Here is a 141,039-nt window from a genome sequence, read left to right as displayed (position 1 = left end):
GTACCTTTTGACTATAGTTTTAAGATGTATTGTATAGTGACCAAGAATCCTCGGCTCTGTAAAGTTAATTCGGTTGAGCCTTATCAAATAAATTAATAAACAAAAAAAAAATAGGAAAGGTTATCGAAAACGAGTCATATAAGTTATACGAAAATAAAAACAATAATTGTTTTTATTTTCGTATAGCTTATATGACTCGTCCTCGATAATTATTGTAAAATTTGATTTACCAAAAAAAATATTTTAAAATGTTTAAAACATCGAAATTTTAACGATGTTGGTCATACATTTTCGCATCTCGCATATTCATTATTCACATGATAATTTTAAGCTCTGGGTCAAGTTTGGAGTGTGCCCTAACAAGTACTGAAGGAATTACCTGCCCCAACTTGCCCCATTGAAAAATCGATCAATCAGGCTCAGGCGGACAACAATTGGTATCGATTGTTTAGCGACTTTTAGAATTTTATTTGGCTGGTACTATCAAAGTACTATGTTGTTGAAAAACATTTTTTCAATATGTCAGGACCAACTTTTGAAGAGATTCGGTATAGGAACAGTTGTATTAAAGCAAAGAGAATACACGTCTACACTGTTCACAAACATCATCCTCTGATCGAATGAAACCTCAGACCATTAAAAACAAAACACCGAAATCGCTTTTTCGAATGATACCTGCAACCCGATGACGGTTGCTTTGAAATCAGATGATTTTCCTCTAGAATACTGGATGAAAATTGTTATGAGAAGGGATAGGGCCTCAGTTGAAATGCGTAATGCTCTCTGCAGAATGACTGTCATACTAAATGGAAATTCATTTGGTATTGGTTCAGCCCCATAACGCAAATCATTCAAAACGATGATGTAAATAATTCTATCGAATGTCATTTGCCGATCTGAGCTGACAAACACAAACACTTCTTGAGGGCTTGTTGATGAGTGGCAAACAAGTTGCTAACGATCGCTTCTTGCTTGATCACAGGCTTCTTTGATTACAACTTTTTAAAAAAGCTTGAGTTTTTGCACAAAAGAAATAAAAATATTTTTAAACTATGTTACAGCGGGCTTGGAGCAAGACAGCTTTCGATCATGAGTATAATCGGAGTTAATTTTGAGTAACTTTGAGTAACTCGCATTGCTCAACAACTTTTACACATAGCAACCTGGTTGTTGTGTTGAAACCTAGGGGCAAGCCAGCTGTACTTCGAGTTAATATTTTTGCATCAAGTAAATTTGAGCTACTCATAATTACTCAAAAGTGATCAAAGTAGTCTTAGATCAACAAGTGAAAACATTTTGAACATCATCTGTCAACAGTTTAAATAAACATCGACTGAAATCCAACGAACGCTTGTGATGAGGTTCCGGACAGCGTTGTCAGATATACCGATTTATCGGTATTTATACCGATTTCCAACCTAGATACTGATATACAGATCAGATTCCTCAGAATACCGATTTTTAAGGTTTTATATCGATTTATACCGTTTTTTTTTTTAATAATAAAAATTATTATTGCCTGTCCGCGCTCGAATTTCGGAGAATTTTTTTGTGAGAGACTTGCATCTTTTTGAATACCTAATATTTTTTTAGCCTTCAAAATTATAAACAATCATCTCTAAACATGCCTTAAGCTTGATACTCTTTCGACTAATGTTTGCATTTCCTCACCGTTTTTGGCTACCATCAATCGAGAATGAGTCGATGGCTGTTTCCGGCAATTTCTGTGGAATCGAGAACATTAACTTCCTGAAGTTTCATCAAACTTTCACTGGAATTTTCTTACCCCTTACCTTGGAAGCTTCTTCAGCCTTCGCCTCTGCTCCCGCCAGTTTTTTCAACTTTCCCGGAACTTCAAAGATGCTATCAGATTTTTATTGCGGATCCACACTAGCTACAGGCAGATTTAAGAGGTTCTGATACTTCAGAAAAGTCCAAACTTTTGTGTATGTTTCGATAAATTAAAGACAGTTTCATTTATTTCTGTCTGTTAAAACTCGAAATTTCTGTCTGTTAAAACTCGAAGTCCAGTGAACTCCAGTGAACTTCAGGAAACATCATAAATATTTTGGAAACTTCACAAGTCCAAAGAACTTCAGGGAAATTTGATGATTTTCATGAACTTTAGTGAAGCTCAGAGAACATCAGGACAGATCAATTAATTAATCAAATTGCTGAAATTATAAAGGAGTTCCGAGAAACTCAGGCAATTTCCGAAAACTTCAGCAATATCCTAAGGGGCTCATGCAAATTTAGGAAACGTAAGGGAAGTTACATGAACATTAAAACATTGTGAGAACATTTTATGGGAAGTTCTATGCTTTTTAATGGCAGTGTCGATAACTTTTAAAAATTAAAAAAAAATCGGAAAGATCAGAGAAGTTCAATGCTGATGTTACAATAAATTCAAGAAAATTGTGAGAGTACTTAAGAGATTTCGTAATCTTCAAGAAAGTCCAGAGACCTTCAAAGATGATTAGAAATATTCCGGTAGTCTTATTATTATCAGGGAAGTTCCGAGCACTTCGAGGATGACCTGAGATCTCCTAAACAGCCCCAAATTTCAGGAAAACTACAAGAACTGTTAAGTTTAGTTTTCTTTATTAACGAGAACTTTTAAGGAATTTCGAGGAATTATGGAATATTTCTTAGTGCATTTCAGGAATGTTCAGAAAACTTCAGGTAAATTTCGGAGTCTTCAGGGATGTTTTATGAATATCAGGATTTTTTTTGGATCATTAGAACATCCCCCAGGAATCTCTTTCTTCCGGAATTATGTCCTCGTTTCTTTCGACTGTTCCGTAAGCGCTCTGGCTTCCGACTTTCTTCAGATGTTTCTTCCAATCTACCTTAGGAAGTTTCAGCCAGCGTCTCCAGGAAGTTTCTTTCGTCTTCACCAGAAAGTTCAATTAATTCTCCCAGAAAGTTCTTTCGTCTTCTTCTGGAAGTTTGACCATTAGTCAAAGGTTTTTTTTTTGTTGTTGTTCGACTTCTATTGGAAGGTTTTTCCGAGCTTCTTCTGGCTTTCCCTGGAAATGGCTGCTTTTGAAAATTTACTTCTGGTTTCCGAAACTTTTCTGGCTTCCTTTAGATATGACATTCGATTTTTTTTTCGGATAGTTTATTTAAATTTTCGCCACAAGTTTCTCAATTCTTGTCTTGGAAGTTTCCCGGCTGTTTTTCCAACTTTTCTTAGAACTTTCTTCGAACTTCATCCAGGAGAGCTTCTTTCGTCTTTCTCTGGATGTTTTTTCGGCTTCGTTCAGAAGCTAATTCAAACATTCCTCGGAGTTTTCTTCCGGAATTTTCCGATCATTGTATAAAATCTAAAATTTTGCTTTGATTAACGGTTTTCTCAGTCTTAAAACATTGCAACGACTACGATGTAATCTGCTCGACATTTCGGCCATGGGTTGTGCCCTTTTTTAAGTGAAAATATTGTTTGTCGTTATTGCCAATAGTTTAGTCCTTGTGGCAAATTTTCCATAGTTTGGTTTCATTTAATGATATTTAATTGAAAAAAAAAACTACTTTCTCAAAATTTTGATCACCACTTGTGGACAACGATAAGTTTAAAAATTAAATAAAAAAAAACTGTTTTAAGACTGAGAAAGCCGTTAAATAAAGCAATTCCCACAAGTCCCAGTCGTCACCAGCGTTAAAATTTTCACTTTCAAAAACGGCATCAATATAAAATTAATTAAATAGTAACCCGAGTAGCACATTTCCGTCACAATAAGTTGCAGCAACTTGTTTATGACTGATATAAGTTGTATAGAAGTTGCCAAAATTGATTTGTGACAAGCGTGATACTAGGGAAATACCAATAAATACCGATTTTTTAATACCTTTGATACCGATAAGCTTTAAAACAATCTGGCAACGCTGGTTCCGGACCCGATTCCGATGATGGCGGATGATACTGTGCTTATCCTATCAGCAAGGTTTTTGGTTCGGCTACTTGTGTACCGTTGATTAGTGAGATGGCAGTTTGGTAGTGGGCTGGTATGTAGTTAGTTGAGTTTATTGTATAAGGATCTTTAAAGTGGAGGCCGAAACGTGTTATAAAATTAAGCATATTGCATGCTCTATGTATTATTGTGTTATAATACCTTACAATATGGGTATTTTCGGAACGGGGACGATGCCGAAAATGGATGTCCGACGCCATTTTGGAATCCAAGATGGTGAACATATCGTTTTATATTAACGGCGCCGGTGGTGTAGTGGTAAGCGTGATTACCTCTCACCCCAGCAGGCCTGGGTTCAATCCCAGTCGGCGCCGCCGGGATGTTCTGAGACATAACATCTCTGATCACGCCTTCCTTCAGATAGGAAGTAAAGCCGTTGGTCCCTGGTTCATGAGTTGATGGGTCGATAGGTAGGGTCCAGGTGTGGGAGCTGCCTTCCTGGCACGTCGGTAGCATTGGTGCTCAGCAAGGAAAACAAGATCGACGGAAAAAACAAACCAAAGGAAAAAAAAAATATCGTTTTATATTTTACACTTGTTCTAAAACAGGTGGCCACCATCTTGCATTCCAAAATGGCGTCGAACATCGATTTTCGGCCTTCACGCGGCGTCCTCGTTCCGATAATACCCATATTATAAAGTATTTCACAAGTTTTTATAAACCAATGTCCGCCATATTGGATTCCAATTAGGCGTCAGACATCGATTTTGAGCTACTACAAATGACGTCGGAAATCGATTTTGGCCACACTTCGTCTCCGTTCCGAAAACATCCATATGGGAGGGTATTTATCACCTTTCCTGAACCCAATGGCCGCCATATTGGAGTCTAAAATGGCGTCGGACATCGATTTTTGGCATCCACCAGTCGTCGCGTGACGTGTTTGTTTGTTTGCTTACATTTATATGCTGCTTGATTCTGTATCCATTCAAATCGACGGAATTGTCAAAAACTGTTTGAGTGTGACTATTGTTGGCAGGCTCTTTTTCTTCGGCAACCTTTCCATGTGATCTGCATGTTAACCATCTCTTCTATTATCGGCAACTCGAAATCATCCGCATTTTGTCGAGAGTATATTTAATGAATGCTCAGTCGTAAAAATTTAATCAGATTGAAGCTGAAAGACTCAGGAATCGGTAGAATACATTCAGCGAAGCTAAATTTACTTTACCAGATACTACCGACGTTTTGCCTGAATGAGTTTTAATCCACGAATCGTTGACGTTTAAAGCCATTATTCAGATTTGGTTCATTGGATCTTTTCACATGTTGTGCCAGAATTCACCTACACCAAATTGCAGGTTCTCCTTCCTTTAGCTGTAAGGCTCTTTTCACATGTAGTTCTTGAAGTGTAGGTTGTATTTATACTATTGATTTCATTTTCTGAAATCAAGCTTCAAGCTGTAAACGTTATAAAAATGTAATCATTAAATTTAAAACAATCAAAAGCTAAGTCCTTTTCAAAAGTTGGTCATGAAATGTTGAAAAATGATATCAAGCAATAATTATTGCAGAAATTGCGAAAAAATGACGGAAATATTGTGTATGGAAATCCCCCATAGTGTGACGCTTGGTGTGACATCAGCTGCTTGATGATATGGTTTCGGATATGGCAAGGCAGTTTCCAGATTGGAGACTGTTGTCATATTTTTAAAGAAGAGAAGTCTACTGAAACATTGTTGGATGTTAACGACCGCTATCAAGCCGTTTACTGGAATTAAATTAGCGATAATTGTTCCTATTGCCTCCTTGCACTGGTGTAAGACGGACCAGTCACAAGGGGTTTGCCTATGGAAATTTGTTTGCTGTCTAACACTTTAATGGAGTCAATTGAAAGAGACAGTTTTAACTGAGAGGCGTATGCATATGCTTATGGGATGTGTTCTTGTAAGGAAAATAGATTGATCAATTGGCTATCGAATAGAATGAGCTTGTCTGATGTTCGATATGGTGAAACGTAAAATACTTAGAAGTGTGCTATAGAATGTTTAATGGTTCAGTCACAAATGACCAAATTTGAATATATCCACAAGTGGATACTAAATCGAATTTTGAGCAACTTCCCGAGGTATTCGGAGCATCTCCAGGTGTTAGACACTGTGGTGCTGGGCACGGTAGGTGTAGCATGGTGATACATTTTTATCACTATATGGGCGTGGTGATGGTGGGGTGTTTGGGGGGTGGAAGGGAATGCACGGTTTTAGAACAAATTGTAAACAAACTCGGTCGCTGTCCCATACAAAAATATAATATGGCTGAATCATGAATTTGACACATTAGAACACCTATATATAGTCACCTTGGTCCTGGGTGCCTTTAATGAGACGAATGAGACAAACAATGAGTTTGTTGTAGAGTTGTACACGGGAAAAAATCTGTTCCGAAATTCGTCAACCTCAAGTTACGATTTCGTAACAAGTACATTTTTCGTTTACGAAACTAACGCCTGCGCTACGTTGCACAGGGCATCAGCAAAGGCAACAAAAGTCTTAGAAACGTGAACTCTGTACTGAAAATCATTATCTTATTCTGGTAAACGTGATTAAAGTTCATATCGTGAAACTGTTCGCGAAAACGGGAACATGGTTCAGGGACTGTAAAACGTCACCATTAAAATGTTTTGATTGGATTGTACAGCATAAAGTGGAAGGAAACTGAAAGCGACGGAAGACTTCGCTGGAACAACCGAACAATGCAGGTTTCACTCATAACATAAATTGGCAGCAGGCATCTGTCGAGCAGATGGAGTGGACATGCTTAACGTAAAATATCTTTAAAGTGGTCATTTTATACGATAGATGAGGAGATGAAAGTATACAGTTGATAGTTCCGTTATAGTGTCCCGGCAGTGTCCCGATTCGTGCCTTCCTCAAAATTGACCTTTGCTCGCTTTCTACTCTCTACACCTTAAGGGGGTATTCCCAATCTTTTGCCTTTTTTCGGCCTGTTTTTCAATTATTTTTTTTTTCAAGGAAAATGAATAGAAATGCGCCTAACTCTTTGGGATTCTTGTTTATTGAACATTAAAGTTTACAAATAAATTTTTTTCGACATAAAAAAGACATTATTGACGTCACAAAATGGCGGCAAACAGACCCCTGTTCGCCGCAAACGCCTGGACGGGCGAAGACTTTTCTCTGGAACGGCTTCATCTGAAACAGATTTCGTGATGAAATTAATAATCTGCATAAGATTCTCTGGAGCTTCTCCCGTTGGCAGCAAAAAATCTAGCAAATTAACGAAATGGCGGCCATATGAAAAAACAGGCGATTTTTAGCCCGCTTTTTTGCAGCTTTAAGGGGCTTCAAACAATGTTAAATGTTAATATTTTTGGCTGAAAGTGGGAGAAGCTCCAAAGAATTTAATAAGAAACAAAATGCGCAAAGATTCAAGTCAATATCTCTTATAGTTTCTGAGAAAAATCTTCGCCCGATAAAAAAAATGTGGTTTCGAGAAAAACGCGTTTAAAGTTTTGACTTTAGTTAAAACCATTTGGGGGTTCTTACCATTAGTCAGCTATGCCTGGACACCGAATTCGCTGATCGGAAAACGGCTTGGGGGGATGAAAGTATATAGTCTAAAGTACAAAAAAACGTGAAAAAAAAAATTTGATTTTTTGAAAAAAAAGATCGGGAATACCCCCTTAATACAACGAAATCCGGACACCCTAATCTTTAGCGGCGATCCAATTGGTTGGTTTGGTATAAAATTTTAGAATAGACCCAGACCAATTCTTGCACTGGTGGGCTATATTTTGGTTTAGACTAGTTCTAAAATGTAATTTTTTTAAACCAGTATGATTCTCGATCTATTTTGAGCTGAATTTGGATCAAGGCAAGCACTGTTCCAAACTAGTTTGGCAGCTGTCGCACTCGAGATTTTGTTTTGTTTTGTTTCGTTGTTGGGGTTTTTTCAGCAAAACAAACCGATTTAGTTCCTCGGAATCGACTGAACAATCGACTGCTGTTGATATTGGTGTAGTTCCAGCTCTATCGCGCTATCGGTGCTGCTGTTGCTGCCGGCCCTGTCGTCGCAGCTGCGAAAGGATCACAAGGGAGACATCCAGACGCTTCTGTTATGCAGGATTTTCCGGGCATGTTCTGGAAACTCCCAAGGAAGTGGCCAGTTTCTGACTTTGTCCAAAACTCATCATGTGACACATCAAATCACATAAGATTTCAAAATCAATATCAATGGTAGTCAAATATAGTGCACAGAATCATGTTGACCCCTATCGGGCACCTCAAAGGAAATGGCCAGTTTCTGATTTAATCCAAAACCCATCATGCGCCACATAGCAAATCACATTAGATTTCAAAACCAAGATCTATGGAAATCAAATAATGTGCCCGGGACCACCTTTCTTACTTCCAAGCATCTTTCAGGAACCCCTAGAGAAGTGACTAGTTTCTGATATGGTCCAAACCCTGTGATGTGTCAAATCTCACAGAGATTAAAAGAAAAAACAAGAACAGTTTAAGTCAAATATAGTGTCCAGATCCACATTGGCCACATTCTGGTATGTTCCGGGTACCCCCCAGGGAATTGTCCAGTTTCTGACTTGGGCCAAAACCCAACACGCAACAACATACCAGACAAATTTCAATAAATACAGGTTTTTATTATTATTTCACTGGGAAGCACGAGGAGCAGGAGGACGAGCAGTTCAAAGCTTTTTGTTAAAGCCGCACATCAATCCCGGAGACAGCCATCGGAGGTCAATTTCACGGTAATTAATAATTTTGTTCGACCATTTTCCACAGAGATGGCGCTGTTCCGCTGGTAGGAAGTGATAAAAATCCCCATATAGAAATTGAGAGAAGTGCGAATAATTCGCTTTCGGTGCATATTCAGGTCAAAAACAGTGAACGACAACCTAAAGAAATGAATCAGGGACTTTGTAGTTCAGTTTTTTCCCGGAAATTATTGTTAAACAAGCTACAATAAAATAAAAACGATTTTCCCCATACAGTTTTTCCTGATTTACTACCAGCTCCCAGAGAGCCAAAAAATTCTAATTTGAGAGAGAAAATTTGCTCTCACTACCTCAATCTCTCAACATGCCATGTATTTGGTTGACACTCGATTTGTGATTTCCCTTTCACAGATTACAAAATAGAGTACCTGAGTAGAGTATATGCATTTGCTTTAACATTTGAACTTCGAATAATAATCTAAATGTATATATAGAGGTACCAGACATGTTTTGCACTGCAGTGTCCTCTGTGAACAATTATAGGAAAATAGATTGTGTGTAGTTTCCGATAGATGTCACCGCAAACAACAGCAGTGACATCTGATGGAACATGAATGCAGAAGCTTGACAAAATGATCAATTTCCGGATAAAAACCGTGTACGAATGAGTACGAGATTAAAAAATGGCTGACCACGAAATCAGGGTGTGAGTTGGTTTTGACTCGGGTTTTGACGTTTGAAATAGAACGGCCAAAAATAGACCAACCGGTGCGTACGCACACAGTTTGATCTATTTTGGCTTGATCCTTTTAATTTTAGCTGGTTCAAATGTGACATAAATTTGGATCTAGGTCAGACCACCGCTAAAGATGCCCTAAGGCTCTAAACCATTTGGTGGATTATTTTAACTCCTGGTTAAAATTTTACAGATGGAAAGTTATCGATTAATCCTGCTATCCGAGCGTGGATACTTCTGACAGACAAGAAGTTAAATTTTGACAACTGTGACTGAGTTCTTCTCGAAAACCGGTCGATCGACAGCACAGGGATTTTCGAACATAGAGAATAACTTTCGAAATGTCACTTTTGACCATGAGTTAAATTTAACTCGGCAAATGGTTCACAGCCTTAGGCTGTGTTCCATTTGGAGAATTTCCACATAAATTTGACACTTCGAAAATAAATTATAATGTTCGAAAATCCCTCTGTTGTTGATCCTTCGATTTTCGAGAAGGTGTTTGGCAAAAATGATTCCTGGTCGGTCAGAAATAAGTCTGGTACAATAGCAGGTTTATTTGAAAATCTTGCATCTGTCAAATTTAACTGAAAATTCACCAAATGGAACACAGCCTTAGTCCATAAATCCAGATAATTTTAAAAGTTAATTAACAATGCCTACCATGCTCAAAACAGCACGTTAAATTTACGGTACTAATTAATTAACAATAAAATGTCCGGATTAACGGACTGTTCGGTGCATTACGGTATATAATTTTCACATTACCGTACTAAATGTCTGAAAATCTGGCATCTCTGAAACACAATCCCGAAAACAACAATAATCTTTTGCTACTCCCATGTAATTGCAAGAACGTAACCAACATCATCGGATGGCGGAAATTTTCCCCTTTCCGATAATTGTATTGGTTTGCGTGGGCGTACTTCAGTTCACGTGTAAAGGGCCTTACAACTTTTGTTTACAAAAGTTTTTGTGCCGTTATCAAATGTTACGCCTGATATGTTAGTAGAATCATAAATCACCACCCGCCTCCATCGAATTCATTCAGTGCGTGCTTTCGTAAAAGTCAACACGGTCGATCAGACCAACATAAAATTGAGCCAAGTCGGTTAAATTTCGCCAAAACTGGATTTACTCAAAAGTGAGTTGAAAAACCGGGAAAAACTTCTCGAAAATGAGGAAAATCCATGACAATTTTACTTAGTCTAGGAGTATACTATTGTGGACGGAGTGAAACCTCTATCGTTTTTCCGCATATTCGAGAAGTTTTTCCTGGAAAAGCTTGGAACATTCAACTCACTTTTGAGTAAATCAACATTTGACTCAATTTTGATCCGGTCTGATACGGTTACGAAAGCACGCGTCGAATGGATTCGATGGAGGCGGGTGGTGTTTCATGATTCTGCTAACATACACGGCCAATCAGAACGACTCAGCGATGAATTCAATTGACTCAGAGGATTTTCTTTCCCTACGAAATTTACTCACAGTTGGGAAAACCTGCAGGAACTCATAGCTAATGACCGTGTATAACATATAACACAATTGCATATAAATCAAACAAACAAAATTTTGAATCAGCGTTATGTTCTAAACTGCTTAGCTTAAACTGACTGCACATATCAATGGTTGCTGCTCCGTGATTGCTCAGAATCAGTAAAATTGCACAACGAATCAACAGAATAGGGCTGGAAGTAACCGTCCATTCTCATTGTACAAGTTTCTGTGACTCCATATTTTGAGTCGATCTGATCGACCGTGTGCCCTCGTAACGGAAGCTCACCACTGGCAAGCAACATTCTTGTGGTGAATATCGTTCATGGAGCTTACCTCCTTTTTTGGAAAATTCACTCCCCTTCAAAGCTTGCAACCCAGAGACCACATGCGCGTGTGTTGGGTGAGGAAATCAAAGCAATCGCTCTCGCACGCTCTGCCCGCTGCATGTGTCAAAGTGTTTGCTTTGGATACCATGCCGCTGTGTCATCGGTAGGTAAGCAAGAACAGTAATCCCTCCAATTATGCGGTGGGTGATGTAGTGGATAGTCAGCTGTTTCTCAGCTGTCCGTCAATCAATTGCGGTTATTTTTTTAATGTGCTTAGTGTCAACTATAAACTAATTATCTACCGAAAATCAGCTCAATTGGTTGAAGGACAGCCAATAAATAGCGGTGGGTGGACGGTACCACTCACCGCATAAATGGAGGAGGGATTACTGTAGGTACAAGGTGCATCTCGAGTCTCGACTTCTCCGTATCAAGAAATGCGATGGTGAGCAGAGAGCGCAACAGAGTCTTGACTCTTGACTGTAGTGAGAGACAAGGAGCGGGAGAGTCTAAGTAATAATTGTTACCATCATCATCAGACAAAGTTTCGATATAGTGAGCAAGAATCGCGAATTTGGTTGGTTGTGTTCATCAGTGTTGAGGCTGTCGCACAAATCGGTAATCGAGTGTTTTACTTTTGGGTAAAATTTTAGAGAAAAAAGAGTCAACACAGTTTTGGCATTGGTTGTGTTTGGGGCGAGTCGATTCTACGGTTTACGGAAGAAAAATACTGCGTTAACATTGTGCTAACTAAATCCGGTGGTGTTCAGTGAATTCCGGTTCACATCTGATTTTAAAATTTTCTCGAAAAACCTGTGAGTATCCTGCGGTGCTGCGGTGATGGGGGTGGAATTCCGCAAAGTCACGTCTAGTGTAACGAAGAAAAAAAGATCAGGAAAGAGAGAAAATTTCTCCGGCAATATTTGATTACATCACAAGGCACAACCCGTGGACGTGCGCGTGGTGGCGGATTGCATCGAAAATAGATATTGGTCACCAGTGTGACCCACTGATAATAGAATTTCCCCGAATATTAGTCATCTCGTGTTCGACTCTATTCTCGAATATCCGCTAAAAGCTACTGACCCATATCTCGAAACTTAATCTTGCGTCAGCAAACAAACGCACTGACTGTCGGAAGATAAACTGTTGTTTTACTCAAACCCCGGGCCGGTTTCACCGTTCGTGATGAAACCTACCAAGGGTCAGTCATTCCAGTGGAATCATGTTTCCCGTGATGATTCGTAGCGGTTTTCCAATTAATTCGACTCTTTTTGAATCACTTATCCAAAGCGTAGAGGAAGTACACCAACCATGACGCGAATGCGGCATTCGTGAGACGGTGCGCTATTCTTCACTTCGCACAAACCTCGACGTGACTTTATCCCAGCTCCTGGCGCTGGGTGACCTTCGCTGCGGTGTTGGAATAATGGAACTTTTCTTTCAGCCGTTTTGTAGCTTAGCTATGTACTTTTGCTATTGAACATTAAATAAAATAAATTGAAAAACATTGTTATTCACATAGTCACTGATAGACTTGATCTTCAAAGAAACCTTTGTCAAAATCTCATCAATTTTTTCGTCAATGGCAAATATTTACCTGGTAAAAAAAAGTGTAATTTCGTGCATTCTGAGTCACATTTTTGTTATACAAGCAGTTCAGGAAGTAGATACTAGTTCTCTTTAACGGATCCATGTAATTGTTTTGCTCGAGTAATTTAATTTCGTTTCAAATTTACCTAATAAAACAAATCGGTAATGTTCGTCACTGACAGCGTGATCACTGACAATTGACATGGTTTGCCTTGACGATGAATGTTAGCTCAAATGAGTTACCAAATCAGAATTTTGTATATTGCCGTGTATTTTCGAGTTTTAGCAGCACTGCTTTAAACATAGATTAATTTCACTTAAAAATATTCTCTACAAGTAGACACTCAACACATCTGCAAATGTGCGATTATATTGATTAAGAGTTTTGGGAGATTTCTAAAGGCTTTTTCCATGTTTACTTCTATTCCGACCTGAACTTGGATTTTCATCAAATGAGTTTATCATTTAGTCATCCGGATATACCATAAGCTATACAGTGGAATTTACGTTTTATCGCGGTTCGTTTGTTTGTCACCCCTTTTATATCACTCTCGGTTGTGTCACGAAATATGTTTTGCATGTATCACGTGTATCGAAATTAAATAATTATTTTAAAAACGATGATGTTATTATTTGATAACTCGATGGTCCCTTCCACATTGAGCTTTAGAGAGTTCACTGTAATTGAAAAACATCATTAGCGAAAATTTACGATTGTTTGAGATTATGGGCTATACATAGGGATAGTTGGAGTGCTACAGAACTCAAATGATTGTTTTCATTAATTCTGTTTCAAATCTTTGATATGTCTCAGGAAAGTGTATTAGGTCAACTGAGGTCAATATATATCATAATTATATGCGATGCTTTTTACGATTTTGTGATATCTTTTTACCGATGCCGTACACTGGAAATGTAACTTGGTGTATTGTTAGATGTTCTTATACTCGATTCTGTATTAATGATTATGATTGGAATTCGGAGACTGGTGAGGTCGCTTACAAGTATTTGTAGTTTACGCCAATGGTATTTTTAGACTTATGTTACTGTGAAGCAATTGGAAAACATTCAAAGGTATTTATATCTGTAAATGAAATCAGATCGTCTATTTGCAAACCTGGTTGACATGTATTCATTTAATTATCTTATAGATATTGCATCTAGCTTAATTATAGGTAGGCATAAGTTACGAGACAATGATCATCATAAAAATCTGAAAATGCGCATTTCCTACTACCAACGGAACTTTGGTATGCTTATTGTTTATAATATTGGTGCATCAGCCTTAAATTTCTAATTGCACTGATTTTAAATGTTGCCTACTGAAAAAGATTAAGATAAAATGCACAGTATTTTGAGTGTTTGCAATAAGTTATTTTATTTGGAAAGAATGAAGGCGGTCCATTTTTCCTCCATTTTAGACACAAAACATAAATTTATAAAAAAATAGAAATTTTAATCCCAACTTTACACTGGGACAACATATCAGGAAGACTGGCAAATCTTAAGCTTTTAAGCAAATGCAAAAAGACAGCAACAATCTCAGCTCCGATAGAATATTATAACAGGGGGCGACCCCGGCGTAGTGGTTAACATCCATACCTCTCACGCCAAAGTCACGAGTTCAAATCTCACCCCGGACAAGTCACGAATGACCCAAGAGTGTTAAAGGGACTATAATAAATAAATAAAACAAATATTTTAACAAAGATGACAAGCTTTTATCTGGTGGTTTCACCTTTGTTCACGCGCATCTCTATTGTATTTGATCCTTAAATGAAGACTTACCAGTCTTCTTGATATGTTGTCTTCAAGTTTGAAAATTAAAATCAAACTGCAATTACACAACTATTTCATCAATTTATTGTCCATAATGCGAAACAAAACAACAATTATGATTTGCATTATGAACAGTAAATGAATACATTACTTTTTTTTTTAAACAAATTCGGCCATTGAACCGGGCTTATTGCATGGAATGACAGTAATTTCAATAACGAAAACCTCCGAAGTACGCATTTTAAAACTGGTTTGGCTGATTTGACATGTTTTTACCATTTTGCATAATTTTTCTCTTAATTTTTTGGCCATTTTTGGTACAATTTTTCTCGTTTTCAAGCCATTTTGACATTTTTGTAAATTTTACATTTTTGGACTGTTTTTTTTTGGCATGTATTTCCTTATTTCTTGGGCCATTTTGAAATTTTATCAGAAAACCTACTCCGCCTTAAGATTGTTGACGTGTCTTTGTAGGTCATTTTTTAATTTTTGTCATTTTAGGGTTATTTTTGGTGTTTTCTGGCCATTTTGGAATTTTAAAGTTAGTTTGGAAAGTTTTGGCCATTTTTACGTTTTTGGAGTATTTTGAGAAGCTATACCAAATTTTTTTTTTTTTACTATTTTTCTTGACATTTTTGCAGTTTATTTTTGGCGTATTCAGGCCATTTAGAAATTTAAAGCTAGTCTCGAATGTGTATTATATTAGTCTGAAAAGTTCTTTTTGAAATTTTTGGATATTTTTTCTTGTATTTTGGACCATATTGACATTTTTGCCTTTTCAGGTCATTTGGGAATTGTGAAGCCAGTTTGAAAAGTCTAGGCCATTATGCCATTTTGGGACTATTTTTAGCGTGTTTTGGGCCAAATTGACATTTTTGGACTATTTTTGGCAAAAATTTCCTTATTGTTCCATTTCAGAACTACCGGTAATCTGACCATTTTTAATCCGATCACTTTTTAATCCGCTAATCACACCGTGCAAACTAAAATGGTTCAAACGACATTTGGAATGGAGCAAAGTGCAATGGAACATTCTGAAAAGAAAAGGCAGAAGTAAAACAAAACAGCAAATAAGGCTACCAGGAACTCCCTTTTCTGATGTTCATATGGTTACTAGAATTTCAAACTAAAAACGAACCCCGTTAATATGAATGAAGTATCGTTCAGATTAGCGGAGGTCCACGGTATATCGGAAAATCTACACGGTTAGAAAAAAGTACCCAAAATTAAGTTCTTTTCACTCATCTCGGCACTATAGTGCAGGAACCCAAAAGTAGGTAAAACGGGTCAAAGTAATTTTCATATACTTGTGTGCAGTTCGTATATGGGGGAGGTAGCTCATCGATTCTTCCGGTTCGCCTCCTAGCATCGTGCTATAAGGTACCAGGCGATAACTAGGGTAGTTGATCGATAGCTCGATCAATGTGAAATTCTCATAGCAGGCGTTGACGATGGGACGTTGTAGAGTTGTTGAATAGCAACTATCGTGGTAACTCACCGATTACCTGTCGATCCGCCAAATTTGGAAAGACGTCTGCATTGAATTATCTCATATAATAATATTCCGCCCACTATATCACAAGAAATTGCGAGTAGCTGAGTGGAATGGAGATAAGTTAAGCATTGGGTACAGGACCAAGTCTCCCCTGGGTGGTGCCAAAAAATAAGCGCAATAGAATCATCAAGTTGCCATAAGGCACGGAATGAGACTATTGCATGGCTGTGTAGTCAAAGTCTTCCATTCGTTAGTCATTTCAGGTGGATTAGAACAGGTTTAGGTTTAGGGTGGGCGTTGGCCAGATTTGGATAGGATAGGATAATCCTAAATAGGACCTAGATTATTTAATACACTAGTAACCTCAACTTCTGTCACAATGTTTCATTGTGACTAATCAACACGCAATGGGTAAAATATCAAATTTGCGGTAAATTTGAAAAAAGGGAACTTGGAGTGTAGAGCGCACTGCCCACTGGACGATTCTGAAGCCTCACCAAGTGAGTGGGTTACGGGTTTATTTGATTGTACGTCATTTCCAAGTTATATATAGATACATTCATACCATTGGCATTTTGTATTTGAGATAAGACAGAGACAGATCGTTATTACATTTTTTTTGCTGTGCACTACACCACCGGAGCCAGCAAAGTTCAACAATCCATCGTTGCTTATGCCTTTGTTGTCGTTTGGAACCAGTTTTGCGAGGTAGGCGACGATTGTGCGTATTTCTCGCGTAACTTTTGAAAAGGGCCTATTTATAGCCTGAACAATACGTAAAGAGCAAATTGAAACATTGAACGTCGCGTGAAAGTGGAACTTAATGAAGGCCTAAGTACTTTTTCGTAGTTTTTAGTTTTCGGATTTGAAAGATCGTTGGTTACAGTGGCCTGCTTACTGAGCAGAAAAACGCGGTCCCAGGTCAGATTTATGGTAAAATCGCTTGTGTATCGTGTATTTTGCGAAACTCGTTGTTGTCGTTGGTTCCGGATTTGAATGGATACACAAATTTGAGCAACGGTATTATGTGATATGAGGGGCTCAGTGGCCTTAGAGCAACCGTTTTTGCTTACTGAGCAGAACATCATGAGTCTAATCTCAGGCCCATCCACATTCAAGATTCGTCAATCGTTTTATTTGTTAATATGACTAAATGGTAATAACAGCAACTCGGTGATTAAAAAGGTGCTCGTCTGCCTAGTGGCAAACGTTTTTGCTTACTGAGCAGAAGACCGTGGGTTTAGTCCCAAGCTCCTTCGCGTTATATGATCGTTAAGACATCAATTCAGCTTATCGTTTACCAAAACGAACCCTGCTGCAAACCCAACCCTCTTAATCCAACATCTCAGTGATTCCTCGTGGAAGTGCAGAGGTGTTCTCGGCTTCCATCAAAGCGAGTGTCATGTCAACACAATCCTTCCCATTCCTTTCTTGACCTGTGTTCGGGTGCGGCCGGCGCTGGTATTGCCTAATTTAAGATCACCAGTTTTTACACATTGAGGATGATTGCTAGTCCCAAGCATCGTCTATTAATTCTCTGTGTAATTACAGCTGATATGGCAGTAACAGAGTAGCAACCGTGGGCGGTCAATCAAGCTCAAGCTCAAGCTCACTTGTGTGCAGTTCGTATGGAATTTTCCACTGGCTTTTTAACCAAAAGTAAGTTAGTTGTACCCAACAGTAGGTATATATGATTATACTCAACGTTGGGTTCCCACACTTTGCTACCCCTGTTGGGTGGTTTTGCTCCTTCGTTTTTGACAACATTAGTAGGAGAAAAGGAGACAAACTAGTCAAAAGTAGGTAAAAGTGAACTGGCCGTTGGGTACTTTTTTCTTACCGTGTAGATCATTTTGACATTTTTCGTGTGTTTTGGACTATTATGACATTTTTGTACCAGTTTGGCAGAATTGAATTGACGTTTTAAAAAGCAGTTTCTCGGTTTAGAGCTAGGGACTAGACAGCTTTTGATCATGAGTTAAAACCGAGTTAATTTTGAGTAACTCTGAGTAGCTCGAGTTATTCAAAATTCAATTCAAGCAGACTCAGCAACCATGTTTTTGTTGTGCTCATTTCCCAGATGTCAAACAACAATATCATCTAACCGCGTTTTATACCGGATCTTCTCTCTCAAGTTTTGTAATTGTTCGTCCTTTGAAAAATAGTATAGTCCATCATTTATCTATTCTTAACGTTTAATTGTTCCATCCTATTTTCAGATTATAAATGAGTCTTATAGTCGCACATCTATGAGTAATAACTTGAAGAAATTAAGCTTGCCTGGTCCTCGACTGAAATAACCATGGCACTCACAATATTACAGCGATTTGTACTGGAAATTCAATGCAGCAGTTCAATGTAGCTATAGTTAGAGATTATATTCGATTTTTTTTTTATTATTGCAACATTGTACATTGTATATTATCCATTCAAAATACAATATGCCTCATTAGTGTTCCATGGCTCGACGACAAACACCACTGTTTTCAAAAGATGTTTCAGTAAGGAATTCAATGTTGCAGATGATTACAATTTTCAAATTCAAGCATACGGATAGCAGACTTAATTTTTAAATCAGACCAATCACTTTGGGTAAAAATCTTATAGGTATATAGAGTCGGATCCTTGCGATAAATGCAAGAACGACAACTGTAAAAAATAATCGAATACTTCATCATTTCTCAATAGTGATGGGGTAATACGACATGCACTAAACTAAGGACACGGGATATACTACAATAGATCAAATTATTGGTCGCAGTGGTGTTAGGTCCCGAACAGAGGAAAAAAAAAATACTATAGGCAGCCATGCTGATAGGATAGAAACTGTATCATTCACCATCTCTGGAATCGGTTCCGGAACCTCATCACAAGTACTCGTTGGGTTGCCGTCGATGTTTATTCAAACTGATGACAAATCAGGTCAACATTTCACTAGTTGACACCCCAAGTAACGATTTTGGTTTTATGAGGGTACTGTAGACCATGATTTAGACTTGCAGAGTGCTTTAAAACCTCAATAAAACTTAAAATGTTACTTGCGATAGGACTACTTTGATCACTTTTGAGTAATTATGAGTAACTCAAATTTACTCGATTTAAAAAATATTAGCTCGGAGCACAGCTGGCTTACCCATAGGTTTTGAGGCCATTTTTAGGAATTTAGAACTTTTTGCATTTGTATGGGTAATCTGCCGTTGCAAATTGAGCCGGCGTCGATAATACTAGTTTGCCGTTTTGATACTATACATACTTGATATTTGATATACTCATGCGTTTCGATGATTCTTTTAGTAATTTCGGATCTTTTACGCACAACCAAAGCCGCTCTAGCACAATTTTGACGTTTTTGTCTTTTAAATTTGTTTATAATTTATTCTTATGACATTCTTATTTTTTGTTCAGATAATCTTGAGCCTTTAATCTTTTGCGTTTGAAAGCAATTTTATAAATGTTAAGGATAAATTTTGAATTCAATACTGGTGGGTCGCGAAATTTCTCAAAGTGGGTCACAATCGACAAAAGTTTGAGAACCGCTGAATCTACTATAGAAGACAACACATCGAGAAGACTTCGCTTGAGCAACGATTTAACTACCGACTTGAAAAATAAGCAAATAGGGTACAGAACTACTTGGACATAAGTGCCCATTTCCCAAGCAAAAACAGTTAATATATCAATGATTTCGATGTGAACGAATTAATCATCATACGATAGTTTAGTTTAAAAGCTACAAAACAAAATCTTTAAGAACGCATAATATGAATATTTACATCCATTCTTCTCTAAAACAAAGGAAGCACCCCTAGCGCTTTTTTTTATTATTTTGGACTGGATTTTGGACGGAATTGAAACTCGTATGACGGAATCGGAATCAAGAAGCAGTGTTATATTTTAAACACCTACCTCAACAATTGGTTACTCTTTATCAAATATAATGGTACGTATGGACAGGTGCATAAATTAAGATGCCATTGTTGATAGAAACATTCAATTTTTTGTTCCGTTCGAAATAGAGAGGTAAAATGTGGGCTATGCTTAGTAGGACGAACATTTGAACCCAACCCTACGTAAATCTCCTTTTTGAGATTGACTTTTTCCGAAGACATCATATCAAAAATACTGGCAACTTTGCCAGAATCTAAGTGACAGTACATAAATGTAACGGCTGACAGTTTGGTGAGATCTGCTGCTGGTGGGTTGTGTTAGCTTGATAGATCGAACTGCGATATCACAGCTTGATATATCAACCGCAGTTTGTTTAAATCAAGCGTGATCTTGTGCTTTGGTGAGATTTGATTTCTTGTAATCTTCGATTCGTTGTTCTCTAGTTTGAAGTGGTTAGCACTAGGGTTCTGATTCGTGGTCAATTTTAGTGTCATTGCTTGGTTTTATCGCCAAGGAATCCGATTTTGATTGACAAGTGGGGGAGCGCCTTTGGAGGGTGCTATCACTCTTCAAAGCGCATAATTAGACGGACCATACAATTGGAATCAGTTCCTTGACGTCTGAGACAAAGTTGTAGGAGGTTAAGACCAAGGGGTCCCCAAGAAACATGCTCCATTTTTTGACCCAGAAAGTACCAGACCTACAGTCCCAAGCTAATTGAAGCACCCCCCGAAACGTTAGAAAATCTACGAACCCCTCAGACTCAGTCAAATTTATAAGCTGAATCAAAACAAACACAGATTCTAGTACGATAATGGGGTAAGCTAGTCAAGTTATGAACCATTTTTTTTATCTAGTTCGTTTATTTTGAAGGCTGAATACTCGTGGCTTATCCGAGGTTATAGAGGTACATTGTCGAAGTATAGCATCAGGGGAGGAGCTTGGGGATGGGGTTTCGTTTTCTCATCAGAGCGATGTCGCAAGTATGAACGGTAGGGCGATTCTAGATTCGTGTGGAGTTCGACCGGCTATGGTGATCAGTAGGCGACGATGAGACTCATCGAGACGGGGAGGCAAGACAAACAAAAATTGATAAAGAGAGACATTTGATGAGCCAATCTAACATATTTGGTTTCGTATTGATTGTTGTTATTACTGCACACTCATTTGAACCAACATGAAAATGAAATATAATAAATGATTGCTTCGCTAGTCATTGACTGTTCTCGGTAACGCTGGATGTATTTTAACGATTTTTAAATTTTTAGGCATCAATTCGATTAAATTTTTACGACTGAGTAATCGCATTTTTCCAGGTTTTTCTTGGCATAAAACATACGGACTAAAAAGGGTTCTGGTTTCAAGTTAACAGAACAGCTGTTCCGGATCTTCTAATGGAATGGTTGCCAAGTCAGTAAAGGCACGGTATTACCAAGCCGGATGCGCCGGGTTAGATTTCCGGCCCGGCCGGGGGAATCTTTCGGGTTGGAAATTTTCCTGACTTCCCTGGGCAAAGTTTGGAGCGTTTTAAAAACGTTTAAAAACAGTTTCGGACAATAGTATCGATAGGAACGGATAAAGTATCAAGTAGCAAATAAATGTAAACAGATAAACGCTTCGTATGCGTGTGTTACGCTGGAAAAATGCTCATAGTCGCTGCGGACGCTGCTTAGATTGAAGAGAATGCGTAAATTCTCCAGTCTATTTTCCCATTGATTCAAAATTGATTTCAGGGAACGTCGTAAATTGTTGGTAAAGTTTTTAAAAATTAAGAAATTGTTGATTTGATTGATTTATCTTTATTTTGGAGGCTTTCAGCCTGAGGCTGGTTCGCCTCGATCCTAAGAAATTGTTACATAGCTTCAAGAAACAGCATACATTTTAATTGCACCTTAGAAAACTTTTTAGAATTTCAGGATTCTACGCAGTTCTGAGTGGGCAATTTTTTGAAGGAGCTCAGCTATTATTGTAAAAGCACCGGTGAATCTTGCCCAAGAAGCCATATTTAAAATACGTTACCCTCCCTGATGGTGCAACTCGGATCCGCTGCTAGAATTTGCATTATCTGTAAAACTATTCGACTTGAATAAAATAAGGAAGTTTGTCATAGATAACAATGCGGAAATGAGGGTAAGCGCTTTGATTTCTGTAACTCTCAGTTCTCAGTTTTGAAAAACAAATAGCTTGGTCTCGTGTCTTCTGAATTTAAACTATTGCTTGCTTTTGAAGACATCTAGTTTCTGAAACTTTTCCAGAATTAGCTCTACTGGATCTGTCGGTCGTGTCCTTTGAACTTGCCTTTGAAGGCTTGACTATCTAACATTACCATTCACCTTCCAACAGGGTCTATATTCATCCTCCACCCAACCGGCGATTGGGTTGTCATTCCGTGAGTCATAACGTGAGCAAAGAGACGAACACACGTAAAATTTATATTGACTTGTTGCGTCTCATCTTGTTTGGCAGATCTGGTCGCCCGTTCGACAGATCGAATCGCTCATTCGACAAATCGAATTCCGGACAAACGAAATGCTCCAGTCGGTTTGTCGGTGGTAAAATCTCAGTGAACTTCATAGAAATACAGTGAACTATGTAAAACTTAAGTGAACTTCCTAGAAATGTACATTATTTAGTAGAAATTCATCAAACTTTATTGAAATTTGGGAAAGCTTGTTAAAGTTTGGCGTTTTTCTTAAATTTCACTGAGATTCTTTAATTAAAGGGTGATACGGTCAAAATTTGGTCAATATCAACTTGACGTATTTCTTTCAATTTTGCATTTAAAAAACCTGAACACCCCTCATTTTGAAGGTGTGTGTGTGTAGAATGTTGCTCCTATTTTGATTTTGGAATTCACTCTTCAGTTGTCAAAATGCCGTCCAAGCAAGAAGAGCAGCGTATCAAAATTTTGCTCGCGCATCGCGAAAATCCGAGCTACTCGCACGCAAAGTTGGCAAAATCGCTAAAAGTTGCCAAATCAACCGTTACAAATGTAATTAAAGTGTTTGGGGAACGTTTGTCGACAGCCAGGAAGTCTGGATCGGGGGGAAATCGAAAACCGGAAGCCGCTGAGACGACAAAGAGAGTTGCCGGTAGTTTCAAGCGAAACCCTAACCTCTCTCTCCGAGATGCCGCAAATAAGCTGGGTGTATCGTCTACAACCGTGCATCGAGCCAAAAAACGAGCCGGACTATCGACTTACAAGAAGGTAGTGACTCCAAATTGCGATGATAAACAAAATACGACGGCCAAAGCGCGATCCCGGAGGCTGTACACGACGATGCTGACGAAGTTTGACTGCGTGGTAATGGACGACGAAACCTACGTCAAAGCCGACTACAAGCAGCTTCCGGGACAGGAGTTTTATACAGCAAAAAGAAGGGGAAAGGTAGCAGATGTTTTCAAGCACATGAAACTGTCAAAGTTCGCAAAGAAATATCTGGTTTGGCAAGCCATCTGTACCTGTGGCTTGAAAAGCAGCATTTTCATAGCTTCCGGGACTGTCAACCAAGAAATTTACGTGAAAGAGTGTTTGAATAAACGTCTGCTGCCTTTCCTGAAGAAACACGGTTGTTCCGTACTGTTTTGGCCGGATTTGGCATCTTGCCATTACGGTAAAAAGGCCATGGAGTGGTACGCCGCCAACAACGTGCAGGTGGTTCCCAAGGACAAGAACCCTCCCAACACGCCAGAGCTCCGCCCAATTGAGAAATACTGGGCTATTGTCAAGCGGAACCTAAAGAAGACCAAAAAAACTGCTAAGGGCGAGCAGCAGTTCAAGGCAAACTGGCTTTCTGCGGCGAAGAAGGTGGACAAGGTGGCTGTACAAAATCTGATGGCAGGGGTCAAGCATAAGGCCCGGCAATTCGGATTTGGAAAAGCGGAAGCCTAACTGAATATTTTTCCTGAATTTTGTACTAATTGAACTTGAAAAAGAAATTTAATTTGATTTTTTAAATAAACGATTTCACCGATTTACACGCGTTTTCCCTTGACCAAATTTTGACCGTATCACCCTTTAGTGGCTTGGGAAATGTGTAAGTCAAATCGTTTAAATGTTTGAAAAATAATATAAATTAAGAGAGCTTCGATTTTTTTTAAATCTTCTTAAAAGTGAGGAGCATATACAATAGACTGATGCAAAATTTGAAATTTTCGCTCCACTGTGCTCAAGCGGTTTCAAAACAGGTCCTGATTAGCCTCCCAAAATTTAAACTAATGTGGTAAGAAACTGACTTGGCACAAACTATTCGAAGTTTAGATGGAAATTACTATGGAAAAACCAAACTTTTTGTTCATCTTATTCTACCCATTTTCCATATTGCTTTTTCGAAAATGTCTATAACTATTCTTACGAGAAATTTTCTAAGCTACAACTTTGCGCAAAATCGTTTTTCAGCCAAATTTCAAATTAAATTGTTATTAATTGTTTAAGAGATTGATAATCTTACGGCAAGATTAAGCAACTGTATTGTGGGCAACACTGTATTCTGTAGTGTGACATAGTAGCCATGATTTTTGTCCTCTATTCTACGCGCCATAAAGACCAATGTTGCCTGCTGAACAGTTGATTGAGCATAATCATAAGACATAAGTGACTTGAATCATTAATAATTTGTGTTCCTTTCATTTGATCGAAAAGTGGTCTTCAACAAAGTTGTAGCTGAGAAAATCATCAACAAGCTCAGTTATCATTTTCTAAAGTAAAGTGAACTGGTGAATTTTGGAGATAGATATGAACAAAAACATAAGTTTTCCCATATATACTTGAAATGGTTTGTGCCAAGTCAGTTTCTTACTAAAGTAGTTCAAATTTTGGGAGGCTAAGCAGGACCCAATTTGAAACCGTTTAAGTACTGTGGAGCGAAAATTTCAAATTTTGCATTAGCCTAATATATAAGTTTGGGAGACTTCAATGAAGTTAATGAAACATTTTTTAATTGCAGGAGACTCTATTAAATTCAAGGACCCTTTTTTATCTTTAGCAGTTCTTTGAAAAAATAAAATAATTTAGAATATTTTAGACAGGGGAAATGTCTCTAATGTTGGCCTATGGATCTAAGATTGGGCCCATCGCTAAAAATCTGCTATTTATCAATTTTATCTAGAGGAACGCGTTATTGGGACGTTACAAATATATATATTTTTGGTTGCTATTGAAAATTTAGTCGATTGCTGAATTTATATATGGGCCCAAATTAGGGACACTTAGGCCGACATTACCTGCATTTCCCCTAATTGCAAAGAATTAAAAAAATTTTGTTAAATAAACAAAATTTTTAAATGTTCGGCAAGCTTCATATAAGGGCAGTGAATTTATGGTAGCTCAGCGATCTTTGTACAAGTTGAGTGAATCAAATAGAAAGAGAATCTTCGTAAAACTTCTTTGAAGAGTAAGGAATTCTGTAGAAGTTCAAGGAACTTCATAGAAGCTCGGCTACATTTTCAAGAATGTTGTGGAATTCAGGCAGTTTTGTAGATGGGAATATTGTAGAAATTCAACATGATGTTCTGAGATCTTGGTCGAATTTCCGGGAACAGTAAATGAGACATAGGAAATATGTACAAGTTCAGTGATCTTGGTAACGATTTAATTGTAGTTTGTGTAAACTATAAACAAATCGTATAAGTTCGGAAAACTTCGTGAAAGGGGACGCAATTTTCCAGCAATTCGCAGAACTTTCAACAAATTTAGGGAATTCCCTAGAGACTCAGCGATAAGTTAGAATCATTGGGAAGAAGTTCAGGGAGCTTTATTTGAGTTCATAGAATTGAATTAAAGAAATTTTGTAGAAGTACATGAACCTTCATGTAAGTTTTATAGTTGATATTCATGTATTTTCAATATGATTTCAATAAATTTCTCTGGATGTTGTTCAAAGTCTTGAAAAATTAAAAGGTTTTTTGAGCACTATTCTGAACAGAGACGCGAGGAGTGGGTGGGACAGATGGGACATGTCCTACGCACAAACATACCTGGGTGGGACAGTTCAAGCTTTGTCCCACCTACGATTTTTCAGACAACTTATTTAGTTAAAGCCCTGAATTTAGTTAAAACCCTTATTTCTCCCTATCTCGATGACTTGGGCAGTCCATTCAGATTTCTATACATCCAGTTTTCTATAGAGTAGGATGCGGCAAGATAGCCACCATAGGGTTAAAATCAACCGACTCCATAGAGTTCTCTACCACCGTTAGTACTAGTGAGCAGTTTCACTAATACAAGCGTTTTACCGGTTGAAAATAAAAACCAAACCGCTGTCAAGTCGAACACTTTGACAGCTGGTTTCGTGGTTGAAAATAATAAACAAATCGATTTTACACGGCTACACTAGCAACGTTGTATTGGTGAAATCTTGCGGCAAGAAGTCAATATGTCGATGGAAAAATCAAGTTCGTCATTTTCTCGACGCTTGGAGTAAGCGAGTTTTGCATTGGATGCTCTGCGAAGTATTTCTAGAATCGTACTAGTAGGCTGATAAATTTCTGTTCTGAATGTCGATCTCTTCCTATCTCAATGGTCCCTTCAATATCAAGAAATGGAAAGTTAACTGTAATAGAAACTCCGATTGAAGTGCTCATACGATTAGAAAAGAGAGATGAATTGTCATGTAATTTAAGGTGATGGATTTTGGCTCTAAGTAGCTAAATTGTTACTACGGCTGAATTAGTTTTTGAACTGGAACTAGTTCACGATTTCAAAAAGACCGTAGTACCTTGCGTCCCACCTACATCTTTGAAGGTGGACGCGCCTCTGATTCTGAAGATCAGTAACACTTGTTCACAGGTTCAAACTTTATATGAGACGTTTGCGTGCGCAATTCCTCCGTGCACTGACGTTTGAAACTTTGTTTACAATAGCAGATACCTGATTTTTAAAAATTTATCCTTGAATTTATATATAAAGTCGCTCGTGCTCACCCCAAAACGAACTTCGCTTTGTTCAAGTTTATTTAAATCAATCTACAACTCAGAAGCACGATGAATCGGCTTTTATTTTATTTTCATTCGTCGAATCTGTCGTTCTCAAATCAAAACATAATCCAAACAATCCTATCACGATGCTGTCAGCACCATCAGCACAAAACCAGGCTTTTTTCGGATTGCGATCCAATATCGTACTCGCCGCGCTCGGTTGCACTCCTATATTGTATGCTCAATCGATAAACAGCATGTATCCTTGTTACCAAGCCAGGGTTGCTACTATACTACGCGCCTATAGTGACCTATAATTTCCACAAAAGTATAGCTAGGTGCGTGTACCAGACTGATAGTCGCCACTATTTTTTCTATAATAACCTGTTAGAAAGTCGATTTAACTAGTACAGCCCTTACTCAACATCGCCTACAGGAGGAGAGTCTATTTAAAGCAATCCTGTCTAGGAAGCGAACTATTTCCCCGACCTTTATCAGTGCACAGTCAGGTTGGTTCCTCGAAACAGCAAAAATCGATACTACAACCAATCCAAGCGCCACTACTCTGCGAGAACGGCGATAACGGAAGGATGACATGGCTGCACCCTTTCGTTGAACGAGTGGGAGGGTGGGAAAAACAGTCCACCGCGGTCGTCGGTTGGCGGATTTTTGCTGCTTGATTATTTATCAGTTCTCGTTTTAGTCACGTGTCTCACCGTCTCACCGTCACCGCATGCCGGATTTAATGGTCATTAATTATCGCTGAGCACTCTAATAGGTTAAGTTGGCAATTAGCGTCGTTCTTTTCTGTTCCATCGGTGAAGAATGTCCCCCGTGGCATTCATTCACTAAAGCGTAGTTAGTTGTAGATTTCAATCGGAAGTGATTTATTCATTGAACTGACTGAATGTCCATTGTTTTCTTTCATTCCAGAGAATTTTTACTCAAATTTATACTCATCCCTCTAGTCGCAATGTTCGCACTTTGGTACTTTTCGCTCGCTGTGGACGAAGTCAGGTAAGTGATACGAATTGCACTTGCAATCTAATCAACCGCTTAAAGACGCTTAGCCTCTGTATGATGCAGCCTCGCGATAGTTGACACAATGCTTCAATAATAGCGTCTGACTTGGTTGGTATTTACTGAACAGACATCTATAAACAGTGAATCATTTTGTGCTGAGACATTTAATTTGACTCACACTTGACATCACCACTTTACATTTATTTACTGTGTGTAGCGCAGTGTGTTCTACGACGATGGTGGTAGATGAACATTTTATAAGATCCTAACTGCAGTGATCGATTTTCTTCATCGAAAACGTAGTACGAAATCTGGTTGCACAGCTGTGGTTATCAGAAAAGAAAGTCGATCGAAAGCAGATAGGACCTTCTGAAATGTCCATCTAGATTTGGGCGCCGTCGCCGTCTGCCAGTCGTTCGTCGCTTCGTCGCACCGTCGTCGTCGGGTCGGCATGATTGGCGTCGCTTATTGCCAAGTCACGTGATACAAATCCGTCAGGGGAAACGTACACATGTAGCAGATTGTCGCTGTTCAGTCTATCCTTCTGCAACTGAGATTTTTGACGTCGCGTATTTCTTGTTTTCATCATTATCATGGTGATGTTTGGGAAATTATTATCGAAACTGTGCGAAATTGTTGAATCTTTATTATTCAATTTGAACCTCGATCGGGTATCCAGATTGGGTCTGCTTGTTTTCTGACAACCGTCAGTTTGAGTTCTGCCTCACACTGTAGCTGGCAAGTACACATTAATGGATGAAAAAACACCCATTTCGAAGTTAAGTAGGTTAACTTAGAAAGCCTCAGGTGGAGAAAATGAAGGTTTTTAAAACTGCAAGATTCTTATGGAATTTGTATAATTTATGGATTAATTGATAAAAGAGATAAAAATGACAAATCAAGAACATTAACTTTATTTATAAATTTTACCTCCACTGCTGTTTATAAAGTTCCATCCTGCAGTGTTCAGTGTTCCAATCGTTCTTGAAACATATGATGCTTGGTCAGCTCTCTCGGGATCTCCTTGCTGATGGAGTAAGTTAGTCGCTGCAAGTTCCATATTACAGAAATAAATAAACTAAGAAATACTTGCTTTTCAAACAATTTACCGCCTCCTCCAAAATGGATTTCCGTTCGACATCTGCAAAACAAGCGTAGACAAAGATCGAAGTAGGCCGCGCTGCGAGAATGACATAATTTTGGTTTGCTGCGTCGTATTCGCTCTTGCAAAAATTAAAATAATTACAATTTTGATCTAGAAAAAAGTTAAATTTAAAGCACAGAAGCATTGGCGTAGCTAGAAAATTTTACTGGAAGGGACCTAGGGAGGGCTGTTTGCATTTTGTTTTGTTTTGTTAAACTACAGATAGAAACTCTGAAACTGCCATTCAATCAAAAGGCGTCAAAGCTATTTATTATTTTAATACGACCTATTATGGCGAAGCTAAATATTATTGTAATGATGCTCCCCTTATAAGCATACTGATTTTGAACAAGCAATGGTCGTTTGTTCAAGCTGTTTTTTAATGAAATAACATATTGTTCGGATTTCATAAGGATTTTAAGGATCTCAAACTAAACAAAATTCTCATGTTAGATCATTCTAAGAGTTAGATAGAATTTCGTAACTAGATTTTAATTAGATGATCCATATTTAATCATCAATCAAATCATAGACATAGGTACCAACCGAGGGGGAAGACGGCTTTCATTTGAGTACATCTAAAATTCTCTTTTATTCAGAGTTGCTCAGAGCTAGTCTGATTTGCTCTGGGATCTGATCTAATTTGCGACGAAAACAGAATTAGTTTGGCATATAGACATTGAAATCTGACCATGCAATTGTTAGTTTGGATGCAATATTTGAGGTTCATGGAATCCCTCCACTTCGCGTTTTCACTGGCACTGGCCACCCACAAGTCATACAGGTGGGCAAATTTAATGAAATGCTTGCCTCTCTGCAGCAGACATGTAGATTAATCTTGAACTTTGTCCATTAAGTAGATCACCAGATGTGTGCCCGTGAAACAGCGAAAATTATAAAGAATTTATCTAGAATTTTTTGTTATACCTCGGGCTAACTAACTTTCGAGATCACGGGGTCAGATATAAAATCAAGATTGAAGTCCCAAATTTAACTTCAATTCCAATCGAAAGGAATGAACTCCTAACTTGTATGATTGTGTCCCTGTGTGAAGTTAGATACTATTTGAATTTCTTTCTACAAACGCTTATTGGTTTAATTTTTTTTATTTGAAATTGTGCTAGTTTTGGTTGAACCCATTAGGTGCCAATTTATTATTTACTCGTCCTTTATACGGATAAGAGCTTTTTCGTTATTTTTATTTTTTATATTATCAATGTTTAATGTTCTAAACCATACACACTAAATCGTGCTAATTCTTGAAAAAAAAAATACTAAATCACCAGTCTTCTCTATAGAAAATGTACTAACATGTCCGTGAGCTTCTTTTAGTTGGAGTACTTTTGAATACTTTCTGATCAACCTGCAGTCTTGAAAGAATATATGAGATACTTCATATGTATTTTCAAACAGTTGGGGATCTGCAGAACTTGATCATCCAGAAGTCTTGAAAAAAGTATAACAAGAACTTTACTAATATCTTCGTCTATCTGGAGATCTTTTGAATCTTACCTGTTGTTTAGGAAGAATGTCTGAAAGAATGTCCTGTAACCTATGCAACGTGCACTCATCATCTTCAAAACTCCCTTTAAGCTTCACGAAATTTTCTAAATTTCTGCGAAGTTCCCTGAAATTATACCAAATTCTAAATGTTTTCCATTTCTCTTAATTATAGGATTACTTCTGAAAAGACCCCCATCATTTACCGATAGTCTTGAACACCTGGAAAGTTCCTTGAAATTGAGTGAAGTTCCCAAAACTTCCTAGAAGTTCATTGAAGTAAGATCTCTGACAAACTGCAACGAAGTTCCTTAAACTGAAGCGAGGATCCCTGAAGATCTTAGAAGTTGGCTGAAATATTTTTTAGATCTCCTACAAAATTCCTTGCACTTATATGAAGTTTTATCCAGCTTCTCAAAATGCTACGAAATTCCTGCACTTCCACGTATGGAATTTCTTGAACGTGTACATAATGCCCTGAACAATTCCAAGCTCATGAGAAAAAGTATCCTGTAATTATATGAAGATCCCCGAACAATAATGAGAGTCACTGAAATTAAATAATGTTTAACATCTGCGAAGATCCCAAAACTTAAATAGATATCTGCAAAAAAAAACAATCACTAAATGTCCTAACTATTTCCCACGGAATAATGTTGGGTAAATTTACTAAAACTAGCTTTGTTTAAACAATTAACCAACCGGATTTTATTGAAGTAAATCTTTATTCTATTTTGTTTGAGTCGGAGTCGGTGATTATTTTAAAATCAGAGGAGTCGATCGATTTAGACCCGAATGCAAAGACCTGATATTTATACTGCTTGCCAATTTGATTTAGCTAGGGTTTACACTGATTGACGACAAATAAAATAAATAAATAAAGTCTGAGGGGAAATTGGACTATCATTTCCTGAATATAGATTCTATTTAGAGTTTTTTTTTTAATCTTTCCTAAGAATTTATTTTAAATGTTTATACAATTATTTAAAGGAAATTATGTGGTATTTTTCACGGAATTTCCTTTAAGTTGCCTTATGAATCTTATCCAGTCTTCCTCTGAAATAATCCTCCGAATAACCATTACATTCTGTATATAATTCTTATTGAATGCTTATCAGAAATCTCTTGAGATTCTCTTTAAAATTAATGTGCTAATCTCCTCAAGATCCCTTAATTCAATTCGCATCAAAATCACCTAGTAAATCTAGTAAGTTCTCCTCACAACTCCCTTGGAGTTCTTTTAAGAATAATCTAGAAATTTATTATAGAACTTCTTTTCCTCTCCCCTTGACAAACATGTCAGAATTCCTTAGGACTTCATCTCAGATTTATTTTGAAATTCTGGTCAAAGCTACTTTGTATCTTACCCAGAGTTCTGTAGGAATCATACTCAGCATTTCTTTAAATTATCACAGAAATCCAAAGGTGTTCTAGTTAGAACTAAATTCGTGAAATTCCTTCATTTTTAATAACCTCTGATTGTCCTCAACATGTCGGTGGATGAAGGGCCCAAAACGGATTGGATGGATCGAAAGGCAAAGTCGCCTATACGCATCTAAGGGACAGTAAAGAATCTCCTTCCAGCAACATGGCACAATTGATCAAAAAGACGAGCCCCCAAACAGGAAGAGGCTCCAATAAGTGGCGAGAAGAGCCCGCCTTTAATCCACGAAATGTTATCAACAGGGAGTTTGCATTCCCCATCTCCCCGTCCAGATAGCTTCAATCTGGTGTCCTGATCTTCTTCTTATTCTTCTTAAAATTTCAAGCTTATTGCATATCGTATATTAGCATATTGCGTGCTCTCAAGTTAGTGTTCTAGGTGCACTTCCACAGTTATTAATTGAGAGCTTTCGATGCCTGTACCATTTTTGCATTAGTATAATTGTGTGGCAAGTACAATCATACTCTTTGTTAAGGGAAGTAGAGAAATTTTCCAACCCGAAAAATTCCCAGACCGGACCGGGTATCGGACCCACCTCCAGCATGGTCTCGCTTTGTAGCTGCACCTTTACCGACTGAGCGAAGGGAGGCCTCTTTACTCTAATTTTCCCTCCCAATCCCAGCATTGTTTTGTATTTTGATCACATTTCGCTGTTTCTTCAGATCTTACATCCCGTAACGTACCACGATAAGGTGATCTACCCACGTAACGGGGCAGATATATGCATTATTAGCAATGCTGTGATATAACTACAACGGGATGGCCGTTCAAAATGGTTCAACGGATGTGAAATGAGGGAACATTAAAATTTAAGACGATTTAAAGTATTTCAATGCACCTTTTAAAGTGAATTATATATAACAATGTCCAGTGTCATCACTTAAGGCCCAAACGCAATATGGGCGGAAGCGGAACGGAAACGTAAAATTCGACAGTTATCACAAATGACATCAAGAAGCCTAACCGAAGTCGATTTGGTTCTAACTAGTTTTCAATCCGACAAGTAGGCTTACTCAGATCGGGCTTTTCCGCTGCCGTTGCCGTTCCGCTTCCGCTGTCATTGCGCTTGGGCCTTTACTCACACATTAAACCTGCCTCGATCAACCTGGCAGAACGCTCCCTAACCCCCACTGAACCAAAAGGGGAGACTTTTCAGCATTTCTATGAAATTGTGACAAAATTCCAGAGGTGTTCTAGTCAGAACTCAATAGAATATTCTTTAAATTTGTGAAAATCCTTAACTTTGAGTACTTGAGTAGACTGTTGAAGAAATAAATACGATTCTGATTTTTTTCTTCTTCTAAATATGGGCACACGAGAAAATTTAACATTAGTTTATCATTATTACAAAATTTTCTAAATAATACTTTATGATTAAAAAAAATGCTTAATTTTGTATAGATGATCAATTTTCACCAAGTAAAAAAAATCGCAAATTTTCATTTGGTCACGTTTTTCAAAAATATCTTTAAACACTCATTTTTAGCTGAATATTAATAACAGTCAAATTTTTAAGATTTGAACTAGCAAAAACGGGAATTTAAAAAGCAAAATTCACTGATCAGCTTGGTATCCGATTCTTTCGGGATTACTTTGGACTTTGAGATCAATACACATATTAACATGATATCATAGAGGTAACTCTAAGACCAGAAGGTCCCGAAGAAACGTGCTCAACTTTTTGGCTCAGCTCTGGTACTATCTTCGGTCCCAAGCTAATCGATTCACCCCTCGAAACATAGGAAAATCCACTAACCCCTCATTTTATCTGTCAAACTTTCATAGTGAATCAAAACAAACATTGTGTAGTACTAGAATGGGGTACGTTAATCGATTTGCTTGGGACCAATAGGCTAGTCAAGTAGTGAGCCAATTTAAAATCGTTAGTTTCATATTGATTGTTGATGATACTTCGTCAACAATTCAGAGTGGCAAGCAGAAGATAAGTCATTCTGCCACCTTGTGCCTGTGTTTATTGTGTTTCTTGTGAGTTTTAGGATGTCGGAAGGTGTTTCTGGGTGTTTCTGCATGTTGACCTAGCTGTCAAAACGTTGAGCGAAAATTGATGCTTACTGGCAACCCAGGGGGCAACCATTACATCCATTTTTTTTATAAACAGAATTCCACTTTTGTTTATAAACAGAATTCTTTTCGTTTTGCTTTCGCCAAAAATTGACCAATTTAATAATGCACAGTGAAAGCATGGAACAACTTACAGGAATTCAAATTCTCACCCCGCATCACCTATGTAAAAGAGTGTGCTTTATAAAGGGTGATACGGTCAAAATTTGGTCAAGGGAAAACGCGTGTAAATCGGTGAAATCGTTTATTTAAAAAATCAAATTAAATTTCTTTTTCAAGTTCAATTAGTATAAAATTCAGGAAAAATATTCAGTTAGGCTTCTGCTTTTCCAAATCCGAATTGCCGGGCCTTACGCTTGACCCCTGCCATCAGATTTGTACAGCCACCTTGTCCACCTTCTTCGCCGCAGAAAGCCAGTTTGTCTTGAACTGCTGCTCGCCCTTAGCAGTTTTTTTGGTCTTCTTTAGGTTCCGCTTGACAATAACCCAGTATTTCTCAATTGGGCGGAGCTCTGGCGTGTTGGGAGGGTTCTTGTCCTTGGGAACCGCCTGCACGTTGTTGGCGGCGTACCACTCCATGGCCTTTTTACCGTAATGGCAAGATGCCAAATCCGGCCAAAACAGTACGGAACAACCGTGTTTCTTCAGGAAAGGCAGCAGACGTTTATTCAAACACTCTTTCACGTAAATTTCTTGGTTGACAGTCCCGGAAGCTTTGAAAATGCTGCTTTTCAAGCCACAGGTACAGATGGCTTGCCAAACCAGATATTTCTTTGCGAACTTTGACAGTTTCATGTGTTTGAAAACATCTGCTACCTTTCCCCTTCCTTTTGCCGTATAAAACTCCTGTCCCGGAAGCTGCTTGTAGTCGGCTTTGACGTAGGTTTCGTCGTCCATTACCACGCAGTCAAACTTCGTCAGCATCGTCGTGTACAGCCTCCGGGATCGCGCTTTGGCCGTCGTATTTTGTTTATCATCGCGATTTGGAGTCACTACCTTCTTGTAAGTTGATGGTCCGGCTCGTTTTTTGGCTCGATGCACGGTTGTAGACGATACACCCAGCTTATTTGCGGCATCTCGGAGAGAGAGGTTAGGGTTTCGCTTGAAACTACCGGCAACTCTCTTTGTCGTCTCAGCGGCTTCCGGTTTTCGATTTCCCCCCGATCCAGACTTCCTGGCTGTCGACAAACGTTCCCCAAACACTTTAATTACATTTGTAACGGTTGATTTGGCAACTTTTAGCGATTTTGCCAACTTTGCGTGCGAGTAGCTCGGATTTTCGCGATGCGCGAGCAAAATTTTGATACGCTGCTCTTCTTGCTTGGACGGCATTTTGACAACTGAAGAGTGAATTCCAAAATCAAAATAGGAGCAACATTCTACACACACACACCTTCAAAATGAGGGGTGTTCAGGTTTTTTAAATGCAAAATTGAAAGAAATACGTCAAGTTGATATTGACCAAATTTTGACCGTATCACCCTTTATGTCTGCCTGGAGTTCCACTCCGATCTAAAAAAGTACTCCCTCAACCGTCGCATTCTCATGTCATAATGCTTGACATCCTGGCTCAAACCAGTAAAGTCCTCTCGAATCCATCCCAAATGAATTCCAGTCGCAATCAAACCCAGATAATCCAACCGAGCACGCCCCTTTCTAGGCAATTTTAGGAACTAAATTTCACAACCAAAACGAACTTATTTGTGGGCGGCAGCTAGTAGTATGGATCTCCCTGATTTGGTATTGTGTATATGGAATGACTTCCAAGTTAGAATGAACTATCTGTCTTTAGCTATCGGTCAATAATTTACTTGATAATTATTTCCGCTCCATTCCGTGGACCCCCGATTTCTTATTCTGAACACTTTTTAGTTTGAATGCCGCTAATATGCACGCCGTGCAATCTAAAAATTGCACAAACAGCACATGGAATGGAGTAAAGTGAAATGGAACGATGTGAAACGGGACGCAAAAATAAAATCAAAACAGTAGTAGGGTTACCAGAAACTCGCTTTTCTGGTGGTCATAGGGTCAGTAGAAGTTCAAAATAAAAATGAACCCCGTTAATATGCACAAAGTGTCGTTCAGATTCACGGTAGTTCAAGTAATCATAAAACTTGCTTTTTGCACAAATTTAAGCAGATCCAATTGGTAGAAGTTTTAAAAATGCATGCACAAGAATTATTAGCTGAATATCGATGATCACTTAGGAGATACATACATTTAGACGTTTTCCGAGCTAGTTTCTGTTAGAGTGGGTGTAGTAGAGTGAAGCCAAATCTACCCATTGAACTGCCAAACCGGCTACCTATCGTACAAAGTAAAGAAACCCTGTTGCTGACTGCTCCTGTTTGTCCAATGTCCATTGCCTTCGAAATTCTCGCGTAACATTTGAAAAGGGCCTATCATTTTTGTGTGAACAAAACTTACGCGCGAACCGAAGTAAGTCCACGCAAACCAATCATCGGGTAGAGGAATTTCTCCGCTACCCCATGGTGTTGTTGATTTGCGTGGGCGTTCTTCGGTTCATGTGTATAGACCCAGGCAAGATTTTTTTACAAAAAATGTTACGCGAGAATTTCGAAGGCAACATTGGAAGCTGAGCAGCCAAGATAGCAGCATCGTGGATTTGTGCAGCCGTGACCGAGGCTGAAAACCTCGGTCCGGTCACGACAGATAGCTCCATGAATTCTAGGAAAATTTCAAGAAACTTACGTCCAGAGAGCTCCTGAGAAATTAAAAAAATTACATGCATATTTTAGAAAAAAAAACAAAAAGGAAAATCTTCAGGTATAGAACTTCGGAGTAGGTTCAAGAACATCAGAGAAGTTCAGAAAACCTCAGTGCAGTTCAATTTACCTAATTTCCAAAAACTTCAACAAAGTTCTCAGATCTTCGGGAGAAGTCCTGAGAACTTTAGAACAATTTTTAGATTTTTAGGAACTTTCAGAGATACATTGGAAACTTCCGAAAAGTCTAGATTTTTTTAAAGGTTTTGAAGAATTATTAATTATGCATGGGCTGGTGATGGGATCTTCGTCAGGACTAGTTTTAGTAGATAAAGTGTTCCATTTATAATTTGGTCGCACAAAATGGATAATTTCTCAACGAGGAAGTAACATACAAAAGCACAAAGGGTATCATTTAGGTTTTTTTTAGCTTAAGGAAAAAATTCAAGACAAATTAATCGTTAGCTTATCGGATGAATTTTTAAACTTTTCGCTCAATACCTCCCATATTGTCTTGCACAGTAGTACTGTCAATCTTATCTGCCTTATTTCCATCACTTCTCCAAATCAGATGATGTTTTGATTGTTTTGTCACATTTCTTCAATTTACGCTTGATAATTGTTCAATTTTATTTTTTCAATTAAATCGACATTATTGTGCTTATACCACTCAATGACATCCCTGCTGTAATGGCAGATGACTAAGTCGGGCCAGAACTTTACGGGACCTTCGTGTGACTGAATGAATGGCAAAATTCTCTTCTGGAGACATTCCTCCTTGTAAAGTTGTCCATTCATAGTCGCCCCAGAGATGAAAACCTTTGTTTTCTTTCCACAACTGCAGATGCCTTGCCAAATAATCAACCTGCGAGCGAATTTATCTGCAGGCATCCCCCTTACGTTTACGGTACAACTTGTGACCTGGAATTTGTCCAAACTCCATTTTTACGTAAGTTTCATCGTCCAATAAAATACATACTTGGTCAGAACTTGGTCGTACACCTCCCTTGCATAGTTTTTGGCATCCAGGTTTTGTTTCAGCATCCTGTTGGGATGTTTGCTGGCATGCTACGACCAAAAATCTTCTCGCATACAGATTCACCAAACTGTACTGTGCGCCGCACTGATTTTTTATTCGCCAAATCACGTCCGGAGATCTCAGGATTCTTTAAGACTGCCCTAATGATCTTCTCTCGTAATTCCCGGTCATATGTTCCACTTCTACGTTTGTTTTATTTTGCGCGATGCAACGTTAGTGTTTCCCGGTATTTACAGTCGATTTTGGTAATTTGAGAACCTTTACGATCATTCCTTCAGACCAGGTTGGGTTTTCAACGTGAGAGTGCAGAATGTTTTTACGTCTTCGATAACTTTTAAACATGTGTGTGAATCCTGATGAAATTTTTACCACTGAATATCAAATCTTACCAGATCAAAACGCTGTCAACAGTTTCTTGCTATGACACCTGGAGACGCCACAGTAATTAAAAAGAAGCGGCCAAATACTAAATGGAACCTAAACCATTGGTTCCAGGGCTTTTCCATAAATTTCAAAAATGTTTCAAGAACTGTATCATTAAATTCAGGAAAATTGCAGGAATTTGTCAGAAGATTTTAATGGAAGTTACGTGAACTTTGTGGCTGATCTGAGAACTTCAAAATAGTTCCATGAAGAACAGAGAACTGAGGACCTCCCTTAGCTCGGTAAAGGCACAGCTACAAAGCAAGATCATGCTGGAGGTAGCTGGGTTTGATTCCCGGTCCGGTCTAAAAAAAATTGCTGAGTAATGATTTTTCTAACATTTCCGTTACACATTTTACTGGAGGCATCGTGTTCGGAGTGTTAAAGAAGATCCGAGGAATGAAAGTGAATACTTGGGCTTTCGGGAAAATGTCATGAACAGACTGCGGGTTAAAATCTGAACAGAAGGTTAAACCTGAGAATCTTTGAGAACTTCAAGGTCGTTCCATCAGCTTCATGGAATATGCAGGAACCAGGCCAGGGTCAAGAATTTCATAGAACTTGTGGATACTTTATAGAAATTCCAAGAACCGCAGACAAGCTAGTTCTTGAGCTCTTCAGACAAGCTCAGAGATCTTAAGGGCAGTCCCAAAAACTTCAGGAGAGTCCAGACTTCTGTAGAATTTTAAATATTTGTAAAGGACAATTTCTATAAATTCAGGAGAGCTTCATGAATTCTAGGAAAATTTCGAGAAACTTAAGTCCATAGAGCTTCTGAGAATCTTAGAAAACTTCATACATATTTTGGAAACATAACAGAAGTCCAGAAATTTTCAGGGAAAATCTTCAGGTGTAGAACTCTATGAGAACTGCACGAACTTCTGGGTAGCTGCAAAACATTCAGTGTAGTTCAATTAACGTTACTAGAAACTCCGGGAATTTACAAATACTTCAGCAAAGTTCTCAGATCTTCAGAGAAGTCCTTTTTTTAGAATGTTCAGAGTATTTGAAGGATAATGAGAGAGCTTCAAAGCAGGTTATTCAATTTAAAAAAAAAACTTTTTTAAGTTTTGCTGATTGCACTGATTACAGACTGATTTTACCCGTTCACTAGTTTTGTGTGTAATTCCCTTAATTACGAACATAGACGCTCCTTAAAGGGGGCGCATGGAATTGAGGTGAGTGAGGTACATGTATGCAAAATCAGTGAGCAACCAGATCTAAATTCACCATGACTGTTTGTACTTTTCTATGTCTGGAGATTGTGTGACGAGTATTCATTCTCATATGAGGGGGTTAGAAGGAAAGGGGTGTATGTGACTTTGATCGATTCTCTTCATCGACTTTCTCTTTCGTTAATAATTTAGCTGCAAACACATTCCTTGATTCGTGTGCCATTCTGGATGCTAGATGAGATCCTCCTTTATCAAACTATGTGGCAGAAATAGCGCAAAATCTGTTTATAAAGCTGTGGCTATCAAAAGAGAATGTTTTAACATTAAATAATCAGGACAAGGAATATTCAGGAGTTTGAATAACTCGGACTTTCATGGGAAACAAATTTAAAGAGGTGACCTTCAGCGTGATAGGCCACCAAGACGGACTCCTTTAAATGAATTATTATTCTAAGTTTTTCCATTTTTTTCTTACAATCTCTTGGTACCGGTAATTTACCGGTACTATCGGTGCTGAACCTCTCAGTACCGAAATACCGGTACTCACAAACAGAGTTCGGTACTGTCAATCCTAATCATGATTAGAAAATGACCTATGGCAGATAAGACAATTTCGAATCATATTTGAACATGTCAAAACTTATTGTGGCACCAAAATAAGCAATAAGTTAGTTCAACTAATCATTGAACTTGATATTTGTTAAGTTATATGTAGACCCAACCGACATACCGGCATAACAAGCACATTCGAATTTAATCAACACCGAAAGTAGCCCGGGAAACGCCTAAATGTGGATCTGCTTACAACTTTGCAAAAATCAAGTTTAATGACTATTTGAACTAGGGGAATTTACGTATTCTCGGCAACCTAAGTAGCGACCTTCTTTCTATAGCCTTTTTCTCTAAGGAACGCGCACATATGCAGTATTGGTTTGTTTACAATCTATTGCTGCCAGCTGCTCTAACAATTTCAGTCGAAAGAATTGTCAAAAACTGTTTTGAAACGCTTTTACAAAGCTCCAATCTTCTCTAGTGAGAGTGAGTATTGTCGGCAACATCTTTTTCTTCGGCAACCGTTCCATTTGAACTGCATGTAAATCTGCTGTTCTATTATCGGCAACTCGAAATCAGCTACAATTTGTAGTGCGTGTGTTTCATTTCATGAAAACCTTTCTAGATTGCTTTTTCTCAGTGGTAAAAATATAGTCAAATTGAAGCTGAAAGCATAAAGAATCGTTTGCATGCATTCAGCGAAGTGTTTTCGTAAGAAAATCCAGTGAAAATAGTGTTTCAATTTGGGTTGCCGAAAATAGTCTGGCATGCCGAAGCCGTCATTTCCCCTAGCTCTTTGATTATGTTGATGCTTCGAAAATGACCATACATTTTTGAATTTCATTTATTTCGTCTACATAATTTTGATTCGTTCTTTCTGAAGCTCATATTGAAGCATTGTTTAGATCATTATTTGTTCCAAATTTAAATTAAATTACATTTCATGTTTACCTAGGGGCTCCAGCTAAAGGGTGATACGGTCAAAATTTGGTCAAGGGAAAACGCGTGTAAATCGGTGAAATCGTTTATTTAAAAAATCAAATTAAATTTCTTTTTCAAGTTCAATTAGTATAAAATTCAGGAAAAATATTCAGTTAGGCTTCCGCTTTTCCAAATCCGAATTGCCGGGCCTTACGCTTGACCCCTGCCATCAGATTTTGTACAGCCACCTTGTCCACCTTCTTCGCCGCAGAAAGCCAGTTTGCCTTGAACTGCTGCTCGCCCTTAGCAGTTTTTTTGGTCTTCTTTAGGTTCCGCTTGACAATAGCCCAGTATTTCTCAATTGGGCGGAGCTCTGGCGTGTTGGGAGGGTTCTTGTCCTTGGGAACCACCTGCACGTTGTTGGCGGCGTACCACTCCATGGCCTTTTTACCGTAATGGCAAGATGCCAAATCCGGCCAAAACAGTACGGAACAACCGTGTTTCTTCAGGAAAGGCAGCAGACGTTTATTCAAACACTCTTTCACGTAAATTTCTTGGTTGACAGTCCCGGAAGCTATGAAAATGCTGCTTTTCAAGCCACAGGTACAGATGGCTTGCCTAACCAGATATTTCTTTGCGAACTTTGACAGTTTCATGTGCTTGAAAACATCTGCTACCTTTCCCCTTCCTTTTGCCGTATAAAACTCCTGTCCCGGAAGCTGCTTGTAGTCGGCTTTGACGTAGGTTTCGTCGTCCATTACCACGCAGTCAAACTTCGTCAGCATCGTCGTGTACAGCCTCCGGGATCGCGCTTTGGCCGTCGTATTTTGTTTATCATCGCGATTTGGAGTCACTACCTTCTTGTAAGTCGATAGTCCGGCTCGTTTTTTGGCTCGATGCACGGTTGTAGACGATACACCCAGCTTATTTGCGACATATCAAAGAGAGAGGTTAGGGTTTCGCTTGAAACTACCGGCAACTCTCTTTGTCGTCTCAGCGGCTTCCGGTTTTCGATTTCCCCCCGATCCAGACTTCCTGGCTGTCGACAAACGTTCCCCAAACACTTTAATTACATTTGTAACGGTTGATTTGGCAACTTTTAGCGATTTTGCCAACTTTGCGTGCGAGTAGCTCGGATTTTCGCGATGCACGAGCAAAATTTTGATACGCTGCTCTTCTTGCTTGGACGGCATTTTGACAACTGAAGAGTGAATTCCAAAATCAAAATAGGAGGAACATTCTACACACACACCTTCAAAATGAGGGGTGTTCAGGTTTTTTAAATGCAAAATTGAAAGAAATACGTCAAGTTGATATTGACCAAATTTTGACCGTATAACCCTTTACTACAGTAACTTATCAGCCTTAATTCTTATGATATATACATATATCTAGAGTGATTTTACATTGTTCCTGCCTTGGACATTCAATATTTTGGAAATTCAGTATTTTAAACAGGTTTTCTATACCTGCATGTCAGTAAAACAATAGACATATTAAATCTAAAAACTAGAACTAAATCTTATCTAAATATAAAGGGAATTGTTTCGGCCAGGATGCGACCCTACGTTGTGTTTTCGGAGGAGGTGGAGGGTTTCGAGACGATCACACAATAAACTACCAACTTTACTTGGCGGCACTACAATATTACTTTTTATTGTCTCCGAGAGGCATCCTGCCTGCTCCGAGGTAGTACGTTTACAGAATAAATTCACAATAAATAGCTTCCCTTATGAGCTAACACAAAACAACGAACATTCGAATACTAAAATAAATCAAATCAAAATACTAATCATCCGAATCATACAAATGAAAGATCAAGCAATACATTAATCGGTACAGTGGTGTGAGGACACTTGACGGCTCTTTCTATTGTCGATCACATGGTTACCATCTCGCGCCGGGGGGCTTTTGTTGTTGCCACTATACAAGTTCAAAACCAATAGGGCCCGGCGTCGATGGTACGATCGAACAGGAATTAATTGTTGCAATTGAGGAATGCAACGATTTTTGCCAGAATCATATTCTAGCGGAATAATGTGATTTCCAAACACACATGATTTAGAATCCGTCTGATCCTTCAAATTGGGAGGAGTAATGTTTTTTAAAGTGCTTATATTAATTTCCTCTAGTGTATACCTTAATTGTTGCTTATAACGGAGACAATCATTAAAACCTGAACAGCTCCATCACGAATTCCATTGAAAAAAAAAACGTATAAATTATCGAATCACATTGTAAATTTTTAATCTATTAAAAAATTATCAACTATAAATTGCGTTGCATTTGTTCGTTCGTGAACATCACGAAATCAAGATCCACAACGTTTCACGGTGCACATTTCCATCGCACTTGAGAAAATCTTGACCACCATCAATTCGCAACCAACACTAAGCGCCCGAACGTAGGCAATCGATACCGACACGGGAGACAATGTTTTTTCGAGTCACGAGCTTTCTTTCATTTCCAACTTGAATACAAGAAAAGCCACTTATTAATCGTACTTGAAGCCGAGAAGTAGACGCTATACACTTAGTGGGATGCCGTCCGTGTAGTGTGATACTGGGGGTGCCAAACACTTAGTGGAAAATCTTTTCTTTCGTTTGCGATGTTTTTTTTTTCAGGCCTACTGATGTGTTCGTTTATTTTTTTTAAATCGTTTTTGCAGATGCTCCGTCATCACTGCTCTATAAGATATAAGGTGAAAAATGCTTCCTTACAATTTAATACTTATGACAGAAATTACAAGTAACAAATTAGGTTGAATGAGAGTTCTGTAGATCATGATTAAGACTTGTAGAAGGCTATACTATTTTTTGATAAAACTTGCAATGTTACTTGGGATACCAAGTAGTAGAACACAGAACATAAAATAATTAAAATTAGAATGAAGAAAGCATAATAGATATAAAAAAGGGTACAAAGCAAAGAATAAAGTACCATATAGCACAAATAATGAAGAATGAAAATGAGGAATATGATAATTCAGTAATTTAAAATAAAAACAACCCCATTGCCAGCCCATTCTTTCGATTGCTTGACAATGACACCATCATCCGATAACACACTTGTCGGTGCATCATTTCCTCGAAAACAGAACAAAAAGTCGGCGCTTGGAAACAACCGAGTTCAAGGCCATGACGTTCGAATTGCCCACCGTCAGCGGCCAAAAAAAAATAACGCTGCCTGTCGCATCTCAACCCAAATTAACGCAAAAACCACTCAAACCAGATGTGTCTTCTTGGTTTCGTCCTGTTGGTTCCTTTCGTGCGAAGGATTTTCATTGAACGAGAGCCATACTAACTACTAACATCTGCATCATAATGGTTGCTACCCTACATACCACAGCTGACAGGGTGACAGTTTTCCTTTGTTTCTGTGCATGATTCCTACGCCAATTGTCATCGCTGAGTGATAATTGAATGCTCTCGAAGCTGTATTTTTGCACTTTCCTGTCACTAAGCACATACCTAGCTGCACCCGAATAGATTTGCCGGTGTTGTTCTTTTTTTTTGGCAATGATTTGTTACGTAAAAGATATGAGCGTAAATGGTGCAAGGCAAAAACGAAAAACAGCTGAACAAACCATAAATCAAACGGGCACCAGGTCCGTGTTATTATTTTCGGGAGAAATTACTCGCATTACGCGCTTTGCTCCTACTTACACACCCCGAAATGAACCAATTTAAATTATTATCCAACATTGAAATTGAATTAATGGCAGAAAGTGTTGTTTATCTCGCGGTCGTTTGTTGATATTTTAGCGAGGCTAAGCGTCGTGTTTACAAGTGAAGAAGAAATCTCGCTCCCCCCATCGGATGCGTGGAGGAGGAAAATATTTTTGGCGCTATCGAACGAGTTGAAAACGATCGAAAAAATCGCTATCTTTTGCGTGAAACATGCGATATTGTGTTGCTATATTTATAAACTCGACTCGAACTGTACACCTCTACTGCGGTGCTGGTCTCTAGATGTTTCGATATTTTTTTTTCCGACCGGTGAAATTTTGCCTCAGAGCAGATGTCGTCGCTTTGCGACAATGTCAAGTTCACAGACGAGGACAGTTGGACGTTGGATGCCGCGTTGGTTGATAAATATTTTCATTCGCGCTGATTAAATGAGATATGTGAGCGGTAGGATTATTTAATGCAAGATTCATTGCTACAATTTGTTTGGGTCTCGGAAGGATGAAAACTGTTCAAGCTGATATTGGGTTGGTTGAAAGAAGATAATTTTGTAATAATGTGGAATTTTTTGCAGAAATTTTGAAACATTTTCGATGACCGTATCAAAAGTTTTTGAAATACAGACCACTTTAAGGCAGCTTTTTTCACTCTATGGATCGTAACAGTTGTCCAAACGATTTTGAAAGATTCTGAAAAAATATATCTGATTTTTTTTCTGAAAGGAATAACCAAAGTCGAGCTCCATTTGAGCTATTGGGTTTTAATTGGTTCATCCATTGGTTTCGATATGCGGCGGTACTACCACCTAAGAAAAAAAATTATTGACCGTTCAATGCGTGTTTGATTAATAACATGCTAGTGTTAGTCTGTTTGTTTGTTTGTGCGTCAACCTTAGTTGCAAAATTATATATATAAAGCAATTCCATGAAAAATAGAACCACAGAATAATATATACCTGCACTTAGTATTTCTTAATATATAGCAGTTTAGCACCGAACGGAATGTTTTTATTACTGATATCTTACAAATTTATTTACGTACCGTAAGATTTGGTAAAGAGAAACCAATCGTTGAGATATTGTCAAAAGTCTAACACTGCTTCTTGACGCCAAACTCGGCCTACGGATTCTAAACATGGCCTAACGCATTGAAACACCATTGAAACGCCAATGAATTCACTTCGGCCTATCGGATTAAGATAAAACATGATTCGGTCGGAGCGCTTGTTTTGTTTTTGGGAAAAATGGGTGCAAACATTCATATCACGCGTTTTCATTGACTTCGTTCGGTAGCTTATTAACTAAAGTATCGTACCAAACGCATAATTGACTTGTTAACTCTGAAATCATGGATTTATTTGAAGTTTTCTGATCGATGGGCCCAAAATGGGCGATTAGGCCGAAGTAGTTCCTACCCTACTTATCAACAAATTTTAGACCCGTATTTTTTTTTTTTCATTTTGCCTTAGGGTGTACCTTCCTGAGTTAGGGTGGTCAAAAAAATCGACGGTTTTGCCAATATACTCAACATCGCAAATTCATAAGTTTTGAACTGCTAGAACCGTTTTCAATCTTTTTTCAGTAAATGAATGGTATTTAAAAAGGGCTATCTACAACGAATGTGAAGCAGAAGGTCAGACAAGTTTTAATTAACTAAAACATTTTCGTTTCTTTTTATATGGATTTTACAGTGACGAGTCCTAAGCAACCCTTGTGTTTTATATTTTTTGGAAAGCTCATACTCTTTTACTTAACATGTCAAACATCCAGGAAGGTTTTTTTTCGCTTTGAGTTTTTTTTTTAAATATTAAGTATTGTTTTTTCCTCAAAACTACCATGCGTCTCCATTAGTTCGAAGTAACTGAACTAAAGCCCTGCCAATTTAGAATCGGTACGCTTTCAATCGGATGTATCTCAAAATTTGTTTGGTTTAGAATAAAACGTTATTAGAAGAAAATTTTATAGATTTTTATTGTAGTTTAAAAGTGCACTAAGAGTTTTTTATACATTATAAATGTCTTAAATCTAAAATTAAAGGATTGGAACCGATTACTCGCGGTCTTCTCGAGGTTAGTGGATGACAATTGTTTGGATCGGGAGAGGGAAAAGGAGATTTGGAATATGATTCATGATTCAAAAATTTCACTATTTCTAAAACAAATACTTAATCCTATCGACGTTATATCAACTCTGTAATTATACAATTATTACAGAAACAAATCTACAAAAAAAAATACACACACACATACAAAACACAAACTAAACACAAGGTTAATCAAACTTACAATCTATGGTTAATATTCTTCAAGAAAACATATATGAGTTGCATAAACTCCAGATCGCGTCTAGCCAAAATATCCCGAACTGGAACATTACGTTGTCTACCTCGAGCCCGAAGGGAATCGTACAACTCGGATCTGACTCCACGGTGCTCAGCACATGACCAAATAATGTGATCTGCGTCCTGGTAACCTTGTCCACATTCACAGAGATTACTGTCCCCCAGCCCAACACGGAACAAGTGAGCGCTTAGTGAATAGTGATTGGACATGAGGCGAGACATCACACGAATGAAGTCTCGACCCACCTCCAAACCTTTGAACCAAGGACACTTCGACACCTTAGGGATAATTGAATACAACCATCGTCCCAAACTCCCTTCACTCCATTTATTTTGCCAGCTGGCGAGTGACTGTTGACGATAAATGAAGAAAAATTCGTCGTAGGCGATTTGTCGATCGTAAATATCGCCTTCCATAGCGCCCACCTTTGCAAGCGAGTCCGCCTTCTCATTGCCCGCAATCGAGCAATGAGATGGGACCCATGCAAAGGTGATGACAAAAGATCTTAAAGATAAAGCACTTAGAAGCTCTCGTATTTTCATGAGAAAATACGAGGAGTGCTTTACCGGCCTCATGGAGCGAATAGCCTCGACAGAACTGAGACTATCCGTAAAAATAAAATAATGATCTGGTGCAAGTGAGGCGATCGTTTCTATCGTATAATGTATTGCCGCCAGTTCAGCAACATATACGGAACAAGGAGCATGAAGCATTCGAGAGGCGCTATGAAATTCGTTATAAATACCAAAACCAGCGGACGCCTCTATTAGTGATCCATCTGTGAAGAACGATCTTGCGGAATCAACTTGGCCAAACTTTGCAGCGAAAATTGACGGAGCAATCATGGAACACTAAGAGTTTTGCTATTTGTATTCCTCTCGAATGAAAATTAGAAATGTAGGTTTCGTGCCATCAACTTCTGCACAAGCTGCTGGTCAACCTCACCGGTTGACTTTTTCTAGTATCTGGCCATTGAAAATAGCATCCTTTGCCATTTTTCTACTCGTCTTCAGTTTAGCTTTGATGCTACCCCAATACACTGGGGTGATTGGGCGGAAATCCGAGCAGTTGGGGGTTCATCCCTTTCTCAATGACGTGTACACCATTATCGCGATACGTTGAAGCTCTCCAGACCTGGCCAAAACAAACATTGTAAACAAATTTCTGTCAAAAGATTTCAGAACCAACCACTAAGAGCGCTGTACCGAATAAAAAGAAGCATACCGATTCTAAATTGGCATGGCTTTATCGTGCGTTTTTATTAATTAAAAATTACCTACGACACAATTACTCTTTTTAATATAAAAGTAGTATATCTTCAAACCTTGGCAGTAAAGTCATGATGTGTATTACCAAGGGCCCATCGCCCCGTAACGTGGGTAGATCACCTTTTCGTGGTACGTTACGGGATGTAAGATCTACCACCGATTCCTAGTCCTGACTACTTCAAACTAGGGGAACAGGATTTTTCAGTAATCAAAGGAACACATCTTAGTCCTTGTTACTTTTTATGCCTTGTTGATAGTGATAAGTCCTCGGGTTGCCTGGACCGAGGATGATCTTGAAACAAGGAAAAAATGAGTTAGTTAGTCTTCATCGATGTCATTACTAATCTTCTCTTCGTTGTTCCCTAGTTTGAAGTGGTTAAGACTAGGGTTCTGATGCATGGTCATTATCGGTGTCATACCTTAATTTTGTTGTTAAGGAATTCAATTTTGACTGACAAAGGGGCGCGCCTTTGGAGGGTGTTTCAACACCTCCGAAGGGTATAAATAGCGGGACCTTTCAATTAGAGTCGGATCCTTGCGATAAATGCAAGAGTGGCAACTGTAAAAAATCGAATACTTCATCATTTCTCAATAGTGATGGAGTAATACGACATGCACTAAACTAAGGACACGGGATACTCTACAATAGACCAATTTACTGGTCGCAGTAGTGTTTGGTGCCGAACAGAGGAAAAAAAAAGGGCCCATGCATTAATTATGTCACAGTAAATCGAGCAAAAAATTACCCCCTCCCGTGACGTTTTTCCTATACCTAATGCATTGCTTGTCACAAAATCTTAGACCCCCCTAGAGCGTGACATAATATATGCATCAACCCCAAGCCGGAGGCGGCAGTTTCGATTTCGGATTCGTTCTTATTGTTAAGAGATTTCCTGACAATATGTGGAAAATAAAATTTTAAACCATAACAAAAATTAATTGAAACAAAGAGAAATAATTGTTTCCGGTTGACGGAATCCGAATTGCCGGGCCTTTCGTTTAACTCCTATCTGATAACTGATTCTCTACAGCTACCTCGTATTCTTTGTTCACCGCAGAACGCCAGTTTGCCTTAAACTGCTTCTCGCTTTCAACAGTTTTTTGGGTCTTCTTCAGGTTTCGCTTGACGATGGTCCAATATTTTTCGATTGGGTGGAGCTCTGGAGTGTTGGGAGGGTTCTTGTCCATGGGCAGCACCTGCACGTTGTTGGTGGCATACCACTCCATAGCCTTTTTCCCGTGATGGCAGTATGCCAAATCTGGCCAAAATAGCACAGAACAATCGAACAATGCTTCAGGAAAGATAGCAGATGGTTTTCCAAACGCATTCCTTAATTTTTGATTATTAAGTAAAAAAGCATGAGCTTTAAAACATATATACATACATCTAGCGTTCATTATCATAAGGGCCTAACTGCGGTAATCGATTCTCTTCGTCGATTTACTCTTGGCATTACCGCAGCTAAGTAAATCAATTTTCCGAAACTATTCCAATAGTGTGTAGTGACACGTTATATAAGCTAACAATTGTTACTATGGCATGACCAAATACTCCCGAGTAACTAGCACAGTAGCATGAAACCCCTGAACTGTGTCGCAGGGCCGGCATGTTACTGGGTATTCGGGGCTACGCGGACAAAGTATGAAAACACAGGAACATTCACATTTTCTAAAACATTTATTGCCCTTTTTCTGTGGCGTGTGGGTATGGGTTTTCACATATATGTGGCGTGTATGCGAGGTTTTAAAATTTAGTACTCACTGCTGCAGCGGGATCTCCTACGGCGTCGCGACGCTGGCGTTGGCCCACACGGCTGCTCCTGCACTACCGTATGACCGGAAACTTGCGACGCGGGCTGCAAACAGCGTTTCGTTGCTGAATTGAGAGAATGGCGGATCTGCTGGCGTTCATCAGTCACATATGGCTCAGTAGGCGTTGCTGACTCGGTTTGCTGGCAGGCGTCTTCCGTCGCTGACGACATCGGCTGACCGTGGCATGGCCACCTTGGTCGAGCCGAGACGGGAGCCTCCTTGGCCATTAAGGCCACCGGCCTGAGGGAATCGTCCCCGATCGAGGATCATTAGCGATTAGGCTCGGAAGCCATCTTGACTTCCAAGCCGAGCCGTGTGAGACCGTTTTATTGTACGGTACGAGGTGTACAAGATGTAAAATAGCACAAGAGGTCCTATTTTAGGGTAATATTTCCGTCAGGTTGGCTGATAGCAATAATTTAAGCCTATTTACGTGAACGGAGGCAGTCCTTCCATCCCGAGCCCCTAAAAGGAGGGGGGGTTATAAACCATTTGCCGGCGCCGGTGGTGTAGTGGTAAGCGTGACTGCTTTCTAACACCCCAATGGGTCTGGGTTCAATCCCAGCCGAGGTCGGTGGGATTTTTCTGAGGCATAAAAATCTCTGGTCACGTCTTTCTTCGGAAGGGAAGTAGTTAAAGCCGTTGGTCGCGGCCCATGTGTGTTGAATGGGCGCGATATTGCGAGATTGCGGAACAGAGACCGACGTTAAATAAAGGAATGAAGGTATAAACCATTTTACTGCACTTCACTATGGTCTTGTTCACACGGACGCCTGTTTACTTCTGCTTTATTTTCCGTATCTAAGATGGCTCTCTTCAATCAATTTTGTCAATCCTCTTTCCAGCATATGCGCATCCATTTTTAGCTTAAGGCTACGATTTTCCTTCCTTCAGTATACCTTGAGCGTTTTGGCAGCGGCACAAGCCCTCTCGCTCTTGTGTGTGTCTACTGTTTTAGGTTTAACAAAACGTAAATTTTCCCAACCAACAATAACTCATACAGACGAAAATCCACGGATTGTAACCAACGGTTACACAATAGCAACATCAAACGTACCCAGGAATGCTAATCCAGCAGAGTTATTAGCAAAAGAGAAAATCGATTAATAGAGTCGATCATCGCAGTTAGGCCCTTATGATTCTGAACGCTAGATATTTACAGCCATTTCGTGGTTCTCAGAATTTCGTAAAAATTGTACACGGTAAAAAAAACATCATGTTCATGTAAAGTGATTTGCTGTTGAATTTGCACTACTTGCCAAACATTGCAATTCGAAGTGCAAATCCCTTGGAAGAGATCATATCGAAGTACGTTGAAATCAACTTCATTTTAGATTGTATTGCACATTGTTGTTGATGTGCTGTGCTTTGAACTTGAAATGTCAACCATACTGATATTAACAATCTATCATTTTAAGTTTAAATAATTTATCCTTGGATTAAATTTTTGCTGAAAATACACTGAAAAAAGGTTTCACTTAGTTTCTATTAGGAACGCACATAGTATTTTTCCAAAAACAATGATTTTTACCTGAATAGCATTAGAAATTCTATATGAGAAATCATATAGATTTCATTAGACACGTTCATGTGATTTAGTGGTGCAATTTCCAATTATGGGATCACATGAAAGTTATGTGAAATTCACATGGATATTTTCCACTGGTTATGTGATTTATTTTATGAGTGTAGGTTTAAATAACTATATTGCCTTCACAGAAAAAAAAGTTGTTGAATATTACATCCAAACTGCTGCAACCAGGTCAATCCATCGGTTGTGTAATATAACGTTGTACGATGTACATCGATTTTGCGAACAAAATTACATCCATTGATGTAATATTGTATCTGCTTTTTGCTATTACATCATTATTTCATACATCAGCTTGAATTACATTGATCGATATAACATTTTTTTTTGCTGTGTACAGCAACAATTTCGTATTACTCACGCTCTCGCAAATTATTTCGGGTGAAGATGGATAATTGTCGCTTCTCTCGCTTGACTTCATTTGTTGTTGACTTGCCATCTTCGCGAGTAATGTTTTTCATGTGCGTTTTGACATTTGCTTCCAAAAGCAAAACTAAATAATCAAATTCAATGGATGAAAACAGTGGTGCTGATTAAAATGATAATCATTTTGATTTAAAGGTGTTATACAGTACATATTTATCAACAACAAAGCAGTTTGTTTCAAAACGCAAGTAACTTGAAAATCAATGATAAATCACTTCGATCCGTAGTGCCGCATAACAGACTGAGTCAAGTGCAAGAGCATTTGTATTAGATGTGATAACTTTTTACCGTGTAGTTTTGTTCTTATCGCAAAATATTAGACCCATATTTTTTTTATTTTGTCATTACTAGGTGGGGTGAAAAGTAACCTCCGTGGGAATGAAATTTTATTCTGTTTTTTTTTATTCAATATAGTCCTCTTATTCCAGCGATTTTCCAACTTCATGATCCCGTCCGAAAAGTAATTTCCTCACGTCAGCTGAATTGTTTTTTATTGATGAGCTATCTTTTGAGGTTAGGGAAGAGATAATAATCTGAGGGAGTCAAATCGGGCGAATACGGTGGATGCGGAAGCAATTGAAGCCGTAAGTCATTGATTTAAGCCGTGGTTGCGATGCTCTTGTGCGCCGGCGCATTGTCTTGCAAAAACAATTTTTTTTCGCTTCATGTGAGGCCTTTTTGCAGCAATTTCGCTCCAATACCAATCGCTCCAATAATGCACAGTAATACTCGCTGTTGATGGTTTTATGCCATGACAATACCAGAAAACCGACGCCATAACCTTGTCGACCCATCGAGCCTTCCCCCGGTCGCTTTGGAGCACTATCAAATGAAAAGTAATTAAAAATGCTTTTTAGAAAAAAATATAATGACATTCAAACAGTATTGAAAAACATTGATTGTATTTGTTTTTTTCATGGTTTTCATTATTTGTAGACAGAGGGTGCAATATGTTTTTATATTTTTCGTTGAAAATTTAGGCTTTTCTACACTACACATCAAAAAAATCCGTGGTGTTGTTTTTTCGTTTTTGAGTTTAATCGAGTTTTGGGTTTTCGCTCAATACTCCTATGTGACTAGACTACCATGCGTCTCCATTGATACATAGCTAACATAGTCACATAATCTATACCTATTTTCTGCTTCTGCTGTTATAGGCTTGAAAACACAAAACTTGATAACAGCAAAAAAATATAACTCAAAGACGAAAAAAAACACATTGCTTATTTTGTCATTTTCATTATCAAGGAAAAATATTAAAAAAATATTGCGAACTCTGTCTACAAACCATGAAAATGATAAAACAATACAATCAATGTTATTCAATACCATATCCCGATTATTCAACATCATTATATTTTTCCTAAAAAGTATTGCAAGGTAACATTTGACATTTTTTTTTTTTATCTTTAAAATCAGCCTAGTGGTTCAAAAGTTATGATTTTATTAAAAAAAAAGTCATTTTAAGACACCCCTAAAATATAAATGGTCACCTTAATGACAAAATACGGGTCTAATATTTTGCGATAAGGAACAAAACTACAAATTTCTACGGAATTCTTTTTTTTTTTTCCTTGGTTTGTTTTCCGTCGATCTTGTTTTCCGTGCTGAGCACCAATGCTACCGACGCCAGGAAGGCAGCTCCCACACCTGGACCCTACCTATCGACCCATCAACTCATGAACCGGGAACTAACGGCTTTACTTCCCTTCCGAAGGAAGGCGTGATCAGAGATGTTATGCCTCAGAACATCCCGGTGGCGCCGACTGGGATTGAACCCAGGCCTGCTGGGGTGAGAGGTAATCACGCTTACCGCTACACCACCGACGCCGCTACCTCTACGGAATTCTGAGAACGACTATATCTTTTTTTATTCCCGTGATTTTAAGCCGTAGGCTAGTTCATCACGTACACAAACGAACGACTATATCGTTTTGCTTAGGAATATATAAATTATTATACAATTATAACATTTGTACCATATTTGGAAGCGTTGAACAGGAAAAACTCAATAGTAGAGGGATATTTTTATGTCAGGGCATGATCAGGAAGCTGGAATTGCCTATAGAGTAGTTCGCAGAAAATAGCGACAAATTAAAGAATTTTTTAGATTTCTCCTCTTACGATTTCTTGAAACTTCGAATAATAGTTCGCTAGAGGGAATGAACCAAGTTGGTGCTGGAATTCAGCCTAATTTTTTCATTAAATCATAGTCCTTTGGGCGGTTTTGGCGGCATGCAAAGCGATGGATAATTATATTTATATATCTTTATTAATGAGACTTTCAGCCCTGGGCTGATTTGTCTACGGAAAAGCGATGGAGAAGAAAAGTAAATTGGAAAAGAAGAAAAATGAATGCGTGTACATTCAAATATGTATCAGAGTAATACCATAGAGGTAACTCTAAGACCACTGGCTCCCGAAGAAAATCATTATTATTTTTGGCTCACTCAATACCAGAACAACGGTCCCAAGCAGTCCCAAGCTATATCACTCACCCCTGCATGTTCTGCATGAATCCACACACCCCTGATGTTATCTGTCAAACTTTCAAAGCGAATCAAAACAAACATAGTGTAGTAATAGAATTTCAACTAGAATAGGGTACGTTAATCGTTTGCTTGGGACCAATAGGCTAGTCAAGTAGTGAGCCAATTTAAAATCGTTAGTTTCGTATTGATTGTTGGTAATACAAGCATATCATTTATCACTATCAACATACTAATAACGTGTAATGCTCATTAAACGAAAGAATTCATAGGACCCATTAAAATATTACGTAATACATCAGACTGCTTTTAAATACTATCCACCCCTACATAACGTACTTTTCTTATTCTTAATAAAAGGGTTGTAACACTTTGCCATACACTCAAAATAATTGTCACGTCAAAGCTACGTGAAAACAAATGTGGATTTTTTCCATCGCACTTTTCACGTAACACTTACGTGATTTTCATGTAGCGAAGAACGTATCAATTCCCACCCTTTCAACTGGAGTTTCACGGAAATATTACGTTATTTTTTAGTATTATCTACGAAATCTTTCAGTAAATTTTCAATGTAATTGTGATACAATTTATGTTAAAATCTAATCAAAAGTAATAACATTTTTGATTAATTTTGTCTTCTTTATAAGAATTTTAGTGATTTAAATTAAAGTAAATGTTGTTATAATTGTATTGATTTTTACATAGCAATTAATTCAAGCATTAAATGATATATGAATTTTACGCAATTATTGAACTGAACAGAATCAGGATTAAAAAAGCCGTTAATTTGTCCAATGTTTATTATTATAATGACAATGAATTCTTATTGACTATTTCACAGTGGTTTAGAATTATCTGTATTAAACCTTTTTTTGACACGGAAGAAGTAATGTACCGTCCAAAATCGGCAACAAATGACCGGAGATCTCTAAATCACTTAACAGCTCTTGCAGTGCGTTTTGTACGGTGGCCATAATGATTATTTTTTCATACGTGTGAAACACGTAGAAAGTACGTGATGTTGGATGATGATGTTCCCAACGTACGTGATTTTCACGTAAATGTTGATAGTTACTACTTTGTATGGTTGCGGCGTGTAAGAGGTGCTTTGCCTACCTTGCCATTCATGGTCGTATATACAATTGATATCCAGGAGAAATTGCAATGGGGCAAACTTTCATCCCAATATTGGTGGAAAGGCGGAATTTACAAAGAAGATGGCGGAAAACAAGATTTTCTTTACAAACAAAAATTAGAACATATAATCAGTTGAGGTTTAGAAGGCCAGACATTTTAATAAAATTTTTAAAGAGAAATTATCGAGTATTTTTTGTAGGTTAACCTTTTATTTAAAACCATGCTGTGAGCTCACCGTTGCGGCCGATTGTTGATCTGCTCTGGAACATCTGGAAGTGGCTGGGACTTCGTTGATCTCCGGAACGCTTCTTCACGAAATCATTATTCTTCTTCTTCTTCTTCTTCTTCGTCTTTGGGGTACTTCTGAGCTTCACTGTTCCCACTCTTAACAAGGGAATCACTAGCGTGACGGTAAGGCTCTCATAATGTGGGCCAGAGTTCCGTGTCCGGGGAGTGGTACAGTTCGTGTATACACTGTTCTTCTTAAGTGGTCATCAAGCGAGCTGCACCACCATTTGTGAGACGGACAGTCACAGTCTTTACGCAATACCACTATTTTCACTGTCCGCTCGACCACTGTACATTGTTCACTTCAACTGCAGTTTTTTTTTAATGTTCACCACTAGCTCGCTTGATCTATTCGCACGTTAACGGTCAATGTGGTATAACGCGGCTAAGACTAACGTCTTATATTTGGGGTGCACTTTCTTAGCCGTTCGTGGTGATTTCCACAATTGACCCGCACTAATTAATTGTTTTAAAGCTTTTAAGTTGTGTGGTGTTATCGCTGTTTTTTATTACTATAATTTGTAAGTTTTAAGATTTAGATTTTCAATTTTAATCTATACTTAAGCGCAAACTTACGCGGAACTACTACGGTTAGTTTTTAACGTGCTAACTCGCACAACCGTCACTTGTCTTCCCTGGTGCTCGAATGTCAAATAAATGTCTGTCTCCGCTTTGTATAGTGTTTGAGTGACGATTATTTTTCATTTTGTAGTTTAAGGGTGTGTATAATTAACTGTACATTTAAAAGATGGCACATGTAATGCCCACCTCAGACGGTGACCGCGTTACCAGTTACCAGAGGCTTAGAAGGAGGTCCCTCTGACCTCTGAAAAAACTGTTAATTGTAGACTTCCTGGTTGGTATCCCGTGTATTAAAATATTTGTTTTGATTTTTGTTGTTACACCGGCTGTAAATATTAGATTTTTTATTTATTTATTTATTTATTTATTTATTTATTTATTTATTTATTTATTTATTTATTTATTTATTTACTTATTTATTTACTTATTCATTTATTTATTTATTTATTTATTTATTTATTTATTTATTCATTTATTTATTTATTTATTCAATATTTTTCATATTTTTTTATTTATTTGCGGAAGCAAGTGTGATTTTGAATTTGTTAAGGCTATGCATGCAGCCACTTTGTCGGAGTAAATGAGTAGTTTGTTTATGATACCAACCGAAACCATTTTAGTGTGTAAGTTTTCGTACCGTCATCACGCCTGTCATCGTTCCGTCATCGCTCCTGTCATCATTCGTTCATCATCGCGATTCATCGTCATCGTCGTCATCTTTGTGTGTGTTGTGATGATAATCATGATGGGGTCGCTTCAATTGCGCTGACTCATCGACTGCTATAAAAAGGGGCGGTCGAATAGAGTCAGGCCTCTTTTGTATTTTATTTGACATTCGAGCACCAGGGAAATCTTAGACGACACAAAACATAAAGATTTACAATTTTTCAGTGTGTCTAAACCTCCAACTGGCCTTTCCACCAAACAATTTATTGTGACCTGAAAGTCGTCGGTCACAATGTTATCGGTTAATAAGGTGGATGTGAAATGTGTTTCAGATAAAAATCAGATGCTAACAACTAAATTCTACTTGTGTCAGGTAGCCTCACAACAAACAATACTTTTTTAGATCTACGTGATTTTTCACGTAACTTTGACGTGACAATTATTTTGAGTGTACGACTCCATCCCCTGCAATCTTAACATGCCAAGCGCATACATACCGTAGACGTAACTCTAAGACCAAAAGGTCTCGAAGAAACGTGCTCAGCTCTGGTACTATCTTCGGACCCAAGCTAATCGATTCACCCCTCGAAACATAGGAAAATCCACTAACCCCTCATTTTATCTGTCAAACTTTCATAGCGAATCTAAACAAACATAGTGTAGTACTAGAATTTTGACTAGAATGGGGTACGTTAATCGATTTGCTTGGTACCAATAGGCTAGTCAAGTAGTGTGCCAATTTAAAATCGTTAGTTTCGTATTGATTGTTGTACATACTTTTCTAAACAAATTCCGTATGCACGGCCAATGAGAATGACTCAAAATTGAGTAAAAGCTACTCATATTTGAGTTCAGGTAACTCAAATTCACGAAAACGTATGTCACTCATAGAACGATTTTCCGAGAAAAACTTCTCGAATATGACAAAAACTGATTGTGGTTTTAGCCTGTCTACTAGTACACTTCTAATCTGTGTACATTTTTTTTTATTTTCCCCATATTCGAGAAGTTTTCCCCGGGAAAGTATCGGAAAATTTACTCAAACTATGAGTGACCTATGTTTTAGCGATTTTGAGTAATCTGAAGTATTTTTTTCTAAATCATTAAAAATAAATTCACGCCGACCCAAGCCGCTACGCCACCGCCACCGAAAGCAAACGGCGTGACGCCGCCACGCCGCCACCGCCGGCAGAAAATAACGTACACGCCGCCGCCGAAAAGATTTTGATCGGCGCACAGGTCTACTTCTTAGGTCTGTATTGATTTAAAGGCTTTCGGCTCGGTAAAGTTTTTTTTTTCTCAGTGGAGTCTAACCAAAAATACAAATTGAAAAAAAAACAAGATAGGTAACAAATCTTGAAAGCTCACAAAATTGCATGTTTGCAAGAAAATTTTATTTCTATGAGAATCCACTTTTGTTCCAGTATTTTTGGGTGCATTTTGACAGTTATGTTTGAAAAACTGTTAGAAACCCCAATCCATAGCTGGTAAATGTCATAGAATTTGTGAAATGGGAAAAAATGTCGTTTCCATAGTTACATTTGTCTGTTAAAAAAAAGGCTCATAACCACCTCTAAACCCAACACACAGCGAATCTCACGTACACTCAAAAAATTTCACACGTTTGATCAAAGTGTTTAAACACTTGATTTTCTAAATGCACAATCACATTTACTTTAAGTGTATTTCACCTTGGTTCAATGTGTTATACACGTTAATTTATAGTGTTTCAAACTTTGAAATGTTGAAAATCTTTCACTATCTATTCAAGTGTATTGCACATTGATTCACGCTACTGTTCAAAACAGATGGATTTAACGTGTTTTGCATTTCAATACGATGTGAATTGCTTGCTCAGAAAGGTAAACATCGATAACAAGAGTTGTGACTTTATCCTATCAACACCTGCCTCATATATGAGAACAACCGTGGCACAGTGAGATCGAACGAAGACTCCGGCAGCAGCATACCCCAACAGTCCATGATCGAATCCCAAATCAGACCCATTAAAAATATATGTGAAAGCTCTGGCCTCTGGCAGTTTTGTTTATATATTTGTCGATTCATTTTAAGAGTCGGTAAAGTAGAATTCGATAAAGTAGAATATTGTAGAATATTAACCTATGGTGTGCAAAGCTATTGATATCACCATATGAGGCACATAGAATCCAAGTGTGTCACAATTCAAATCCATAGTGTTCAGGCATGGTTCATAGCATAAGATTCACACATGAAATGGATGTGTTTCACAATATGCGCAAAATTAAGTGTGATACACATGATGATGACGTGTGGAATTTTTTGAGTGTAGCCGAAAGTGCGACATCTGATCATGACGACGAGATCCCATTTCGTCGCAGCACGTGATGGCGGGGCGCGGTGAGCTCGCATCAGAGATGCATCGCCTTTTATGCGATATGGCAAATAAAAGTCGTTCTACGATTGTTCGTCACCCACTCAAACGGTCATGAGCTCCATCGTCAGTGATGTCAAGTTCGAGGCAGAAAATAAATGGGCAAACAACAACTACTGGAACGGTGATAACGAGCTGTGACAATGTCTGATGAAGTCAGAGTATAAAGAGGTGCCTCTTATCTTATTATTCGTTCGATTCGGTGGATTGTGGTGTGCCATTAGCCTCGCAAATCAATTCTGCATGTATAGATATGCGGTGTTAGGTAACAGTTGTTCGAGTATTGGCAGCTTTTCTCTAGTGGAAAGAACCGTGTTAACAAGCCCTTGTTCCTATCAGTAGGGATTAGCCAATACGTTCAGTATTACACTAGTTTGACTGTATCGTCTAGCAGAACAGACGATGATGTCTGGTCATGTGTATAGCAAACGTGTTCGCATGGTTTATTAGTATAATATCAGTAGACTGATTTAGATGTAATAGCATTCCGAACCCAAATGCTTCCGCTGGATTAAAGATAGATATACTTTGGAATTAGTACACCGATTCTCAACCTGATATTCGCCAACCCCCACTGAGCGAAAAGCGCGTGAAAAGAAGCGATGTGGGGGAACGTAGAAAATCGATACGATAATAGTTTATATATAGTAATATTTCTACAGGCGCAGAGAAGATGTTTGGATTCTGAGATAACTGTAAGAGTAAAAATTGACGTCTATATCTAGCCGTAGAATTGCTGCCAATGCTGATTACCATTGCCATTATGATTTTATCATTCGTTATTCTTATTTTTTATTATTACTTTGATTAACTTTTCATCGCATTCTAATTCCCATTGCCGCATCGCGCCAGCCAGCTTGAAGCAAATTATTCTGTGAATTATTCGTATGTTCCTTTTATTTTCATTTCTTATGAGTTCCCTTTTGTTTCCTTCCTTTCCAGAAAACGTTTTAGTTTCTTAGACCGAATTATTACGTTTTTCACTGGCAAAGCGGTATCGAATCAGCAGCATCCGGAGATTGAACCGGAGAATCCCGAGGGTACCAATCCGGCCGAAGGAGATGTTTCCTCCAAGCCTGAACCGGTGATACCACCCAAGGACACGCCAGTTCCGCCCAAGGCCACTCCTGTGCCTTCACCGAAACCGGTAGAAAAACCCATCGTTAAACCTGCCCCGGAGGCTCCAGCTGTTAAACCTGTTGAACCAACGAAGCCAAAAGTGGAAATTCCCCCGGCAGTCGAAGTAAAACCGCAACCGAAACCGGAACAAGTTCCCAAGGTGCAACCGGCGCCTGCTCCCAAACCAGTCAAACCACAGGAACCAACCACCAACGGTCAATCAAAGGTGACCGAACCAGCCAAACCGGCAGCACCGATTGCGGCTGTCGTGCCGGCTAAGGTGTCCGAGGACGATAGTTTGCGCTCACTTCTGCCCGCTGCGCCCACCGTAGTGGAACTGCCCAGCAGCAACGAGGACAGCTTCATCATTGTAGAAAATCAGAAACCGAAACCCACCACCACCACCACGACGAACGTGAAAAATACGACCCTTGATTTTCTGAAAGCCGAAGGTGGCAGAGGAGCCGCCGCTCCGGCTAAGCCAAGGTAGGAGGGACAATAAATCTTTTTGTAAACAACACAGCTACCTACGCATACATGTAAACACGAAACGGAATGCCAACAGCTGGTCAACTCGATTCAATCCATCTCGGAGGTGCTACTCTCAGCCGATGATGGTGATGGCCAGGAGCCAACGCGTTGTTGCTCAATCGGTATTTTTATTCTACAGTGGCAACTGCCAATCAACCGGACCAAGCCGGTTTGTTTTTTTCCACTCACGGGAAATACAGAATGGAGTTGGAGACCTACTATAGTTCCAACATTGACAAACCTACGTGGCCCATACCTGCTTGATCCAGATTCCATGCTAGCTTATAAATCTAAACGAGGAATGGGGCGATCCTCGAATCCCATGAAAATTACTTATTCTATATAAGAATTCCCTCGTGATTCACTTGGACCTATCCTCAGTTCACCCTTACGTCCATACCAACTTTTGAAAATTTGTATGGATCGTAGACTTTCACCAACCATAATGTGCTTACGTGGTTTATGAGCAGCCCCTAGCTGCAAGTTGCCAGCCACGCCGTCTACGGAGGGTCTGCAGATCGCCTTCCACCTGGTCGATCCACCTTGCATGCTTCGTCTTGTTCCAGTCGTGTCGCTATCAAAAACCATTTTCATCTTTGTCGTCGTCCGACATTCTTACGACGTGCCCAGCCCACCGTAGTCGCCCGATTTTTGTTGTGTGTTTTGTAGAGGACAGTTCAAATGAGTTCATTTGAACTGTCTGTAATTCATCGAAATTTTTGTTTTGTTGGTATTCCGATCAGCATCTCGAAAAGTTTAGAAGCCTAAGATTTCAAATAAATAAATCTGACCCTGTAATTTTGTAAATTACAAATGACTGTCACCTCATTTTATTTTATTCAAGTTGCACAAAATTTTCTAGACATTAGGTTATTGACAATTTAAAATGTTAGATCTCTCGTAACATTTGAAAAGGGTTTATCCTCGTAGGTCGATTCTCTTCGGTTCACAACGGCAACATAAACTAATTTCTCGCTAAGCTCTTAGCATAGTTCGACAGAAGATGATGATAGCTTGCGCCTGAAACAACACACTCATTTGCAGTCGGGTTATTCGCGAAAGAGAAAATCGATGAAGAGAATCGATCAACAGTGATAGGCCCTTTTCTCGTATTGTGCGAGATGTCTTAGATAAAACGGCCTCAGTTGGGAAAGGTGCAGCTGGTAAGCAAGACCCTGCTGCAGCAGATGGGTTCGATTCCCGGTCCGGTCATGGATCCTTTGAATGAACGGATCAAAATTATCTCCGTTCGAAAGTAACTTGAAACTCTCTATCCTCGTGTCCCAGTCTCTTATGCGAAACTTAGTTCACTAAACAAGACAGCATTATTTTTTTTCAATCCAACGATCAGATAGATATTCTCGGACGACCAACGAACGACAGCCTGAGCATCATTATTTCTATCATATCTTATGAAGTGCCACTCTCGCTGATGTAACAGCTTTTGTGCTCTTGCCATCCTGTCGTATCGTCCAATAGACATCGGGTAGGGGGGGAGGTGTTTAGATGGGACGCTGTGGCTGCTGACAGATGTGTTTGTTTCTCCTGTGTTGTTTTTGCAATAATTAAAGCTATTTTTGTCACCGTGGTTTCGCGGCGGGGGTATTCAAGCGCAGTGCTGCCATTGCTTGCCGTCCATGTGGTGTTGCTGATTTGCTCACGTACCTATAGGAGAACTGCATCCATCGGTATCGCTTTTATGAACATGCGTCGACCAACGGCTCATTTTCCGACTTCGGTTTGAGGAATTGTAGGGACGTGGTCCTGTTTTTTTTGTTTTATAAAACCTGTCAAATGTCATACCTTTTCACATTGGCGTTCGTGATCGTCGGTGTTGATTGACACATTTTTAAATGATAAAGAAAGTCACAATAGTGCCAAATTTCAGTTTCCAAGATGCGGCCTCTGAATAGAAGTCCTCTAACGTTTCAAATCATTTACCGTTCCCAATGTGGTAATGGATTATAACATCTTGCAACGGGATGCAACAATATTGCATTTCGTCATTTTCGGCTCGGAGACTTGCCGGCCAAAGTTCAACAGCTAACAACACCAGCTTTTGGCTTTGGTTTCCGACCAAAAAATACTAATTTTAGCCGCCATGCGATGGCGCACGACAGCGGCTGCAGCAGCCAGTACCAGTATCAACAGTAGTGCAACTGGGTGCACCATGGTGAAAGCAAAAATAATCTGATACTTGAGATAGGAGCGAGCGTGTAGTATGGTTGCACTCGGTGCACTTGACATTTTGAAGATGAGTTAGCTGCGTGTAGACGTTTGAATGTTTACCAAGCAAGGAATTATCTCAACAGTTTACACAGAGCTGAGTAATGTAATTGATATTAGTTTTCTGAATTTCGTAGGAATACTCCAGAAATTTTAACCATTCTCATTTTTTAGATTACTGTTTCATGAATTATACGATCTAAGACTTGAATAAGATCACAGTTTACGATTAATACCGATACCGATTTTCGTCCTGTACACACCGTCTCCGTTCCAAAAATACCCAGAACGACTTCATGAAGAACTTTGCTAATGATTAACTTTCTAGATGAACTGTATCCCAAGATATAGTCTATACAAGAAGCTCACATGGACAAGATTACCGGAGACAACAACTTCCCTTGCCTGCTGGGCTGGGATATGGGATATTTCAAACCTATTCATAATTAAAAAAAAACTACTGGTTTTCATACTACTTTTGCACTACAGGGTCCGACTATTGAAGTGACACATGGTCAATGCTTGAAGAAGGATATACTTTTCATAAACATTTGCTATTCAAAAGATAGGAAAAGGGTCACAAATGCGCAGTCACAATTTGAAATAGTGTTGATGATGATGATGATGATGATGATGGTCCCACCTCTTACCCCTACAAAGGTTTGAGCTGGACGATTTATCTTTAAGATAATTAAATATGACATTTTAACCAGGTTGGCAAACAAAATCGAACTGGTTTCAGTTACAGATATAAATTCCCTCTAGAGTTTACAGTTGCTTCACAGCGATATAAATGTGGAAAAGCTCAGGCGTCCACCTCTTAGTTCGCCTTTTTGTCCACCTAAAATATTCATAAGTATTACAAGCAATCAAGAGTTAATGAACAATCAACAAAGCATCCTATTACACTAGTAACCCCGCAATCTGATGCTATCATAATTTTCAGCAATGTCAGGAATGCTCACGAACCCCCAACATTTGCCAGTAAACTTACTACTAACTCAAGGTATCTTCCAAATATGCTTCAAAATTCCAAATATGCTTCAAAATCAAATGTTAAATTCAGTCCTCTATATCCGTAATACGCGCGCGAGGCTCAAACCTTTGTAGACTACTTTTTTTTTTAATTAATCTACTACTATTAAATCAAACATTAAAAATCCATCATCACCACCGTGGCGAATAAAATAGTTTTTGCAGTGCTACAATAATTATTAAAAAGTCATTATGACAGCTATCCATACAAAATAATCCGTAACTTCGTCAAGATACATAATTTGTCAATTCATAAAAATAAATCACTGGATAACTATTCAAACGACAGATTTAACGTGTGAAATGCAGCGCCTTTTAAATTGTGTAAGTGTTGCTGAACATTAAAAACGTCTAGGCATCGAATTGAAAACATTTATTCCTTTAAAATATAATGAAGCACAAGTCAAGAAATGTGGAGTTCTTATTTCAACCGCGTTTCTAGTATTATATCTATGAAAGTCACTTCCTCTTTCAATTCGATCACACAAATATCGAGGCAGAAAACCGTTAACTACTTTAAAAATGAACAAAATAGTTTTTTTTTTGACGTAGGACTACGTCTTTGATTTCTATATAAGGGTACACTTTGTGAAAACCGAAAATGGAACATGTAACAAATTAAGAAAGATTTTTAACGTTAATAACTCAACTGCCCCTGGTCCAATTTCAATAATGTTATCACCAATCGATCAGAAATATGGCTTCGCATCGATAACAATCCATTCCGAATGTTGATTTTCAACAAGAAACTATTGAAAAACTGGTAAATGTCCAGCATTGTCCAAAAGCGTCGAATTAACTAACAAATCCACCAGTTACCTACTTGCATATGCTGCTTCCCCAGCACAGTCGTCAGAGACTAGTAATTAGACGAAACAAGTCGAAGTGGCATTCGCCTCCGATCCTCGGGCGCGTGCGAATAGGGATGATGGAATCGCGTAATATTTTGCACACTCATCGCCATACTCAGAACCACACGCTCCCAACGACAACACCACTGTGTGGAGGTGTTCGTTCGTCGAAATTAGTAGCAGCAGTAGCAGCAGTAGCAGTGCTTTCGGCGTGTGGCGTTGAAAATTGTTCTCCAGTAACAACGAAAAGCTGCCTGCAAGCAGCAAGCTGCAGAGCCCACATAAGCAACCATCAAAGGAGGAAGAAGCTGCACCACTATGCTATGGATCGGAATCAGTAGCTCTTCGTGAGTCACTGCGGGTCGGTCATCTATGCCATGCGTTTCACCCTCGCTCCAAACGACATACAGCTCGACAGCCTCATCCGTGTTGAACACCCAGATCAGAATTACTCAACCATCACTACAAAACGGTCCTTTTCAGGGCCACCAAAAATTTGTTAAAGAGTATTATTTGGACATTGGTCAAGCTCATCAGTTCCCGCAAGCAGCTGGCTATCAAGGCTCAACCTGTCTAAGAAGGTGTGGAATTGTAGGCCTGCATATATTGGTGCAGTTAGTTTTTCCTCGGCTTTCATTTTGCACGATTCGTTTCTTTCGTTTAATCAACCACCCTTGTAGTTACGTTGAAAAAATTGTTTCAATCGGCGCTTACATATGAAATTTAATGTGGATTATAGAATTTTTTGTATGTTACCAAAATTTATGAATGGTTTGCCACTAAATGTTGAGATAATTTATTGATTATAATTATCACACTGTATACCATGAAAAAGCAGCCTGTTTGTGAGTTTTTGCCTGTTTTCAAGTAAGTAGTTATCATAGAAAACAAATCGCCAGCGGATATTTCCCGGCGACTTTACAAATAAATAAAATCAAACAAAATCATCATGCAGAACTAGCTAGGATTGGTTTTACTTCATATTTCACAAAATTGCTTTCGAGTGTTAAGACATCGTCTCCCGCAAAGTTTACATTTTTCCCTCTACCAACACATACATCGGGGCTAGATAGATCACCACAGGATCTATAGAATACACGCAATTTCAAAAAACCAAAATGCACATTACGAAAAGAGGTCAGGTTTCGACCAATAGCAGATATATTTTAATTCTAAACAAGCCAAACGATTGGAAATTTATCTACCAATCTGCTAAAATGACCACTTAGTTAATTTTCAATAGGTCACTATTGAAAAATACCAAATGTCCAACTGTTGCAATGGTGATAAAAATAATCACCGAATGTCTGAAAACAGCGCATTCCCTAACACAGACTTAAAAATCGAATTCGATGCGGTCCCACTGAACGGTGCTCATTCAATCACCGTAATTAGTGGTGCCCAGTCCAGCAGCAGCAGTAGTAGCAGCAGCAATAGTAGCAGCAGCAGCAGCTTCAGGAGTGCTTTCAACAACAACAACAACGAAAGGCTGCCTGCAAGCAGCGAGCTGCAGAGCTCATATGAGCAACCATAGAGGAGGAAGAAGTCCCACCGCTAGGCTAGGATCGGAATCAGTAGCTCGTCGTGCTCAGCTCAGCATTACTCAACCATCACGACTAAACGGCCTTTTTCAGGACCACCACAAATTTGTTAAAGAGTATTATTTGGACATGTGTCAAGGTCATCAGTTCCCGCAACCAGCTAGCTATCAAAGCTCAACCTGTCTATACAAGGTGCGGAATTGTAGGCCCGAATGTATTGGTGATTAATCATCGTCCGACCATTTTCCAGAACACGCTGGTAGCAAGTGTTAAAAATCCATATAGAATTTGAGAGAAGTGGGAATAATTCGCTTTGGGTGTATATTCAGTACCCAGAAAGGCAATAAAATCAAATTTGCGAGAAAATTAGCTCTCGTGTTCAATCTCTCGAAGTCCCTCCTTTTTTACATATTCTGCACATACGATACTTTCCGCCCCGCCCCATTCATATAATTCGGAAGGAAATCCTGTGAGGGGTGAATTGAATACACTTAAATACCAAAATGCACAAAACTTAAAAATTCATAAATAACAAAAAAAATCAAAATACACCTTTTAAAGTCAGGTAGATGAATCCAAATACTCAAGTTGACAGTTCCTTGAATTCTCTTCAGCAACTTTCTCTTTAAAATAAATACTACAAATTTGATACGCTTACAAATAAAAAACGGAAAGAGTTAAGATAATTGATGATTGATCAATTAATCATTTTGTACGACCATTTTCCACAGAAATGGCGTTGTTCCGCTGGTAGGAAATGATAAAAATCCCCATATAAACATTGAGAGAAGTGGGAATAATACGCTTTCGGTGCATATTCAGGTCAAAAAAAAAAAATGAACGACAACCTAAAGAAATGAATCAGGGACTTTGTTGACGCAATTAAATAAAAATGATTTTTCCCCATACAGTTTTACCTGATTTACTACCAGCTCCCAGAGAGCCAAAAATTTCAAATTTGAGAGAGAAAATTTGCTCTCACGACCTCAATCTCTCAACATGTCATGTATTTTGTTGACACTCGATTTGTGATTTCCCTTTCACAGATTACAAAATAGAGTACCTGACACTACAAAACATGTCTGGTACCTCTATATATGCATTTGCTTTAACATTTGAAGTGCCTCGGCGGGAAATTCTGTGAGGGGTGAGTTATTTTGTGTGTAGAATGTGTAAAAAAGGAGGGACTTCGAATGTTAATCCACCAGACATGTTTTGCACTGCAGTGTCCTCTGTGAACAATTAACGGAAAACATATTGTGCGTAGTTTTCGATAGATGTCACCGCAAACAACAGCAGTGACATCTGATGGAACAAGAATGCAGAAGGTTGACAAAATGATTAATTAAAAGAACTAAATGTTCACATTTGTTCCGTCCATTAGCGGTCCTACGTCAAGCTTCCGTTCGTGCCCCTAGGCACAGACCCTTCAATTTTTTTTCCTTGATTTGTTTTCCGTCGATCTTGTTTTCCGTGCTGAACACCAATGCTACCGACGCCAGGAAGACAGCTCCCACACCTGGACCCTACTTATCGACCCATCAACTCATGAACCGGGGACCAACGGCTTTACTTCCCTGTGATCAGAGATGTTATACCTCAGAACATCCCGGCGGTGCCGACTGGGATTGAACCCAGGCCTGCTGGGGTGAGAGGTAATCACGCTTACCACTACACCACCGGCACCGCTGAACACAATAGTCAAATATACAATTCTTTGCTTCATCGACAACCATTTTAAAGCGTCTAACATCAAAGTTGAGGATGTGAATCTATTACATCTCAAAATCGAACGCATTATTTTATTCTGCAAGCGCTGTAATCTCGATATTTGTGTTGCTGAGGAGAAATAATTGATTTGTATAGCTGTATTTTACTGGCAATAGTTAAATCGTTTTTGAGTCGACATAGAATTCCATACTTCTTGGCAATTTTCTTGATGACATTGTCAATGTGAGAGTTAAAACTTAAAATTGTCATCAATAATCACGCCAAGATATTTAATCTCCCGAACGCGATCAATAGTCTCATCATCAATTACAACAGAGACGTTCTCATTTAATCGATTCCGCGAAATTACCATAAATTTAGTTTTACTTGTATTCAATTTCAACTGCTTATACTTCAACCATCTACTTAGAGAACGCAAATCTTCATTTGTAAAACGGCATCATCAAAATCCTTAGCTGCAATGAATAACACAATATCATCTGCAAAAAGATTAATATCGCAAAATCCTAAAACCCGTCGCAAGTCATTAATATACATAATAAATAACAGGAGCCCTAATACACTTCCCTGGGGCACTCCAAGGTTATTCCCCACGGGACTGGAAACAGAATCATTAAAAACAGTCTGTTGAGTTCTGTCAGACAAATAGCTTTCAAACCATTTATAGGCAGTACTCGTTATTCCAAAGCGCTTGATTGATATTAACAATAAGGGCCTAGAAATTGTTTCAAAAGCGCGTTTTAGATCCAAAAAACCAATTAACTATGACGTACTCCTACGTAAAACCCTTGAATATTTTTTTTTAATCTCTGATTCTTTTGAAGTTTAAGGCTGATTGGTCGTTTTATGACCAAGCTATTTGTTAACGTCTTAATTTGTTTAAGTTGACTGAAATTTGGCCAAGTGACTTCATTTGAAATCAGTACTGTCATGGTAAATTTAAAGCTGGTAATCGCGCACGGTATGACCCGATTTTCTACGTTGTGTTATAATTAAGTAAAATAGATCGATTCATTGGCCGTCCTGGCATGGCGGAGGAATTAAACTATGTACATTTATTCTTTGTTTTTACGTACAAGAACAGCACATTACAGTAGAGAAATAATAACTTTGATCACATAGGAGATGCATACGTTTAGGTTATGTGATCTCCCGGCCCATATGTGTTGAATGAGCGCGATATCCTACGCAGGTATGGAAGCTGCCTTCCTGCACATTCGATTGCCGTCAATGGATGGCAATCGATGTCCGTCGGTGATTGGCACTAGATTGCGGAACAGAGACCGACGTTAAAAAAAGGAAAGAAGAAGAAGAAGAAGAAGGCTATGTGATCACCGTTGATCAACCAATGATTTTTGTGATGTTCAAGAACTTCCAGCGATTGGATCTGCTTATAACTTTTCAGAAATGAAGTTTAATGATTATTTGAACTAACTCTTTGATTATTTTGGTCAATTGTTGACATGCTAAATAATATTTCGAAAATGACCAATTTCCCATATATATTTTTGTATGGCGTCCTAATGTTTATTTGCGAAGGAGAAAATCACATTTCCAGTTATTTCTCTTGCGAAGCGGCGCCAGTGGTGTAGTGGTAAGCGTGATTACCTCTCACCCCAGCAGGCCTGAGTTCAATCCCAGTCGGCACCGCCGGGATGTTCTGAGGCATAACATCCTTTGGAAGGGAAGTAAAGCCGTTGGTCCCCTGGTTCCTGAGTTGATGGGTCGATAGGAAGGGTCCAAGTGTGGGAGCTGCCTTCGTGGCGTCGTGCTCAGCACGGAAAACAAAATCATCGGAAAACAAATCCATATATTTCTCCTGCGAACATGATGCAATTGGTTCTTGATTAGGCTCATATTGCAGCTTGATAACAAATTTTATAAATTAATTTATAATATTTGATGATAATGTGGCTTCCAAACACACATGGTATAGAATTCCTCTGATTCTTAGATTTGGGAGGAGCCATGGTTTTAAAAGTGTCCTTAGTTTAATTTCCACTAGTGTAGTAGGAGTTGGGCCGAATACTCGCGGCTTACCCGATGTTAGAGGGGTACATTGTCGAAGGATAGGATCAAGGGAGGAGCTTGGGTTGCGGTTTCGTTGTCTCATCAGAGCGTTGTCGCCAGTATGAACGGTAGTGCGATTTTAGATTCGTCTGGTAGAAACCCGGGTTGTCAACACGCCTCTGATAGGAACATAGGGTTGTCTTCCTTGGGCCTCGAAGGAATTCAAGTGTCGCTCTCTGGTGGCTTCATTTTCCGTACTATGCCAAACTGCGTGATCGATGTGATTCGTAACCGTTTCCACACCGACATATGAAGATGCAGTAATGGTCTGCGGGCATGTTGGAAATCATCCCCAATGCGAAGTTGATTGCTGCTAGCTCAGCAATATAAACGTTATACACGGTAAGAAAAAAGTACCCAACGGCCAGTTCACTTTTACCTACTTTTGACTAGTTTGTCTCCTTTTCTCCTTATAATGTTGTCAAAAACGGAGGAGCAAAACCACCCAACAGGGGTAGTAACGTGTGGGAACCCAACGTTGAGTATAATAATATTTACCTACTGTTGGGTACAACTAACTTACTTTTGCGTTGAAAGCTAGTGGAAAATTCCATACGAATTGCACACAAGTAAATGAAAACTACTTTGACCCGCTTTACCTATTTTTGGGTTCCTGCACTATAGTGCCGAGATGAGTGAAAAGAACTTACTTTTGGGTACTTTTTTCTAACCGTGTAAGGTTCCTTGGGTTTGCGAAAGCCGCTAGAGTTTTCATTTAAGACACCGAAGCCAGTGGATCCTTTGAGACGGGATCTGTCTGTAAAATATCTCTTCATGCAATTGACGTGTTGGTACTTTTTAGTAAAAATATGTGGGATAATAATGGGTCTAATCGAAGTAGATCTGGAATTCCATGAGTTGCTTGATTCATGGTCAGACCATATGGATCATATTCAATTGAGGAACTGCGATTGATTAAGTGAGCACGGTCTGAAGTATAACAAGGAAGACACATATCGAGCGATATGTAGTGGTGCTAGATTCTCATAAATCGAGTTTGTGTGTTCAGCCCAAGAATTTATTGAAAATTTGCTATTATAAGTGTGTTCGTCACTCCGCATTTGATTAGCATTCTGAGAGAGAGAGAAAGATCCCAGAAACGGTTCTCAAGAGGTGTTACTTCTGCCGAGATCATCGAAACTCATGTTATACGTTGAGTGCATGCAGCCGAGAGCAATACGCAAACAACGATATTGAATTCGTTCCAATTTTATTAGATGATATTTTCTTGCCGAGAGAAAGCATAAAGAGCCGTACTCTAGAACAGAGAGAATTCTTGCGTCACTTTTCAAATAGACCAATGTAACATATCCGTCATTTTGAGAAAATGGAAGTTGAAGTTCGACAGATTATTTTTTTAACTGTTTAGAAATAGTGCATTTTGCAATACTATTTTTATACCCCGTTCACGTTACAGCCTATATCACGGCTGTCTTGCAATGAGCACTCATACATACACACTTAGAAATAAATACCTAATCTTACACGTGACGAAATACATCTTTGACATAAAGGATGAAACGTAAACAAACATGTCATGTAAAATTAAGTGCTCCGAGACTGAAAAGTTCTAAAGTACGTTTGATTGAGCTGAATTTTGAGCCTATTATGACTCAATTTTATGTCAAAATTGACGCTCGTATATGTCAGTCTCAGAGCACCTAAATTTACATGATTTTTTCTAAGTGTGTAGGATTTCCAGTGAAAACTAGATGTATGAGTGCTCATTGCAAAACAGCGTATATCACGTGATATACGCTGTAATGTGAACGGGGTATTAATGTAGTCAGTGAATAATAACGTTGAAAATTCAGTAGAAACGGAAAAATCACAATTTTACTTTGACTTTAATGTTACAATATAGAAAAAAAACCACATAGGGCATTTTGACTAGCCAAGTTGTATATCGGACATTTTTTCTCAATGACACAATCAATGAGTGTTACATTTGACGTTTTGTTCTACATGATACTAGATTCCCTTTCACATATTTCAGAGTAGAATACCTAACTTTAGATTTGCCCGGCTTTAGAAAATGAGCACTAATCATGTTAGGCAGTCCGAATGACCGAACACCGAACAAGCATCCCATAATTTCAAACTGTACATTGGACAATTTTTGACCAATGATTATCTTAAGTAAATGAAAGTAAATTTGGATGGGTGTTTTTGTATCACATACAATGATACAAGAGCAAAAGTTTGTATCGCTTAGCTCGATTTGTTTTCATTTGTTACTCAGGACCTATTGAAAAGTGACGTGAGAATTGTTGTTTTATAAAGCGAGCTCTCCCAGATGAGCGCCCCACCATGTGTCACAAATTGGACGAAGAAAACTGATCCTCTGCTGACTTTTTTGCTTCAAATACGTAATGTGGGTATTCCAAGTGCACTGTGAATCAAATAAGACCCCAAGGTTCTTGAAAGACAATGATTGAGTAATGTTTCTGCCCGCCCCGTAACGTGGGTAGATCACCTTTTCGTGGTACGTTACGGGATGTAAGATCTGCCACCGATTCCTAGTCCCGAGTACTTCAAACTAGGGGAACAGGATTTTTCAATAATCAAAGGAACACATCTTAGTCCTTGTTACTTTTTATGCCTTGTTGATAGTGACAAGACTCGGCTTTGTCCACCGAGGATGATCTTGAAACAAGGAAAAAATGAGTTAGTTAGTCTTCATCGATGTCATTACCAATCTTCTATTCGTTGTTCCCTAGTTTGAAGTGGTTAAGACTAGGGTTCTGATGCATGGTGTCATTCCTTAATTTTGTTGCCAAGGAATCCAATTTTGATTGACAAAGGGGCGCACCTTTATAGGGTGTTTCAACACTCCGAAGGGTATAAATAGCGGGACCTTTCAATTAGAATCGATTCCTTGCAATAAATGCAAGAATGACAACTGTAAAAAAAATCGAATACTTCATCATTTCTCAATAGTGATGGAGTAATACGACATGCACTAAACTAAGGACACGGGATATACTACGATAGATCAAATTACTGTGGGAAACAAATGTTTCTGCCCAGAAGATTAAGCTGGGTACCGCTTTCGAGTAAATACTACCAATTCAGTTTTCAGCGCCGAGAATTCGATCACTACACTGAAAAAAGTTTTCACTTAGTTTCTATTAGGAACTCACACATAATATTTTTTCAATAACAAAAATAATGATTTTTATCTAAATATCACATAGCATAAGAAAATTTATAGATTTCATTGGACACGTTCATGTGATTGCAATGTGGTGCAATCTTCAATTATGGGATCACATGAAAGTTATGTGAAATTCTCATGTGATTTATTTTATGAGTGTAGCTGAGGATGGAGGCAGTATCCAGCGGAGAAGAACTGGTAGTAAAAATCGCTGCTCAGCCTACTAAGGCTCTGAACCATTTGGCGGATTTTTTTAACTTTTGGTTAAAATTTGACAGTTGGAATGTTTTCGATTAACCCTGCTATCCGAGCGTGGTTACTTCTGACAGACAAGAAGTTAAATTTTGACAACCGTGGCTGAGTTCTGCTCGAAAACTGATCGATCGGTAACACAGGGATTTTCGAACATAAGAAATTACTTTCGAAATGTCACTTTTAACCACAAGTTAAATTTACCTCGGCAAATGGTTCACAGCCTAAGGTGGGAAGCCAGTAGAAAAAACTTGAGAACAAGAGACTGATAACCAGTGGTAAAGTGACAAGTCAGTGCCAACATTTCAAGAGGACGAAGGTGCTTTTGCTTTTGCTCGCAGATGTAGTAAAGTAGCGACGCCAACTTTCATTACTGGGAGGTCAGTAGTTGTAGTAATTGTATGCAGGTATGCGGTTTTGCCCTAATGAAATGTTAGCACTGAAGTGACCGTGAGGCAGAAACGGAGATGCACAAGTGGGAGTGACACAACACTGATGGCGAAGAGAGGTATGCGTAAGGAGTGTAACGCAGAATAAAGTAGGACCAGTGGTGGCACGAGTACTGGAGTTTACCGTAGAGAAGACACACAAACACAAACTAGCTAGTGGAAGAAAATGTCATGACATTTCTAAACTGTTTTCTCCAGGCGACAGAACATTTTCGCACAACGAAGCAGACAAGAACATAAATTTATGTCTTGTAGAATTTTGCTGTTTTCTGGCTAATTATAGCATTTATTTGATGTTTATTGCATGGAATTATGGAATACTAACCACTCATAAGCATAGATGTTAAAATTATGCGTAGATAAGGAAGTTGATAATTTACTGTCACACGCAAGCTTGCAGCTAAAATGTAATTTCAATAAACTGTTTGAAAAATAATGGACTACGACATTTTTCCTATTCTCTATCACCGCCGTTTGCTTGTAATGTAGAAATACACGACCGCCCGTGTGCCGGTGGTTTTGTTTTGCTCTGGACGATGGTTTTGAAAAAAATGTACTGTTGCCACCTCTGGGTAGGACAACTCATTTTTATTTAATTTGGCAACGTCAAATATTCGAGTGGAAACGTTTTGCTTCTACTTATCATAGTTCATCATTCATTATGTATCGAAAACGTTCGGTATTGGGAGGGACCATCAGGGCACCCAACTGTAGCAATTTGGATGGGGAGAGTGAAATTATCAACTCCCTGTTGTCAACATCTCGTGGAAAAAGGGTGGGCTCTTCTTCATACTCATTGGGGTATCCTTCTGTCGGACGGCTCTTTTTTTGACCAATTAATTGTATGATCATGTGGTCCTTCATACAGTGACCGTTTTTGGCCTTTCATACAGTGACCAGTTGAGGACAATCAGAGGTTATTAAGCAAACAGTGAAGAGCGCCCACTGCTATCGGACTGAGTTTCCGTGCTACAATGAGTGATAGACAATTATCATACATCATACATCATACCGAGAATTCGATCCCTAGCTTCCTAGCTCAACAATACAAGTTATCTAAGAACCTTTGCAATGGTCGCTCCAAGTCCACGGCATGTGGACCTCTTACAGAAACCACACCGTCAGCGGCAAGTTGTCTTAGCGCAAACAGTTGTCGATATCTTTGACATAAAAGTTATAAAGAAGAAGGCTGGGACATGAGCTTTAGGGCAAGGCCATGTAACTAATTCTGGAAGTTGTCAGTTGTCCAAGGGAAAAGTTCATTTGCTTTTCTGACAGCAAATTGTTCAAGAAATTATTTAAAATTCCAGAAATTCCACATCTGCACAAGATTGGGCCTCCCTTAGCTCAGTCGATAAAGGTGCAGCTACAAAGCAAGACCATGCTGGAGGTGGCTGGGTTCGATTCCCGGTTCGGTCTAGGAATTTTTCGGGTTGGAAAATTTCTCGACTTCCCTGGGCATAGAAGTATGATTGTACTTGCCACACAATCATATCAATGCAAAAATGGTACAGGCATCGAAAGCTCTCAATTAATAACTGTGGAAGTGCATCTAGAACACTAAGTTGAGAGCACGCAATAAGCTAATATGCGATATGCTATAAGCTTGAAATGCGAAGAAGAAGAAAGAAGAAGCACAAGATTGTCTGACAGAATTTCAATGGAAACTGAATCAAAAGCCCCCTTAATGTCCAAGAATACTGAAGCCAATTGCTCAATTTACAGTATCACAATATAATTTAAAATTTAAATAAATCTTGCACGTACATAATTTCTAAAACATATGTGGTTTTGTCGCAAAGCTGCGACCCAGCTGAAGACCCATAGATTGACAAACGCTGGTCTAGACTCTGCTTTTGCATTAGCCAACTAAAATCAATAGATCTGAACAGAGTAAATAATGAATTTGCCACCAGAATTTAACAAATGTAAAACGTCAGCTTGGGTACCAACGTTACTCGAACTCATTTCTTTGGTTGAGAGATCTAAATTAATAATTTAGAAGAAACAGTTTCCCACAGGAGTCTTCAAATTGTCTCCGCTCAACTTTTCAGGGAAAATCTACCCAACGATACCAATGAAGAACGCACCACACGTGCAGTTTATCTTCCAACTCCCGGATCGATTCGGCCAAAAATAAATCTCTTAAGGAGACCAACGGGCGGTGCAGCACTATCTTTTCGAAATCTTATGAATAAAGAAACACAACATGTCAGCCCCCAAGAAGATGGTGTGCGATGGCGTGGTGTCTGTTTTGCTTTTTTCTCGGGAAAATGGTCAACAAAAATAGCTTTAGATCGTTAACTTTTGAGCGGACGTGGACATGGACGCCACACCACACCGTGTTCTTGCAACCGAGGACCGAAGAAAGGTGCGAGGTTGGTTGCTTGATGTGATGCTGATGCGTCTGCCAACGAAGAAAGTGATGCTCGTGTTCTGAGCGCATATCTTATCAACCGGCGACGACGCGGCGCCCGTATGCTTTATGCCTCGAACCTTTTGAACCCTTCTACTGCACATTTTTAGATATTTGAAGTTTCACCCGAAAATTAATTCGTGCTTCTATTATTCCCTTCTTTTACAGGTAAGTAATCGACAATCTACCATCTACCCATCTCAGGATTTAGCGCTGAGTCTTCTTTCTTGATGTGAAACGATCCAAGCAAAAAAAAAACAGGTTTCATTGAACAGAATCACTGCCAAGGTTTGTATACGACGGCTCCCTTGCAGCTCAGCTGGTTGCTTACCCCCGAAAATCGTCTCACTTTTCCGTCAATCAACAACGGATGGACGACCACAGAGTGCGAGCGGGGAAGAAAAGCTAAAAATAAAGCCTCCCCATTGAAACCGATTTTCCACCAGCTGTTGGTACCCGGCATCCTTGGGGCGGGCGGATGTGTGCTTGCTTGCAGATACGATTGTTTTTCAGTTCGTCAAGTAATGGGAAATTTCCGTCATATTTACTTTTTTTTTTGGCACTTTTGTTATGTCATTGTTATGCAATCAGCGAAAGGAAGATTTACGTTTGACTTGCTTTTTGGGGTAAATCGAAAATCAAAGATTGCGACCGTCATGAAAAAGTGTTAGATTTTGAACGCTTATAACTTTGTCATTTATAGATGAAATTAAAATCCAAACACAAAAATTGATACGACATAACTGTACAAATCTGCCGAAATAGATACTTTTCCAATTTTCCATTTAAAAAGTTTTCACCCTATAACTTCGTTCAATTGAGAGATAGAAAATTTACCGTATACCGTCATTTACTAATATACGACTGTCAAAAGCTAACTCGTTCACACTGACCATCGAATTGGTAATCCGAGAAAGAATTTTAGGTCACAGCTGGATTTCTTTCCATCCATTATTCTTCAGGATATTTCTTTCTCGAAACAAATGTTGGACGTTTTTCCTCCGATGTTTTTTAAAATTACTTTATTGACTGCTTTGTCTTCAAGTCCAGTGACTCTTCAGAAATTCGGTTCCGGTGACTTCTTGCCATGCGATAGCTACCATTTTCATTGTAATACTGCGGCTTTTGATAGGAATCTATTTGCGACTGTTGTAATCCATGGTAATTTTCCTGCTGGTAACCATCATCGATATCAGCCTGATTTTCAATGTTAAACGTGTTCGCTGAGTTGATGTCGCTTTCCAGTTGTAGGTTTACGACTTCTAACGTCGAATGAACGTTATGTAGAGAAGACAGTAAGCTCTGAATATGATTATTGTTGGTAGAGCTGGCACTTTGAGATGGTGGTTTGAAGTTATTCGAACCAAACGATGGAGTTGTGATTGTGGTGGTCTCATGTGGTCTTTCCGAGAATTGACCGGCAAGTTCTATCAAAGAACCTAAAGGAATATTGGGCAGAGTGGATGTAACCACATTAGTTGTTGCCGAAGTTATTCCTGGAATGTTCCAGCTTGCTGGGAGCTGCGGAATGATTTGGCTTGGTATATCGATTGGCCCTGGATAGTTTGCTTCAGTTGGTTTGTTGAGCTCAGCTTGAACAATAGATCCTGGAACGATGGGTGGTAATAGTGGTTCCGTGCCAGATATCGATCCAAGAACTATAGCTGCTAGAGGTTTTCTTGTGGTAACTGTTCCACTATTCGTATCAATCGAACCAGCTTCCAGTGTTGGTATAGTGCCATGCGTCTCCATTCCAGTGCCAGATATCGATCCAAGAACTAAAGATGGTAGTTCTCCCAAAGTACCTGTTGAACCAGTTTCAACTCCTGTTGGTCCAGCTACTAGAGGTTTCCTTGTGGTGACTGTTCCAGTTGACGTGTCAATCGAATCAGTTCCCGTTGTTGGTATAGTGCCACCCGTCTCCAATCCAGTGCTAGATATCGATCCAAGAACTAAAGATGATAATCCCCCCAAATTGGCAGATGAACCTGTTGTTCCAGATGCACTTGTCGCTGTTCCAGGGTTGCTAGCAGCTACCAGAGGTTTTCTTGTGGTGACTGTTCCAGCTGCCGTGTCAATCGCATCAGTTCCCGTTGTTGGTATAGTGCCACCCGTCTCCATTCCAGTGCTAGATATCGATCCAAGAACTAAAGATGATAATCCCCCCAAATTGGCAGATGAACCTGTTGTTCCAGACGCACTTGTTGCTGTTCCAGGGTTGCCAATAGCTACTAGAGGTTTCCTCGTGGTGACTGATCCAGCTGCCGTGTCAATCGAATCAGTTCCCGTTGTTGGTATAGTGCCACCCGTCTCCAATGCAGTACCAGATATCGATCCAAGAACTAAAGATGATAATCCCCCCAAATTGGCAGATGAACCTGTTGTTCCAGATGCACTTGTCGCTGTTCCAGGGTTGCCCAAAGCTACTAAAGGTTTCCTCGTGGTGACTGATCCAGCTGCCGTGTCAATCGAATCAGTTCCCGTTGTTGGTATAGTGCCATCCGTCTCCAATCCAGTACCAGATATCGATCCAAGAACTATAGATGGTAGTTCCCCCAAAGTACCTGTTGAATCAGTTTCAACTCCTGTTGTTCCAGCTATTAGAGGTTTCCTCGTGGTGACTGATCCAGCTGCCGTGTCAATCGAATCAGTTCCCGTTGTTGGTATAGTGCCACCCGTCTCCAATGCAGTACCAGATATCGATCCAAGAACTAAAGATGATAATCCCCCCAAATTGGCAGATGAACCTGTTGTTCCAGATGCACTTGTCGCTGTTCCAGGGTTGCCCAAAGCTACTAAAGGTTTCCTCGTGGTGACTGATCCAGCTGCCGTGTCAATCGAATCAGTTCCCGTTGTTGGTATAGTGCCATCCGTCTCCAATCCAGTACCAGATATCGATCCAAGAACTATAGATGGTAGTTCCCCCAAAGTACCTGTTGAATCAGTTTCAACTCCTGTTGTTCCAGCTACTAGAGGCTTCCTTGTGGTGACTGATCCAGCTGCCGTGTCAATCGCATCAGTTCCCGATGTAGGTATAGTGCCACCCATCTCCATTCCAGTACCAGGTATCGATCCAAGAACTAAAGATGGTAGTTCCCCCAAAGTACCTGTTGAACCAGTTTCAACTCCTGTTGTTCCAGCTATTAGAGGTTTCCTTGTGGTGACTGATCCAGCTGCCGTGTCAATCGAATCAGTTCCCGTTGTTGGTATAGTGCCACCCGTCTCCAATCCAGTAGCAGATATCGATCCAAGAACTAAAGACGATAATCCATCCAAATTGGCAGATGAACCTGTTGTTCCAGACGCACTTGTTGATGTTCCAGGGTTGCCAGCAGCTACCAAAGGTTTTCTTGTGGTGACTGTTCCAGCTGCCGTGTCAATCGCATCAGTTCCCGATGTTGGTATAGTGCCATCCGTCTCCAATCCAGTAGCAGATATCGATCCAAGAACTAAAGATGATAATCCCCCCAAATTGGCAGATGAACCTGTTGTTCCAGACGCACTTGTTGCTGTTCCAGGTTTGCCAAAAGCTACTAGAGGTTTCCTCGTGGTGACTGATCCAGCTGCCGTGTCAATCGCATCAGTTCCCGATGTAGGTATAGTGCCACCCATCTCCATTCCAGTGCCAGGTATCGATCCAAGAACTAAAGATGGTAGTTCCCCCAAAGTACCTGTTGAACCAGTTTCAACTCCTGTTGTTCCAGCTATTAGAGGTTTCCTTGTGGTGACTGATCCAGCTGCCGTATCAATCGAATCAGTTCCCGTTGTTGGTATAGTGCCACCCGTCTCCAATCCAGTAGCAGATATCGATCCAAGAACTAAAGATGATAATCCCCCCAAATTGGCAGATGAACCTGTTGTTCCAGACGCGCTTGTTGCTGTTCCAGGGTTGCCCAAAGCAACTAAAGGTTTTCTTGTGGTGACTGATCCAGCTGCCGCGTCAATCGAATCAGTTCCCGTTGTTGGTATAGTGCCACCCGTCTCCATTCCAGTGCCAGATATCGATCCAAGAACTGTAGATGGTAGTTCCCCCAAAGTACCTGTTGAATCAGTTTCAACTCCTGTTGTTCCAGCTACTAGAGGCTTCCTTGTGGTGACTGTTCCAGCTGCCGTGTCAATCGCATCAGTTCCCGATGTTGGTATAGTGCCACCTGTCTCCATTCCAGTGCCAGATATCGATCCAAGAACTAAAGATGGTAGTTCCCCCAAAGTACCTGTTGAACCAGTTTCAACTCCTGTTGTTCCAGCTACTAGAGGCTTCCTTGTGGTGACTGATCCAGCTGCCGTGTCAATCGCATCAGTTCCCGATGTTGGTATAGTGCCACCCGTCTCCAATCCAGTAGCAGATATCGATCCAAGAACTAACGATGATAATCCCCCCAAATTGGCAGATGAACCTGTTGTTCCAGACGCACTTGTTGCTGTTCCAGGGTTGCCCGTCTCCATTCCAGTGCCAGATATCGATCCTATAACAAGTCCGGCAGTTGATCCTCCTCCAGAACCAGCAGCTTGAGGAACTTCAGGATGATACGTGAATAACTCATGTACCCCTGGTCCAAAGTGATGATACTGTAGCTTTGAAACTGTTGCACTATCCACAAAAAATTTCCCTCTACCGCTGCAAAGCAGCAACAACAGCACTAATCTAGCGTATTTCAAACTCATTTCCACTGCTTGTTCAAATGAAATCTCACCGATCTTAACGCTACACTTTATCAACACAAAATAGTGGAAAACTGTCTTTTACGCTCAAACATCAATCGCGAACTGATCGAAATTTGTACTGAAATCGAATTTTGCGAAAGTGACAGGAATCACTTTCACCACCTTTCACGCAATAATAGTAACTTTCGAACCCAATTGTTGAGGTAGTCCAGGAATTTGCCACTTTGCGACTGCGGTATACTCAAAACTGGTTCGGGAAGGCTGATTGTTGTCGAACACGAGGAATGGAGCACCTGGACGTATCAGCCGCATTCGTTTTTCATGCAAATGTTAGGCATTGCAACTTTCTAAAGGAACCTTCATTTCCGTTTTGGAAGCAGGGGCCTCACTATGAAAATCGAACAGTATGAACGCTAGTATGAAAAAGTTGTTTTGACTTGCGTACATAATGTGGTCCCAGGTTGTTTGCTGTGGAGAAGCCAGCAGTGAACGAATTAACATTTGTGATCGTAAATCGGGAGAAACATTTAAATTGCGATGGCCTTTCTTTTTTCTTTGGCAATGAATCTCAGATCAAGTTCGATTGTATACCTTGGTCGACAGCAATGACATGATAGTAGCAGATTCAGTACATAGACCACGATATATTGCGGATCTTTAGAAAAAATTCCATCCCTCGTCTACCCTATAGATACTATAGATAGATTCTATAGATAAGCGGAGGCGAAGTATAATGTAGCCAAACGAACTGTCAGTTAGTTTAGCCAAACGAGCATGACATCATCATGGTGTTTTTTTTTTTGTGGAGAAAGTATTGTAATATTATGAGCAATTTAATTTTTATCTTGGGTAATAAATTAAATGAGTTAATTAAAAATCGAAAGGATGCATTTCCACACCCGACAATCTTACGCTGAAATTACGAAGCTGTCCGGTTGGATGGAAGGCTGCTGGAAGACCACAAAACGCATTCCGATTTATTTCGCGGAAACGGAAGAAGCAAATACTACGCAAACCACTCCTCGACCGATTATTGCAAAGAATTGACCACTTTGTCAAGCAGTTTTCGCGTGACTTTCTACCAGCGATTCCACAAAACTGGACCAACTAATTTCTATTTTTTTTATGAAACGCACAAATGATGGCTACTTTTATCGTGGTTCTAGAAGAAAAAATCTCAAAATAATGTTTTATTTCAAAGTTCGAGTGGTATTGTTGACGTAGTAAAAACACCGTTTTGATAGCTCCAATTGTGGCAGCTTCAAGCTGCAATTTTATTAAAGAGTTTGTTAAATTTATGTCGATAGAAAGAAATCTAAGTAACCTTACTTATTCGGTGTTTTCATCAAATTCTTCTCCGTAAAGTTTAATGAGCATCGATCTAACTGTCTAACTGTAATGATATACAATTTAGCACTTCGAGTACTAATTTTAGTAGTTTAAATTACCGTGTTGGCTGCTTAGACTAACTAGAATTTATTTTTGTTGAGGTTATCCAACTTTCCAATGATAAGCTAAAAGTAAAGCACACTATAAGCACTGGTTTAATTGCCGTTTTCTTACGTTTCCGTACCAATTAATACTCTTTTTCTTCTCAGATTAAGGAATTATACAGTAATTATTCGAGCTCACTATCTTCTTTACTAACTATTTATCAATTTACTTATTATTTTAATTAATTCATTTTTTCACATCTTCACTAACGCTATGGTTTGATCTTTTTATGATCTTTTTCCCTGATAGATTTCTTCTTCTTAAATTTCATCTGTTGCTGACACATGTCAAATATCCGTAGGACAGTCGGTATTGGGTGTCATCTCCACTACATCGTTGTGCCCAGGAAGTGTGGCAACATCCCCCCGCCCGTGGGATGACCCACTACCGGCCGGCTTAACTACATTTTCACCGTTGCCTCCTATCTTCACATCTAGTAGAGCCAGCTTAACAGCAGGCCTTGATAAGACTCCTCGGGATGTTTGAACCACTGCTTGCCGCACCTGCCCATCAATACCTCTCTTGACCTTGATTATCCGTCCTCGTTCCCAAGAACTCCGGATTGTCTCATTAACTAGCATCACGAGATCCCCAGGTTCGAGTGGTTTTACCTTTTCAAACCACTTGGTTCGTCTTGTTAGCATGGGTAAATACTCCGTCACCCACCTGCTCCAAAAACCATCGACTATATTCTGCGCAAGCACCCAGCTATCACGGAGACAAGCACCGCTGCCTATGGGTTCTACCGCTGGTTGTTTGATGCCCGTAGACCCATACAACAGGAAGTGGTTCGGTGTTAGAGATTCTTGATTGGCGTCTTCCAGAGGAACGTATGTAAGTGGACGGGAGTTTACTATCCCCTCGGCTTCCAACAATACCGTTTCTAAAACTTCATCACTCGGGTGTCTTGGATACTCTGCAATCGCCTTCATTGCCGTCTTCACTGCTCTAACCATACGCTCCCAGGGTCCACCCATATGGGGAGCCGCTGGAACGTTGTAATACCAGGTCGTATAGGTATTCGTGAAGGTCGCCGCACATTCTTCGCTTAACTGTTGAATTTTCTGCTTCTCTTCGTTCAATCGCCGACCCGCTCCATGGAAATTAGTACCGTTGTCTGTATATACTTCTTTGGGTGCCCCTCTTCTCGCCACAAATCGTCGAAAGGCCATAATGCAAGATTGGGAAGATAGGCTGTGAACCAATTCGAGGTGAACCGCTCTAACAGTCAGGCATGTGAATAAGGCCACCCATCTCTTCACCAGACTCCTTCCTACCTTCACCTCCAGTGGGCCGAAGTAATCCACACCTACAAACGTAAAGGCTCGTATAAATGGTGTCAAACGTACCTTGGGTAATGGTGCCATCATTGGTGGTTTCGGGGTAGCTCTGTTGATTTTGCATAATTGACAACTCCGAGAAACTAATTTAATCAACGAACGCAGCTGAGGGATATAGTATTGTTGCCTAATCTCGTTGCAGACAGTTTCGTTGTTGCCGTGCAAAAACCGACGATGGAAGCTGTCTACGAGCAAGAACGTCACGCGATGCTTATTTGGCAAAATTATAGGGTATTTTGTCTCATAAGATGCATAGGGTGCTGCTTCGATTCTGCTTTGTTGGCGGATAATCCCTTGCTCGTCCAAAAAGGGTGTAAGTCGGAATAACGGGCTGCACTTTGGAATCGTTGCTGGGATACATCCCCCGCTCAAAATCGCTATCTCGTCGGTATAAACCTGTGCCTGTGTTTGCCGCCAGATAATGTTCTCCGCTTTCAGGATTTCACTACCTTGCAGAACTTTATCTTGTTTTGGGGAATGTTTTTTCCGCCAGATGGCCACTGCACGAAGGACGTAAGTCGTTGCTCGTACCATGCGATTCCAATTGGAGAAACGAGAAATGTCAACTAAAGGATTGGTTGTTAAACAGTAGTGGTGTTGGAAAGCAGCGCGTAAGTCTTCACTGGTGGTCGGAAGGTTGCTTGTTCCCTCGGATGGCCACTTTTCATCTGATTCCCATAGGAACGATGGTCCCCGGAACCACCTACTATTGGGATCGAAAGTTGGACTGAATCCCCATTTTGTGGCCTCATCTGCCACGTTCAGTTTCGACGGAACGTGTCTCCAGTCGGTAACGTGTGATATTGAAAGGATTTCACCCACTCGGTACGCCACGTACTGATGATATCGCCTGCTATCGGACCGGAGCCAGGACAAGACCGTTGACGAATCGGACCAATAGTAGCACTTTTCGATCGGAAGAGTTAGCGCCGACAATAGACTTTGCGATAAGCGGGTTCCAATTAACGCCGCTTGTAGCTCCAGACGGGGTATCGAAAGCGGTTTGAGAGGAGCTACTTTTGTTTTCGAACCAACTAATGCACACATTCTTTCTCCTTCGTACACCAGTCGTAGGTAAGCCACGCAGGCGTAGGAAGTTTCACTAGCGTCCACCAGCACATGCAATTGAAGTCCATGAATCGAGTTGGAATGTACGCCTTTGAAGAAACAGCGTGGCACTTTCACCTCCTCAAGAAAGCCGAGTAGTTCGATCCATCGGTGCCACTTTTCCAGCAAATGATTCGCGATAGGTTCGTCCCAGTTTGTGCCGGATCTCCAAATCTCCTGCATGAGGATTTTACCGTGGATGATATAGTGCGAAATAAATCCGAGTGGATCAAATAGCTTCATGACTGTCTGAAGGACCTGGCGTTTCGTTGGGGTACCACTGCTATAGGTGTTCGTAGCTGCAATCAGACTCTTCGTATCAAAGGTGAATACATCGGCAGCTGGTATCCAAGTCAAGCCGAGAACCCGTTCAAATGTAACTTGTTTGTCCAAACGAAGTGGTTTGCTGGAGGAGCAATCTTGTTCACCAAGAGCTGAAAGTACTTGGGGCGAGTTTGATCGAAACTTACTTATTTCGAAGCCCCCAGCTAAATGGATCATTTTCACTTCCCGGATTAGATCTATCGCTTCTTCTTCAGTGTCAGTGCAATCCAGGAAATCATCCACGTAATGATTATCAGTGATCGCGTGGACCGCACGTGGATGGCTCTCCAAAAATTCCCGTGCGTTTTTGTTTTTAACAAATTGCGCCGAACAGGGTGAACATGTAGCTCCAAAGGTAGCCACGTCCATGACGTATACTTGTATAGGTTCCTCCGGGCTGTTCCTGAACAGGAATCTTATTTTGTCTTCTTCCTTGATCCACATCTGGTGAAACATTTCGACGATGTCTCCGCAGATTGCTATATCTTTCTCTCGGAACCGATGCAGGATATCTGGCAGGGACGTTAACAAGTCCGGTCCTTTGAACAGGAGATCATTGAGGCTTACTCCATCGACTTTAGCGGCTGCGTCCCAAATCAATCGAATTTTGCCAGGCTTTTTTTCGTTAGTAACCACTCCCAGTGGCAGATACCACACTCGCTGTTGGTTTGACTGTTCCAACTCTTCTGGTGACGCTTTGTGTGCATACTGTTTTGCTTCATATGCTTCGATTTGCTCCTTAACTTTCTGGTCCAGCTCTGGGTTTCGTGATAGTCGTTTTTCTAGAGAAATCAATCGCTTCGTAGCCATTGGTAGACTGTCAGGAAACGATGGATTGTCGGTTCGCCAAAGCAGACCCGTTTCAAAACGGTTTCCTTTTCGGATCGTCGTCTTCTCAAGGATTTCTAGTGCCCGTATATCATCATCTGCTATCAGCTTCCGAGTAATTGTACTCTCCTCGACCTCAAAGAACCTCTTCATCATATCGTGCAGTGTTTGGTTACTAACTGTCACGGTGTTGTGAAGATTCAGAGAATGAGGTATCGGCAAAGATTCATTTTCCGCTTTTCTCCCGTAAGCACACCACCCCAGTCTGGTTTTGACAGCCACCGGACCTTGGGAGTTACCTTCACGTAGTTTCAGCGTTGTTAGTAGTCGTACGTGTTCCAGTCCGATGATCATCCGTGGTGTAGCCTCCGAATAGCTTTCTATTGGAAGTCCCTTCAAGTATGGGTACTGTCTCACCAGAGCTTCGTAGTCGAACGATTGTGTTGGTAACTGCAACTCGTTGACCGTTTGAACATTCCCGATGGTGTACCTTTTATTCAGTCCGTTTCCACAGATAGTAACTTCTACGCGCCTCGATTCTTTTTCCTCCCTGGTTATATTTCCCGTCCACGAAAGCCACAATGATGATAATGGACCTTCGATTCCCAGCTGCTGTGCGACTCCAACTTCGATTAGCGTTGAACTCGATCCCTCGTCCAGGAAGGCAAAAATATTGACCTGTTTTCCATTTCCAAAAATAGTTACTGGCAAATAACGGAAAAGAGCAAAAGATCTGTTGAAATGGTGGTTTTGATGTTCAATTCGACTCGCTGTGGTTGCGTTCATCCTGGATGTGGAAGGTGTATTTTGTTGTGGGTGCATTTTCCGGTCTGTGTGCAGCAGGTGATGGTGATGTATACGACAACCTTCCTTACCACACTCTTTATTTGAGCGACAGGGCCATTTCCGATGTGGTATCAGGCAAGTACGGCAGAGATTTTTCTGGCGAATGGCTTTCCAGCGACCATCGATATCCAATGCCTTAAACGCCCCACAATTAGCTATTTGATGACTGGCATTGTCGCAATACGTACAACCTTTGTTTAGTGTCGTTTTTTCATTACCGTTTGGCTCTTGTGTATCTATTGACCGGACAGGTGGTTCCTGTGCATGGACGAAGAGCTTTTCTTTATGCTTATCACTCCGGGAGGGTTTTGTGCTTGAGTGACTTACTTCAACATTAATCGATAGTTCGGATGCCAAGTTCACCAAACCGGTCATGAACGCATTGAATGTTACCAAGTTAACATTAGGAATAGCATTCTTAAAGCATCCCCACTGCATTTTTATTGAAGTAGGTAGCTTTTCCACCAGCTCTTGAAGCAGCAAGGGATTGGTAAGGTGGTACTGCTGATCTGAGATGACCAGGTGGTCGATGAGGTTCTGGACCGCTAAGCCAAAAGTCACAATCGAATTGAGATTATCGGCTTTTGGAGAGAGGGTGTTTCTAACTTTTTTCAGCAAGGAATTGATAAGTACCTCTGGCCTTCCGTACAGCTTTCGGAGCGTTTCTATTACGAACGGAACTGATGCAGGTAGCAGTAGCCTACTCCTAACCGATTCCAATGCGTTACCTCGTAAGCAACGTTGCAGTCTTGCCAGGTTTTCAGCGTCACTATAGCCGCAAACCTCAGTCGTATTTCTGAACGAACTGTAAAAGATGGGCCAATCTTCCGGATCTCCTGAAAACGTCGGAAGTTCTCGTGGCATGACCTGGCGTGCGGCCATCTGTGATGATGTGGGACCCACGTTCGTTGGTAGTGCTTGTTGACTTCCGTATCCAGGCTGATGACTGATGGGTTGCGTCATACCACTTGTTTGTGTCCATGTTGGAATGAATGCTTGACCCGATACGTTGGGAGGTGTTGATAAATTTAACTGGTTCGGTACCATCCACGGTAAAGTTGGAGGTAGTGGTTGTCCATATGGTAGCGATAACGGATGACTTCCTTGACTGCTTGGGACGAGACCTGCTGGTATACTAGGATCAGGCCTCATGTTAGAGGAGTGCGTGGATGTTGTATTGAGTACATGTGTGTAATCGGGCGCGATTCCACTTCCCCACGGTAGACTTGATACTGGGGGTATCACCGGTAATGGTGGCTGACTCGGTATAGTATACGGAACACTTGATGGCCATAATTGCCCTAACTGTACCGATGAGGGAGGGTTACTCAGACTGCTAGATATCTGCCCTGCTAGCACACTATGGGCAGGACCACTGGATGTAAACGCGAGCCTCGTGTTGGCTCGACGCGCATTATCCGGAGCTGTCACACTACCTAACGGGACTTGTGAATATATATATGGCTGTGTTGTGGTTTGTAGCATTCCATCGACTGACGACACATTGTCTTGCCCCGGAGCCGTAATGCACTGACCCGGTATAGGATTCGTTCCAGCAAGAGTTGTAGTGGCCGGCAAACCAACATATAGAGCTGTTTGTGTTGGCCACGCATAGACCTTTTCCGTTTGTCCCAGTGGATGGGAAGATATAGTAGTAGGGGAAATCAAATCATTTAACGGATTGCGACTAACTGTTACCGGGGTTGAAGTTTGCTGTGGTAGTCCCTCAGGAGTAATCTGTTCCGAACTCTTCAAAACCGACTGCGTTTTCGAAGTAGAAATCAATGATTTTTTCTCCTCTCGTTTCTGTCCAGCTGCTTCATCCAGAACTGCTGGAGTCTTACGAAAGCCAGCTCCAACTGGTTTGTAGGTGTCCTGCGATTTAGCTCCCTCAATTAGCCATTTTTCCAACCTTTCCCTTTTGGTCCCAGCGCTTACTCCACTCTTACAGCTCTTCTTGTCCTCTTCATCTCCTAGTTTCATCAACAGCTCGAATTTCGCATGCAGGTATTTTTCTTCTTCTTCAATCATCCGCATTTTCAGCCTTTTAGATTCTTCCAAGATGTCCAAGCACATCTGTATCCTCCTCGATCTCTTACTCGAAGCTGACGTGCTGCACGAAACTACTGATACGGCTGTAGCTCCATCCTCTTTCGGTTCGGACCTTACTTTCGGAATTGCTCCGGTATTCTTAGGATCAAGATGTGTTACCGCACTTGCTCCTGGCTCAGTCGACGGAACAATCGGCTCCGCTACTCGTGCTCGGCCCTCATCCGTACAACGTGAACACATCCACGACCGATTTGCATCACTTATGGAATCGGTAACACCAGCACAATCAAAGTGCTCCCATTCATCGCAGCCGTCACAGCAGACCATATTTGCCGCAGAATCTCGTCTGGAGCATTTACTACAAGAATGATTTTCGTTTGTATCCATCTCAAACGATACGGTTCTGGATCCGGTCTCACAATACTTCTGTGGACGAATAACTTGAAGATTGTTGACGTAGTAAAAACACCGTTTTGATAGCTCCAATTGTGGCAGCTTCAAGCTGCAATTTTATTAAAGAGTTTGTTAAATTTATGTCGATAGAAAGAAATCTAAGTAACCTTACTTATTCGGTGTTTTCATCAAATTCTTCTCCGTAAAGTTTAATGAGCATCGATCTAACTGTCTAACTGTAATGATATACAATTTAGCACTTCGAGTACTAATTTTAGTAGTTTAAATTACCGTGTTGGCTGCTTAGACTAACTAGAATTTATTTTTGTTGAGGTTATCCAACTTTCCAATGATAAGCTAAAAGTAAAGCACACTATAAGCACTGGTTTAATTGCCGTTTTCTTACGTTTCCGTACCAATTAATACTCTTTTTCTTCTCAGATTAAGGAATTATACAGTAATTATTCGAGCTCACTATCTTCTTTACTAACTATTTATCAATTTACTTATTATTTTAATTAATTCATTTTTTCACATCTTCACTAACGCTATGGTTTGATCTTTTTATGATCTTTTTCCCTGATAGATTTCTTCTTCTTAAATTTCATCTGTTGCTGACACATGTCAAATATCCGTAGGACAGTCGGTATTGGGTGTCATCTCCACTACATCGTTGTGCCCAGGAAGTGTGGCAACAGGTATTAAAAGTCATTTTAACTGCTCGAATGAAGTGGTTAATTACTTTGCACTTCGGTTTGACCTTTGCGGTCGAAACAAAACAAAACAATACAAAACTGCACAACTAAGAGCTTTTTGATGGCATGAACATTTTTCACGGATGCCAGTAAGAGCATTTATTTCTTATGGCTGCCGAAAACAGTTTTTGTTCCTCCGCTTATCTATGGAATATATTGACTTCTCGACGCAAGATCTCACTAATACAACCTAGCTAGCGTAGCCGTGTAAAATCGATTTGTTTATTATTTTCAACCACGAAATCAGATGTCAAAGTGTTCGACTTGACAGCGGTTTGTTTTTTTTATTTTCAACCAGCAAAATGCATGTATTAGTGAAACTTCTCACTAATACTAACGGTGGTACACGGATAGAAATCTCCTTATACCTTTTGGCAAATTTCTATTGCTGATTATTCATAAAATGTATAAGTCAAGTAATAAGCAGACGCCTTGCAAAAAGTTAATGAAGATCATGTGTCAAATGAAATGTATAAGCGGTCACACATACCTTTAATGCATTCTTATATGACCTATGTGGTATTTCTTATGGAATGTATAAGGCTTAGGTTTTGGCAAAAATGTATAAGTGAAACACATGAATCAAATAATTGATTTTCGTTTCGTGTAGAGAACTCTATACTATCTATAGTCTACCCTAGTTCTACCCGAGCTGTCAAAGTTCTACCGCAGGAATAAACGAGCTCAACACTGTAACAACAAAGTGTGCTTTGATAAATTTGAACTATTTTTTTCAGGTGATTCATTGAAGTCTTGTTTGTTGACAGGTTCGTTTGAACTGCTTCTTCTTCTTATTCTTCTTCTTTTTTATTAGAAATGATTCGTGAAACAAACTGTCTGGAAGTTCAATCATAATGTGGAAGGAATCAGTCAAACTCACATTTTCGTCAACTTTCCCCTCCCAGCCATCTTTGATGGAGAAAAGTGCAACCCAACACAGCATTCCTGCCTACTATTTTTTTTTCTGTTAGGAACAAGTCACCGAGACGCTTCTTGTGTGAAGAACCTTTCACTTTTTTCCGTGGAACATACAGCATAATATGATGCACACTCGAGAAAGTGGTAAAAATAAACCTTTCAGCTCTGTGGATCGTTAAATTCTTTTACCGATGCTCGGCGCGATCTTGCCGGGCTGTCCCGTCCCTCATTTTACGCATCCAAATGCAGTGTGCGTTCTGCAATATACACACGGATAGAAATCTCCTTATACCTTTTGGCAAATTTCTTTTGCTGATTATTCATAAAATGTATAAGTCAACTAATAAACAGACGCCTTGCAAAAAGTTAATGAAGCTCATGTGTCAAATGAAATGTATAAGCGGTCACACATACCTTTTATTCATTCTTATAGGACCTATGTGGTTTGTCTTATGGAATGTATAAGGCTGATGTTTTGGCAAAAATGTATAAGTGAAACACATGGATAAAATAATTGATTTTCGTTTCGTGCACATGGTTCGAGGGAAACAGTCTTTTAAAATAGAGACTTATTTTGACGACACTCCAACGCTCAAACACCTGGACCCTACCTATCGACTCGTCAACTCATGAACCGGGGACCAACGGCTTTACTTCCGTTCCGAAGGATCAGATCAGAGATGTTATGATGGGATGAACCCAGGCCTGCTGGGGTGAGAGGTAATCACGCTTACCACTACACCACCGGCGCCGCTTGACGCAATCAAGTTGATATCTCTTGTTGTTGGAAAGCTATAAACGAGTATTTGGCATGAAAAATTTAAACGAGTGCTAAAAATTTGTAGAGCACAACTTTCACGTATAATTTGAAACCAGTTTTTTAGGGACACCTAAATCGTAAATAATTCTTAAAAATAACCATAAGTTTAACCACTATAGTTTTTTTGAGCAAAGTTTCTTTAAATTACGTTATCTGCAACATTGTACATGGTTTCATCATAATATAAAAAAGTAACTTTCATGTGCCATTTTTAGGACCCTTAAGTACATTCAGACTAAAGTGACTGAATTCGGTTAAGTGTCGCCTCTGACCTCCCTTTTTATGGCACAGACCTGTTGGTCCATATTAGACGCCTCTGACCTCTTATACATTTGACAGGTCTTCTGCTCGATTAGAATAACTTTTCCTATGACTTTGACAGATTTTCGATTGTTCCAATTTTGACATGTCGTCTCTTTATAAATTCAGCCTGCTTAGATCAGACTATAGCTGATATCACGTTATATAGGCTGTCTTGCAATAAGGCAAATTCTCTCCGGAAATTATATTTTTTTTTTTTATTAATTACTTTATTTGTACAGGCTCAATCGAATAAACTTTACAGAGCCGAGTTATCATTTTTGTTATACATTATTGATTTCTTATATTTAAAGTTAAAGGAGCTGGACCGGATACTCGTGGTTGTCTCGAGGTTAGTGGGGATTTACAATTTTTTTTTGGATGGAAAAAGGGAGAGGGAGGTTTGAAATGTGGTTTACGATACAAATATTTAATTAATCCTAAAACATGAACTAATTTCTATTCATCTTGAAAACAAACATAAAAAAAAACCCACACTTACAAAATACAAACTAAACACAAAGTTAATAAAACTTACAATCTAATGTTAATATTCTTAAAGTAAACATATATGAGTTTCATAAACTCCAGATCGCGTCTAGCCAAAATATCCCGAACTGGAACATTAGGTTGTCTACCTCGAGCCCGAAGAGAATCGTACAGTTCAGATCTGACTCCGCGATGCTCAGCACAAGACCAAATAATGTGATCTGCGTCCTGGTAACCTTGTCCACATTCACAGAGACTACTGTCCTTCAGCCCAACACGGAACAAGTGAGCGTTTAACGAATAGTGATTGGACATAAGGCGAGACATCATACGAATGAAGTCTCGACCCACATCCAACCCCTTGAACCAAGAACTCTTCGACACCTTAGGGATGATCGAATATAGCCATCGTCCCAAACTCCCTTCACTCCACTTATTCTGCCAGCTGACGAGTGACTGTTGACGATAAATGAAGAAAAATTCATCGTAGGCGATTTGTCTATCGTAAATATCGCCTTCCATAGCGCCCACCTTAGCAAGTGAGTCAGCCATCTCATTGCCCGGAATCGAGCAATGAGATGGGACCCATGCAAAGGTGATGACAAAAGATCTTAAAGATAAAGCACTTAAAAGCTCTCGTATTTTCATGAGAAAATACGAGGAGTGCTTTACCGGCCTCATAGAGCGAATAGCCTCGACAGAACTGAGACTATCCGTAAAAATAAAATAATGATCTGGTGCAAGTGAGGCGATCGTTTCTAGCGTATAGTATATTGCCGCCAGCTCAGCAACATATACGGAACAAGGAGCTTGAAGCATTCGAGAGGCGCTATGAAATTCGTTAAAAATACCAAAACCAGCGGACGACTCTATTAGTGATCCATCTGTGAAGAACGATCTTGCGGAATCAACTTGGCCAAACTTTGCAGCGTAAATTGACGGAACAATCATGGAACGATGATGTTCTGGGATCCCACGAATCTCCCGCGTCATAGATAAATCAAAACTAACTGAATTGCCGAAGTCGGAGAAGCATACACGATGAGGATTATGCTGTGAAGGGCTGACATCCTGTGTTATGTACACGTAGTACAATGACATAAAACGAGTTTGAGGGTTCAGCTCAAGAAGCTTTTCAAAGTTTTCGATTACCAGTGGGTTCATAACTTCGCAACGGGTGAGGAGCCTGAGGGACAATTCCGAGAACCGATCCGATAGTGGCAACATGCCCGCCAACACTTCTAGACTCATCGTATGAGTCGAGTGCATGCATCCTAACGCGATACGAAGACAACGATACTGGATACGTTCCAGTTTGATGATGTGAGTTTTAGCCGCCGACTGGAAATAAAAACTACCGTATTCTAAAACCGATAAAATCGTTGTCCGGTACAACGTTAGAAGATCTTGCGGATGGGCTCCCCACCACGTTCCGGTAATTGTTCGGAGAAAATTGATCCTTTGTTGGCATTTTCGTCTCAGATACTCAATGTGGGATCTCCAGGTGCATTTTGAATCGAACCAGACCCCAAGATATTTGAAAGACATGGACTGAGTGATCGGCTTACCCAAAAGTTGAAGCTTCGGTTGTGCTGGGCTATGCTTCCTAGAAAAAACGACCAACTCAGTTTTCTCCGAGGAGAATTCGATACCTAGCTCGATAGCCCAAGTAGACAAATTATCTAAGGTATCCTGTAAGGGTCCTTGCAGGTCGACCCCTTTGGGCCCTGTCATAGACACTACGCCGTCATCTGCAAGTTGTCTCAACGTGCAGTTGTCACTTAGACAATTGTCAATTTCTCTGACGTAGAAATTATACAAAAGGGGGCTTAAACATGAGCCCTGGGGGAGACCCATGTAACTAAATCGAGAAGCTGTAGAGTTTCCATGAGAAAAGCTCATATGTTTCTCTGACAGCAAATTGTACAAAAAGTTATTTATTAATGGAGAAAGGCCACAAGCGTGGAGTTTGTCTGAAAGGACTTCAACGGATACTGAATCAAAAGCCCCCTTGATATCCAAGAATACAGAAGCCATTTGCTCTTTTTTAGCAAAAGCCAACTGAATTTCTGTGGAAAGCAACGCGAGACAGTCGTTCGTTCCCTTGCCCCTACGGAATCCAAATTGAGTATCTGAGAGTAGGTGGTTCGTCTCAACCCATTTGTCCAAGCGAAAAAGGATCATTTTCTCCAACAATTTTCGAATGCACGATAACATCGCGATGGGACGATACGAGTTATGATCTGAAGCGAGTTTTCCAGGCTTTTTAATGGCTATAACTCTCACCTGCCTCCAATCATTCGGAACAATATTGAGCTCCAGGAACTGACAAAACAAGTTCAACATGCGCCTCATAGCGACGTCTGGGAGGTTCTTCAACAAGTTGAACTTGATTCTATCAGCCCCCGGAGCCGAATTGCCACACGAAAGGAGCGCGAGTGAGAGTTCCAGCATTGAAAAAGGCTGGCTGATCTCGTCTACAGAATTCGTCGTTTCGCGAGGAATCATCTGTGCCGGCACGGAATCAGGACATACTTTTCGCGCGAACTTGAGAATCCAACGATCTGAGTACTCTTCGCTCTCGTTGTTCGAAGACCGGTTACGCATCCTTCGCGCCGCGTTCCAAAGCGTATTCATCGACGTTTCGCGCGATAATCCGTCCACGAATTGCCGCCAGTATCCGCGTTTCTTGGCTTTGATGAGGCTCTTGAGTTCGCGTTCAAGAGCCGAGTACGCTTCGAAATACACGGGTGCTCCACGTTTCCGGAAAAGCTTAAACGCGTCGGACTTTTTACGATAAACCTCAGTGCATTGGTGGTCCCACCAAGGGGAAGGAGGTTTCCTACGCAAAGACGTTCCAGGAACCGGCCGAGTTTGAGCTTGAAGCGCGCTGTCCAAGATCAGATTGGAGAGGAAATTATATTCCTCCAACGGTGGAAGCCCTTCTACCGACGACACGGCTTCCTCTATCGCGGTCTTGAACGTTGTCCAATCGATATTACGGGTGAGGTCGTACGCGAAGTTAACGGATTCCGACGGATTGAACCCACTGGCAATCGAAATTTTGATCGGCAAGTGATCACTACCGTGGGGATCCTGGATCACATTCCACGTGCAATCCAACGATAATGAGTTAGAGCAAAGTGTGAGGTCTAATTTACTTCCATTCGAAGATGGTCCAGCCAAACGTGTTACTTCTCCATTGTTAAGAATTGTCATATTGAAGTTATCACAGAGGTCATATATAAAAGTAGAACGATTGTCATCATACAGTTCCCCCCAGCCTGTACCGTGGGAATTAAAATCTCCCATAATCAACCGTGGAGCAGGAAGTACTGAACATATATCTGAAAGTTGTTTTCGATTAACAACGGCTCTAGGAGGAATATAAACAGAAGCAATACAAAGGCTCTTACCTTTAATAATAGCCTGACATGCGACAACTTCAATACCTGTAAATTGTGGAAGATTCACTCTATAGAAAGAATGGCACTTTTTGATCCCCAAAAGTACCCCTCCTCCACGCGAATCCTCACGATCCAGTCGAATAATGTTAAAATCATAAAAAGGAAGATCAATATCTGAAGAGAGCCAAGTTTCACAAAGAGCAAATGCATCACAATCATTATTGTGAATTAAAAACTTAAAAGAGTCTAATTTAGGAATAAGACTTCGACAATTCCACTGTAGAATAGTGATCAAATCCCCGACCTCGTTTGGAAAATTATCCATCGAAGGAAATGATTGCTGCAAGGAGGGGCCACTTCAATGTCAATTGTTTCAAGAGGGTCTTCACAGTAGGAAGCATTGCCAGAACAATGCTTTTCAGAGGATCAGAAATATTCAGGTACTTGAGAATATCGTCCACAATTTTATCAAATGAGAACAACCCAGATGAAGAAGGGGCTTCTGTTCTTAAAAATGGGACATCAGGGGTTTTGGATGTCCCCGGGAGAGGTGGAAAATCCTGGGTATAGTCAGTTCTTCTGAATCCAGGAGGAGTAGAAACTTCCTTTTTTCCACCACTCCTTGATTTGGGCAAGCTGATTTGGGGTTCTTCATTCTCAACTTTCCGCGAACGGATGCGTTTTCGTTTCCGTGCTGAAAAACAGAAAGAAGTTCCCTCCTCAGCCAAGTCAGAGTCAGTCTCGTCATCTGACAAAAGAGAAAAGGGATTTTTGTCGTTGGTCGATGGCGTGGCCGCCTTAAGCATTTCTGCAAAAGACTGCCGGGAACGTTCCTTGAGTGAGCGTTGTAATTTCTCCCCGCGTTGTTTGTACACCGGGCATGACGAGATACCATGAGGAGTTCCCTTACAGTACACGCATTTTGGTGCGGTAGCTGCACAGGTGTCATCCCCATGCTTCTCTCCGCATTTGGAACAGCGTGCCTTGCTGCCACAGTGGGAGGCCGTATGTCCCAACTGCTTACAGTTTTGGCAGTTCATGACCCGGGGAACGAACAAACGCACAGGTAGTCGAAGTTTTCCCAGCTCGATGTAGTGAGGAAGGGCTGAACCAGAAAAGGTCACACGGAACGAGTCTGTGGGGGTAAAACTCTTTTTACCCTCGCTGACAGATACTGAGCCCAGTTTTTGGACATCCAGTATCTTCACCGGAGGAAGCAAACGGTTCTTGAAACGGCCAACCGCCTGCTTCTCCAAGATCTCGGGGGTCAGACTCGCTTCGGTGACCACACCTTCGATCTCCACATCACGAGCTGGGATGTAAACTCTGTACTCGAGCGTGAAGAGCTGGGAGGCAGCAATCTCGTTAGCCTGCTTCAGGTTAGAGACGGAGACACGAAGTTTATTGTGCCTAACCTTCGTGATTTCAGTCACGGCCGAGTATCGCTTCGTCAGATCATTAGTAATTTGCATTACATTCAAAGGTTTGTTTCTGGGCTGAAAGTAGACAACCCATGGGCCAGTCGAGTCATCTGGATAGGCTCGCGATCGGGGGTTTATCTGAGCCTGTCCTTTGCCAGACTGAGACGATGAACCAGGGAGAGATGAAGTACGTTTTCGACCCTTCTTGCCATCGCGTGGCAAAGTGGTGTCATCTTCCGACAAAACGTCCATTTCGTCTTGCGACAAAATGTCCATTTTGCCGTACTAGTGGGAGCGAAAAACGCTCTACCACTGAAACGATAATCACTCGGACACAATACACAAAAAAAAACTACAAACACAGAACACAAACTTAAAATTTAACTGTGGGCGAAATAGAGAAACAAGAACAAAAACTTATCTGATAATCCTATACTACTACCACCGAGCGTTTAAACGGCAGCAGCGGAGCGACGCGCAGCGTGGATGATCTTCGATCAGCGTGTGCGGGCGGTCTTCGTTGGTGTGTGCTTATGTGAGGGTCGGTACTCAGCTGAACACACGATGATAGATGAGCGGTGTAAATGCGGAGGCAGATGCTGACACTCGATGACGATGATCCGTGTGCAGGTATGCGTTACCACGCACCGATGGTGCGCAAAATGGTTGGCGAATTGGCAATCGTAAAAACAATTTTCCTTCCGATGATGCCGAAAACACACTTTCTTCTCAGAAAAAACTTACTTTTAGTTAATTATTTAGCTGGGAACTCTAAGCGAGAAAAAACTGACACTTTAAATCAAGCGAATAGCGAGAAAACTTCCAAAATAGCGGAGCGCGAACTAAGTCGACCGTACTTCTTGCTAGGACGCAGTGGGATGGTCCGGAAATTATATGTACACACTAAAATTATTTTACAGATTTCTGTAAAATTTTACCGAAATCTCAACAGCTGAACGTTCCGTAAACAATTGTACAGTTTTCCTGTAATTTTTTACAGATATCTGTGAAAAACTCACAGATATTTGTAAAAAAATACAGGAAATCTGCGAAACTGTTTACCGAACGTTCAGCTGTTGAGATGGTGGCGATTCAAAGTTGATCAAGGCTGATCAAAATAATTTGTACCCCTGCTTCCAGTTTGATTACATGAGCATTTTGTGTGGTCGTTGGTTCTGAAAAGTTGGTGATGATTTAACCTCCGAAACCAAACAGAGTGCGTCTCTGTCACTTCAAAACGTAGATGACATCCATGGCCGCTTACGCTTGGCATGTTTAGTGTAGGTGACAGTATCAGGGATCTCATTTTTCAGGAACACCTTCAGCACACCTTGTAAATCAGACCGGAGATACGTCAGATACCGCCACGGCGAGCTAGACGACGGATGGTAGTTATCTCGAAGAATTTGCGTTTGGTTCTGAATATGGCGATGAGTGTGCAAAATATTACGCAATTCCATCCTGCCTATTTGCACGCGCCCTAAGATCGGAGGCGAATGCCACTTCGACTTGTTTCGTCTACTTACCACTCTTTGACGACTGTGCTGGGGAAGCAGCATATGCATGTAGGTAATTGGTGGATTTGTTAGTTAATTCGACGCTTTTGGACATTGCTGGACATTTACCAGTTTTTCAATAGTTTCTTGTTGAAAATCAACAATCAGAAGTATTGTTATCGATGCGTAGCCGTATTTCTGATCGATTGGTGATAAAATTATTGAAAATGGACCAGGGGCAGCTGAGTTATTAACGTTCAAAATCTTTCTTAATTTGTTACATGTTCCATTTTCGGTTTTCACAAAGTGTACCCCCATATAGAAATCAAAGACGTAGTCCTACGTCAAAATTGAACTTATTTCGTTGACATTAAGAAGTGGCGCAAGGGGTCTAAGTCCAAAATGTCGAACGATCAGGTTTTTCAAATAGAACATATGTTTCTATAAGTTGTATTTTTTGTAATTTTGATTCAACCAGACCCTTCCAGACGTGAACCAAATAATCATTAATGTCGTAGTAAGTAGTCAGACCCATGTTGGCCGCATCCGGACATGTTTCTGGTACCTCCGGGGAAGATTGCCACATTCTTCTGAAACCAACACCCTCAAGAGACACATAAAACTACATAAGAATTCAGAAATAATATCATTGGTGGCAGGATTGGTGGCCATATTAAGTACTCAGCCCAAGTAACAATTCTGAAATTTGGCATCCACTCTGATTTATGATGGTTTTATAATGGCAATGACTAATCCATTTAGTTTAAATACAGTATTTCACAGTGTAAAACGTTCCTGCTTAGTAGTTCACCTTTTCGCTGTTTTAAAAACCTTTTACAGTCTGGCGAGAAGTCAAAAACTGTCTTGTTTTAAACTTAAATTTAAAGTAGTTCCCAATCCCACCATAAAACTGTTCTATGAATCAATCATAAACTTCGTTAGCAATTTTTTATTAATGTATTGATAATATACTCTATAAACCTGTTCTATCATTATCAAAGAAATCATAAAACCATTAGGTTTTAAATTAGAGTAAAAGGCATATATTGTTGTCTTTTAGGCTTTTAAACGTGTATCATAAAATCTCCTCTGTTTACGAATTGAACTTTAAGGATGGATCCTCATAGTGAATAAAAACCAAATTTATGACAAGGAGATCTCGAAGGATAAACGAAGTTGGAGGAAAAATACAAGCGATGCTAATGACCGAAGGGAAGTCGATTTCAGTAAACTTTAGTTCTTTAGAAGAACCAGCACGTCCGGCGGAACGGATACCATCAACGACTGAGCATCTGGTGGAGAGAAGAGTGAAGTGAGCGTGGTTTTCAAATTCATAAAACATTGTCAAAATAGCCTGAAAACAGACCAGCCTTCTCCAGACCTTGCGAATAGATGAAGATCAGAATAACTTGCGTCAGTACCGACCGCAAACCACTGAAACTGTCAGTTAGCGGACACTAGTTGGTTTCCGATCCATAGCTGCGATTTTATTCGGCGAAAGGGTCATCACTTGGAAAAAATTCATTCAACCGTACATTCCTGCATCGTTTGATGGTGCACTTCCAGAACCATCCGGAAGATGGGGCTCTTTTCGGGAATGATCGAGGTTACAGCTGTGCGAAATGTTGTGAACACTTTCTGAGCAACTGCTTCCAAGCCATCGGGAGAGAATCGCCTGGAAGAACGCTGAATCGCACAGTGGAACTATCGAAATATAAACAAACTTTGACGTTTAACATTTTGTAGGCAACATTGCTGCCATAAATCTGAACGGGTTAGGATCAAGCAAAATGGCTTTAGATAAATAAATACAATTCAGTCTACAAGTTTTCTTCATAAAAGCCATTTCAAAACCTTATGAATTTGTTAAAAATTTCTTGAAAGCAAAATAACTTTTTCACAATTGGCCCATGAAAATCAACTTTTATGCCTCCGCCATATTATAATTATTTTGTTTGTTTTTTACAATCTTCGATTTTCAATCTATATTTGCTTGGAAATAACTTCATTTTAGTTAATTTAGCAATGACAAAATATTTAGAATGCAAAAATTATGAGAAACAAAAATCTTGGTTAAGTTTAATGTTCGATCTGAAGAATATATTTTTTTTTTCTTAATGTAAAATAATTAGTAAAATCGATGTTTTCACGTACATTTCACATCAAATTTTAAATGGCATCTAAAACTAGGTCACTTCATGAGAACTATTGTATAATTTTGGAAATTCTGCAGGATTTTTATACGATCAGTTTTTATTATTTTGATAAGGTCGGATGGTATTTATGAATCCTTTTTTATCTTGATTGTTGTCTTTCTAGTGAATCCTAGCAAGTAGCTAGGGTAAATGGCTCGGATAATGGTTTTAATTGTAGCCAAATAACTTTCATTGTAAGTTTTTAATTGTTGCCAAATAACTTCAGAACCTTCTCCAAGGTGGGCCAACTAGACAGATTCTAGCATCAATGAGGTTTTGGTGCATGCATCAATGGCAAAGCAGTCTTGAATGTTGTTTTATAGTAGCTTTGTAGTATTTTATAAAACTTAAAATGTTACTTGGGAGGACCACGTTGGCTCTGAAGTTCTTCTCAGAACTACTCTGAAGTTCTCGTCAGAACTGCTCTAAAGCTCTCACCAGAACTACTCTGAATTTCTCCTCAGAACTACTTTGAAGTTCTCCTCAGAACTACTCTTAAGTTCTCATCAGAATTACTTTGAACTTCTCCTCAGAACCGAGGAGAGCGACACATCTAAATCTCAAGTTTAGATGCTCAACAAATCTCACACTAGCGAATCTATCTTCGAAAAATCTTCTTTCATTTGTCGCATCTACTTGCATCGCTCATCATCTTTTTGCAGGAAATTTTCAGAATCGTCATCAATCTTCTTTCTATCTACTCAGCGTGCGTGCAGCTAGCCACAGCAAAACACAATCTTTTTTGCATCGTAGATAGAGTAAAAGGGGGGAGTAGAACTACTCTGAAGTTCAAAATTAAGTTCTCCTCAGAATTACTCTGAAGTTCTCCTCCAAACTACTTTGAAGTTCTCCTGAGAACTGCTTTGAACGTCTTCTCAGAACTACTCTGAACTTCTCATCAGAATTATTTTGAACTTCTCATCAGAACTACTCTGAAGCTCTCCTCAGAATTACTTTGAACTTCTCCTCATAACTACTCTGAAGTTCTCATCAGAATTACTTTGATGTTCTCCTTAGAACTACTCTGAAGTTCTCCTCAGAACTACTCTGAAGTTCTCCTCAGAACTACTCTGAAGTTCTTCTCAGAACTACTCTGAAGTTCTCCTCAGAACTACTCTGAAGTTCTCCTCAGAACTAAGTTCTCGTCAGAACTACTCTGAAGTTCTCCTCAGAACTACTTTGAAGTTCTCATCAGAACTGCTTTGAACTTCTCATCAGAATTACTCTGAAGTTCTCCTCAGAATTACTTTGAACTTCTCCTCAGAACTACTCTGAAGTTCTCCTCAGAGCTACTCTGAACTTCTCCTCATAACTACTCTGAAGTTCTCCTCAGAACTACTCTGAAGTTCTCCTCAGAACTAAGTTCTCGTCAGAATTACTCTGAAGTTCTCCTCAGAACTAAGTTCTCGTCAGTATTACTCTGAAGTTCTCCTCAGAATTACTTTGACCTTCTCCTCAGAACTACTCTGAAGTTCTCCTCAGAGCTACTCTGAACTTCTCCTCAGAACTAGTCTGAAGTTCTTTTCAGAACTACTCTGAAGTTCTCCTCAGAATTACTTTGAACTTCTCCTTATTACTACTCTGAAGTTCTCCTCAGAACTGCTCTGAAGTTCTCCTCCGAACTGCTTTGAATTTCTCCTCAAAACTACTTTGAAGTTCTCGTCAGAACTACTCAGAAGTTCTCCTCAGAACTACTCTGAAGCTCTCCTCAGAACTGCTTTGAACTTCTCCTCAGAATTATTCTGAAGTTCTTTTCAGAGCTAATTTGAATTTCTCCTCCGAACTACTCTGAAGTTCTCCTCCGAACCGCTCTGAAGTTCTCCTAAGAACTACTCTGAAGTTCTTCTCAGAACTACTCTAAAGTTCTACTCAGAACTACTCTGAAGTTCTACTCAGAACTACTCTGAAGTTCTCCTCAGAACTACTCTGAAGTTCTCCTAAGAACTGCTTTGAACTTCTCCTCAAAACTAAAATTCTCCTCAGAACTAAGTTCTCGTCAGAACTGCTCAGAAGTTCTCCTCAGAACTACTTTGAAGTTTTTCTCAGAACTGCTTTAAACTTTTTCTCAGAATTACTCTGAAGTTCTCCTCAGAACTGTTTTGAATTTCTCCTCCAAACTACTCTGAAGTTCTCCTCCGAACTACTATGAAGTTCTTCTCAGAACTACTCTGAAGTTCTTCTCACAACTACTCTGAAGTTCTTCTCAGAACTACTCTGAATTTCTCCTCAGAACTACACTGAAGTTCTCCTCAGAACTAAGTTCTCCTCAGAACTAAGTTCTCCTCAGAACTAAGTTCTCCTCAGAACTACTCGGAAGTTCTACTCAGAACTACTTTGAAGTTTTCCTCAGAACTACTCTGAAGTTCTGAAGTTCTCTTAAAAATTACTTAGAACTTCTTCTCAGAACTACTCTGAAGTTCTCCTCAGAACTACTCTGAAGTTCTCCTCAGAACTAATTTGAACTTCTCCTCAGAACTACTCTGAAGTTCTTCTCAGAACTACTCTAGAAGAACTAAGTTCTCGTCAGAACTGATCTTACTTTGAAGTTCTCCTCAGAACTACTCTGAACTTCTCCTCAGAACTACTTTGAACTTCTCCTAAGAACTACTCTGAAGTTCTCCTCAGAACTAATTTGAACTTCTCCTCAGAACTACTCTGAAGTTCTTCTCAGAACTACTCTAGAAGAACTTCTTTGAAGTTCTCCTCAGAACTAAGTTCTCATGAAAACTACTTTGAAGTTCTCCTCAGAACTACTCTGAAATTTTCCTCAAAACTACTCTGAAGTTCTCCTAAAATCTGCTCTAGATCTTCGACGCAGTTTTCAACATTTTCCTGAAATGTGCGAAGTTGTCTGAACATTCTCTTGAAGATCTTTCAACTTTCCCGATAGTAGAGACTTCCCTAAACATATCTTTGCTCCCCACAAGTTCTTTCTACTTCTCAATAAATTAGAGATCTCTGGACTTCCCTAAAATTCACGGAACTTTTCTTAAGCTCCCGCAGTTTTCCTTATATTCATAACTCTTCTCTGAAGCTCTCGATTTTCCCCATGGTTCATGGTACTTTTTCAAAGTACTCCCAAATGTTTTGAAGTTAATACAAATTCAGAGACGATAACTGAACTTCGGAGAATTTCAAAGCCGCTTGGATGTTTTTACAAAGATTCAGATTGATTAATTATTCAGAAGACCTTCTACTGATCAACTATTCAATCAGATAATACCTCGCATATTTCTTCACTATATCAGCTGAATCAGAAATTGTTCAAATAACCAACCGTATGACTTCATGACGATTAGCTAGTTTGAAGATCTTCAACTGATTGAAAGTGCAACGGAGACGACTCTCGAATATGATGCCTTCAAGTAGATCAAGTATTATTCTGAAGATCTTGGACTGATCAAAAAAATCAATGACGTCTCATAAGTATTCTTTTAAGATGCTCAAAAGATCTCCAGATGATCGAAAATTCTATTCTTTCAAGTATTTTATTTTTTTTTTAATTCTTCTGGTAGATCAGAAGTAATTCAGGTAACTGAAACAAAAATCAAATGAAGTTGTTCAGATAGATATTCGTATCCAGCATTTTACGAGTGCTCACGGCCGCCACAATCTGGCTGAGTTTCTGGTAGGGAACATTCGACTTGATGTTTGGGTTGTGTCGTTTGACGTATAAACGATCAAATTTGACCGTTTACAGGTCAAACGACACAAGCCAAACTTCAAATAATATGTTCCCTATCAGAAACTCAACCAGATTGTGGCGGCCATGAGCGCTCGTAAAATACTGGATATGAATTTTAGCGAAGACAACAAATCAAGAAGACTGGCAACTCTTCCATTTTCTCATACGAACGCGTCATCTGCCGCTCAAAGGTAAATGCTTCGAACGAATTTGATAGCAAAGATTACATCATCAGACGAAAGGTTTGTGTATTTGCTCATTTTTCTATGCGTTCACACTAAGATTTTTTCACCGAAATCTGTGAAATTTTACCGAAATCTCAACAGCTGAACAAGTTCGGTAAATATTTCGGTGATTTTTCACAGATTTCCTGTAATTTTTCATCGAATATATGTGACAAATTACAGGAAATCTGTGAAAAATCACCGAACTGTTAACCGAACGTTCAGCTGTTGAGATTTCGGTAAAATAATCTAAGTGTGTTGCTTCCACGTTCACTCAAGCGCAGCGCTACTGTATCTGTCGCTTGGATTCTGGCAAAGTTGCCAGTCTTCTTGATTTGTTGTCTTCGATTTTAGTCACATAAAAAATATTTTAATAGCATATTGTCCGTGTTGCGCACCGATGGTGTAGTGGTAAGCGTGATTGCTTTCTCTCCCCAATGTGTCTGGGTTCAATCCCAGCCGAGGTCGGTGGGATTTTTCTGAGGCATACAAATCTCTTGTCACGTCTTCGGAAGGGATGTAAAGTCGTTGGTCCCGGCCCATGTGTGTTGAATGGGTGCGATATCCTACGCAGGTGTGTAAGCTGCCTTCCTGCACATTCGATTGTCGTCAATGAATCGCAATTGATGTCCGTCGGTGATTGGCACTAGATTGCGGAACACAAACCGACGTTAAATAAAGGAATGGAGAAAAATCATGAAAATTCGCTAGCGAAAAAAGTTGTGAAAAATGTTTGTGGAACATTTTCCAGTTTCCTTTTTTCGCAGTTTACAGTTCATGTGAAACGAAATCGATCAGCTTACACCTCCGGTGAAGTGAAAATCTGACAGATATGCTCTTCCTCGATACGTCAACTTTTCGCTTAGCTGCTGCTCTTTTCGCGAGCGCTGCAAGCGTGAAAAAAGTAAACGTAAACGAAAAAGATGCGATCCACAAAATACGATTTCGCTGGATCGTATCTGTTTGCAGTTCAAAGCGAAGTGAAGTGCGTTTTTCACGTAGGTGAAAAATGTCGTATTTTGTATGAGATTTTCGCTTCGCTTCGATCTCTATGCAGGCCTTTATGGAGAGTGCGATACATGGGAAAATGAAGGGACTGCAGAATCCATCGAGTTGTGGAGAGTTGACTGTGTTAATCCAAAAAATGATTCATGAAACCATTTACGCAAGCTCTGAGCTACTATGATCATGAGCATGATTTGCATAATAAATTATATACACATCCATGGTCACACTTGTATAGTTTTTGGATTTGCTCATAATTAATAATACTTAATGCTTAATGCTCATGTTCATAGATTGTTATGCAAGTGTATCCGCGGCGTAAGACTGTCAATTCGTGAACCGTTCTGTCCATAAATGCATAACAGTAACATCATTGCTTGGTTTTCTATTCTAATGGGACTAATGCGCCAACGATGTCCGGTTATTTGCTGGATGTGCTTGCAATTGTGATAGACGTTCATGAGATATGATCTATCACATAACGGGTGTTGCGAGGGGGAAGACGGCTTTCATTTGAGTACGTCTCAAATTTTCTTTTACTCAGAGTTGCTCAGAGCTACTCTGGTTTGCTTTGGGATCTGATCTAATTTGCGACGAAAACAGAATTAGTTTGACATATAAACATTGAAATCTGACCATGTTTGTTAGTTTGGATGCAATATTTGAGGTTCATGGAATCCCTCCACTTCGCGTTTTCACTGGCACTGGCCATCCAGAAGTCATACAGGTGGGCAAATTTAATGAAATGCTTGCCTCTCTGCAGCAGACATGTAGATTAATTTTGAACTTTGTCCATTAAGTAGATCACCAGATGTGTGCCCGTGAAATTGCGAAGTGGTTAAACCAAATTGTGTGGAAAATGGATTCCGTCATTATAGTGTCCTTAAATAATGGAAATGATCTCGTTTTCTACCAGTTGTTCCCTTGTTTCTCCCACTCAACCCTTGTGCCATCCATGACTACTGTCCGGACTTAACTCTTCTATTATCAACTCTGCTGGCAATCATATCCTCAAGTTGAGGACCTCAATTATAACATAACGCCGAAAATGACAAATCCCCCTGCGACTCCTTTGCTGTTATTGGTGTGCAGATTAGTCCTGGACACGGGCATTGACCCTCTCGCTACAGGAGGACGATGAATTGGCATGTGCCACCTGGGAAGAAGGACCAAGCAATGGGTGCAACTTGCAATTAATTGGTAGGGTCGTGATTGGACTGCTGCTGGTGAGAACTTAGGATTTACAATCAGAAACTGTTCCGTTGCATTTGTCATAGAGGTTTTGGCTATTTTCTTAAATCACGGGCGATGGCTTTTTGGAGGACACTTTTCGTTTTGCAGTGGTAATGAAATTGTACAGGATATTGCCACCTTAATACTACTGAGCATCAAGATGCTTAGAGTAAGCAAATAGATAGATATTTCCTTCCAGCAACCAGCTCCGGTGAGGAAATGTACTTGATGATAAGTCCTGCGAGTTCAAACTCCGATAAATGTGATTGCTTGGGCTGCGCTGTCAAAACAATCGAGATAATACTACCGTTCATCAGAGAGCAAGAGAGTTCTTCAGAGTTACTCTGGATTGCTCTGAGTTTCTCACTGTCTTCCCCCTCGGGTGTTGCTTCTATCTAGAGGTAACTCTAAGGCTAGCAGGTCCCGAAGAAACGTGCTCAACTTTTTGGCTCAGCTCTGATACTATCTTCGGTCCCAAACTAATCGATGCACCCCTCGAAACATAGGAAAATCCACGAACCCCTCATTTCATCCGTCAAACTTTCATAGCGAATCAAAACAAACATACTGTAGTACTAGAATTTCGACTAAAATGGGATACGTTAATCGATTTGCTTGGGACCAATAGGCTAGACAAGTAGTGAGCTAATTTAAAATCGTTAGTTTCGAATTGATTGTTGCTTCTAGTCTTGTTTTGATCACTTCTCTGGGCGCATTTCTGGATATGGCACTATCGCCCTGAACTGAGCACTTTATAAAACTGGTTTGATTTGTCTCATGATAGGTTCTAGTGTGATTTAAAAGTACGGAAAATTTTCCCTAGAACATTAGGAACATGCGCCAGTTATTCTGTTTTTAAAGTTTCTTTGATTTTAACTTCAGAATGACAGACAAAATTCATGCTCAGTCTTTGACTTAATATCGAGTTAGGGAATCAAAATAGCACTAAAACATCGGCCTTTACCAAAAGAATCGAATTATAAAATAATGGAGTTGTGGAGAGTTAACTGTAGTTAAAAATTAAATTCCCGGATTGACTGTCCAGGGTTCACTTCATTATGGCATATACTGGATCGAACTCGATTGGAAACCTCTGATCTAGAAGCTAATTTAAGATTATTAATAACATAAAACTTCTTCACAATGGACACGTTCGAACTTCCAAGCTTATCACCCCATAAACGGACGCTAGCAGTTGCATCACTTCCCAACTCTTATCTAATCACACTGACGTAAACAAGAACGAAAAAAATCATGTGATAAACTTATCACGTCAATATTGCAATTTTTAAATGTTTCATGTTTCCTTCGTGCTGTTTTTCTTTCCCTCTACTCAAAAAACGCATCTGCGCATTCCACCGTTCTACAACACAGCCACCCACGTGACACTTTTCCTACCGCGCAACATAATACACAAACACACGTCGTGTTGCATCGCTTGCGTTTGGTGTGACAGGCGGGAGGAAAAGCAAGAACCCCGCGAAAGAAGAGGGCTCGTCCCGTCACCCGTTCGAATGTGTGCGATGTTGCACCGGCTCGAGCCGAACCGAAAACACACGACGACTACCGAAGCACGGAGTCGTTCGTCGATGTATTGTTGCTGCTACTGCTGTTGTATCGCAGCATTTGCGTGTGTATCCAAACCGACTTCGGGTAGTGGGGGGACGCCGAGTTCCGAAAAACGGTTGAAATAAACTGGCACCGACAGTGCAATCATTGTACAGTTGAATCTTGAGTTCAGCGGTTGATAGAAGGTTAGTAGTCCCAGCAGCCAAAGTGAAACAGAAGGAAAATTGTGTGGCTTTTCCGGGGACTTGGTGCAAATTTCCTCGAGCTCGTCTAGGCTTCTAGCAGATTAAAACTTTTTTTTTTCCCATCGAGGTCATAGCGACTGAATTTTGATTTGACGGTGTTCTTTTCGCGGTGTGCAAAATTTTTGGAAGAGCTGCCCCCTGCTGCTCTGCTAGGAGTTTAGTGAGTGTGCGGAAGTGAAGTGTACCTATTCTTGCGAAAATAGCCGTAAAATTTCTCCGGTACCGTAAGTAGATTCTACTCATTAACTGATTATTAATTCGTGGAAGTTCTGTGAACTTTGAAGGATAACACATTTTCTATGGTGTAGAAAAAGTGTCAATGGAAAATAAGTACAGTGCAGTTGCATAACCCGGCTTTTTGCTTCGCAAAAGCCGGCTGGATAAGCGCGGTTAGTCATAAACCAGTTCTAGCAGGCTGGTTGTTGTATCCGTCCACAGTCGTGTCGTTGGATATGGTGGGAACGAAAATAAATAAGTTATCTGCAGTATTTCCACCCGGCATAGAGGGAAGCGAGCGCGATGAGTCGATTTTTTTCGATGTGCCTTTAAAAGTGCCATGAGTGTGTGAGTGTGAGTAAGAGCGCGCGTGTGAAGTTCGTAAAAAAATTCAAATACCACTTCTTGGTCCCTACTGGCTGGGGAGCAGTTGAAAAGTGTTTGGAGGTTTCTTGACCTTTTGGGTTCCCTCTTTCCTCTTTGGGACACGCGAAAGTCTCCATGTGTACGTGGATGAAACTCGAAAATTGCCACTCGAAGACGAACGCCCGTCTATTTTCGCATTAGTTTGTTCACGTGAGAACGACGGCTCGACACTGGTCGTGATTATGATCGCAGTTTCACTAGTGAAATCGTCGTCGTCGTCGTTGCTGGGAAGATGGAGCCAATTTGCATACAATGCAGCGGCCGGCGGCGGTTGGAACGGCACCGGATGGCAATGTACCCGATTTTCAGTGATTAGGTAACACCATCGTCAGAGTTTTGATTTTCGAGGTCAGTCTGCTGCAAGTGCGCGGCTGCGTGGGTGTTGCATTGCATTTTGATCCTTGCTTCTTCCTGACATGCCGGGAGATGAGATGTCGTGCAACACCACGTGTCGTTCCAGGAAATTTCCGCTCCGACACAGATCTTTCAAGGCCAAACTTTGAATCCTGTCGAGATGCACGCTGTGACTGTGAGCATGCTTGAAAAGGTGCAGAAGAAGGCCGATGAACAGTGTTGTTAACTTTTTATGGAATAAGATCCGTAGATAGATGAATTTGTTTCCACTACGTTAATTATTGCCAGATTTAATGGCCTTTTCCCAAAAAACTTGAAAATTTTAGAAATGATGAGAGTCAAAATTTTGAAAATCCGTAGGTTTTCTTCGGTATCTAAAAAATCTGGAAAATCCGTTGAATTTTATGGTCGGTTCGCAGATTTACAAATAAACCGATCACACTGCCGATGAAGATGTGTGGAATCAGTGTGAACGATGCACGCTTGGGATTCTTCTTTTCTTGTTGGAATGAGTGCGCGTCACATGACCGCGTGGAAAACTACTCGTCAGATCGAAGTTTATGAATCTGGGTGAATACCAGCCTTATAAAATTCGTATTTATTAAATAAGATACAAATATGAAGAGCTTTGAGTGGGTTGGTTTATTTCCTTTAAATTCCGTTAAAATTGCTTATCTTTTGACAGATACGCGTATTTCGTCTACTACTTGCAGACTTCATCAGTGCCAAGTACTCAACACCACATTGTGTTGAGTACTTGGCACTGATGAAGTCTATAAGTAGTAGACGAAATACGCGTATCTGTCAAAAGATAAGCAATTATAACGGAATTTAAAGGAAATAAACCAACCCACTCAAAGCTCTTCATAAAGGGATTCCGTTAAGAGGTTCGACAAATTTAAAGAAAAAATACAAATAAATTAATACAAATTTTGTAAACATTCTTGAAATATTTCACGAGAATTATTTCAGTTCATCTGTTAAAGTATATAGGGATACCATATTGTGAAGAATTGAAATTAGTTTGACTATCAAAAATTTAAATATTGAACTGGCAAGTAGTGCCAGATTTGGAGAGCATCACTTTTCAAATAGACCAATCTACATTGATCGATTCTCTCTTTCTCAATTATTGTCTTAATTTTGAAGACATTTGAAATTTTGGGCATGGATTACATTATTCAAGCAGTTGTCGTTTTTTGCCACTCGAAATTTGCAGTGGAACAATAGTTTGATATTTTTTGTCATCAGCCTCGAGAAAATAGGATCTTATTTATGCTGAGCTTGAAAAATCTGGTATTTATTGCTCCATTTTCTTAAAATCGCTGGTAGAACGTCGTCCCAAAACTGCTTTGACAGTATGATCAATTGACCACTTTGTCAAGTAGTTTTGGCATGATTTTTTACCAGCGATTTCAAAAACTGGACCAACTAATTTCTATTTTTTTTATGAAACGCACCAATGATTGCTACTTTTCTCTCAAAATAATGCTTTATTTCAAAGTTCGAGTTGTAGTAAACGGCATTTTAACTACTCGAATGGGAGTGGTTAATTGATCATTTAATTCATACTCAGAGAGTGAAGCGCATTTACTCTTTCTTATGGAGCCATTTCTAAAATCGTAGGTTATCCATGCGCTGAGTGATCTGCTGTTAGAAAGTTCTCCATACGAATGAGTAAAAGTGACTTCGTTTTCAATGTAGTGAAAAGTAGAAAGAGGGAGATGAGAAAATGAACAGCAAATAAATGCAGGACCCCACCGTGTTCAATGCAGTATCGCTGTAAAGATCTGGTAGACGTACCGGAAGGTTTCAACGGACCTCAGTCACTGCCGGCACATCAATAAACTCGTAGACCCAGGACGTTTAACCAGGTGATCGCCATTTACATCATATTCACCAATACTTCTTACCGAATGAAGCACCCACGTGATTCCTGAAATGGGTCGCTGGATCTACAATGGAACGACAGGGCTACAAATGGTTTCATCTATCAAGAAACAAGTTCAGACAACTTTCTTCCACAACACCATTGCTGGACAGTGGGTGGTAGATTGTTTATCCGAGCCAATTCGATTGTCAGTTTTTCGACCTGAAGGTCCGTAGATCGAGGAACGGTCCGGCTCGTTTCTCGGCTTTGCATGTTGCTGATTAGAACTGAGTATAGCTTAGATCATAAATAAACTCGCTGCTAATGAAATATTTCAATCATTGTTATGAAACATTTCAAATGCTCTTGTGGTAAACGCTATTTCAAAACTGCCCAAATTTCAGTTTGATCCCATCCATATCGGTCAAAAGTGAAGCTACTCAAAAATCAGTAAACATCGATCGGATTCCGGTCAACTTGCCAGTCCCAACATTTTTTTAGTAGCTTCACTTTTGATCGATGAGTAGTGGGTGGATCATACTCAAATTCGGGTAATTCAGTAATTTTTATTCAAATTGGTAGCTCTTAACAAGTCTCATTTTGAGTAATCGTGAGAACGTAATGTTCCAACAACTGAAGGTTTGCCGCTGAAATTCAAATCAAAATCGATATATTACACTTCAAACTACGTCATTCGTCATAGCCCAGCGGATCACGCTAATCCAGCTTTCAATCCGGCCCGCACTGCAGTCGGTGTCCTTGGCCCGGGATTTCCATTTTCCATTTGCTGTGAAAGCCAGCCTCCTGGCTGAATGCACACGCCTTCCCATTCAGGGCATGTGCTGCTGACGGCCTCTGGCAGTTGGGTGGGGGGTGGCAGAAATGTTGCATAACGGCTTTCCTATTATGCTTTGCACGCCCCCATCCTAGCGACCTGCATGCAATGGTTAAACCTACCAACGACACCCATCATCTCTGTATAGGCTATAGGCATTTTATAACGAGAAGATCCACCCCAGCAAGAGGGACGTAATTATTATGGAACTATCAATAGTAGGCGTTCTAGTTTAGTTTTTCAATTTCACTCCTTTTCCAAGTTTCCGTTTCGTTGCTGATTCGGAATGTGAGAACGAGTTCATAATTTATTGTACCGCTACCACCATCACGACAGGTTGGTTCTATTACGTAAGTAATCGATAGGCAACGGTGGTTGTTGGCACTGTTCTCTCTCACCTCATTCCGTGATGTAAGGCGACAGTTTGTTATTCTTAAGCCCGACACGAAATCGGTTTATATTAAAATGCATACGTGGCAGCTGGGAGCTGCGTGAATTCGGCTAAAATTAGATTTGACTAGGCGTTTGCTCCCGGAGGACGCGTCCCGTGTGGGACGTCGAGCAGCATTCCGCCAAAAAAAAAAGACGAGATCGAGACCCGGATGAAATTAGCCGAGGCAATATATTACCCCCCGAATTTATGAGCCTTAACTTAGTCGAGAGTTGCAACAAAGCAGAGCAATGTAATTTGTCTTTCGGAGAGATGCACGATGGTGTGGTTTTGCTTTTTTGTTTGAGACAGCGCATTGAGTGACCCAACCGGTTGATTGACACTAACCCAATCGACTAAAATCATCAATGCGGAGCAACAGATAGAGAGCCCTGTTCGGATCACCTTCCGCAGGTTCTTTAAAAAAGTCCTCCCATAGCAAACGGTGGCTTTGTCACGCTTAGCGTTAGCGAAATCTTCCCTCGATAGGTCGCTAATATACTAAGGCAAAGCACAAAATTCGCAAAAAACAAGTCCAACCCCCTCTGAACTAGAAAGATAACAACTCTAATTTTAGAGTGTGAAACCGTGATAACAGCGAGTGTGTGCCCCCGGCCTCCCCAGTCCCAAGCTAATACTAATTATACCGAGACGTACCTCTGCAGCTACGATGATTACTAACCCGCTTTGAGTGTTTCGCCTCTAACAAATTGCGGAGCAGTCGGATAGGGGACGTTCAGAAATAATGCTGAATTTCTTAATAAATTTGCTCCGAGAGTAAGCTCGTTTTAGCACATCACACGTTAGCGAAACGAGACGAACCACGTTACGCTAATTGCTCGCATAAAATACATGTTCCGAAAATCTTTCGAGGAAAATCTACGGTGCGTCGCACCGTCGGACGGCATGTGCCATGTGTGAGTTTGCATGTGAAATAATAATAGGACGAAGTTGCTCTTGCGTACTAACAGCAAATCGAGCCGAACGATGAATTAGGTGGTAAGTAACATTGATCGATTCTCTTCATCGACTTTCCCTTTCGTTAAATAACTTGGCCTTAAGGTGAAAGGGGACGTCATTAGTTTTTGGACAATTGCATTCTACTTGCCTACCGGAACACAGTGAACACATTTTCATTGACTAAATTTTGATTTTAATCGGAAAAACTGCTTTTGAATTTAAAACTATAATGACGTCCCCTTCACCTTAAAACCGTGCAATGCAAGATAATAGTTTCTTTCATCGAACTGTATGTTGGAAATGTTTTTACACGGCCTTGGGAATGCAAAGAGTAAATCGACGAAGAGACCATGTTAATGCTACTTAGGACCTAATCCATTGTTCGGCTTGAAATAGAAAATGAAATTGATACAAAAAACAACGACCGAGAGAGTGAGTCACCGCGAAAGCTGAAACAATCGACGTCAATGTTTCGTTCTGGAAAAAAAAATGTTCCATGACAGCAAAATGATGGTCACGCGCTTTCCGATACTACAACGACCGACGACAACGACGAAGCGCAATTATTTGCTGAGTTTTCAGAGTCGTCGTATTTCAACAACGGCGACCCGTTCGAGTCTGTGGGGCGTGGCGCAGAGTATAGTATAGATTGATCGTATGCGATCGTATGAAAACCCGGGAGGGGTCTGGGGAGTAACTGTAGCAGCCAGAGGGTCACTGAACTGAAACTGAATGCGCGACATGCGCCACCATCATCGCCACCGATCGAAGTGTGCTAGCGTTGGGACGAGCATGTGGGAAATGTGCTGATAGGAGACTGACACTCTGCGTGTTGATTGCATGGGAAGATATCGAGTTGTCTGCATCTGACGCCGTGGAATTTTGCCATTCGAGTCTGATTGGAGTATCACGAGTCGTAGGAGTGTAGAAGCTTATCACAACTTGATGCATCGTCAGGTGTGATCAGAAGACGGCGGCTTCAGGCATGAACTGGTCTCAGACATGGTTTGAACACAGCTTCAGTTGAAAGTAGTTCCAGACATGAACTGAAGATCACTCCGGGATCTGTAGACAATTTCATACAGAGCTTTGGACAGGCAGCCTCAGATTGGAATATGGGCTGATGACGGTTTTAAGAATCATTGAGATAACTTCATGAGAATGATTGACCGCCCACGGTTGCTACTCTGTTATTGCCAGATCAGCTGCAATTACCGTAATTACACAGAGAACCAATAGACGATGCTTGGGACTAGCAATCATCCTCAATTTTTACACACTGGTGATCTCAAACTAGGCAATACCAGCGTCGGCCGCACCCGAACGCAAGTCAAGAGAGGAATGGGTAGGAATGTGTTGACGTGACACTCGCTTTGATGGAAAGTTTTAAGAATCATTGAGACAACTTCAGAATATAAAGACAACTTCAGATGGTAGAGCTTTAAACAAATGCAAACTTGGTCTGTTGTCAGTTTCAAATATGATCTGAAGACAGTTCCAGGTATGATCCGAAGACAACTTCCGAAGGCAACTGTCAAACTTTCGGACATCGAGTTTGAGCCTTTACAGTGCAAAACTTTAAAATCTGCACCATCAAGCATCTTTTCAAGAGGACCGGTTTTAGAAACTCAGAGGTTCTTTACGATAGAGTTTTAAGGAATAATTACAATTTGAACATTCTTCAATTTTCACCCGATTTAACATTTGCAGCGATGGAATGCATCGTTTGTCTCGAATAAAAAACATCGCAACAGTATTAGCTAAAGCTTCTGAACTCTCAGATTACCCCAACTGGTAACACTTGCCAAGCAAATGGATACCGCAGATACTTACCAAAATGAGATCACCTTTGAGGTTAGTCCATTGGTTGGTGGGTTGAATTTCTGCCAGAATCGATTTGCAAATCAATTACTCAAACAGAAATGAACTCAATGCAAATGCAACTCACCCTCCCCGCACCACCCCCCACAGTCTGGGGCGCAGTGTTTGCAGCGTTTCAAATTACAGTCGAGATCATAACCGTCCGAATCAATCAAGCAAAAAAGAATCCCATCCGTTCCCATTCCGGGTCTCCCCGCAAGCAGCATCAGCCACACGTACATGCGACATAGAAACGCTGAAACGTGTCCATAGTCTGCTGCTCCTCCTCCTCCTCGACTTGACCCCTCGGACCACCGTTCTCCGGTAATGAATATTTCCGGTGTGCACGAAGCGGACTGCCGGTGAATGAACAATACACACACACTCGTTGACGAACGTCCATCTGGTAGGAAAATTGATACACGAAGCGAAGCACTGTGGTACCACCACCACCTTTCACGCGCCTCGGCCATCAACGGTGGACGGATGGAATGGTGCACATTCCCATCATCGTTTTCAATTGTGCATTTTGCATATGCAATTCCGTCTGTTTTTTCCCGACGGTAATTGCGGTCGTCATTCTCATCATCCCGTCGATCGGCGTCAGTCGAGATCATCTAAGTCTCCCTTGGAGGCCGGCCAAATCCAACCTACGCTGGCCAGACCAGACAGGAGATCAATCAAAAGAGAAGTAACTTCCCGCCGAGTTTTCTCTGATTCTATTTTTCAAATTTATTACTGTCAGACACGGACCGTCGTCATCGCCATCTTGGCTACCGCTGTCGTTATGAAAGTTTATTTTTATGGCTTCTGAGTCTTGGCGAGCGAGCGAACGAACGAACCGTTTTTTGGCGAGGAATGTTAGTCGTCGTCTACTTGTAACCGGTTCTCCGTAAACACTCGGAGAGCTAATTGAGCGGTCAATTGAGTTTCATTAGCGAGCGCGCTCGGATCCGTTGGATGTGCGCTAACGGAGAACAAATGTCTTTCTGGAAGAAACTTCTCGTGACGACATGGACAATGGAATGATTTGAACACTACAAACTGGAATTTTGCATGATCCACAACCCCTACCTTGCTTGCTGTTCTAACCCATTCATTAACCAACAAGAGTGGAGATCATAGCGTCTGGAGCTACGCTCAAATCAATCGTATCTTCAGTACTGATTTCTCCAAGATCAATCACCTTTAGGAAGTGCCGGAGTGAACGTCCCACCAAGCCTGGTCGTTCACCTTGTCCTTGGTGACAGTCAAATCCTCCCGAAAACCCAGTGTGCGCTTGTTGTTTGTGTTGTGCAGCCCAACTAACCTAATGCTTTGATCTTGCCCCGATAGCACCTCCTGCGATCGAAGACCGGATCGATCCCGTTTGCTTGCGCCTACCCTCTTAACCACCACCAGGATCGTCGGGATTGAAATTATCAAACCTAAATGCTCGTCTCAGTGGACAACCAAACCAAAGTTTCCACTTCAGTAAAAACGCTTGCGCGTGCCAATTAGCACGTCCCGTCCGTAGATTTCGATACCTAGCACGTACGCATCCGCCGAATGTTCTAATAGTTATTGAGGTTGCCACCTTCAATCAACCGATCCGTGTAGGACGACCAAAAAAGACAAAATCAATTACACTGCCTCAGTTGTTGAGAGGTCCGTTTTGTGAGAGGAAGAAGGCAAATCTAAACAGCGGACGAAACAGATTTGCTCTATTGAAGACGACGATGAACGGGGCCGATCTCGCGAAGCAATCTTTCAATAAAAATATGCTAATGCATTATTTGTTTGCGGGAAGGCGAGCGTGGGTTGATTTGCACTTTAAATTACCTTTTAAAGCTGGAAGAAATTCGTCGTTTGGCAAATGGAAAATTTTTGCCGGTTTGCGCTAAATTGGTGTGTTAGTAGATAAGGGAAACCGTTGCCAAATGTTGCTGACTTTATCAGTTGTGAAGTCACTTTGTTAGTGGGTATCAGTTCCGTTAGGTTTTTTTTTATCGCTTGTGTACCACTGTTGCGTAACGGAAAGGTTATCTAAGGTTTTTTTTTTGCAACTGATTGAATTGATTTAAAAGTGACACATTTACTCCACAACTTCACAAACCCCATGATCCGGAAGACCTTGATTGTCTAAAGCCTATGAATGTGATGTTTAAACTCATGTTTTTGGATGGATTCCACACATCTTAAAAAGACCGCCAACGTTGCTAGAAAAAGTTCGTAGAAGTTTAAAGACAATCCAGGGACGACAACTGAAATGGTACTTGCCTATAAGTGGGTATCCAATGAACTATTTGGTAAACTGCAGAGGATTCGCAGTTTACGAGTATTCTCGAGGATCTCCAGTAAAACTTTCAAGGTCGATTAGGAACAGCTCTACACTGTACCAAAATATCATCCTCTGTTCGAATGAAACTTCAGACCATTCAAATCGAAATCGCTTTTTCGAATGATTGCTGCTACCTGATGACGGTTGTTTTGAAATCAGATGATGCTCCTCTCAAATACAGGATGAACATCAATACCGGAAGCGAATGGACCTCAGTTGATATACGTAATGCTCTCTGTAGAATGATTGTCATGCCAAATTGAAATGCATATGGTATTGGTTCAACCCCGTAACGCAAATCAGCCAAAACGATGATGTAAATAATTCTATCGAACGTCATTTCCTGATCTGCGCTGACAAACGAGCTGGAAACATAGTCATCGCTATCAGAGGCTGGTAAAGCGTGCAAACCGAATATTGTATATTTCGTGCTGGATGAAGTTTCCTCTACCAACAAACGATTTTTGTATCCAATGGTGGAATGTCTGTTCATGGCTATTCAATATGGAAATGTAAGCAATCGGATAAATATAAATCTAATTTAAACCATTTGCAAGTCATCATATTCTTAAACTGTTGTCCTCTGAACGCTGTATGATTTACAGCCATAAATATCCTTTATTTGGGTGACAGTTATATGGATGCTCATCAGCTGATGATGATTTCAACCACAGTCAAGAAGTAACAAGCAGCGTCTCGCGTGCCAAGTTAAAATCAAATAAGGAAGCAACACGATTGAAACCCCTTTGTAGTCCATTGATAGCACCATACGAACTATAGTTTGTACGACGAAAAGGTATCCTCAGTTTTGCGTTGTTACGGAGTGCTCGTGGTTGAACCATACAGGTAACTCTAAGACTAGAAGGTCCCGAAGAAACGTGCTCAACTTTTTGGCTCAGCTCTGGTACTCTCTTCGGTCCCAAGCTAATCGATTCACCCCTCGAAACATAGCAAAATCCACTAACCCCTCATTTTATCTGTCAAACTTTCATAGCGAATCAAAACAATCAGAGTGTAGTACTAGAATTTCGACTAGAATGGGATACGTTAATCGTTTGCTTGGGACCAATAGGCTAGACAAGTTGTGAGCCAATTTAAAATCGTTAGTTTCGTATTGATTGTTGGTTGAACGTTAACGTCGATTTGTTGTAGAATAGAAGGACAATCGAATCTGCCCTGTAGAATGTCTGCCACAAACTGGGCCCTTGTCGTATCTCTTCGACTCCACAAAGGATCCAGGTGAATTAACTGGCACCGACTTTCGTAGCTTGGAAGGCGATGAGGATCCCTTCCAGGCAATTTTCGAAGGGCAAACCAAATGAATCGTCGTTGAATAGACTCTACTCTTTGTACACTGTTTTGGTAATTGGGATTCCATATAGGGCAGCAGTATTCTTACACCGACCGGATGAGGGAGCAGTAAAGCAACTTTAAACAGTAGATGTCCGTGAAACTTTTAGCTCTCCTGAAAATGAAGCCGAGCGTTCTGGATGCCTTGTCGATCACGTACGAGATATGCTGGCTGTATGTGAGTTGACAATCTAATATAACTCCCAAATTCTTAATGTCATTCACACGATGTACGTCAACGCCTTCTAGGATATAACTGAATGTAATTGGATGTTTCTTCCCTGACAACGTGATTACTGAACATTTTGTTGAATTTACAACCATGCGGTTCAGTTGGCACCAATTAGCAAAAGAGTTGAGTTGGAGTTGGAGAAGGTGGCAGTCAGCGGTGGCTCGGATTCGGAGATAGATTTTCATGTCGTCTGCGAACGACAGTCAGTCGTGGACCGTCGAGGACGAAATTGACGTCTTTGAAATACACAAGAAATATCAACGGGCCGGAATACCCGAAGTGGCAGGGAACGAAAGAGATCGATCGGATATTGTAAAGGGCTCGAGCAATGCAATAATCATTCGAAGTATTGCGGATGTTTTCGTTCAGTGTTCTGTTCTTCCGCAACTGTAAGGCAGCATATGCTGAACTCGAGGGCCATTTAAAATCGTCGCAATTCTTGGAGCAATTTTACGCCAAAATATCTGGAATTGAGCCAGTCAGTCGAACATGACAGGACAACCCACCCGAAACGCTTCCCTAATAAAAAATAACCATAAACGAACAATAACCCAAATCATTGAACTATTCCACAAATGGTTTGGATGATACCCAGAACACGTCGTTAAGCAAATTAACCATACAATTTTTATTAGGGTTTGCAAGGAGAAAGAGTAGGAGTTTCAACTTATGGTGTATGGAGGACGAGCTCTTCTACCTCCATCCATTATTGGCAGTGACCTGACTGGCGGTCAAATTATGAAATATTTGAAACTGTGGATCAGTTACTGATAATTTGTTCAAATCCCTTTTATGAGTTCCGTTCACATGTCAGGTTGATCATGGAATATTCCGAAGACATTTGATCAATTTCAATGTTGACTTCACTCAGTTTTGAGTCGATCTAGTTCAGCGTTTCTCAATCTATGGGTCGAGGACAGGTCCTTAGATGGGTCCCAATAGTCTCAAGATGTTCGAAGTTTATGTAAAATTTATCTGCATTTCATCTTGTTGGGATAATCAAATTTGAGCTACACTGTTTAGCTCTTAGCTTTTACTTTTGTCACTACCTATATAGTAAAATAGAGATGGGCAAAACGGCTCCCAAAGGTGAACGGCTCAAAACTATAGTCGCTATATTCATAGTCTGGCGGATAGAATCTCGGGCACCAATTGAGCTGTCAAATAGCGGAACCAATCGAGCAAATCACGACTAACAACAGAAAAGAGCACATCAGTTATTGCGAACAAAACTCGTGACTCAAGACTCGCCTACACAAATTAATACCATCTATGGGTTGGGGAAGGTTTCCCCTATCCGATGATGTTGGTAATTTGCGTTCGATTGGCGAGGAAAGAATAATCAACGTTTTGTTTTTAAAAGTTGATAGTACCTTTTCAATTGTTGGTCTACAATATATTGTATTGGCTCCGCTTTTTGATAAATCGAAATTCTATCCGCCAGACTATGAATACAGCGTCTATACTGCACAAATGCAATTACGCCCAAATCTCAAATCATTCCGGATTTATTCACCATTAAATACATCCAGTCAAATTTCACAATTGTTTGTTTTAATAAAATTTAATTCATTGCTAGAGGCAATACATCTGGCAACGCTTTTTCAATGATACATTTACGATTGCTGGCAAAGCGCTAAAGTTGAAGTGGTTTTCTTCCGCTGGCGAAGCTGGCCAGAGCTAAACTGGCCCAGAATCACCAGCTACTTAGTATACCACAATCAGCAGTCAAGGACCAATTCTATTGACCACGAACGAAGTTTCAAGCTCAGGTTGTACCTCAGGTAACCGAAAAGGAGCATTCCCCTTTTGGAACGGGTCACTCCTGCATTGTCCTAGGCCGTGTCAATCCTCACCAACGAGGGAAGGCGCCTGAAAGGCATCTAAGCCCCGTAAAACCGTCGTGCAGTCAAACCACCACAGTAGCATTTCGTTTGTCCACAATTCGATTTGTTAAACGAGCGATTCGATCTGTCAAATGTGCGAACAGATGCTTCAAACGAAATATGCTGTCAGATGATATTTCTTTGATCAGAAAATCGAGACTACTTTGTTCATTTTTGAGTAAATATGAGGAACTCAAATTTACTCGCTGCAAATATATTTACTCTGAGTGCAGTTGTCTTGCCCCCAGATTACTGGTGAGTTTTCAAACGATCGGTACTCGACTAGCTGGCGTATATTAAAATGATTTGCGGCAGAAGTTTCAATATCAGTGGTCGCTTTACGATGTCAATGCCATTTGCGCACTGACATTGAGGTGAATGGTATTGATAATCTATTTTTGTGAACTGATACTGACATCAGGTGTCTAGTGAAACTTCATAGGTTTATCTTAAATATGGAACTTTGTCAATTGCTATTCTGTTGCCGAATAATTTGCAAAAAATCTGCCCCATTACTAGAACTAGGGCGGGGTTGGTATATATCTAGATAGAGCTGGAATTAGGGCCTAACAACTTTTGTAAACAATTACTTATCTTGATGATTTCTAGAAATTCAAGGCTCGCCCACGCAAACCAACATCCTCATCGGGTAGGGAAAGACTTCCCCTATCCGATGGTTAGGTTGGTCTGCGTGATCGTGCCTTGAATTCCTAGAAATCATCGATAGAAGTCATTGTTTACTAAAGCTGTTACGCCCTAATTCCAGCTCTATCTAGATATAATATGTTTAATCGTAAATTTTTCTTACTAGCGACATCTATTGTTAAAATCAAGTATTCCTTATTCCTTTGTTATACCAAGCACTGAAAACGAAACTAACTTAGAGAGTTAGCGAAGACAACAAATCAAGAAGACTGGCAACTCTTCCATTTTCTCATACGAACGCTATGAGACAGGTACAATCGCGTCATCTGCCGCTCAAAGGTAAATGCTTCGAACGAATTTGATAGCAAAGATTACATCCTCACAAGAAGGGTTTGTGTATTTGCTCATTTTTCTATGCGTTGCTTCCACCTTCACTCAAGCGCAGCGCCACTGAATCTGTCGCTTGGATTATGGCAAAGTTGCCAGTCTTCTTGATTTGTTGTCTTTGGAGTTAGTCACTTTTACTCAGGGCATGAGTAACATACGATTTCAGAAAATTATCCATACAAATGAGTAAAAGTTATGCACTCGCTTAGTAAAATTCATTTCAGTTTCAGTGTGTTAGAAACTTTTTATTAAACCGGGAAAAATATGTTGAACGCCCGGAAAAAAACTGGGAATTTACATTCTTAAATCCAGTGGTCACCTTGAATTAGTAATCGCGCAGTTCGATTACCTTAGAGCGAAGACAACAAATCAAGAAGACTGACAATCGCGTCATCTGCCGCTCAAAGGTAAATGCTTCGAACGAATGTGATAGCAAAGATTACATCCTCAGAAGAAGGGTTTGTGTATTTGCTCATTTTTCTGTGCGTTCTTCCACCTTCACTCAAGCGCAGCGCTATTGTATCTGTCGCTTGGATTCGTTTACAGTCGTTTTACAACCATTTTGGTTCACTTTGATCTTCAAAATATCTATTTTCAATATTGGTGGATCCGCAAGCTTATGGAATTTCTCCAAGTGGATCAAAATTAACAAAAAATTTGAGATTCGCTGATCTAATTAATCCTAGTGAAGCGGTTAACCTCGCTAGGATGACGCTGCTAAGTTCGGGAACAATCTTTCGAAAGAATCATGCCCGTTTGGCTGTAACAATGCTGGAAATCATGTCAACAGCCCATAGATTGTTTCCCAAAAGATAACCCAAACAAAAACTTTGCTTCATGTTTGCAAGTTGTGCACTGATTTATGAATCAATTCGGCAGCGCTGATGTTCCCCAATCATGCCATCTTTGCACTCTGTTACGTGACCACAAATTTCCAACCATTCTCTCCCCCCTTGCCACCCACCGAACGCCCATGACATTGGCCTTGGTGTCGCTCGTTCTCTGAAAGCCACCTAGCGGCGAATAGTCGAACCCGCCGCCAACTACATGTACATACTGCAAGCCAAAGCAACACAGGTAGGTACATGCTTCCTTCTGCAAAGTCCAATTACTCAACGACTGCCGTCGTCGGTCCTCTTGGTCGTCATTGTGTGTTTTAGCAAGAAAAGATAACGAACTTATCACCGGCGACAGCCAAATGCACTTGAGAGCAAACACACTCCGGCTGGATGGACCCTGGGCAGCTGTTGCCATATCCTCCGGTTTCTCGCTTATCTGGCTAGCGTCATTGTTGGACCATAAATAATAAGCCACCTATTCAAAATCGCAATCGATTGTGATCTTTCTCCCTTTTTTTAATTTTTGGTTCGGAGGAGGGAGCAATCAATTACCTTCTGTCATCGGCCCCGTGTCCACCGATGTACGATTTTACTCTGCGACTTCTATAATCTATTGACGATGAGTCGTTTTGAGCTAAGAAGAGATGTGACTACCTTCTCGAGGAACTGATAGCAGTGGCTTCTTCCTACTACCTCCTCGGTCGGCCTATCGTGACAACTGAGGTCAGATAAGCCTTCGGCATTTGGGAATTTGGACGCCGAGATGGAATTCTGTGCAAAGCCACACAGTCATCTCCTCCGGCCAGTGCACACAATCGCTCGCAGGTCGGTCGGCTATTGTGTCTCAGAGATAGCGCGTCGACGGCCGAGACTGCCGCACTGGGTATAGCCGAATGGCCAATATCAATCAGTTCACTTTCCGCAATCAGCGTGTGTGCAACAGTGGGTAGCGGTGCAGCTGTTATTGCTTAATCGCGGATCCTTCTTCCTATTGTGCCCCTCCTGGCTTTTGCTGCGTTTGTGTGTAGAGTGTTTCCCAGAACCTAATCCCGGCAACATCCGGTCACTTAACTAGAGTATCATTCTGTTCTCAAGTGTTACCGTTTTACGGCCAGATCCTTAACACTGAAGTGTGTGAGATCTCAAGTGTGCGGTGACCTCAAGTCCCCCTCCGCTGGATTTAGTTTTTCGCGTCGCAGCACAGTGCAGAGAAAGTGCGGCTACAAAATTCGGCGGACCGCGATGCTGCGGCTCCAGAAGCGCGCGTTCGGACGCACGCAAACAACCGCGGCGCAGCGGCAGGCCACGCGGTCGATCCCACGAATACACACAGACACGCACGCAGCCTACTGTGAATGATTGGGCACAGTCATGGTCGGCTCTTGCAGGTGTAGAAAGTTGCGCTGCTCCGGTCGCACTGGAAACATGTTCTGTTGCTTGTTGAGCAGGAGCTGAGTGTAATTCAAACTTAAGAAAGAGTCGTGTCGTCGTTTGGTGCAATGGCAAAGACGGCCAGTGGCAGCGCCAAGTCCGGTCCCAAGTGCCGCAAATATTTGCTAGTGTTCTACAGTTCGTTCGGGGCCTACTTTGTCCTGCTGGTGGTGCTCTATCTGAATGGATATTTCACGATCGAAGACGACGTTGCGGCCGGGTAAATTTCTCAAGTGGCGGCGAAGAAATTTTTAGGATCGAGAGAGTGTGTGTGGTTTGGGTGGGTTCGCGAACCGTGAGCGGTGTGGGTGGTGTGCGTGAGAGTGACAGTTCCGTTAGTTGCACCGCACTTTTTGCATGGATTTCGGCGAAGATGTTTGGTTGAAGCACAAATTTGGGAAATTACGTAATTCAATCGGTTATGAAGAGTTTTATTGTGCGCGATAAGCTAATTATATATGGCTCTGATAACCAATGACCGACCAGTATTGGTAGATTGGGACAAGCGCTACTGCTGTGCGCTGTTACACCTGACGCAAAGAGTGCGGTGATAAGATAAGTAGTAGGAACCACACGAGCAAAAATTTTGTCAAAAGTATTGAACAGTTTGATTTCGAGATCCAATATTTCCCCTCATTTTTCCCCTTCTGTTTGATTATCATAGCAGTAGATGGGGCCTGATCCTAGGCATCGTTTGTCAGGAAAGTTGCTATTTGTCTCGGCATAGTCGATAGGATACTTCAAATTTTAATGAGGAGCAGTTCTATATTGTTGGAAAGATTGATGTGAAAATATTGCACTTTAAGTGAAGAAGAAGAAGCTGATTTCAAGGTGTTTCTTCTGAAGTGAGATTAGTAGAAGACAGAAATCATCTAAATCAAAATCGCTGGATATTTTAATGAGAATCTCAAGTGTCCATAATAAGTATTTCTAACGTCTTCTTGAAACTAACTTCAATATATGAATTCGATTGGAATTATTATCGGTATAGCCTAAAAGCTCAGCCCTCATAATTCACTTTGACTGTTTGATTAACATTTACGTTCAGCCGTAGGTGGCTGGTTTGCTTCTGAAAATGAATGCAGAATGCATCGAAAGATGCCTCTCCTTGGCTAAGTATTACCGAAGACATCATATCAAGAAGACTGACAACTTTGCCAGAAACCAAGCGACAGATAGCGTCTGGTTGAAAATCTCTTTAATAAAGACAACCAACTAACCAAGCGACAGATACAGTAGCGCTGCTGCTCTTGAGCGATGGTAAATGCAACGCACACTGAAAACGAAACTAACGCAGAGAGTGAGTCACTTTTACTCATTCGTATGGATACATTTCAGCGCATGAGTAACCTACACTTTTAGAAATTTCTCCATACGAATGAGTAAAAGTGACTCACTGTCCGAGTAAGATTCGTTTTCAGTACTAGTGAAAAATGTGCAAATTCACTAGCCTGTCTTCTGAGGTTGGAATCTTTGCTATCAAATTCATTCGGTGCATTTACCCATTATGATCATATTTATATAATGGATCATTGAAGATGCTGAGGTTTTGACAGCACCGTACTGTGGCTACCACAGTATTTTACATTGGTTCGTCCGTATACAGTAGCGCCAAATCAAAGTTGTGGTGGGTTCAAAACTCAGCCATCTAAAATGATCCATTCGGTCATTATTGACTTTGTCGTACAGTTAGTTCCCTTTGAATTCTCTCCAGATTTTCCTTAGAATGTTCCCTGGAATTCCATCAACTTTTCCTTAGAATTCCCTAGATCAGTGTTGGAAAAATATCAAATAATCTAATCTCACCAAAGAACAAGACCACGCTTGATTTTCTCAGACAAAAATCAACAAGCAAGCAACTGAGATTGATATTGCAAGCTGTGATATCGGACATCGGAGCAACAAAACCTCATCAGATGCAAATCTCACCAAACTGTGGTGAGATTGAGTTTCATGATTTTTGCTTTACACCCGAATGCAACCGAAACTGCCATAACGGGTGGCAGAGCAGTCGCTTCGTGTCTACCATCGGTGTTGAGAAAAAAGAGATAGCATTATTGGCAAATCAAAGTTGGCACTAGTGGAGAATAGAAGAACTATGAAAGTGATGATGGTTTCAAAATTTTCCACGGAGAGGTATACGAGTGCAATCTTAAAATGCTTTTATTTTGCAAATGGAGCATTTTATTTAAATCTGCTTTCTGCTACAGTGGTAGAAAAGCTGAAATCTATGTCTACACATAAAAATCTGAAAAGAAATTATTTTTTCTATAGTATATGTCTTTTGAGTAGTACTTTAGTTTTCTACTAACGTAACATTAACCAGATTTAAATAAAATGCTCAATTTGCAAAATAATAGCATTTTAAGATTGCACTCGTATACCTCACCGTGTAAAATTTGGAAACCATCATCACTCTCATAGTTCTTCTATTCTCCACGAGTGCCAACTTTGATTTGCCAATTGTACTTGGTCTTTCTAAGAAAACGAGGTGCAATGGAATCATTTTGCGTCGATTCAATTCTCAGCTTCAACTTTACACGTTGTGAATAGTTTCGCAATATCAAAGGAGCTTGCAAAATCAATATCAAGCATGATATTGAGAGCGTATGAGAGCGGAAAAATATCTATTTGCTAATGATTATGCCATCACTGCCCTAGATACATCAAATTTTCTTCCTTAGAATCTATCTTTAGTTCTTAGAATTCCCATGAAATTCATCACAGAATTCTAGAACACTCAAGTTCAAGAATCTGAAGAAATTACCTAGTCTCACAATTATGAAAGATTTCTTACCATCAGAATCATGAGCAAATGTCTTAATCTTAGGCACAAATGTTCGACCATCCTCCAGAAAGCCGTTCATTCTCCTTCTTTTGTTTGAAACATCAGATTATGTCAAGCCTTATTTTAAATTGAATCTAGATGATGCTAATGAATGTCATGTTGAGGTTTTGTCTGGTCATAGTGACCGATGTAAAACATGCGATCAGCTTCACGGTTGAGGTCATTTATTGATCAAAACGGAGGTTCATTTTCTGATCTATTAAGCTTTATTTGGTATTTTTGGATATCATTGTCCTATCAATAGAATGTCAAAATGTGACAAATCAGGATGTTGCTGAAGCCTGGCAATATTCAGGGTGGCCACTGAACCAGGATAACCGGGTTATAGGGACGACCCCGGCGTAGTGGTTAACATCCATACCTCGCCAAAGTCACGACCCTAATAAACGGGTACCGTACACTTACGATATCATAGATGATACAACCATACCACATTCAAGTTGAGGTGATATCCCGAATTGGTGGTTAGGCGCTTCTTATGGTTATTGTCTATGTGGGAAGTTCAAATTGCTCCTCGAATAAGTCATGACCTTCTGACCATAATTTAAAAAACAAACAGTTGATTTTTTTTCTAGCTCCATAATCTTATAATCTGGAAAGGTTTTCTAAGATCAGGATCTTAAAATTTGTTCTCAACTGAAGTCTCGGAATCTTGACAATTGTTGTTGATCTTGGAACTTAAAAGTCTGTGCATGGAATCTAAAACTTAACTGAATTATTTCTTTCACACACATCTTAGGACATGTGTGCACATTTCTCATGCATTTCCTTAGGATTATTTCAAAATGCCTTCAGAATTACTTGTATTTAAAGAATTACCCTCAATAATATTATGATTTTTTTTCGGTAATTCCTAGAAATTGCCTTCATAAAAGTCTTAATTTTGTGCAAAACACTTCAGGAATTTTCTCCAGAAAACACTTGAAATTTACTCTACATTTATCTTTGTATTCTGAAAAATTCTCGCAATAAAATCGCTTGGAATATTCCTGGAAGTATCGTGGTATGCAATTTAGAATTTATAAAAGCGTTATTCCAAAATTTGAATTTCACCTCAGAACTCAGAATTTCCTTCAAATACTTCTCCAAACGCTCTTGGAACACCACTCAGAGTTTCATTGGAAAATGCTCCACATTTCCAGCCGAATCCTTCCAAACTTTTTGATATTTCTTTAAATTATTATAAATTATAAATACAAATTCTGTAAGGAATTCTCTTCAAACTAGCTAGAAATCCTGCAAAGATTTTTGTTAGTTGTATTCTTCTTCAGAATCTCCTGTTCCACTACTCAGAGTTTCTTTGGAAATATGCTCCAAATTCCCTGCCAAATCCTCCCAAACTTCTTGATATTTCTTCAAAAATCTTATAAATTATTTTAGGAACTTTCTTCAAACTAGAAAATTTCTGCTAAGATTTGTTTTGGCTATATTATTTGTTTCCCTTTGTTATTGAGAGTTTTAGCAACCGGTGGAAACTGACGATTTTGAATTTGCTCATTACTTGACTAGCCTATTGGTCCCAAGCAAATCGATTAACGTGCCCCATTCTAGTCAGAATTCTAGTACTACACCATGTTTGTTTTGATTCGCTATGAAAGTTTGACAGATGTATGTCGAGTATTTTCCTATGTCTCGAGGGGTGAATCGATTAGCTTGGGACCGAAGATAGTACCAGAGCTGAGCCAAAAAGTTGAGCACGTTTCTTCGGGACCTATCAGTCTTAGAGTTACCTCTATGGTTTTAGCCAGTTGGCTAATCCATCTCATCTATATTCTTATTCACAATCTCCTGGAACACTACTCAAAGTTTCTTTGAAAATATGCTTCCAGACAATATTTCTTCGAAAATCTTATCAATTCTTTTAGGAATTCTCTTGAAACTAGCTAAAAAATATGTAGAGTTTGTTAGCTATATTTAGAATTATATTCCTTTGGAATTATTATCCATAGTTCAATGCAGCTCTCCTCAGAATGTCGGATTGATTAATCGATCGATCAACATTTAAGAGATTGTCAGTTGTAGGTGATCATTAGGCGAAGTTTCAGGATTGTAGTTTGTCTGCCTGCCTCATGGTTAATTCACTTTGAATCCCTTTACGAATTCCCTTGGAATGCATCCATCAATCATAATCCCGATAATAGTATCTTAAGAACTACCTTAGAGTTAACCTTCCTTACAATTTTCTTGAAACACCAAAATTACCACAAAATTCTATTCAAATTCCACTGAAATTCTCGCCCAGATCAATCATCCCTAAAATTCCTCTACAATTCTATTCAAAACTCATTTGGCATTCTCATCTCTAGTTAATGCTTCGGAATTTCAGAATCCTAAAATGTTGTCAAAAATCACGCCACGAAATATCGAAGAATGTGAAAAACTGGCCTAACCTCAACTTTTTCAGAAGTCTACTATCTTGAAAAACCTGAAAATACGTGGAAACCCGGGAATCCTAAGGGAATTAAATTTTTCCAAGAAAAACTTAGAACTCTAGGGGAATTTTCAAATTCTCGTATCAAGCATCAAGCATCAAGCAATTCTTAAAAATTAGAATATAATATATTAAAGTACGCAAAAGAACCTTCTTACGAATTTCAAAATGTTTTAAAATACAATTTTATCTTCCCCGTGAATAACTTTTATATTTTTTTTGGACATCATTATTTTGGAGTGGATTTATCTTCAGTATCAATATAAATTCTGAAACTTCAATCCTAAAAAACAGATTCTGAATCATGAATAATTTCTACAGATTTTAAACTTAGGTAAATGTTTGAAACCCCTGGACCTAATCAAATCAAACTTGAAGACGTCGGACCAGATTTAAAAAAAATAAAAATAAGAGCCTTGTAAAAGTTTCTCAGCCCGTGGATTTTATTATGGGACACATGGGATCCCTTTCACAGACATCAAAATAGAGTACCGTAATTCGGGGGCAAATTGATCACCGGAGTGAAATTGATCAGTATGCGTTGCACTTTTAATTGCCACGTAGGGGAAATGGATGTAATGTCGGCCTAAATGCCCCTAATTTGGGCCCATTCCGAAATTCAGCAATCGACTAAATTTTCAATAGCAATCAAAAATATCCATTAGTACAGTCCCAATAAGGCGTTCATCCAGATAAAATTAATAAATAGCAGTTTTTTAGCGATGGGCCCAATCTTAGATCCATAGGCCAACATTAGAGCCATTTCTCTTATAACATTTTCGGTGATAAATATCAAGAGAAATCTTAGAAGTATATCATCATGAGACTCCAATGATTGCCTTGATGTGTTTTTCATAACAAATTGGAATTTTATAGAGCTGACGTAAAGTAGCATACAATATCAACATCCAGACAAACGATCATAGGACAGCAACGATTGATGTCATTACCATTTAAGTAGCATTTTTTACTAAACTAAGTGTCAATGAATCCGAATTATTTAATAAATTACGGTAGAATGTTTCAAATATCAAGAAATCCAGGGTTTTTCGCAAAATAACCAGTCATTTTTAATGAAATTGCCTACATTTAGGCGCATTTGAGATATCTTTTTTTGGCGTTTCAGCTGAAAATCCTTTTCACGCAAGGGTTTTAGCATCTGAATCGGATTCAGGGAACCCTCATTTAATAAGAACAATTACTAGAAATGCACTGGGAAGCCATTTGAGGGGTTGATCAATTGCACCCCATATCGATATTTTCAAATTTAGGATTTCAAAAATTTCCTTAAAATTAACAAAACATCGAATATTACGAGAAATCATGCAAGACGATGGAGCCCTCATAGCTACTGATTTAAATACCGAGTAAGATCCTAAGAGTTATCCCATCACGTTCGTCTAAAACTACGTGTTGTAGATATCGGAGAGAGTGAATCAAACTTTAATCGATCGGATTTGATGGAGCTATTATACAAAGGCGAGCAACTGAAGTCAATCTGATATACTGATGATTCCGAATTTGACCTGCTGAAACTAGAGAATTTAAAAGTAAATTTAGGTCCACCGAAAACGCAACTTTCTCAAGCATTGTAGCATCAGATTCACAAAGTAGTCCAGCTTTAAGATCCTGAACCAGAATTGTCCACTTAACCAAGGAGAGGAAGCATTGTAGCGAAGACAACATATCAAGAAGATTGGCAACCTTCCGTCTGCTGGAGTGAAGGTAGCACCATCTCATTGACAAATTGAGCAAATCAAGCTTAACTATTCAAATCGTCGACGTATCTGCTTTTGTAAACAATCACTTCAATCGATGAGTTGTCATAACTGCTAACTCACCCACGCAAACAAACACCACCATCAGGTAGGGGAATCTTTCCCCTACTAGCTGGTGTTGTTAGTTTATGCGATTGAGCTAGCAGTTGCCACACATCGTCGTTTGAAATGATTGTTTACAAAAGCAGGTACGTCGATTTGAATAGCTACGCTTGAAATACTCAATCCTCTCGTTTAAGAATGGATTAAAATTTCTTTCGGCGGAGCTATTTCCTTTAAGCAGTAGCGTACCGTAACCTCACTTTTTAGCTGTGCACCAACTTTCAAAACCAGATTTGATGCCACATTCATACTCGAATCGGTTGAAAAATACACTTAATCTTCTAGTTTACTTGATTTCTATCCATTGCAAGCAATATTTTGATAATTGTTTATGTTTTGAGAGTTGGTGCACAGGAAAATTGAGGTTAAGGAAACGCCACTGCCTTTAAGCCATCGATCTTCTGTCCTAGTTATGGTAAAACGTTTCCAATTTCATCAAAGTAAAATAGTTTTGTTGTCAAAATCCAAATTCCTTTAGGAAGTTGCCTACATTCAGGTGCTTCCTTGCATTACAAGAAATCTGGATTTTTTTTAGGAAGTCCTACGCCTTCCATAGGCATTGTCGTATCAACATTAAGTACGAGAGTAGGATTAGCAATTTTCATCTAGTTTCACTACCTTAATTGCTTACCCTTGAAAGATACACTTATTTCGTCTTCAATTGGCTGATTTCTGCTCACAACACTCTTTTTGACGTTCTCCTATTCACCACCAGAGGCTGAATCGATCGTTTAGTTCCCATTAAAAAGACTTATTCAAATCACTGATTGAAGCCGCTAGTGTATTCTACGCCATCAACCTCTACCGGCGACTAGTTGCAAGCGTGACGCTAGCTACCCGAGCTCGCCACCAGATGGCACCACGGGAGAATACAACGCCAGCAGCGGTCATGCGCCGTCCTGGCGGTTCCGGCTTCTGCCGGCAATAAACGTACACACAACACCCAAAAAGGATACCTACACAACAAGCCCGTTTCTTCTCCCAACGCTGCCGCGTCATTGTCCTGTTGTTATTGTCCTTCCCCCGTATGTTTGCACGCTCGCTGTTTGGTCGAGTTCTTTTCCCCTCTACCAAAATTGGATTTCATCAAACACGGGGTGGTGGTGGTGAAACGATCCTATGGGGACGAACTTATCGAGTTCTCACCTATCGCTGAACGCAACAGCTCGAGTCACGCTTGGCTGGGTTCCGGCACTCGGTCGAGTTTCAATTAGGACCGAACTCCCTCTGCCATTAATCGAATTAAAGACAAATAGTTGATCCGTGAACGTTATCTCGTGTGAATTTCCCCTTGGCCAATTCGATCCGTGTCCCAGCTGTCTATGACCGCCAAAGGGCAAAGGTTACTGCCATCGACCACCGACACTTCACTGGGCTGGCTCGTCGTTCGGCGGGAGTCGGATGGAACATTTTCCTTCTTCAGATTGCAGCAGTTGGTAGCGCGGGCTTGTCCATACTCTTTAGGGTGCGACCACCACTACCAATGCAACTCGGCAACAGTCCCGTCGTCAGAGGGGTGCGAAATTTCCAACGCTCCCGGAGAACTCCGGGGGCTGATGCGATGATGGGAGAGTGCAAACGATCCTGCCACACAGGAGTAAAGGAGATAGAGAGCGCACAGTTCGTGTCGTGCATCTCGGAGAGAGACGAGATAACGCTCGTCGAACCCTCTTTTAATATCCGGCTGTGGCTGTATGGGAAAAACTACCCCCTTGCAGCAGCAGCAGACGCGAGGGTAGTCGGCATTCGTTGTAGCTGATAGAGCCAGAGCCAGCAGAGGCCGGTTTGCGTCGAGAGTGAACGCAGCGCAAGTAGTGTTCGCGTAGAATAGCTGATACAGATAGGCGCGCCCTAGCCCTAGCAAGAAGACAGAAGCCGCCCAACGAAGGACCAGTTTTCCACTAATCTCTAATCACTGCCCCGCCACCAAAGGAACCAGTAGTATCCGCGGAACCCGGAATTGAACTTGAAACGTGCGAAAATCACGGCTTCCGGCAGAATGCTTTAACCAGAAGAAGCGATCTGTTCTTGGAGCGAAAAAAAAAACGAAAAAGGGTGTGGAAGTTGCAATTTTCATCCAACGACCCGTAGCCCACCGTGAAACAAGACGACGAAGGGTGGATGCCAAGTGCAGAATTCGAGGCCAAATAGTTTAAGCCAAAGAAAAATTGCGTGTGTGATATCTTTTCGTTTTTGGTTGGAACGACAGGAAGAAGAAGAAGAAGTTGATATACATATTTATATGAATCCCAATAATTGATTGGAACCAGCCCATCGAAGAACAAGAAGAAGGTCGTCAACAAAGCCGCAACGAAGACGAACGGGCGAAGTGCGTGTGATTTGAACCTCTCACTTTGGATTATATTCGGAAAAAGGAGGGTGTGTGATATTATACACCGTTTTGTGTGAAGAGTTGCCAACTGTTTGATATCGAACGCAAAAATTGACGCGCGCCGCACCACGGATTGCTGCGATCGAATCGAATATCACCAATTAAATGCGAATACTCGTCGCCTACTGAGGGCGAAGTAACACTTTTTGTTCTCCCAAATACTCATTCGAAATATACATCCTCGTCTGTTGTTTTACACTGACGATTAGAACCTAGTGCTTTGCTAACGGAATTAATCGCACAAAAAGCCGAAACAGTGAACCAGTTTTTACGATACATTTAAGCCCCCCGCTCATTGGGATCGATTGCGGTAAACGGAAATTTCTATAAACTAAGGTTTTTTCCCAAAAAGAGGAGAAACGCCTACACACAAACGCAACATAAGCTTAAAAAGGAAAGCAAGCCAAAGGATAAGACAGTAGTGCTAAATATTTTTTTTCTGAAACACACAAATTAGATCAGTCAAGAACTAAAAAAAAAACAAAGCAGAACAGAAAATGGGTGGTTGTGCGTCGAAAGATAAGAAGGAAAAGGTGGTGGAAAATGAAACAGCTGCCGCCAGTGGAACCGGCGCCGACGGTGGCGACGCTGCAAACAATGGCGGTGAAGGGTGTGTATCAAACTCGATGGTATTTTTGTCGAGGTAAGTGCGGCATAATGGTTCGAATTAAAACAACAACTGCCCCCCCCCCACTTAGAAGCAGCAGAGGCGATTGAATTGAATTGATTTCGCACTGGCTAATCTTCGGGTGCGCGCTCCCCGACGCTTTTCTATTTTCCAGGCAAAATATTATAGTGCTGGTTGTGGAAAAGTTGGGTGGATCGGGGGTGGGTACTGTTGTGTGTCGGAGCGAGAAGCAAGATGCCCTTTTTTGGGTGGGACGACACCTCAACCCAATTGGATTAATGAACTCTGTTCGTTCGGGTTGCTGCGATTAAATTTGATTCCCGCACGAAACCGAACCACGACGGGGAGTTGTTACTGCATTTTGCTTCCTCTTCTTTTCTTTTTTTTGTTCTAGAATGTAAAATTATGCCGCACATTGGTTACCTTTCAGGCCTGACGAGTCCAAAACCGAAATCCGTTGTTCAAAATTACAACCTTCCATTGCTTCCACGTTTTTTACAGTAAAGAAAAAAAATCAGTAGAATCTACCTTTAATCACACATGTCAAGCCATACGAGCGAGAGAAAGCATATTCTAATCATCATATTTTCCCTTCTTTGGCAACCCTCTTTCTACTTGCAGAAACAAATCAGACACCATGGTTGACGCTGCCGTTATGGAAAAGATGGAAGCTGGCTTCGCCAAGCTGGCCGCTTCCGACTCCAAGTCTCTGCTGAAGAAGTATCTGACCAAGGAAGTCTTCGACGCTCTGAAGAACAAGAAGACCTCCTTCGGCTCCACCCTGCTGGACTGTGTCCAATCTGGTACGTATTGGTGCGGGTGTTGACCAGAAGACAGCTTTCGATTACGGGTGATAATGAAATTCGAGTTAATTCGTTGCTTTGAAACCAATTCTGTCAAATGCAATCCTGGTGGCATCAGGAAGCTTCATCGGAAATTTCAAACAAAACGCGCCAGTATCCTCACCGCGGTCGTCTCTGAAAGGAAACCTGTACTTCCGAAAACTAGCACAAGCAGACTAGCAAGGAAATAGATTTTTTTAAGGATACAATTCCCAATTAGTTCTAAAAATAGTTTCAAGGGTATTCCGAGAATAATACCAACGGAGAAAAAATTAAGGATTTTTCTGAATTTTCTGAAGAATTCAGAGGAGATAACTCTGAGCAGAAATCCAGACATTTCAGCGGTGAAAAACACCGAATTTCTAAGGAAATATGAAGAGAGTTTCATGTAGAACTAGCTGAGTGTGCCCGGCCTTACTCGGGATTCAATATTAGCTTGAGTTTATGCGCCGATTAAAAAAAGCATGCTATATTGTACGTAGCCCCTCCTCTTATCTAAGGGGCTACCCCCTATGACCATCTCCTTATACATGCAAAATTTGGTTCCAGTTGCTTGATTAGTTTTCGAGTTTTGCAGAAATTTCAGTTTCATTTGTATGGGAGCCCCCCTTACAGAGGGGGTCTCGAACCATCATAAGTACCTTTCCCTGCCCAAAAAACCCCTGCATACAAATTTTCACGCCGATCGGTTCAGTAGTTTCCGAGTCTATAAGGGTCAGACAGACAGACAGAAATTCATTTTATATAGGGTAAATGACTTCCAAATACCAATTCGGATAAAAAATTAAGGAGAATTCCGAACAAATTTTCTGAAGAATTCAGAGCAGAAATCCTAGACATTTCAGCGCTGCACCGAATTTCTAAGGAGATATCAAGCGAGTTTTATGTAGAATTAAGCCAGTTGCCATACCGCTCTAACCATATCATGTCACACCTCTTCCATCCGCGTGTCTCCTGCAGGTTTCGAGAACCCAGACTCCGGAGTCGGCATCTACGCACCCGATGCTGAGTCCTACTCCCTGTTCGCCGATTTGTTCGACCCCATCATCGAGGACTACCACAAGGGCTTCAAGAAGACCGACAAGCACCCGGCCTCCAACTTTGGCGATGTCAACTCGTTCGCCAACGTCGACCCGACCGGCGAGTTCGTCGTGTCGACCCGCGTCCGTTGCGGTCGCTCGATGGAGGGCTATCCATTCAACCCATGCCTGACCGAGGCCCAGTACAAGGAGATGGAAACCAAGGTTTCCACCACCCTGTCCGGACTGGAAGGTGAACTGAAGGGCAAGTTCTACCCATTGACCGGTATGGACAAGGCCGTCCAGCAGCAGCTGATCGACGATCACTTCCTGTTCAAGGAGGGTGACCGTTTCCTGCAGGCCGCCAACGCTTGCCGTTTCTGGCCATCTGGACGTGGTATCTACCACAATGACAACAAGACCTTCCTGGTCTGGTGCAACGAGGAGGATCACCTCCGCATCATCTCCATGCAGATGGGTGGCGATCTGGGCCAGGTCTACCGCCGTCTGGTCTCCGCTGTCAACGAAATCGAGAAGCGTGTGCCATTCTCGCACCACGAACGTCTCGGTTTCCTGACCTTCTGCCCAACCAACTTGGGAACCACCATCCGTGCTTCGGTCCACATCAAGGTCCCGAAGCTGGCTAAGGACATGGCCAAGCTGGAATCCATTGCCGACAAATACAACCTGCAGGTCCGTGGAACCCACGGTGAGCACTCCGAGGCTGAGGGCGGTATCTATGACATCTCCAACAAGCGCCGCATGGGTCTGACTGAATTCGAGGCCGTCAAGGAGATGTACGATGGCATTTCTGAACTCATCAAGATTGAAAAGTCGCTGTAAATCAAAACTCCCCTACTAATCCAACACTAACACAAGCAAAAAATCCAATTGAAAAGTAAAACGTTAAATAAAAGCCAAAAAAAAAACATTAAAACAAAACTCGTTAAAATTTTGATTATTTTTGAAATGTACACCTTTCACCACTACTAAACAAAAATACAGATTCAAACACATTCACTTCTTGTAACCCCCCACCCGGGCCTCAGTCAGAACGGATGATCCTCTTGGTCCATCCCCTACCCCGACCTTCTCTCTAAGGAAGAAACGTGTAGATCATTGTTTCGGTTCAGCTGAGCTGCCTGGCAGACAATTAAAGCATCCTCTTCCATCGCCCGCCACCGCCCGAACGGACCAGAGTGATCCCGATCTAAAGCGTCTCCTTCGGTTTGCGTTCGCGCCCTTGCAAAGCAAACCGACCGAGAACGCCGTCCACTACCACAAGCACACGTGTTTGTATGTTTACTGTAAGCCTTTTTGTCTCTTCGTAAATAACTTTTATCATGAGTTTGACCAGCTGTGAGTTATACATTTGTAAGTTGTGCATTATTTTCATAAAATAGTCACTAACCAACGGAATATAGAGGAAAAACCAAAAAGATTCAAAACCGAAACAGAAAGGCATTAGTAGCAGAGAGCTGATGATGATAGATCGATTCAAGAAAGTTGTGTAGATGCAAGATCGGCAATTAGGTATGTGTGTTGCTTGTCAACTCAGTATTTTTGCAGTCGTGTCGTACCACCAGGTTGTGACGGTTCTCCTCACAGTGGGGAAAAGGATCCCAAGACCTCCACCGCCATCACCACACACACACACACACACAGTTGAGACCTGGTGCCCCCACACGTGTTCTAGATGAATGAAAAGCAAATAAAGACGCCTGAAATTTCAAATTTACTCATTATTTTAAAAAAATAAAAAAGGATTAAAAACATACCAAAGAGAGTGGAGTTTTCATTTGGTTGGGTAAAGAGCTAGGAACGAAAACCCCTGTACTGTTACTGTTTGGTAGGATTTTACTGTGCTTTCAAATTGTTCTGTCGAATAGTTTCTTCTGCTTCTTCTTCTTCTTCTTGATTCCTTTATTTTAATGTCGGTCTCTGCTCCGCAATCGAGTGCCAATCACCGACGGACATCGTAACACAAAAAAGTGTTTTTTTTTTTGTCTTTATTATAGAAACTTTCAGCCTTAGGCTGGTTCGTCTCTTTATTTAACAGAAGAGGCATCGAAGGAGACCCCCTTGGCAAAGCATATTACCACAAACGAAGTGACAGACGACTAACTGGCGAAGAAATCCATTTAAATAATGTGGTTCACTGTAATAGAATTTTCTTGGAAGCTTGTGCCATCATCCACCAGATGGGTTAGTTTTTTTGTTTTGATTTGAACAAAGTTGATTTTGTGTACAATGATTCTTTGACAGTGTGCAAAGAGTGCGTATCATTTTGTCATTTTTTTTATGCATTTCAGTTTTGAATAGAGTGAAAGAGATAGAACCAAAACATTCTAATACATTTGGTGAAAATGCTAGTACAATCCAGTAGTAGTGTTGCCATGTGGTACAATCCAGTAGTAGTGGTGCTGCCATGTGGTACACTGAAAAATTGAAATAGCAGGTTAGTCACCAAAGTTTTCGAGCCGCTCCGTCTGTCACTTCGTTTGTGATATTACGTAGTTTTCATAACAATTATTTTATAAAGTTCCATGGATTGAAATGTCCGGTTTAGTTGCGTTGTTCATCATCAAGTCAGTTAAGTTGTTAATCAAGAAACCTTAATCGTAGTCCTGTAGTGGCGCACTTTGTTGTTTAGAAGTTCCCGTGGTTGATGTCAGCTAAATTCGTTCGTACAGTTTTGTGTCTTTAAGGAAACAGAGCAAAGCTGTTTCTGTTGAAGGGTCGTTAGCAAGAATATCTCTTATACCAGTTTCTAGTCCGTATATTCTTCTCGAATCTTGATACTGAGGGCAAACAGGCTGCCGAATCCCACAAAAATCGCATAGGTAGGCTTTGATCGTATCGTCCCGACTGGAAGTGACTAATTCGTGTGTGGCCGGTTCGCAACCTAGATAGTATTCGTTGATCTTTTCTAATGATTTGGTCATTCCATTTGGTAGTCTCACCTTTGACCTTACGAAGAAAAAGGTCTCTCTCTTGTTGCCATGCTACCTAAGGCCGCAAGCTTATCTGCACTTTCATTGCCCGGGATGCCGCAGCCCGCATAAGCGCGAACCATAAATTGACCTTATCGATAATGGTTATAAATTGTTTATAATCCCTGCTAAACTTCAACTGA

General features: G+C 40.3%; 1 protein-coding gene across 4 annotated transcripts; it reads left to right on the top strand.

Moving 5' to 3' along the window:
- Positions 1–27,857: 27,857 nt before the first annotated feature.
- Positions 27,858–138,832, top strand: LOC135704631 (arginine kinase 1). 4 transcript variants are annotated; one of them, XM_065226105.1, is made up of 4 exons: positions 27,858–27,916; positions 60,576–61,238; positions 136,664–136,845; positions 137,845–138,832. In XM_065226105.1, exons 1-4 carry the CDS (start codon positions 27,873–27,875, stop codon positions 138,744–138,746), a joined length of 1,791 nt encoding a protein of 596 aa, XP_065082177.1. In that variant the 5' UTR covers positions 27,858–27,872; the 3' UTR covers positions 138,747–138,832. The 4 variants fall into 4 exon arrangements, with proteins under 4 accessions (XP_065082177.1, XP_065082181.1, XP_065082180.1 ...); XM_065226109.1 differs by lacking the exons at positions 27,858–27,916; positions 60,576–61,238 and adding an exon at positions 109,615–109,762; XM_065226108.1 differs by lacking the exons at positions 27,858–27,916; positions 60,576–61,238 and adding an exon at positions 135,897–136,024.
- The last annotated feature ends 2,207 nt before the right edge of the window (positions 138,833–141,039 follow it).

This window comes from Ochlerotatus camptorhynchus, unplaced genomic scaffold, assembly GCF_037179485.1.
Source record: "Ochlerotatus camptorhynchus isolate MF236.1 unplaced genomic scaffold, CSIRO-AGI_Acam_v1.1 ptg000244l, whole genome shotgun sequence".
NCBI lineage: Eukaryota > Metazoa > Arthropoda > Insecta > Diptera > Culicidae > Ochlerotatus > Ochlerotatus camptorhynchus.
This window is presented reverse-complemented; position numbering and strand designations above follow the sequence as displayed.

Coding starts and splice junctions, on each gene's coding strand:
- LOC135704631 (XM_065226105.1), top strand. CDS start 27,873: ATGTTCGCACTTTGGTACTTTTCGCTCGCTGTGGACGAAGTCAG. Junction 27,917..60,575: donor CTCGCTGTGGACGAAGTCAG/GTAAGTGATACG, acceptor CTTCCTTTCCAG/AAAACGTTTTAGTTTCTTAG. Junction 61,239..136,663: donor GCCGCTCCGGCTAAGCCAAG/GTAGGAGGGACA, acceptor TTCTACTTGCAG/AAACAAATCAGACACCATGG.